Source organism: Tenrec ecaudatus, chromosome 18, assembly GCF_050624435.1.
Source record: "Tenrec ecaudatus isolate mTenEca1 chromosome 18, mTenEca1.hap1, whole genome shotgun sequence".
Classification (NCBI taxonomy): Eukaryota; Metazoa; Chordata; class Mammalia; order Afrosoricida; family Tenrecidae; genus Tenrec; species Tenrec ecaudatus.
In genome coordinates this window covers 47,334,134-47,470,061 of record NC_134547.1, presented here as the reverse complement: position 1 = coordinate 47,470,061, position 135,928 = coordinate 47,334,134, and the positions used below count along the sequence as shown (strand labels likewise).

Below are 135,928 nucleotides of genomic sequence, written 5' to 3'. Positions count from 1 at the left end.
GAGAACCACTGGTCTAGACCATAGGTTTCCAGACGTATTTGGTGTACTGCTCCCTCTTCAGAAAAAAATTACTCAGTGCCCCTTGGCAATGAAACCCTTTGGGCCTATAGTCTCTCCCCAGGATAAAGTGTAGGCATCTGCTTCTGCAGCCCCCTGGGTCCCTCCAGTGCTCCGCCCCCTGGGGAAGCATCCCTCACTTTGGGACACACTGATCTATTGCATTTATGGGGGGGGGGGTAGTGGGAAAGGTTCTGACTCATTTAGTTCATTTTTCTGGTTTCCCTTGAATTCTCTCTGCACTGTGAGGTGGGGTCATCTTTGACAGCCGCATCAGACAATCCGTTGGCCTGCATTCACCTTTGCTTTGCGGACTTAGGGTGAGAGGAGACGTGCTTCCCTGGGCCCTGAACAGTGTTAGTAATGAACATGGAGCATATGGTAAGGACGGCTTGATCAGACTGTGCTAACCACACCCCAGATGCCCAGGGACAGAGGCCTCTGAGTCTCTAATTAACGTGTGGTTTTCGGGTTTGTGACAGGCAAGTTCTTTAAAGCACAGCCCAGGGCAGGGTCTGAGGGCAGAATGGCCTGCAGTCTTCTGTCTGCCGCATCTGCATAACATAGCCTTGGAGTCACTCAGACTAAGTCCAGGTCCCAGCTGCATGCCTTTGGGCAAGCCAGCGCAACCTCGTGAGCCTCAGTGTCCTCAGCTGTAACTCTTCTACGGAACCCACAGCTACTGAGGCTGTAGCTCCATGGGAGCGCATAGCCTCATTTTTCTTCTGAAGAGTGGCTGGTGGATTTAAACTGACAACCTTCTGGTTCGCCGGCCAATAGTTATCTAACAGTGCCATCAGGGCTCCTTTTACTTGCCTACAAAGATGGGAAAAAGCAAAATTGGAGCACCAGCCTGTGGTTCATTCCCTTCTCTCGCCATCTCGGTTCCACTATCGGCAGACATGAAAGCTCACTTGCACAATCTCTGTCCGTACATCCTCCCATCTCTGAATAGAGCTGTCTTTGGCCATCCGTAGACCCAGGATTTCACACACTGGTGGCGTGGTCTATCTCCGGGGAGACCAATTTAGAGAAGAGGCAACACATGATAGAGTTGGCTCTGAGGTCCTGGGTCCCCGAGCATGATCTAGATGGGGGTGAGAGGCAGAAGGGTTTGAGTTCTGGGTAGGCACATGCCCCTGGGCCCTTGGGCCTGTTCACCTGTGAGGTGGACAGTCAGGGACCCAGAGCGGAGCTTTGTTTCTAAAATGTTCCAATTATGCATGGCTCATGAAATAGTGTTTATACATGGCTCAGCACAGGGCCAGGCGCGCATTGTTTACACGTATGATGCGCTCAGTCAATACTGACTCTTTCCGTTCTTGTTGCTAAAATGAGACTCTGAGGGTCGGTCCTCCCTCTCAAGAGTGGGACAGAACAACGGAAGTTGTCCCGGTGGAGCTTTTCTGAAGGCTTGGATGAGCTGGGACAGTGTTTCTGTGAGTGCGGAGGCCCCAGCTTCCTGGGAGAGAGGTCAGCCTGCTTGCTGAATGCCCGAGGCACCGCTCTGTCCCCCAGAGGGTATCATCACCAACATCGAGTCCTCTACAAGGTGCCCAGGCGCTCTGCAGGTGCAGAGAGGGACTTGGTTCTCTCTCAGCGATATTTACATACCAGCCACTAAGGTTCTCGTGATGAAGAAGCTGAAGAATTCTACTAACTTCTTCCATCTGAAATCAATCAAACACATAGTCGAGATACATTGATCGTTGTGGGCCATTGGCCTGCAGAAGTTGGGCACAAAGAGGAGGGACGTTAGTTGGGAAATATGAGTTTGGTGTTATAAAAGAAATTGGAGATCCCATGCTAGCGTTTTGCAAGACTGACTTCTTCACTGTAAATACCATTTTTTAACAACATAAATGGCAACTCTACACATGTACTTCGCTGGATTCCCTGGAATCAAGTTGACTACATCTGTGGGAAGAGGCCATGAGAAGCTCAACAGCAGCAGCCAAAACAAGACCAGGGGCTGACTGTGGACAGACCATCAAGTGTTCATATCTAAGTTCAGGTGGAAGTGGAAAAAAAACGAAAACAAGTCTACAGACAGCCACATGAGGACCTTGAATTTTGAGAACATTGGAAGAGCAGACCTGATGCCTTGAACAGTAGACAAAAGAAGTGACAAGCTGAGGGGTGACTTCAAGACCATCACCTATGAAGAAAGCAAACAATCACTAAGAAGACAGGAAAGAAAGAAAAGAGCAAAGCAGATGTCAGGAGAGACTCTGAAACTTGCTCTTGGTCATAGAGCAGTTAAAACAAGTGGAAGAAATGATGAAATAAAAGAACTTTTGTACATTGAGAACACCTACCAGCCCAGTCTAGATCAAGTCCATAAGTCTGATACTAGCCCATTTGTCTGATAACAATCTATAAAGTCCTCTTCAGACTCACGCAACCCATGCGATGATGCTGAATATAGAAGATCACAGCCAGTGGGTGGGAAGTCTTGTGGATCCAGTGGTGTTGTAAGCATCTCAGCGCTGGCAGGGTCTCCACGTGGCTCCTCTGGCTCCAGGCACGAGTGTAGTTCCATGTGTCTTGTCATCTGCAGTGTCTGCCAGGGAGTCAGCGTGTGTCCTGCCTCCAGAGAGCTATTTATCTCCTTAGCATCTCCAAATGAGGTCATCAAGCTGGGACCTCACTGACAGGCTAAACTCTGCCCCTTCACGCTTAATCTTCTCAAACTGACCACACGTTATATAACTACCACAGAGCTGAATAGAAAATCTCAAAGGTCAGCTCAAGAAGACAAGAGTAAAGTATGATGATGAAATGTGCAAAGACCTGGAGTTAGAACACCAAAAATAAGAACGTCTTCAGTATATCTCAAACAGAGAGCACTGAAGGAAAAATTCAAGCCTCAGGGTGCAATGCTGAGAGATGTTGTGGGCAAAATATTTAATGATGCAGGAAACATCAAAAGAAAATGGAAAGAATACATAGAGCATGTGTGAGTCTGGGTAGACTAGAGAAACAAATCCACAGAAACTCATATGTGTATAACAGAGAGTTTTATATAAAGGGTAAGTGCACATCAAGAAAGCATCCCAACCCAGTGCTCTCCAAGCCCATAAGTCTGCCATTAGCCCATAGGTCTGACATCAATCTACAAAGTCTTCCTCAATCTCACAAAACACAGGCAATGACGCTGAATTCAGGAGGAAAACTGAATTAGTGAGCCTGTAAGCATCTCAGTGCTGGCAGAGGTCTCCACACGGCTGCTCCAACACCCAGGGCTGCATCAGGGTAGGTCCATGTAGCTTCTCCTTGGGGATGTCTTGCAGGAAGTGAAACCTTGCCAGCTGAGGCAGAGAACTAGCTAAGGCAGCTGCACCCTGGTCCGACCATCAGAGAGCAAGAGACAAGAAAGGAGAGGCTCACCGAGCCATTTATTTCTCCGCCCTTCAATTAATCCCACATGTGTTTATCACCCACGTTGGCACAATAAATCTTAAGTATCTCAGTCACTGTACCACAAAGAACTGGTCTACATTCAACTATTTCAAAAGGTGGTATGTGATCAAGAGCCAGTGGTACTTAGGAAGTCCAAGCTGCACTGAAGGAATTCACCCACACCGAGGCTCCAGGAATTGATGGGATATCAATTGAAATGTTTCAACAAGCTGATGAAGCACTGGAAGCACTCACTGGCCCATGCCAAGAAACCTGGAAGACACCTGACCAACACACTGGGAGAGATCAATATTTGTACCCATTCCAAAGAACGACAACCCAATAGAATGTGGAAATTGTAGAACAATATCATTGACGTCCTACAAGTAAAGTTTTGCTGCGCATCATTCAACAATAGTTGCGACAGTACACTGACAGGGAGCTACCAGAAATTCAAGTCGGATTCAGAAGAGGATGTGTAACAAGGGATATTGCTGATGACATGAGATGTAGGTGTAGATAGTTCTCAGAAAATGTATGGATACAGCTCAGAGTATAGAACATCAGACAGATGTTTACGTGTAATTCATTGACTATGCCAAAGCATTGGATTGTGTGGCTCATCACCAATGGATAGCATTGGGAAGAATGGGAATTCCAAAACACCTCATTGTACTCATGGGGAACCTGAACACAGATGAAGAAGCAGTGGTTTGAACTGAATGACGGTGTGTTTTCATATCCGGAAAGGTGTGTCTCCGTGTGATAGCCTTGTACTACACTAGCTCCATCTGTATGCTGAACAGATAATCTGGGAACATGGACAATATGAAGGAGAAAGGGGCATCAGGATGGAAGGGAATCTCATTAACCACCTTCAGGACGGAGACGACACACATTTGCTTGTGAACATCAAGGACGGCATCCTTCAATGCGGATCACGACTTCATGTAAAGAAGCCCCAAATCCTCCCAAGTGCATTAATAGGTGACAGCACGATAAATGGAGAAGAGATGGAATTTGTCAAGGCTTTCCCCTTGCTTAGATATCTCCCCACGGAGAGCACAGAGGAGAAGTAGTCAAGTAACCAAAGGACTCACTGCCGTGGGCCAGGTGCTTCACAAGACCTCTTTCAAGGATGGAGAACAAGATGTCACTTTGAGGACTCAGGGGCTCCTGGCCCAGGCTGTAGCATTTTCAGTCGCCTCCTATGCATGGGAAGGTTGGATATTGAATAAGAAACACCGGAGAAGAATCAATGTATTTGCATTATGGTGCTGGCAAAGAATATTTAAAGAGCCATGGATTGCCACAAAACCAAATGAACCCGTCTTGGAAAAAGTACAGCCCGAGTGGCCCTTGGAAGCGAAGATGCTAAGACTTTGAGTCGTGTCCTCTGGGCATGTTTTCAGGAGGGACCAGTCCCTGGAGAAGGGCTTCAAGTTGGTAATCTGAAGAGGATGCCAGAAAGAGGAGGGCCTTTGAGGAGACGAGGGACGCAGTGGCTGCACCAATGGGCTCAGACTTAACAGCAATGGTGAGGATGGCATGGGACCGGACAGTTCTGTTACTGGGTCACTCCGAGTCGGCAGCGACTCCGTGGTACATCACAATCCTGGAGTGGTGTACATTTTATCCTTGTAACTGATGACACGTACTGATTTTACATATATGCGTTCATGACGTATCCAGCTTTTAATTTCCCCCACTGTTTCTGGACTACATGCTTCACCTGTGAATTGTTTCAAATGGTCACACCTCTTCAAAACGTTTCCAATCTATTTCTTGAAGAAAGACCGGCATGAAAATAGACCATGCAGTTCAAGCCGTGGTTTTTCAGGGGTCAAGTGTAGTCTTTGGTTAGGGTAAGCCTGCGAGTCAAGACATACCACGGGAGGGGTGAAGATGCCAGAATGGTCACCTATTGGCTCTGATCTGCCATCGGCCAAGGGCTGATCCCAGGGCATTCCTGAGGGATACAGCGTGAGAGCCTGCTTTCCCCCATTCCAACTCCTGGCAACCCTGTGTGCTCAGAGCCCCAGAGAGGGTTCAAGGCTGTGGGCTTTTGGTGACAGATTTCCAGGCCTTTTTCCCGAGGGGCCTCTGCCTATTTCTAGGTAAGCTGCTGAGTGAGTTTATGCCACACAAGCATTCCTGGGGACACTGAAGACTTCCCTTTGCACCAGGAGACTCTGGGTCAATGGCTCTGCCAAGGCTCAGGCTGGGCTCTCCCCAAAGCAGAGCCTGTGCCCGTGATTTCTTCTGGTGAGGATCCTGGGAAACCCTGGCAGAGGAGCGGGGCATGGGGCAGGGCCAGAGGGAGGGCATGTTGGGGTGCACTGCTGAGTGAGCACCCCTGCAGGCTGCGGGAGTTCAGCATAGAACATCTCCGTGGTGTCCCGTGCTATGGATCATTGTCCCATGCTACAGATGAAACTGTGCACCCCAAAGACATGTCGAAGTCTGAACCCCTGCACCTGTGAATAGGACCGTGGGCAGACACATGGGGTTTTTCTTCATAGACACTGTCAGTTGAATCCTACCTGTGTGCGAAGGATGCTAATCCCAAGCTCCTCTGAGTGGAGTTTGGTGCGAGGGAAGGACAGACACGCAGAGAGGGTCACACACACAGGAAAGGCATGGATGAGCAGCAGAGGGACACCCAGGATGGCCGGCAGCCACCAGAAACTGGGAGAGAGCCGTGGGCCCATTCCCCTCTCAGAGATTCCAGAGGAACAGGTACCCCGAGACCCTGACTTGGACCTCTGGCCTTCAGAGCGGGAAGAAAATATAATCCTGGTCTTGAGTGGCGCGCATTTGGGGGATTTTGTGACGGCAGCCCTGGGAGACGAAGCCACACTGTGGGAGGGGAAGATGCTGGATGTTCACCTACCAAGCCCCATCCACCATGGGCTAAGGGCTGTTCACAGAGCCATTGGCTGCATGGTACCCCCACTGCCCGGTGCTTGCTCAAGCAGGCTCCTGCAGAAGACTCCCTCAGACCCGGAGGGTCTTGTCGTAGCAACCTTTTGCAGAAGGGGTGCAGGCAGGCACCTCTGTACCCTGCTAAAAACAAAGGCAGACCCACTGCTGCCGAGTTGACTCTGTCTCACACCACTCTGTGTTCTAGAGAAGAGGAGCTCCCTAGACTTCCCTGGGCGTCACAGAGCGGACTGCCAGGCCTTTATTCCGTGGTGCTGCTGGGGGAGGTGTTTCCAGCCACCAAGCTGTTTGTTTGCAGTCGAGCACAGACCATGACGCCACTCAGGTGAGTGGAAATCACTGCTCAGAGCCCCCGGACAACGGTGAGTGGAAACTTTATTGCTCCAGGCGCTTTACATGAATGTCGCCAATACCACACCGGGACAAATATATATAAAAAAGCACAATCTATTGTACAATCATCCTAATTCCTGGTCTCATGCACTGTACAGACGCTGCCAGCCCGCTCCTCCAGCGTGACGGGTGCCCTTCAGGGGCAGCAGCTGCACTTGTCTGATGCCCCTTTGCAGATGCAGCCCTGGGCACACTTGGCACAGCCCGGGGGGCAGCAAGGACAGCAGCCTGCGAGGGTCAGGAGACAGACGGCTCAGCTTTGGGTCAGCACTCCCACATAACGCCCACCCTGCCATCACCGGGGAAGCGGGAGGAGAAGATGGGCCCACGTGGCTTCATCCACATGAGCAGAAACAACCCTGAGACTGGACATTGTGGGCTATGAGAGCTGGAAAGGGGTTTGCCTCAGGCGATCGGGCAGTAGCAGAGTCCAGACTAAACCCCAGGGCTCGTAAACCCAGCCCACGGCTCCATTCCTTTCACTGTTGGATGATGCGGTGCCTCTGCGTGGTCCTCTTCCAAGTCCCAGCCCCATGAAGACCCTCATTTCCAGGAGTTGAGCCCTGGGGAGCCTACTTCCAGCTCTCTGCTCCGCTCTCAATTTAGATCTCGCCTAAATGGCTCCTAAAAATCCAATCCCAACCCATTGCTGCCAAGTGAATTCCAACTCATAGTGACCCCACGAGGATCAGAGTAGGACTGGTCTCTTGGGGTCTCGTGGCTGTTCTTGTTTCAGAAGGAGATCACCAGGCCTTTCTTCCGCAGTGCCCCTGGGTGCGTTCCTATCACCACCCTTAGGTTAGTGGTTAGATACAAATGATACAAATGATGGGAACCCCTGAACCTCATCCCAGTCGAAGACTTGAGGCTAGAGGGGAGGCCCTTCCATGCTCCTGACCAGGACCCCCCCCCCACCCTGTACTCACTTTTCCGACATGTCTTGCAACTGCAGGTTGTGCATTTGCAGTCATCCCCACAGATGCAGATGCCTCCTGGAAGAGAGGATGGAACCCCGTACCTCAGTGAGAATGGGGGAGTGAGGGGGAGCATTGCAGGCAGGCCGACAGGGCCAGGGTGTGGGACCGGACCCAGAGGATGGAGATGCTGCTGAAACCCAGCCCTGGGTGGAGGGTCCGTCACATGCCACAGGTGGGAACTGGGAGGCTGTACCAGGCCCACCTGGGAGACTTGAGAAGAGACAGACTTCTGGTTCATACGACTGGGCAGAGAAAAGGAATCTGTATTTTATGATTATGTTTATGAGTAGTTGGTGGAAGCACCATAACCCAGTCTAGCACATCGGGGGCTCCCTAGGGAAGAGAAATGCCTTCTCTACTCTTCTTCCCCACCAGCTTCACAACCCATGAGTGGGTAGAAGCCAGAGCGAGGAACGTACGTAGGTAACAACCCCAAGGGAGAGCTGCACCTTATTTTTGCCTCATGGCCACCACCTACCACTCTTCCTGAGCCCAGCTGTCAGTCAGAAGCGCCTGTGTCTTTCGTCAGTGTTGGTACAGACGTGCCCCCTCAAGGCCCGGCAGGGCTAGTGAGCCACCTGGCTCACCTTGGCCAAGCTTACACAAGCCCAGGGCGGCTCAGAATGCAGCCCCCTCCTCCAAGAAAGGAAGCTGTCTCACACACTCAGGGGTCCAGGTGAGCTTCTAGAGATGTTGGAGTTGTGTGCTTCAAGCACATTGTGGCCACTCGGAGGGGGGTGGGGGGAGAGGAGCAAGACCAGTGTATAGACGAGGAAGCAGGCCACTGAGTGGAAGAGTGGGAATGCAAACCAGCTTGTCACCAGGCATCTTGGAAACTTGGGGCTAGAAGGACCCCAGCTAAACTATCCCCTTAGCCATTCTGGCTCAACCTGGCCAGCTCCAACAGAGTGTGGACAGCCCCATGGGCAGCTCAGAGGTGCCTGAGCCTCAGGGCGGGCCTCCTCACTCACCAGACATGCAGGTGCATTCCCCGGGGTCCATGGTCCAGATGGTCCTAGAAGTTTGGGTGATGTCTCGACTGGGGAGAGCAGGCCAAGTGAGCAGCTGCCTGAGGGTGCCCTATTTATAGCTGTGTAGGTGTAGACGGTGGCTCACCCCACCCTTTCCCGAGGCCAGACGCCCTGCACACGGCCCAGCCAGACGCCAAAGGCCGGGGCCCGGAGAGAGCCCAGCACCCCTGGCATAGGGAGAGTCTTCACAAGGGCTGCCGAGGGTGGCCACCTGCCCAACCTGCCCATCTGCCAAGGGTCAGGTTCAGAGGTTACTCACAGGATTCATACAGGCAGGGACAGCCATCAGGGGCCAGAAAGCAAAGTCCTGTCCATTCGATTATCCGCCATCTGACCCCTCTGTCATAGGGTGGCTCCCACCCTGATCGGAGCCTCATTCCTTCCCTCCCCTCCTGCTGCTGCTGCTGTGAAGTGTCAAGTCGGTTCTGATCCATAGCGACCGCATGTCCCGCAGAACGAAACCCTGCCCAGTCCTGCGCCATCCTCCCAAGTGTTCCCAGGGTCGAGCCCACTTATGGTAGCCACTGGGTCCGTCCATCTCCTGCAGGGTCTTCCTCTTCCTCGCTGCCCTTCCACTTGACCAAGCACGTCCCCGCCCACCCCCAACCCCCCACCCCCGCTTTGCTCCGCGGAGAGCTCATCCTTTCCTTATTCCTCACGCCTTGTGTTCACTCGACATTTCGGGTTCTCAAAACCATGGTCATACCTCATTGTGGCAAACAGGACTGTGGGGGAGGAGCCCAGGTGGCCCAGAGGCTGTACTCACAGGCGCTGACTGTGAGGTCCAGAGGTAAACCCACCAACCACAGTGGCAGGAAGATGTGATAGTCTGCTTCTCTCAGAAGTAGAACCCGGGGTGGTGGGGGTGGGGGCGGCGGGGGCGGAGCAGTGCTGCTAAAGGCCAGGTCAGCAGTTCGAAACCGCCAGCGGCTGCACGGGAGAAGAGGAGGCTTCCTCCTCTGGTACAGAGTGACCGTCTCAGACACCCTCGGGGCAGTTCTGCGCTGTGCTCTAGGGTCCCTCTGAGCCGCGGTTGCCTCGGCGGCAGCGAGTCCTTAGCAGAAGAAAGAGGAGAGACTACTCCTTTGACAACTTGCGACAGGTCCTAATGCCGTAGGTTGGAATCAACTCAGCGGTAGTGGATTTGGTTTTTGTCGTTTTGATCTCGATCCCTCAAAGTGAGATTCGATGCAAAGGCAAAGGTAACGGGGGTCCGTGTGGGAAGTCCTGCGGGTCTCAGCGCTTGGCTGCTAACTGAGAGCTGGGCAGGTGGAGCCAGTGGAGTGGCCCTGCAGGGAAAGAGCTGGCAGCTTGGTCCAGCAACGAATATGGCCTGGGAAACCCGATGGGGCGGCTCCCGATGGGGCACATGGAATCGACACCTACAGGCGCCTAAGAGCCACGTCAAACCTGCAGGTAAACCCGGCAGTTGTCATGGCAACAGTCGTCACATGTAGCATTGAATGCCATGGACTGGGTCCGTCCTGTGGTGCGACTGTCACCTTGATCCATTTCCAAGGGTCCCGTCACCCTGAGAGAAAGCTCAGGGTCCCCTCCCCATGCGCCCTGACCACCAGCACTCTTAGGCGTCTCTATGTACCTGCCTTTCCTAGAAGCTTCTGGAAGGGGAGTCACATGACCCGAAATGCCATGTCTTCCCGGCGCTCTTACACCCCACGAAGGAACCGTGCTGGTGCAGTGAGTTACTCATTGGGCTGCTAGCCTCTGGGTCAGAGGTTTGAAACCAGCAGCTGCTCCTCAGGAGAAAGCTGGGCAAGGCTCCCTATGCCCATCAGGAGGGACAGGCTTGGAAACCCACAGGGGTGGGTGTGCTCTGTCCCACAGGGTTGCCATGAGACGGAACAGCCTTCGTGGCAGTGAGCTTGTGTCTAAATCCTGTCGGGAGGGGCCCTAAGGGAAGAAACGGCCTCCCCTCCCTGCAAAGAACCAACGGCACAGCCGGCTCGTCCACGGTGACAGCGCTCCACTCCTTTAGCCAGGCAGCGAGTCCTAAGAACCTCCTTCTCAGGTTCGGGCCTCTCCTTTGCACATGACTGAACCAAGTGGCTTTCCAAAGGAGCAGCGAACGCCACACCTTGAGGAGACATGGAAGGGCTGGGTCTTGTCTGCTCGCTTTCCTATAAGCCAGCGGTTCTCAACCTGTGGGTCGCAACCAAACGACTCTTTCACAGGAGTCGCCCAATTCATCACAGTAGCAACATGACAGTGATGAAGTAGCAATGACAATAATGTTATGGTTGGGGGGTCACCACCACAGGAGTTGCTGTATGAAAGGGTCGCGGCATGAGGAAGGTGGAGAACCGCTGTCAGACTTCTAGGAAAACCTAAGAAGCTCCTGGAGACGCCTGGTCTAGGAACAGGGGCTCGGCCCCATGATGATAGAGGAGACCCAGTCCCCCCTCCCTGCCACGGCACCCCACCAGACCTTGGCTATTGGGATCACTTTTCCTTAGGGAGGGGCCCTCCTAACAGGTTCTCCTCCCCAGGAGCAGCCAGCTGAGCCCTCAGGAGAAATGTGCTGGTTGGTAAAACGGCTTCCCCAGACCACATGCTTCTCACAAGCAGAGGCTGGGCTATTAACCTTCGCATCCCCGAGGCCAGGCATACTGAGTGCTGCCACACAGTAGGTGCTCCATAAAGATTTATGGGTGGATTAAAATAAGTGGCCCAAGTGACACACCACATCCCAGCGGTGTTCTCTGGCTGTGCTTCTAGCGGCTCGGAGGCCATTGGTAAGAAGTTCGAGATCTGGAGCCCCCCAGCCTGGCTGCTGATGGCAGCGCTGCCCTGGGTTTGCTTCAGGAATTGGGGCAAGTGGCTTGACCTCCCTGAACCCGAGTTTCCTCATCTGTGAAGTCTGGCTAATGACAGTGGTGACCCCGGGACACGGTCATCAGGAAGGTTAAAGGAGAGGATGCGTATTACTTAGCTCAGCACCTGGCGCACACATATCATTGTTGTTCTCATCATTATTAGCTGTGCCTAATATAATTTGGCAGCTAGGTTCAGCTACCCACCCATCTGTGTGTTTGAGGTGCATGGACGCCTCCCCAGCTGGTTCCAGGGGTCCTGGGCAAAACGCATTCATTAGCAGTAAATTTGGGGAAACGTTTGGTTTCATTTCCTGGGGTCGCAGGGTCCGGGGGATGTGGCCCATCCTTTCTTGGGCTGTGCTGCTGTTTTTATTGTTGGTGGCCAAGCTGACTTTGCACTTAGAGAGACCATCACTGGGGTCTTTCTGGCCCTTTCCAGTCCCTGGGCGGTGCAAACTGTTTAGGGCCTTGGCTGTTCCTCACAAGCTGGAAGTTCAAGTTCAAGGACAAACAGATCTGGATTGGAAGAAGTAAGGTCAGAGCGCTTCTTAGAGGCAAGAATGGCAAGACTTGATCTGACATAGTTTGGACATATTGTTTGGAGAGACCCGTCCCTGAGAAGGACATCATGTTTGGTACAGTGGCGGGGCAGCGAAAGGGAGGAAGAACCTCGGGGAGATGGACGGACACCGTGGCTGCAACAATGGGCGCAGGCCCAGGAACACTTGTGAGGATGGCGCAGGACCAGGCCGTGTCTCCTTCTGTTGTGCACAGGGTTGCTATGGGTCGGGGCTGACTCAATGGCACCTAACAACAACAACAACAACAACAACAACATGATGCCACTGAAAATATCTTGACGGGGTCAGGCACACCTTAGTCCTTAAAGTGACATTCTTGCCCTTCAACACTTTAAAGGGGTCTTGTGCAATGGGTGTCCCCAGTGCAATGTGTCATTTGAGCTCTTGACTGATCAGACACAGCTACTGGTTTGTACTCAGATGGAGCAAAAGAGATGGAAGGTAAAGCCCCGCCTTCTATAACCTAAGACAGGGGGAGGAGAGTCCCCGGCTCTCACTAGTAACTCTTCTGACTGAGGCCACAATAACACAATAGAAGTCGGGAAGAATGGGAGAAAAACTTTAAAGAAATCTCAAGTTCCTATAAAAGGGTAGATTTCCTGGACTGATACAGACTAGAGGAACCCCCGAGGCGATCGCCTTAAGATAACCTTTGAACTTGTATGTGAAGCAATTTCTGCGTCATCTTTCATCCAGATAATTAGGTTGTCTGCTAAAATCAATAACATCGTCCACGAGGAATGCGCTTCCTTAAACAATGAACATGAGACCGAATGGTCACCGGTGAGCCAAAAGCCACGGTGAGAAAGAAGGCCAGGAGGGGCAGGGAAGCTCCCTCAATAGAAACAGAGCAAACAGGATGGCAACTGGAGAGTGCTGACACATCATCAATACTGGGACCGTATCACAGAACAATTCCTATAAAAGATGCTAAGTGGGGACTGAATTAGCTTTGCACAGTCTCACCTGGAAAGCGGCAGCCTAGAAAGAAAGATTGTGGAGTCAAATAAACTCAAAGGAAAACCTTCTAGAGGACAGCTCTGAGTTGGCATCAACTTGAAAGCAAGTGGGTGTTGGACTAGACTAGAGGCCTGGCCTCTTAGGGCCTCAGCGGGAGACGGGATCCCAGAAAGAGGCAGAGCCAGACAGGTCTTGCAGCGTCGGCAGGTGGCAAGGGGCATTTGAGTCCGCTCTTCACACTGTAGTCAGCCACCCATGCGTTAGGCCTGAGGTGCCCCTGGCAGGGGCGGTCAGCAGTTTGTGGCTTCCATGTTATGATATAATTTTTTATTGTAAAAATTTCAAAGGAACTCAGAGTCCAAAGAATAGTATCATGAGCACCAAAGTATGTACCGCCCAGAATTAACCAACAGCCACAATGTCACATTTGCTTCAGATCTTTTATGTCAAGGAAATAAAACATTAACAAGCTCCTGGCTTTCAACGCTGTCTACGGGCCAATGACTCCCGGTTGCTGACTGCAGCAAGCCCTGTCCAGGCTTCCCTTCTGGACTGCACACTCCTGTCCCAGCTCCCCACCGAAGGCAGACGGCAGCTCACACGCCAACGGAGCCCCTGCCCACAGTCTCACCTGCAGCCAGGTCCTCCCACGGGCCTATCTGCCTCCTTGGCATCCCCCTCCTGCCCCCCGGGCTGAAGCTACCATTCCACTGCTCAGACTCAGCAGCCTCCCTGAGGAGACTGCCCAGGCCCTACCCTTCCTTCCCCCGGTGTTCACCTCACGTCACTCCGAGCAGTTCTATTAAAAGGAAGCATGTCACTGCTTGACTCACCCGGAAGCTTCTAGAACATGGGTCGGCAAACTTTTTTTAGCAGTTTTATTGGCATTTAATCGACAGCACACAATTTGATAGTTCAATCCTGATCAGAAGGGTTACGCAATCATTACTACGATCAATTTTAGAACATCCCCCCCCCCCCGCCATGGTTAAATCACTTTTAAATTGAATTGTGTGATCAACATCGGTCCTAGTGAGTACACCCTCCCCCCTCCACATACATTGTCAGCTCTCTCACATCCCTATTTCCCACCTCCACCCCGACCTCCCCTCTAAACCTTAGCATCAATTCCCATTCTATGGGTCAGCCCATGTTTGAGGCCGAAGCGCCTATGCTGCCCCGCCCAACAGTGTTAAAAGTATTCGAGAGCCATCCATAGATATCTACACACGTGAAATCACCATGACTTGGGTAATGTCCTTTACATTTTTCTCCACGTTTACTTCCCAGCCACAGGCATGTACCGGCAGTGCCACCCACGACCCGGCCCGAGAGCCGCAGTGTGCCACCCCTGGGCCTAGAGACCCCTCACCTCAGCGAGGACCCGATACCATTATGGCAATGACCTAGCATGCCACCTGGCCAACCTCTGCCACCCCTCACTTTTCACCACTCCCCTCCGCCCCCTACCCAGCCTCCCCGGCACCTCGCCACAGAATGCTTCAGCTTTGGGGGGCCTTCATCGGTCTCTCGGGGCTTACCTCCACACCTCTTCCCACGCACGGGCTTGTCTGAGCACTGTATCAAGAATATTCCCTCCTGCCCTGCTTTCTCTCTGTGCACCTCGCTCGCTCACTCTCTCCTCTGGTTCTCATCACCATCAAATATAATTGTGCTTTGCTTATTTATCATGTTTGATTCCTTTTCCAATATAGGAGTGCCACGAAGGGGTGGTGGTGCTGCTTTTTGTCTGTTTTTCTTTCTTTTTTAAATCAAAAGATCGTTTCATTGGGGGCTTGTACAACTCCTACCACAATCCACACATCCATCCACGGTGTCAAGCACCTTGGTACATTTGTTGCCATCATCATTTTCAAAACATTTTCTTTCAACTTGAGCCCTTGGTGTCGGCTTCTCATCCTCCCCCTCCTTCCTCCACCCTCCCTCCCTCCTGAACCCTTGGTAATTTATCATTTTCTTCATGCCTTCCAGACATCAATTGAATCGGGTACGTTTGTACATGTTGCCATCATTCTTTTCTAGACATTGACTTGCTATGGAGCCTTTGGGATCAGCTCCTCTTTATTCACCCCTCCCCTGGCCCTTGTGACCCCTCGGTAAATTATAATTAGTATTATTTTCATATCTTACACCAACCGTGATGTGTGGTTATGTGATCATTGCAATCAGTTCCCCCTTCCCTCCCCACCCTCAGCTACCCCTCTGGTATCACCACTCCCATTCCTGTTCCTGAATTCCGTGGTTTGCATTTTGTTTACTACTGGGTCCTCGGTGCTTGACGCAGGGCGGGTGCTCAATGTTTGAGTTACTGTGGTAAACTCACCTTTCTATTTCTCCCCTGAGCATTGTCCACCCTTCCCGAAGACGGGCACCGATGAGGGCCACGCGTCTCCTCACCATTCCTGTTCTCACACAGGTGCGGGCAGAGATCACCTGCACGTGTGTGCTGTTGTTCTGTGTGCTTCTGAGATCTCTCCGTGTTGATGCTTGTAGCTCTAGCCCCCTCGGCTCCTTGGACATACACCTTGGGCCACGCTTCCCGGAGCGCTTAGACTGTTTCCGTAAAGGAGCCCCGAGGAGCATTCTCATCCCTGCCGTGCACAGGATTGTATGCGTCCAGTTCTCCTATCCCTAGAAGGGCAGCTAGGTTACAGGGTGGAAATTGGTCTTCCAGGGTTTGGACCCCATCTGTGTCCCCAATCTCCTGCTTCCATCAACACGCCCTGTGCTCAGGCTTGAGATGTGTGCTCACCGTCGGTGTGAAGGCTGGGAAGCGGTGGTCCCTCCCTGAGGTCTAGGTCTGCCTCCCAGTGTCACGAGCCATTACCGTAACACACTGTGACCAGCAGGGAGCACGACTCTCCTGTCTTGGTTCCAATCCTGGCCCCTCTATCTGCAGGTAGCTCCCCAACGCTGGGCATCTCAACGCTAGACTGTGGATGGCAGTGTCTGCTCACGGGCCTGCGGCCAGAACGAAGGTGAAACAACGCGTGCCCAGTATTCAAATTTTATAGTGCGGCGGAAAGACGGGTCAAGATGGAGTCAACCGGGCCTGGGGCTCAGTCCCAGCTCCGGCAAGGAACTTCCACTCCCCAGGCTGTGGCTTTCGAATCTGTAGGGAGGAGATAGAGAGCAATGAGGAGGCGACACTCAGAGTAGAAAATTCAAAGGATCAGTCTGAAGCCATGGAGAACATAATGACGAACATCTTTGTCAAAATCTTTAGGAGAGAGGTAGGTGTAGGGGGTTGGTGAGAGATGCAAGGGCAGTGTGTGAGTCTGGGTACTTTAGAGAAACAAACCCACAGAAACTCATGTAGAAGAGAGAGTTTTATATAAAGGGTAAGTGCACATCAAGAAAACATCCCAACCCAGTGCTGCCCAAGCCCACAGTCCAATATTAACCCATATGTCTACCACCAATCCACAAAGTCCCCCTCCATCTCACAAAACAGACGCAATGATGCTGACTGCAGGAGGAAAGCCGAATCAGTGAGCGTGTAAGCATCTCAGCGCTGGCAGGCGTCTCCACACGGCTGCTCCAGCACCCAGGGCTGCATCAGGGTAGGTCCATGTGGCTTCTCCTCTGGGATGTCTTGCAGTAAGTGAGCCTTGCCAGCTGAAGCAGGGAACTGGCTAAGGCAGCTGCACCCTGGTCCAACCATCAGAGAGCAAGAGACCCAAGAACTAGAAAGGTGAGGCTCACTGAGCCATTTATCTCTCTCCACCTTTCAATTAACCCCACATGTGTTTATCAGCCAGGTTGGCACAATAAACTAACTACCTCAGGCAGCCACTACACACACACACACACACACACACACACGCACGCACACACCGCTCCAGCTGAGTTCCCTTAACACTTCTCTGTGTGTCAGTCGAGCTCTGACTGCTGGACTGCAGGTGTTTTGAAGGGTGTCACTGGGTGGGAGAAAGACGAGGCTTCTGCTCTCACAGTTACAGTCTTAGAAACCCGCCCGGGCAGTTCTAACCCTGTCGGATGGGTTGCTATGAGTTGGAATCGGCTTAAAGGCAGTGAGTTTGCTTTTGTTTTTTATCATTGGGTAGAGGTTCTGTAGATTTTGATAAAAAGAAAGCTTCGTCACATGCCCTGTAAGCATATTTTTGATAATGACATGTTCTACGAGGTCACTCTGGGATGGCAGGTGGGGCTGGGCATCTGTGTATATTTGCGTCTGCGGATATTATGTCTGTCTGCCTGTCTCTCTGTGTGTGTGCCTAAGGGGTCTATGTCATGTGCCTCCGTGTATATGTGTCTCTATGTGTGAGCATGTGTGTACAGGCACCTGTGACTGTGCGTGTGCTTGTGTGTAAGTGTGTGACTGAGAAAGCTGTACAAGCCAGGGGCGATGAGGCTCTGCTCTCAAGCAGCCTTGCTCTCAGAAAGCCCCTCCTTCAGCCAATACAGACCCTAAAACACATAGAGTCCTGTTTTCCTAAGCCCCAGTTCCACTCAGGGTCCCGGTAAAGAACCTCAGAGCCAGCGTGTGTACCCGGCCTTGGAGGAAGCGTGCTCCTGGGCTGAGGCTGTCAGCCATCAGGCCTTACCTTGCCACCCATTCCTGAGTCACCTGTGTACATCCAGGCTTCACGGACTCTGCAGGGCTTGTGGCTGCTGCTCAATGACAAGGGACACCATCCCCACAGCTAGAATCCAGTGCCCCCGGGCAAGTGAAACCCTCCTCTTGGCGCCAGGCCCGGAGGAGGAAGGGTAAGTAAGTCCGAAGGCGACAATTACCCGACTGCCTGCAGCAGCAGAGCCGGCACTCTGGGTGTTAATCCTACCTCCTTCCTCTTTTCTGCGTGGTTTTGGGATACTTTTTTTTAACTTTTTCTGTCCTTCGGGATTTTCTTTCATCAAGCACTCAGCAAACATGTCGGATCAACTGTGGACTCGGCTCTGCAAGTCGGTCCTCTCCACGGAGTGAACCACACGTGCCTCAGGCAAGAAAACAATCAGCAAGGGCCCATCCATAGAGCTGGGAGGGTCAGGCTCCCAAGGTCAGGGGGCGCTTTCTGACTGGGAGAGTGGGGGCCTCTCTAGAGCTTGTGCCCTTGCCTCACCCTCAGCTCCATTGCTGTCAGTCTAGGCGGCCTTTGGGCTCTGGATTGAAAGTTGGGACTGGTCTAGGGGCTTTCCACTGCGTGTGTTTGGAGCACAGAGGTGCTGGCAGGTGTGTTGCAGGGGCTGCTGCGTGGGAAGCTAGGTCCCCTCGGTCTCCTTGCTCTGTCCTTTTATCCAGACCAGCCAGCTCCTCTTGTGAAAAGGCTTTGTCCTGGGCATCCCCTACCCAACACCCCACCTAGTGAATGAGGGGCAGGAAGGCCTGCAGCTAAACCAGTTGGGGACCACGGAACACAAACCCCGACCAGCAAGCTTGGTGGGTCTGCCCCTGGGAGGCCCTGGGGCACATCTAGACCAAGAGCCCCAGGCTGCATCACCTGGCCCCAATGCTTTCCTGGGTTTCCCCTCTTTTCCAAATGATTTCTTCTTTCGGAAAGAGTTCAAACGCCAGATAAAGACAGAAAATGAAATACTGAGCTTGGGGTTCCCACAGCCCAGCCTTTTCAAATGCGAAGCCCCATCACAGCGATGTTTGGAAGGCGCGAAATAAGCATGGAAACCCTCCGGCAGCCTTCTCTGATCTCGTTCACATCCCACCACCCATGCAGGCAGCCAGTTTCATGAATGAAGGCTTTCTCATGCCCATGCAGGCTCCCATCCTTTTACTACATAGGGATGTGTCCGTAACAATTAGAGTCGTGTTTTACGGGTTTATAAACCTTATGGGGAATGAGATCATTCTCTGTGTTGCCGTCTACAACTTTTATTCTTACGCAACCCTTGGAAAGTTGGCTACGATTTCTCTGTAGGATTTTACGATGGGACTGAGGCGCTCCGGCGGAACCTTGGTTAAAACACTTGGCTCTTAGCCACACGTTGGGTGGTTGGAGCCCACTGCCAGCCCCGGGAGAAAGCTGTGTGCTTCACGCCTTGGAAATGCTGTGGGGTAGCTCTTTGCTCTCCCTCCAGGGTCTAGAAACCAGACTCCACTGGAGAGCAGCCGGTGGGTAGATCCCACGTGGTCCTTTGGCTGTCTATGGTCCCTTTTTGTTGTTAAAAGCACTGCTGCCATTAATGTCCTCCACGTAGCTGTGTGTCCTTCCTTAGGGAGTTGGCCTGGGAGCCGGCTTCTGGAACTGAGGGCACGATGCCCACGTTTACGTTAGTAGATGGATGACTGCCATTGAGTTGACTTGATCAAGTCACGGTGACCTCTGTGTAACAGGATGACACATCGCCCATTCCTGTGCCAGCCTCACAATCGCCGGGGGAGGCCACTGTACTGACCCATCTCCCCAAGGGTCTCTAACCTCCACTCCGGTCCTCTACTGCCACAAACACGACGTCCTCCTCCGTTGGTCCCTCTGGGTGACACATTGAAAGCAAGTGACTCTGACAGCGTTGCAATTCCCCAAGGTTTTCACTGGCTAATTTTCAGAGCTAGGCGAACAAGTCTCTTTCTAGTTCCTCTTAGTCTGGAAGCTCTGCTAAAACCGGTCTGGGGCTGGTGAGGCCACTGGTATTTGCAATACCAGGAAACAGGTTCCAACATCAAGAGCCCCCACAGTATGACAAAGTGATAGACAGTCTATTAGATCGTCCCAGGTTGCTTCCCACCGAAGATGGCACCCCTACCAACCTGCATTCACGTTCCATTCTGCACATCCCGCCCACATTTGGTATTCTCAGACTTTATGCTTCTGTCCATCTGACAGGTGCGATTGACTGCCTTTGGTAGTGGATGCGCATTTCTCTGATCACTCGTGAGCTGGGTTTCCTATCAAACGATCCTTGACCTCCCCGGTCTCCTCTCGGGGCTCTTCAACCTGCTGCCTTCCATGTCTGCTCGGTGGGAATAGCACCAACCCAGCCCACTCGGGGATCAATTTGTATCATTCTCTCAGATGAGTAGCATGGCGCTGTTTTCTCCTAGTCTTGGTTTTTAACCACTTTCTACTTTAAGCAGAAGAGGATAAAGGTGAACATGCTGAGGTATCCCTAAGAAAGCCGCTCATGGTGGAACAGGCTCAGGGAAAGCCTGGAACAGCATTCCCAGCCCTCAAGTCTCTCGTGAGGATCCATGGTGGAGTGGTCAAAGCAGGCAATGTTTGTCTTAGACCCTTAACTTCACCCCTTTCTTAGAACCCTTCCCTTCCAGTTGCAACTGATTCACAGCAAGGCATTCTTACCCTGTAAGACCTCTCACGAACCCTCGAAGGAGGAAGCAGTCACGTAAGTCGAGAAGGTTCGAGCTAGGGCAATGGCAGGACCCAAATCCTTCCCCGGCTCCAACCCCATTTGCAGATGCAGAGCTTGAGGCCCAGAGAGGGCAAATACCTGGCCTAGAGGTCCACCTCCAGAGCTAAGGTGAGTAATGGACTGGCCTTTGAAGCCTCGTGGCTATTGTACCACATGACATTTGCAAACCCATCCACTTGGGATGAACCACCACCGAGGGCCGGAAACAGTGCCACGTACAAAGGTGCAGGGCTGATGCAGGGGGACTGAGGCACCCGGAGGAGACCCTGCTGGGGAGCTGAGCCTCTGGGGACTTCCTGGGCATGTGACTACGCTCCCCTTCTCCCCTCACTCTTCTTTGTCCCCCTCTTCCTCCACCACCACCTCCTCCTCCTCGTCTGGAATTCCTCTTCTGCCTCTCACAGCCCACCTTGTCTTCTTGTCTCTCCCCCAGGCGAGAACACAAAGACAATGATGTGCTCAACTGCTAACCAAAAGATTGGTGGTTCTGGACCCCCACCCCCCTCCCTAGGCTCTGGGGGAGAAAGACTTGGTGGTCTGCTTCTAAAAAAGACTGCAGCCTCAGAGACACCCCCCTCCCCTCCACTGGGGACAGTTCCACCGGAGACCTTGGGTCCGGGGAGGTCACTGTGAGTCAGAGTTGACTCTAGGACACAGTGAAAACCACAGGCTAAGCCCTCTAGCCTCACTCACTGACCCGGACAGGTCACTTCCCTGTCCTGGGCCTCAGTTTCCCTGAAAGCACGACAAGCTTCAACTAGCTAGGTGAGTGCCCAGGTCCCCTCTCTGTCCATTTCTGGTGTTAGTAGAGAGACGACTGTGGGGGTGGGGGATTAGAAAAGCAACCCCCTCAGTTGGTGTCCAAGGTTCTGGACTCAAAGCCACTTTTGCACGTGGCCTCATTAGCTGTTCGTTGTCTGCAGGGACAAGGCATCCCTAAATTCCCTGCAGTGGGTGCAAGGTTGCCTGCACCGCGCCAGGTCCAGACTCCCGGGGTCTGTGCACTTCTGCTGGAGCAGCCGCAGGTAGGGAGACAAAACTGGACCACAGAGCTCTCACCCACAGCTGCGATTCACGAGTAACACAAAGCCAGAGTACACCATTTACTTACTCCAGCGAAAGTACAAAACCCAGGCTAAAACCCACACTCACCCCATGGGGCCAGTTCCAAGCCTATAGGACAGAGTAGAACAGCCTCCGTTGGGTTTCCAAGGCTGTAAATCTTTAAGAGAGCAGGAAGCCTCGTCTTTCACCCTCGGAGCGACTGGTGGATTTGAACGACCGGCTTTGAGATTAGCAGCCCAACCCTAGTTCTCTGAAAATACTCAAACTGTCCCCAGTTAATGTGGCAAGGGGCAAAACACCCACAGAGAAGAGCTTTAGGGTGGCAGAAAATAACAGAGTCCCCGGGTAGTACAATTGGTTCACACACTCAGCTGCTCACTCAAAGGCTGCAGGTTTGAGCCCACCCGAGGTGCCTCAGAAGAAAGGTCACGGCCAGGAAATCCCCATAGAGCACAGTGCTCCTCTGATGAACATGGGGTAGCCATCAGTTGGGGTCAACTTGGTGGCAATTGGGGAGGAGGGGTTAAAGGATAACCACTGCCCCATCAGTGTTGTCAGGGGGCTGGTGACGGAGCTTGCAGTCCCCCTGGGCACCTGCTGGTCTTCACACAGGTGGGGTGAGGAGGAGGGAGGCTCGGTCGGGTAGGAAAGCCTGATGTGCACTAGGATTCCTGGACCAGACATGGCAGTAGGACAGGTAGAAGCAGCAGCATCCTGCCTGTGCTTTGATTTCACGGCTCTTCCTGTGACCTTGGGCAAGCTGCTTGATGTCTGTTTCCTGGCCAATAAAATGGGGATAATAACCCCCCCTCTCAGCATACCTCTGAAAAATAATTGGCCAGTTTTCGCAAGGCTCTTTGAAGAAAATTGCCATGACCAGGGTCTGCTGGCTCTGGAAGCTTCCTTGGTGCTGTGTTTAGCTAATGGCGGGGTGGGGGTGGGGGGTGACTTGTGTTCTGGTTCTGGCTGCCAGCCCAGCCACGTCCTCAGTGCAGTTGGCGGGAAGAGAAGGGGCGGAATATGAAAGGCCCAGCCCTGCCTTTGATGCCAGCCTGCAACGCTTGTTAACTTTAATGGGAAGCAAGTCCAGTGGGGAGCCTCGGTCTGGCAGAAGAAAATAGGTCTCGAAGCCGAAGGAGAGTCGTGCCAACTAAATGTGGATCTAGTTTAGCTTTGAAGCCCTTGGCCCCAGTGCTGGAAGCACCCCCCCCCCCCTAGCACCAGACAACTCCTAGATGTCATTAGGGAGGGAGGCAGGAGACAGGGCAAGGTGTGGACCTCATTTCCTAGACTGGCCAGGAGCAGGTGGTTGACTCTTGAAGTCAACAGTCTTCCAAACTGGTAAAACTACTGGGAAGACTTCAGACAGGAGTTTTCCGATGTGAGTGGCTTCCATGAAGGAGGCTGCTAGTAGGCGAGGCCCGGGCGTGGAGACTGTCACAGCAGTGTGTGCACATTGTGGTTGAATACTGAGATTTGAAAGGGAAGCTCAGAGTTTGCCAGAAATGGAAAATCTGCATTTCATGTTTGTTTTTGTTTTGGGGGGAGGAAGTCATTTCCATTTTGAATACCTAAACAAGGTTGTTTCTTATTTGTTTATATTCTCCCCAGGAACAAAGCACAGCCCTAGGCCAGGCTCTGGCCTTGACCTCTGCCTTGCCATTGGAAAACTTCAAGGGACACAGCGATTCAGCTTGACCTTTGGCCACTATTTCTAGGGACTTCAGGCTGGCACCTGGCCGAGGGCCTCAGCATCCCCCAGGGGTCACTCTCAATAAATATGGATTTTAGGATTCTCACTCAGTGGGGCTGGATGGTGGGTGCAGGGGGGGGGGGCACTGCAATTTTGTAAACTCCCCAGGTAATTCTGATGTGCAGCCAGGTTTGGGAAGCTGGGACTTCATCAACTCTCTGAGGTTTTTTCTTTAAAATTTTTTCAGAGTTGATCAAGGTTAGAAGGTGTGGGAGATTCATCCAGACGAAATTCTGTATATAGTTCCAGGGGACCAAGCACCCTCAGAATGTCCTCAAGGGCGGCCGAATGAAGGACCTGGGCTGAGCACGATGCTGGAGTCCCATCCACAAGAGCCACACAGTCTCCAGCCTCCTCCGGTAATGGGGAGCTCATTACCTCTGCAGGTAGTCCACCTCCTTCCTGCCACGTAAGTCCTCTCCGTGATTGGTGATCCGTGGAAGTTGCTCCCACCCCGCCCCAGCCTTCACCCACAAAGCCGACTTTGGTCCCCTGGCTCAGCGCTCTCGGTTCATCATCGGAGCTGCCGTGTGGGCTGGGGTCGGAGTGGCTGGGTAGCTGCTGGTGAGGAGCTGATTCTTGGGATGGGAGAGTTCAGGAGCAATTTCTTGGCCAGAACCTGATAAGTTGTGTCACTCTTCCTTTTGCCCCTTCCAGAGACCCCTCCCTCCACGACAGGACCCAGCATGACGCACCAGACCTGAATGTTTCCTTCCTCTTTGACTTCACCATCCTCTCCTGGACTGTTCCCAGGGGCTGGCCCTCAGGGAATGACCGAACCCTCAGCAGAGCGGAAGCATCAAGCATTGGTCCATTCAGCCCAGCACTCATGCCTTGACCGTGCCTGCTGGGCATGTGAGGGAGAGGGCTGCTCCCAGACATTCAGGCCACCTTTTTTTTTAAAAAGATCATTTTATTGGGGGCTCTTACAACTCTTGTTGCAATTCACACATCAATTGTATCTGACATATTCGTACATATATTCCATCGTTCTTTGCTGGACATTTACCTTCCATCGAGCCCTTGGGATCAGCTTCTCTTTTTTACCCCTCCCTCCCCCACCCCTCAGTACCGACTTCCTTCCCTCCTCTCCCTCCATTCCCCGACCCTTTTGGTATCGCTGCTCCCGTTCCTATTCCTGGATTCTGTGTGTCGTGAGCTTTATCTCGTCCCTATATCTATGTACATGTTCCGGTCCAGTCCAGAGTGGGAATCAGCACTGGGGTCATGGTAGTGGGGGGTGAGGAAGCCTCAAGGAACCAGAGCTAAATCGCATGATCCATCGGTGAACATAGGAGCATCAGCCACACCTTGGCCTGTTTCACATCTGTCCACTAGCAACTTGAAGCTTCCTTCGGTCTTGTGTTATTCTTGGCCCAGCCTCCTTCTCAGAATGGAGGACCTCCGAATGCCCTTCTGTGTGCAGTCAGTGGGGCTCAAAGGAGACCTTTCCTTCCTCTGAGCAGTGAGGCTGGGGCCAGTATCGCTTGCTCCGCATCCATTCTGGGGCTTTATGGGTTCGATTCCACTCAAGCCTCCCTGTCTCCATGCAGGAGAGGCCTCATGCCTCCGGCCTGTCATCTCCCAGTCCCTTTGATCCCGGGAGTCACCTGCAGTTACCTGACAAATTTACCAGGGTCTGATCAGGAACACTTACAAGTGGTTTCAGTCACCTTTCAGCCCAGAGCTTTCGGGACAAAGGGAGCATTTGCACCTACAAACACGGGCCCAAGTAACCAGGCCGTCCACCCACAGGGAGGCTGGAGAAGAGGCCTCTTTTATCTTACGGGCTGCAAAGGCAGACAGGATGGCAGGTCACTTCTCATTGGGTGGAAGCCCGTGGGCCTGGTGGGAGACGCATGCATTCATTCATTCATGCACTTCATTCCAAAAATATCTTAGGCCGGGTTCCTAAGAGGTGTCAGCTTTGGGGCGGGCGATGTGCTGTGGTTACAATGATGAAGATCCAGCGGGCCCTTGGCCTCCTGGATCCAGGGTTTCGGCCGGTTTGACCTGGTTCATTCATGGCCAACGGAAATAAGGGCAGCGTACAGGTGGCACGGCGACCACGCCTCTTGTGTGTGAGGCTCTGCACACAGTACAGAACCTGGTGATGCTGAGGGGTAGGCGCTGGGCAGCTAACTGCAGCTAACTCCTCAGGAGACTGGTGAGGCTATGCGCCCCGGCAGAGATGACAGTGAGGGAGGCCCTAAGGAGCGCCTCCCCTCTGGCTCACGGGGCCGCTCTGGATCAGAATCCACTCGGCGGTGGTGGGCTTAGGCCACTGGCAGCAGTGCCCAACTCAGAGCCGGCAGCCAACCGGGTGGCCTCTTTCCTACTCGGTGACAATCCCACGTCCAGGAGCTTGTTTGTCATGCCCTTGTTCCCAGCATCCTGGCTGAACTGGAGCAAACCAGTTCTAAATGCTGCCTGGACTTAATATTAGAAGAAGGAGGCGGAAGGCAGACAGTGAGATAAAGGGTGACCGCAGGCCAGCTGAGTCTGACGAGGATGCGGGTCTTTGGCTGAGATGTGGTGGGCGGGACAGTAGAGGGTGCAGCCTGCGCCGGGACCCTGAGCCTCGGGAAGATAAGTCCTGAGGGATTCAGACATGGAGACGCTGCCTAGTGTGTAAGGGGGTGGGCCAGTCCAAACCCTCCATGTGAGTGACGTAATTACGGAGGTCAGCGACTGGAGCTGGGGCAGGCCGCGAAGCACAAACCCTGACGGAGGCAATCCCTCTCTGCTCAGCCCCCCCAAGTCTGACACCAGTGCAGATGGTGTGAGAGACCCTTTCATTTTCTAGGGAGCCTCCTTATCCAATCCAAGCTTTCCTGTGAAATTTACCTTAAAAAAATCATTTTATTGGGGCTCATACAACTCTTATCACAATCCACCCATGCATCGATTGCGTAATGCACACTTATACATTTGTTACGCTCGTCATTCTCCAAACTCGCTTTCCGCTTGGGTTCCTGGGATCAGCTCCTCATTTTCCTTTTTCCCCTCCCTTGCCCCAAATTTGCCTTTTCAAGACACAGATGCTGGGGACATGTTTGAGGGCCAAATGTGGCTGGCCCCAGTGTTGCTGCTCTTCAGCCCCTCAGGCAGGACCCGGGTAAATCCAACCCAGAGACTCAAGGACCCAAGGGAGTATGCTTCGCCCACAGGGGAAAACCGAGGATCCAAGTGCTGTCAGCCTCCAGCTCCCTCTGCATCCTGGGAGTGGTTCCCGGAGGTAAGAAAATATCCAGAGGAAAGAGGGGCCTTTCTTTCAAGTTGTTTTTCTCCTTAGCCCCAAGCAAGCTTTTAATTAGGACTGTTGCTAATTTGTGAAGAGGATGTAGAGAGAAGCTAAGTGGTTGCTTGGGGCCACCGCCTGTGTGGTAATTAAGACTTGCAAGAGGCTTTGAAGTTGGCCAAAGCAAACATGGAAAGTACCCACCAAAATTCAGAAGGGGCTCCTAAGGACCTGCCAGCATCCCTGGGGGGAGTATGATCAGTGAGCATCCTCAGCTGCTCATCCAAAAGCTGGAACCTGCCTTGTGGCACCTTGAGTCCACCTAGCGGTACCCTGGATGGCCAGTCGAAGGGAGATCTGTCTCCGAAGCACAGCCACGATGCTCCTTAGAATCAAGGATGCAAACCTCGTCTCCTCTACTTTGGACATGTTCTCAGAAGAGATCATTCCCTGGAGAGGGACACAATAGTTGGTGAAGTAGAAGATTATTCCCCCAAGGAGGAAGACCCTCTACGAGATGGATTGACACGTGGCTGCAACCATGGACTCCCACCCAACATGGTGAGAATGGCACACGCCTGGGCACTATCTCCCTCTGTTGTCCTTAAGGGCTGCTATGACTGCCCTTAACAACAGTGGCACCCATGGAAAAAAGGTAGAGGTTACAGTGTTGGACTGCGATCTGCTAGGTCAGCAGTTCAAAACCACCAGCCGCCCTTCGGGAGAAAGATGGGGCTTGCTATTCCTGGGGACCTGGGAACAGTGATCAGGGATACTCACGGGGACAGCTCTACACTGCCTGTCCTAGAGGGTCACTATGAGTCAGTCACTGTTGACTGGATGGCAGTGAGTTTGTTTTTTTGAGAAAGTGCTTCTGAAAATTCGATCATTGAAAAAAACAAAAAAACCTACCGAGCACAGCTCTGTTCTGACAGCCATGGGGTTGCCACGAGTCAGAGCCCTTGAAAATCAGACTAAGGATCGCCACTGCCTTGAAAATCTTGACACGTGGATCGATACAAGGGTCAGTAAGCGTCAGAATGGGCTCAATGCAATGGTTTGTTTTTGGTTTTTAAATAGGCTAATAAGAGGCCGGATCAAAACCTGAAGGAGTGTTACAGCTCTTTAAACATTTGTCTAGCAGGTTTTCTGGTTTTTTTTTGTTGTTTTTTTTTTTTTGGAACACCCCCCCCCCCAAAAAAAAAAAAAAACTTAAAGGAGGATGTGAGGGTAAGCTGCCCAGAGCTCACTGGACTCCCCTTTTTATTTCCCTTGAGGGGGAGCCTAGCCGAGAGACCCCACTGAGCTCTGCTCTCCTGCCTGCTCCAGCCCTCTCCTGCGCCTTTCTCCCCAAGGCACCGACACTCATCTGCCAAGCAAACCCAGGCCTCAGGAGGTCATCTGCCAAAGCCACCCAGCCAGGAAGAGGCAGAGTAAGGCTTTGAACCTGGTCTGACAGGCTCTGGAACCTGGGCTCGGCACACATTTGGGGCTGGTACACTGCAATGCCTGGTGCCCCCGTGTGACCTCAGTCATGCTCTAGGTCAGCAGTTCTCAATCTGTGGGTCGAGACCCCTTTGGGGCTCAAATGGCCCTTTCACAGGGGTCGCCCGATTCGTAACAGTAGCAAAGTGACAGTGATGAAGCAGCAACAAAAATAATGTTCTGGTTGGAGGGTCACTACCACGGGAGGCACTGTGTGAAAGGGCCGCGCCTGAGGGAGGTGGAGAAGCCCAGCTCGAGGTGGAAGGCTTCCATCTGTGGAGCTTCCTTCTGGATGCTGAAACCAACAGCTCACCCTGAAACCAGCATCTGCACGGAGCTGGGCCACTTGCTGATCAAAAAACTGTGTGTTTGCATACTAACGAGGCAAGCTCATTAACCAGGACTAGGCCTCCAGGTTCTTAAGATGCCAACATTGGCCCATGTCTTTTGTCTTTCAGAGAACACTGCACTGGCTTCTGGAGCGGATGTGAACACGAGGCACAAAAGGGCCTTTCAGGGTCTCCCTTCCAATGAGAGGCTCTGTTCTCATTGCAGCGTTTAGAGATGGGGGTGGGGTGAGAAAAAACAGAATCACTGAGTGACTAAAGCCCTGCACTAAAGGGGGTGGGGCGGGGTGGGGGCTGCAAGCTGCAAAGCCAGATCAGGTTGCCATGGGAAAGGGACCTGCAGTCTGCTTCCTGGAGGGCTGGGAGGTACCCAGGGTCTGGGCTGAGTCCTGTCCCCAGCTCCTAAGTCAATCATTCCCCTGGGAGATGTGAGTCACTGGCCATGAGGAGGGCACTCTGGGGATCAGATGCCCCTGATGGTAGAGACCATCTTTCCACCAACCAGATGGGTCCAGAGAGGGCCCGGGTCAGGATCAATGCTCTAGGTCTCCCTGCGGGCTGAGTGTGGGAAGCAAAATCCTGTTGTTGTTGTTGTTGCTGTTGTTGGTCACTAGACTGGGCTCCACAGCATGGTGACTCCATGCCTGGTGGAAGTAAACGCTGCCTGGTTCTGTGCCATTCACACCATCAGTTGCAGATCAGACTTTTGGGATCAATACAGCTTTCCTGGCTGATTTTCAGAAGATCTTCAGGCCTTTCTTACTAGTCCCTCTTAGTGTAGAAGCTTCCCCGAAAACTGTCCAGCATTGGAGCACCACGTAGCCCGACCCTGTCAGAGTGGTGTGGACGGAGCCCGAGGTCCACAGGCTGGGGCTCAAACCCAGGTCTATGGCATGGAGGATGAGGGTCCTACCGCTGGACCACCGTGCCTTGCGTCTGAGGACTTTGGGTCTAGGAGACTACAGAGAAGGACAACGGAAAACAAATGGCTTTTAGAGAAAATGATAAGATACTCATCTTCACTTTTAACTGTAGAAATGGAAACTACCATCAGATATCATTCTGAGGTTAAAAATATGTGCCTAACACCATGTGGGAGGCTGTCAGGAAACAGGCTTGCTTGGACATGGAGAGGAATGCTGGAAACTGGAAGCTGTCCACAAGAGCTCTCTAAATATAAAAGGCTTATGAATACATCGTATAAGTTAATGACCCTATCAATAGAATTACCGCGTACCCCAGGGGGATGATGATGATGAGGGCTCTAAAGTGAACCTGAGTCCTGCATGATCTATAGATAAGTGGATGGGTTTTGGACGGCCATTTAATTCCAATCCCAATCCAAGAGCATTTCGTTCTTATGGCATGGCCCTGCAGGAGGCTCACTTGTGTGAAGAGATCACTGAAAAGTGTGAAGAAAGCAGATGGTGCCCGGCTATCAAAAGGAATAGCAATTAGGGTCTTATGTTTTCCAGTATACGAACCACAAGATAGGTGGCTGTATAGAGACAAAAACTGGTGAAATGGCTTATTGGGGGTATTGGGGAGCAGGCTGGAGGGAAATGGGAAGCAAATAATGAATACGTGAGGGAGAAGGATGTTCTACATAACTCTTTAAACACAACTGAACTATGGAAGTATCTGAGAATGTGAATTATATCTCAATGAAACTATTGCAAAAAATAAATTAGCAACAAGCATATAGACATGGTGTAAAGCAGTTCCACTGTCGGCAGAGTATGGTATATGTGTACTGTCTCCCTGTGCACAAACACGTAGGCATAAGCTCCTGCAATCTAGTTCGTGATACCATTGGAAATGGCCTAAGGGTGCATAACGACAGATCAAGATAATGAATTCCACTTGTCTTAGTGCAAAAAACCAAACCTCAAACCAAACAACACTTCCCATGGAACAGATTCTGACGCATGGTGACCCCGTGTGTGTCACACCAGCACTGCGTCCCCTGGGGTTCTCAGTGGCTACTTTTTCAGAAGCTGGTGCCCAGCGTTTCTCCGGAGGAGGCTCAGAGTCACTTTGAACTCCCAGGGCTTCAATGAGCCCCTGAGCACTGGAATCCTGGCACCACCAAGGCCCTCCCCCAGCCCAGCAGAGAGGGTGAGAACACAGGTGAACTTGGGGCTCTCTCTGCCCACCCAGACGTGCTGCCGGGCGCTAGTTTGGGTAACGTCAGTTCTTTTGATGCCTCGTTATTTCTCCTACAAAGCTAAGAGTCCTGATTCAGAAGCTGTCTTCCCAAGCACCCTTGTTCCTCCCACGTTTTGAATGGAAGATTGTCAGAGGTTTGAATGGTCAGAGGTTTGGTGAACTTTTCTGGGGGTAGAGGCTGACATGGAGGACCCTGCGTGCCTGGTGGCACAACCGCGAAGTGCTCAGTTGCCAGCAGGCAGGTTGGCGGTGGAATCGACCCAGCAGCCCCATGGGACAAAGGCGTGGCCATGTGCTCCCAAAAGCTGGCAGCCTGAACACCCCTCCGAGGGCAGCTCTGCTCCGTCCCACAGGGCTGCTGGGCGTCAGAATGGACTCAAAGACCCCCAATCCCAAGTCCCCGTGGAAGGGAAATCATTCACCAGAGTGGCTACTAACCTCAAGGTTGCCCCTATGAATTCGCCCAGAGGCACTTTGGAAGAAAGAATTTCCAATAAAGCACTAAGTAAGCTGGCCACTGGGAGCCACACGGACCATGGAGCAGGGGTCTCCTTGGAGTAGAACGTGATCGCGCTCGGTCAGCCCACCCACTCCCGCGTCGCCGGAGCGTGGTCTTGGCAGCTTGGCATGCCTCAGGAAATGGGTGACTCTCCCAGCCATCGTGGAGTTTACATTCTCAGGGAGGACCAAATCTCAAAGCCAAAGTCGATTCTGACTCATAGTCGCCTTGCAAAAAGGCAGGAGGGCACAAAGAAGAAGCCCAGTCAATCAACTGCTCCTCAGGTTTGTTAGAAGGTGATACACGTTGTGGATGATAATGGGCAAGAAGTGTCAAGTCAGAAGGGGCCAGGAGTTGCTGGAAGCCCAGGGCAGGTGGCCAAAGTCAGCAGGGGAGCCAGAGGGGGTTACTTTGAGAAGGTGCAGGTCCCTGAACAGTTCTGTGAGAAAATCCCCATTTTGTCCATGGGGCAATTTGAGGCAGAAACAGGCTAAGCAATTGGCCAGAGACCACGTGACCAAGAAAGAACCAGGGCTTCGATTCAAACTGGCTGCAGTCCATGCATTTCATCGTCTCAGTGAGCAAGAACCTCAAGGAACCCGGAGATAAGGAAACTGAGGCTCAGAGAAAGCCTGGGAGTTACCCAGAGTCAAGAAGGAGGTTGGTGACTCTCTTGCTCCCCTGGGAGAAGGGTGCTCTGGGCTGAGTTCCCGAGAGGGAGAGGCTCTCCAGTGGCACATGGGAAACCTTGTTTGGGAATTGCTGTGTGCGTCGGTGCAATTTACTAGAAGGGATTGAAGAAACAAAGATACCACTAGCACACCATTATGGATTGAATTGTTTCCTAAAAAATACATGTTGTAATTCCTGACCCCTCTTCTCCCTGCTTAGGAACCCATCAGGGGATGGCTTGTCTTTGTTATGCTAAGAGGTGGTGTTTTAAGCAGATCACCTGGGAGGGAGCAAAAGTATAGAATAGTCCAGAGAAGGAGCAGAGGTGGATGCCAGGCCACAGGAAGCTCAAGCCCAAGACTTCCAGGAAGAGAAGCTGAAGAGCCAAGCGAGGACCTTCCCCGGCAACCAACAGAGGACACGTTGCCTTGCAGTGGACACAAGGATCGAGGACTTCTCGCCTCCCAAACCCACCACTTGCCCGTCAGCTTGTCCTGCGGTGGTGACTTGGTGCTGCTGAGATGCTGGTAACTATGTCACTGGTTTCAGCTGAGCTTCCAGACGGAGAACAGACAATGAAGAAGGAATAGGCTGTCCACTTCAGAGGGATTGGCCGCTGATAGCCTTATGGAGAACATTGCCATATTTCAGATCCTGAAGGCCCAGCGAAGAGAAGCAGAACATCGCCAGTCACAGCACCAGAAGATGGGCCCAATCGCCAGGCACCCAAAATATGACGGAGGAGGAGCTGCTTTCTCAAAGCAGAGTCACCTGAGTGACACGAATGGAGTAAAGCCCAGAGGGCTCATGGGCATGACTGAAAATTAGAAGAAACAGCCGCAAAATTCTACTAAGAATCGGACCCTGGAATGCACAAAATAGGAATCTAGGAAAATTGGAAGCCATCAAAAATTAAATGATTGCATAAAGATCCATATGGTAGGCATAGCTGAGCTGGATTTATATTGGCCATTTTGAATCAGAAAATCATATGATTTACTGTGGATTGACACAATCAAGAGGGACAGCAATGTAGTCATCCTCAAAAAGGGCATTTCAAGGTCTTGGAGTAGAATGTGGTCTGTGATAGGAATAGATCTATCTGAATTCAAGGAAATCCAATCAATACCACTATAATTCAAATTTATGCACCAATCATCAGAGCTAGAGATGAAGAAATTGCAGAATTCTGCCCATGTCTTCGGTCTGAAATGGACCAAGCACGCAATCAAAATGCATGGATAATTATTGGCAATGGGAGTGCAAACGTTGGAAACAAAGAGGGAGGAGCAGTATTTGGAGAATATGGTCCTGGCGAGCACAGGATAGACTTGTGCAAGGCCAACCTGTTCATAGCAAATACCACTTTTCAACAACACAAAAGGTGATGAAACACACGTGCTCCTCCAGATGGACGACACAGAAATCAAATGCACCATATTTGCTCAACATCGGCAGCTAAATGAGGTGAGGGGCTGAATAGGGAACAGATCACCTATCTGTAAGGTTGAAGTTGAACAAAATTAAAAGTAGTCCTGAGAGCCAAAATGTGATCTTGAGAATATCCCACCTGAATGTCAAGAACATCTCACAAACATTAATGCATTAAACACCAATGACAGAAGACCTGATGCGCTGTGGAGAGCCATTAAGATCATCATTCACGAAGAAAGCAAAGGGCCAGCCAGGTAGCGAAGGTAAGTGCCCACTCCCCACTACCACCAACGGTTAAATTAAATACCTCGTCCTCCATAGGGCATCCTGGACTGTGGTACACTGCCAGACTGCATGAGAAGGTCATGCAGCTCAATCCTCTCTGCACATAATAAGGGTCTAGAAAGCCGACTCCAGTGGAGAAGACCCTCAGGGTTATGAGATATAAATAAATCTTAATACATATTCTCCTGACTGAACACAGTCCCTCCAATAACCGCCCCATAAAGGAGCTACCATAAAAGATGTCTCATACCTTTGCTTGGCTATTCCCTGTGCCTGGAGGTTATCTGTAGATAAGAGCAATCAGGTTTTTAAAGCTGACCCACTGTAAAATGTAGCAAACTGTTTCTCTTGCTGATACTAATCTGAGATTTCTCCCCTGGGGAGGGAGGGCTTGCACTAGGTCAAGATGATGACTCAGCTCATTGCTGATTTTTTATGTTTATGATATTACCCGCCGACTCTGTAACATGTTCACTGTGTGATGTGTGTGCCTTTTGAAAGACCTGTCAGTCCCATTGCATATTCCCAATGGAAAATGCATTCGCTCTCTCAATCCTGACATAGGGACAAGCAGCCTGAGCGCCCAGCTGTCTGTCGGTCTATCGTTTTCCACAATCGCAAAGTTGCTCCTGAGGACCCGTTCGAGTGTTGGGGACCCCCTCTCCCCACGCTGTGTCTCCTCACCATTCTGCCTCCAAGTTCTAGAACATTGCCTTACCACAACGGCCAGATCTCTGCCTTACATGAGGGGACATGTTCCTGCTCACCCAGCCTTGAGCTCCTTGAGGGGAGGGAGGGGGCCTTAGGTGTAAGGCACCTTAATTCCCTCTGAACAGGAAGCCAGGGGCTTGACATCCAATCCATTTGCAGGTCTGAGAGGTGACCCGGTGACCCCTGTGAACAAGAAGGGCCTAGAGCCCTGCTCTGTGGTTCAGTCCCAGTTCTGTCATTCGTCCCTTCCTTGGTCTTATGGACTGAACCAATGTACTGAACCTCTCGATGCTTCAGAGTCCTGGCCTGTAACTGAGCATAATTAGTCATAGTACCGAAATCATTGAATTGTGAGCCTTCAATAAGTTAATACACATCAAGTGCTTACAATGGCCTGGGGCCTCATGGAAGCCCTATATAGTTGTTGGGTATCGTTAGCGTAGCATCTAACAAAGTCCTTTCTCCTGGGGTAGCTTCCAGAGATGTTTGGTAGTCACAGTTCTCAAGCCCGTATCCCCCCCCACTCCTCATGAGCACCCTCATCTGGCAGGCACTGGATCCGCGGCTACCATTCCCAATTCATTCTTTGGCATGAAGGCATCCCACTGTTTTCAAATGCAGATATTATCGTCTTCGAGGACTAGGTGGAAATTTCCTGTGAACAAGCCTGGGCTGGAATACCACTGCGCAGCCTCGAAACAGACCCAGACCGTCTCTCTCCAGAGCACATGGTTACCTGGAAAAAGCAGACTATAAAACCAAGTGTTTGGTAGCCTGTCATGCATGGACAGACTTCTCCACAGGAAGAGAGGACTCCCCCCGATGGTAGGGGCCCTGGGTGACCAGACTCAGGAAGCACATCAGGACAGACACCTTGGTGACGGAGGATGAGGATGGGAGTGAAACTTTGTTTCCATTATATATACTTTTATACCTTTTGAATTTGGGTTGCCATCAAATATCAAATGGCCATTTGAGAACAGTATTTCGACTGCAGAGATAAGAGACACAGCCTCCGCACTGTCCAGAGTGCTCGCCAGGGACCAGGGAGGTGACATACTAACCTTGACTTGGCATTGAATGGCGGCACTGACACGCCCACCTCTCTGAGCCTCTGTGTCCGTAGGTGTCAGATGAAAGGGTTCTACTGGGTGCTCTCGAATTCCCTTCCTGTTCCAGCAATTCTCTTCCTGTTCCACCTCATGGGGACAGGTCACAAAGCAAGCGTGGGCCACTTCTTACTCCTAGAGGACTGCTAGCCATTATTACACCAGCATCTCATAAAGTACCGTCTTCCTGGCATGGCCTCCGGACCAAACTCAAGAACCCGCTGCCAATGGGTCGCTTCTGACTCACGGAGACCCTAGGTAGAACTGTCCCTGACTGTCCCAAACTATACCTGCTTACGGGAGTGAAAAGCTTCATCTTTGTTCCTAGATGCAGCTGGTGGTTTAGAACCACTGTCCTTGGGAGGAGGGGGGGGCTGGATGAACACTCCTGTCCCTGAGGGAGACTTCCAGCATGTCCTGATCAGGAGAGAGGGGGAGTTTACACAAGAATTGCCCTAAGGCACTTACAAGCCTGCGCTCCATTGTGATGTTAAAACCTATCACCTCAGGCCAAGGGGTGGGGCAGGGGTGGGGGGAAAGATGCCTTCAAGGGATGTGTTCTGAGTTCTGCTCAAATGTGGTGAGATGAGCTTGTCTCTTTCACATCCAAGGAGGCTTGGAAGTCCTCTCAGAGGAGGCTGGTGAAGGAAGGAGTCAGGGTAAAACTCAACTCTACCCAGGTTGGCAAAGGCAGTTCCCCACAGAACCCTTGAAGGTCCCGCACAGGGGTTCAGCCTGACTTGGAAGAAGCGTGATGCACGTGGGCAGAGGGATGAAGTCCATCTGTATGATCCACTGAGAGACTGACGCGTGACTCCACAGAAGTCAGTGGTTGAGAGTCACACTTAAATGTAATGGCCTGCGTGTAAGTTGTGAGCCCCGGACAGTGGATGCCTACCAATGGTGATATACGCAACATGGGCAGACGACTGGGCCTCTCTCTGGCCCTCTCCTACGTGTATGAATAGAACCCCCTTCAGCCTGCTCTACTCCCTGCAGGTGGGACACTGGGCTTCTCAGCCACATGTGGATGGAGCCCGTCTTCGGGTAGGGGAGCTCAGCAGACTGGCCAAGAGCAGGTGTACTGGAGGCTGACTTGTCAACCCAAATAGGCGGTTCCCAAAACTGAGTCAAGCCTTCTCCGGCGTCTGATGTGTCCACACCCAGGCCTGGCTCCAATAAGGGGACAATAAAGGGCATGCTCGTTGGAAACTGGAGCAGGCTCCAACATCAGCTTTGATGTGGGCCGGGGACCAAGCTGGGCCAAGGGTCTGCTCCTCTGCTCCCTGGGACTGGGCTTGAAAAACCAAGTCAAGACTCCTTGACTCTTCTTTTCCAGGGCAAGCTGACTCGGCACGGTCACCGAGCTCTGGTCATGCCTTCTCATTAATGCCACTGGCCACCATGGACTTGCTGGGTTGAGATGAAAGCAAGAGGACCTTTCTCCCCACCCCCCCATTAATGATCACCATCAAAAGATAAAAAAAAAGAATAGATCTTTTTAAGAACTTACAACTATGTAGTAAATGTAATTGTAACTAAATGGAGTGGCTACTGTTTTGCTATGTGTACTTTAGCACAATAGACCCTTTTCCTTACAAAGATCACACCTTTAAGTGACACAAACCAGCTGCCCATTGAGTGGCTGAGAAAAGCTGTGCGCCTGAGGTTTGTCCAGGCTGGTGTTACTGTAAATGTCAATCAGGCCTGTCTTCTGCGGCACCCATGGGTGAACTCTCCTGCCCAACCTTTGGACAGCAGCTGGCCCCCTGGTCTTTGAACTCACTGCCACAGAGTCCACCTGGACTGCTATGGATCCTGTACGGCTGGGTATAATTATCCCATGGGTGTTGCGGAGCCATGAGCCTTCATGATAGCAGAAAGCCTCACTTTTCTCCTGAGGAGCAGCTGGTGGGTTTGAACTGCTGGGCTTGAGGTGAGCAGCCCAAGGCATAAACCACGAAGTCACCAGGGCTTATTTGTGGTACATGCTATGGCCTAACTACCATAGACTCCATACCACTAAAACACTCAATGCCCTTTACATTTCCTGTCTTATCTCGCCAGCCACTGTTGTCCACTTGGCCCCATGCAAACCAAGCCAGGGAGCTCTGGTGATGTAGTGGCTATGATCTGGCCTGCAATCTGTGGTGTCCGGTGTTTGGAACCCCCAGCTGCTCTACAGGAGAAAGACGGGGCTGTCTCCTTTCATACACAGGATGTCTGAGAAACTCACAGGGGCAGCCCACTGTGTCCTACAGGGGTGCCGTGAGTCAGGTTCACTCGATGGCAGGGAGTTTGGTTCGGGAGTTTCAATCAACAAACTCACCGTTGTGAGTCCATTCTAACTCATGGAGGCCCTGTAGAACAAGGCAGAACTCCCCCTGTGGGGTTCTGAGAGTACACCGCTTCATCTTTCTCCCGGAGCAACTGGGGGGTTCGAATCTCTGACTCTGTGGTCAGAAGCTCACCTTGTAGCCCACTAAGCCACCAGGGTAGTTCCCGGATGTGCACAGGCTGAAGGCAGACAGTCCCTGCTATTAAAAGTTTAACTGTCGGGTGATTTTAAGACTTCAGGGAATATTCCTGGTCTAAGGTTTAAAGGTTATTTTGGGGCAATAGTTTCTGGAGGTGTATTTAACCCCAATGGCTCCAGAAACTCTGGATTCCATGGAAATTGGACATTGTGTTTCACTTTTTTCCTCTCCAGCCTGTTTTTATCTAAGGCTAAACCAGCTCTCCTCAAAGAGCCTTTAACTGTAGCTCACTGCAAGTCTTTCAGTGAAGGAGGGCGTGATAACAGCCAGGCTTTTATTGCTGCTTGTTTGTGTGTGAATGGTGGCCACCCTTCACCCTAGGAGTCCCAGGGGAGCAGTGACAAAGCGCTTGGCTGCTAACTGAAAGGTCAGCAGTTCAAACCCTCCAGCGCTCTGTGCAAGAAAGACATGGCTGGCTGCGTCCAGAAAGCTTACAGCCTTGGGAAACCTATGGGGCCGCTCTACTTTGTCCTGTGAGGCTGCGGTGGGTTAGAATTAATCTGACAGCCACAGAATGTCCTCGGACACATTTCCCAGGATCTCAAGCAGGGGCCGGGAAGCATCCAGGTGCGAGATAAGAGAAATTCTTCCTGGAAAACTTACTGCCATCTGCTTGATATTCCAGCTGCCGGCCACCCTTGAGGACAGGAGAGAGCTGCCTCTGGGTTTCCGAGATGAAATCATGATGGGAGGGGACAGGCTTATCTTCCTCCTTCGGAGACAGGTTACAATCACAGCTCCACGTGTAGCCCACGGTACCACCAGAGCTCCTCAGGAAAAGCCCACGGTGCTCCTGACTGCCAAGAGACAGGACTGAGCTGATGTTTTCTGGCAGAGAAGCATGTTGTAGGTCAGCCCCAGGAGGAGGCTCGATAAAGCAGGGTCTGTCCTACACATAGGAACCAGCCGGAGCATGACCGTGGAGGGAGCTGGACAAGGGCATAGCATGTCCTGGCAACGGAGTTATTCAAGATCTGAATGCTAACTTCATGGACTGGACACATCCATCCATGGAGTGTTTAAAGGGCGCCTTCTATGTGCCAGGAATGTGTTTGGATGATGTTTCCCTGGAAAGCTCTCCCAGCAGCTAAGAGTGCTGCCGTCGAGCCCCCACTCCACCACATTATGGGAACCCTGGTGCTGAAGTGGTCACTCATCAGGCTACTAACTGCAAGGTCAGCAGATTGAAACTACTAGTCACACCATGGGAGAAAGATGAGACTTTCTAGTCCCATAAAGAGTTATAGTTTAAGGGACCGGCCCCAATCCCAACTACGTACATAGCGCCCTCCCCCCGCCCCACTGAAGAATTCATTTCAGAGGACAGGCCTGAAGCTACAGCTCAGGGAGAGGAACATGCTTGAACAGAGCACACGGGAGCAAGTGAAGGGAGAGAAAGAGAGAGTGGAGCACATCCTGATCCACCAAGCCCTGAGGACGAAATCCCTTCTCAGAGCAGCCAATGCACAGAGAAGACCATAGGGCCAGCCCCACGACGTGACAGGCCACCCCTCACTGACCAATAGACCTACAAAGGACAACACTGGAGACACAGTGTGGGAATTGGGCCCGATCTAACCCCACCACACTGAGGCAAAACACTAAGGGCATGCAACAGAACAGCAAGGGGAGCAGAGCAAGGCAGTCCCCAGGGAGTACCAAAAATAGACTTTGGGGCCAGGGCGTGTCACCCCATCAGACTCCACCAGAAAACACTTCGAAAGGTCAACAAGCAGATCTTGAACTATTTACAGGCTTTTTTTTGTCGTTGGTTTTGTGTTTTTTTGTTGTTGCTTTGTTTTGCTCTGTCTTGTTTTTTTGTGAGTATATTATTATCTGTGCAGGTCTATCTAGATAAGATAGGCGGGATAAACAATGTGGAGGAGAAAACAACGGGACCAACGGTTCTGGGGGGACATGGGAGAGTGGGAGGCAGGGGAAAGGAAGTGGGTGTTAACAAACCCAGGGACAAGGGAATAACAGGTGATCCAAAAATCGATGGTGAGGAAGGTGTAGGAGGCCTGGTAGGGCTTGATCAAGGGCAATGTAACTGAGAGGAAATACTGAAACCCAAATGAAGGCTGAACATGATAGTGGGACAAGAGGAAAGTAAAAGGAAATAGAGGAAAGAATTCGGAGGCAAAGGGCATTTATAGAGGTCTAAATACAGGCATCTACATATGTAAATATATTTATATATGGCAATGGGGAAATAGATCTATGTGCATATGTTTATATGTTTAGTAATAAGATAGCAGGTGGACACTGGGTCTCTACTCAAGGATTCCCTCAATGCAGGAACACTTTGTTCTATTAAACTGGTATTCTGCGATGCTCACTTTCCCTGATACAATCACTGAAGGAAAAGCAGGTGCATAAGCAAATGTGGTGAAGAAAGCTGATGGTGGCCGGCTATTAGAAGATATAGTGTCTGGGGTCTTAAGGCTTGAAGATAAACAAGTGGCCATCTAGCTGAGAAGTAACAAAGCCCACAAGGAGGAAGCACACCAGCCTGTGCGATCACGAGGTGTCAACAGGATCAAGTATCAGGCATCAAAGAACAAAATCATATCATTGTGAATGAGGGGAGTGTGGAGTGGAGACCCAAAGCCCATCTGTAAGAAACTGGACATCCCCTTACAGAAGGGTCATGGGGAGGAGATGAGCCCGTCAGGGTGCAGTATAGCACCAATGAAACATACAACTTTCCTCTTGTTCTATAATGCTTCCCACCCCACCCCCACCCCACTATCATGATCCCAGTTCTACCTTACAAATCTGGCTAGACCAGAGGATGTACACTAGTACAGATAAGAACTGGAAACACAGAGAATCCAGGACAGATAAAGCCCTCAGAAACAATAATGAGAGTAGTAATACCAGGAGGGGAAGGGGAAACTGATCACAAAGATCTACATTTAATCCCCTCCTTGGAGGACAGACAGTAGAAAAGTGGGTGAAGGGAGACGTCAGACAGTATAAGACATGAAAAAAAAATAATAATTTATAAATTATCAAGGGTTCATGAGGGAGGGAGGGAGGGAGGGGGGAAAGGAGGAGCTGATACCAAGGGCTCAAGTAGAAAGCACATGTTTTGAGAATCATCATGGCAACACATATACAAATATGCTTGGTACAATGGATGGATTGTGATAAGAGGTGTATGAGCCCCCAAATAAAATGATTTTTTTAAACATTTTATTAGGGGCTCATACACCTCTTATCACAATCCATACATATACATACATCAATTGTATAAAGCACATCTGTACATTCTTTGCCCTAATCATTTTCGAAGCATCTGCTCTCCACTTAAGCCCTTTACATCAGGTCCTCTTTTTTTCCCCTCCCTCCCTGCTCCCTCCTCCCTCATGAGCCCTTGATAATTTATAAATTATTATTTTGTTAAAATGATTTTTAAAAGAAAAAAAAAGTTACCATGTTGGAAACTCACACGGGCAGCTCTGAGTCCTGTAAGATTGCTACGAGTTGGCACCAACTAGATGGCAGTGAGTGACAGCTCCACTTTCAGGTGGTGAGTCAATGCAATTAAAGGGCTTGCCCCCGAGATCTGGCCTGGGGGTTTGCAGGGATGGTCAGTGTCCCAGCTTCTGGGAATCAGAAGCAGGGTGCTCACCTTACAGGCAATGCTTTGGCAGCGCCTGCGAGCCGAGACAAAGTGCCATTTCAGTCTCCAGCTCCTGACCTCTCTCTTTTTCTCTTAAGGTGGGAGGGGGCTTCTCCCCCCACCCCCCATTAGAAGGGCTTGGAGCGATGCCTGGGTTTCAGGGAAATGCCCCAAGCTAGGAAGAGGTGAGGAGGGGCCTTCCACTGGAGCTTTTAGAAGCCCAGCCCTGCTGACACCGGCTTCCGGACTGCAGCCTCCATAACTGCGAGACAAGAAATACCTATTGCTGTAAGCCACCCGCTGGCAGTGCTTTGCTCAGGCAGCCTTAGGGACCTGTGTCCATGCCTCACCTGAAGGAAGGAGCCCGGTGCCACCACAGTGCTCCTGGCTGCTGAGCAACGGTGAGTGGTTGGAACCCAGCCAGCCTCCACTGGAGAAAAGATCCGCTGGTCACCATGCAGGAAAGCCAGAGAGACAGCCCGGGGGGTCTGACAGGATGGCTCCTCCTTGTCGCCGTCCTACAGGGTGGCTGAGGGCCACACCACAACCACAGGCCTACAGGGACCAGAAAATAAGCATTATCAGAGTCTGGCAGAGATAGCAGTCAAGGGCGAGGGAGTGGCTGGCAGGGCCAGTGGGGAGAGGGAGAAAGTGGCCCCACCTCCCACCCCCATGCCCCACCAGCCCTCCAGCAGTAAGGGAGGGTACGGCCTGAGGGCTCCCTCCCCACCCTCTGACCAAGAGGCGATGAGGTAAGCAAACCCAAGTGTCAGACACAGACCAGGACAAGGAGAGAGAAAGGGGGCCTGAGAAGGCAAATGGAGAAGTCAGCCAGGCCATCAGAAAAACCCCATCGTGAAGGGACTTTAAAATAACTCCTGGATCTCTGGGGGACAAATCCCAGAGTCACGGGGATTCCGTTGCAATGGAAGAGTTTCCCCCTTTCAGGATACCTTCCAAGCATTTCCCCTCCGGAGATTAGCCACAGACTAAGCAATGTCAGGAGCAGCCAGCAACCTCCGGGGCAAGAGGAATCCCTGGTGGTGCACGAGTAGAAACGCTTGACTGCTGGCCCAAAGGTGGAAAGGTTGGCAGTTTGAACCCACCCAGACTCTCCTGGGATGGATGAGAGGGAGGCCTGGTGGTCTGCTTCCAGGAGGTCACCATCCTGAGGCCGTAGTTGGAATCCACTCAGGGCAAAGAGCTGAAAGCAGAAGTGAGGAGGGGTGGAAGGCTGCCCAGGCTGGGCTTCAGGAGAGGGGGGCAGGCAGAGCATCTGGGTGCCAAGACCCACAGACAGTTCTCCCTCCAGCACAGCTGCTGGTAAAAACGGTTTGTGCTCAGTTAATGCCCGAGGTTGGAGGTTCCAGCCCACCTCCTGGCTCTGTGGAAGGAACCCCTGGTGCTCTGCTTTCAGAAAAGTTACAGCCAAGAAAATCCGAGAGTGGCGGTTCTCAACCTTCCTCATGCCACGACCCCTTCATACAGTTCCTTGTCTGGTGGTGACCCCCAACCATAACGTTATTGTCGGTGCTACTTCATCACTGTCATGTTGCTACTGCTATGAATCGGGTGGCCCCTATGAAAGGGCTGTTTGACCCCCAAAGGAGTCATGACCCACAGGTTGAGAACCGCTGCCCCAGAGAGCTCAGTTCTCTGCTGGGGTCACCCACCATGCATTGGATTCTGCTACAGAAACAGCCAACACCTTAGTGTCTAAAGGGAAAGGCCAAAGTCTCTCTCCAGTTGCCCTTCCCATTCCCCTCCACCCCCCTCCCTCCGCCCTCCCCAGCCCCAGCCTGCTTCCACAAGTGACTGTGTCAGCAGGCCTCCTCTCACCTGGACGTGTTCCCAGGCCCCAGTCCCATTCCCAACACCCGCCCGCCCCCTCGTGGCAGCCCTGGGCCCTCCTTCCCCACACAGCTGAATCCAGTAAGGCCCGTCTGGGTCTAGGCCCTTAAGGAGGCCTGGGGCTGCGGTCATTAAGAGTTGGGATCTGATCCCCCTAGTTGCTGGGCGGGAGGAAGACGTGGCACTGTGCTGCTGCTGCTGCAGGGTCCGTTCTGACTCTAGCAGGCCTGCCTGGCCGCGTGTCACCCTCACCGTGGTCATGTCTGAACCCACGGTTGCAGCCACTGCGTCGCTCCGTCTCCTGGAGGGGCTCCCTCCTTTTCGTCGACCTTTTGCCCACAGTGTGTCGGGTGAAGTCGGGCCATTCACGGCTTCATCCAGGACCGCTGTTTGTTCTCCTGGCGATCCACAGTACGTTCCTAGTCCAGACCCTTCACCTTCAGGCGCACCGCTGCTTCTTCAGAGCCCAGTTTTGTCAGGCAAAGGAGGTGACTGAAACACCATGGCTGGGGTCAGGTGGACCTTAGTCCTCAAAGTAACATCCTTGCTTTTTAACACTCTAGAGAGGTCTGCGCAGCAGGCTTATGCAAAGCAATGTATCCTGTGATCTCTTGGTGGCTTCCATGAGCCTGGATGGGGGATCAAGCAAGACAAAATCCTTGACAGCGTCAATCTTTCCTCCATTTACTAGGATGGTGCCTCTTGGTCCAGCTGTGAGAATTTGGGTCTTTGATACGTTGAGTTATCCACCATCCATGCTGAAGGCCGCAGTCCTTGACCTTCGTCAGCAAAGGCGTTCGACTGTGTGGGTCACAGCACACTGGATAACCTGAAGAAGAACGGGAGTTCCAGAACACCGAGCTGTGCTCGTACAGAACCTATACATGGATCAAGACTCGTACAGAACCTATACATGGATCAAGACTCGTACAGAACCTATACATGGATCAAGAGAGAGTTGTGCGGTGGGGCTGTCTGTCATTCTCATGTCCTGTCCAGAATCGGCGTGTCTACAGGAGCAGGCATTCAGGTGTTCATTGCCTGTGGGGAGAGGTGGCAGAGAAAGAGCTCAGTGGCAAAGGACAGACAGAGCTGAGAGGAAAGAGACCTGGCATTTGGAGACAGCTGAAACCCGTCCACGTTGAATTGCATGAATCTGACGTCTATAACTGATTTATTAAAATTCTACCCCCTCCCCACACATATTTTTTTTTGATGCTACCATTCTGTGGTTCAGGTGTGAGGCATGGAGACGGACATCTGGTTTGTCTAAGAGGAAACACGCTAAAAATTAACTGAAGGTCTGTAGCGATGCCACTCTTGAACTTGCTTATGTCTATAGCAGAAGCATTTTCCTGTGTGTGGTAGGAAGGTCTACTGCTTTTAACAGTCCAAATCCTTACTTCTGTATTTCAGAGCCTGGGTGCGCGGTGTGTGTGTGTGTGTGTGTGTGTGTGTGTGTGTGTGTGTGTGTGTGTGTGTGTGTGTGTGTGTGTGTGTGTATGAGACAGAGAGAAAGCCAGAGGTATTGATTACATTATTTTGAAAGAGAAGTCATCTGTTCGGTAGACAGCTATCAGGCACAGCCAAATTGGGTGTTCCCTTTGGCACGGAAGATAGGATTCCCGAAACTCAGGCCTTTCCCGGTAGGTTGGAACACATGACTAATTGGAGCGTGGTGAAACGTGTTTTTGTTGCTCTTGTCTTGGTTTTAGTGTATAACTGCTTAACATTAAAAAAAAACCTGTACCTAAAAGTTTGTTTTGCTTAATTATAAAGTAGGCATGCATGTTTATGTAAAACATTTGCTGTATGAAGTTTTTATTTATTTATTTCGGGGGTGTTCATCCTCTTAAAGATCATTATATTTAAAGACAGAAATGAAAGTCCACAATGAAAAGGGGCAGTTGTTTGGACAGAATGAAAGAAGATTGCGTGGTTTCAAATAAAAGAGCTGTCGAAGTTGCCGCCTCTCACCGTGCTTATCAGTCCGTGTGTCAAGCAAATAATCAGCGAAGCTGTGTTACATGAAAAAGAATGAAGATCAGGATTGAAGGAAGACTTATCAACAACCTGCAATACAGCCAAAGTTTTCCTGAGAGGCAAGGATGGCAAGACTTCATCTGACATACTTAGGACATGCTGCCTGGCGTGATGAGTCCCTGGAGAAAGGACATCATTCTTGGTAAAGGAGAGGGGCAGCAAAAGAGATGTCCCTCAAGGAGATAATGGAAACGGTGGCTGCACCAATGGGCTCAGGCACAGGAACAATTGTGAGGATGGTGCAGGGTAGTAACCCACCACAATGAACCCCAGTGAAGCCATAATGTAATAATGAACTTAAATGTAGCCATTTTAACAATGTAACCAACTATATTCATTAGCCTGAGTATAACCATTTTGTATTGAACCAAGGGCAGCCACTTTGTAACCACTGTAATTCCTCTTTTAACCTTTGTAACTGCTAAGCCTTAGCCAATTATTTTTGAAATTGCTGATTGTGACAGTTACGTCATCTTCTGTCAATTTGTGGAGGGGTGGAGTCTAGCCTGTCAATCAGATCACAGCTTGATGACCTTGCTGGAGGTGGGGCAACCACACACACCCTGAGAGACTTTCCTGTTGACAAGGCACATGGAGCTAAGCTGATAGAGCCAGAGTGCTGGAGCTGGAGGAGCCATGCCAGCACTGAGATGCTTCCACCACCACTAAATTCAGAAGACTTTCAATCCACTGGCCTGTGATCTTCCTGCATTCAGTGTCATTACATAGCTGCGTGAATCTAAAGAGGAATTTATGGACTAATATCAACATATGGGGTAATATTGAACTTTATGGACTTGATCTGGACTGGGCGGGGATGTTTCCCTAATGTACAGTTGCTCTTTGATATAAGCTCGCTCTTACACAAGAGTGTCTCTGGATTTGTTTCTCTAGTCTACCCGGACTAAGACACTGGTGATGCGTATCAACCCCCTATTCCATTTTTGTAAGGTCCCATGTTCCCTAATATCATAACACCATTCAAGTTCCCCTTTCTCCATCCTGTGTGATGCAGCCAGCCCCCATGCCTTGTTTATTCCTTAAAAGATAAACCTTTGACTAGGACAAAAGGAAAGTAAAAGTAAATTGAGGAAATAACTAGGAAGCAAATGACATTTATAGAGGTATAAATATAGGCATGCTTGTATGTAAATATATTAATATATAATGATAGGGATATAGGTCTATGTACATATATATTAAGTGTCAAGGTAGCAGGCAGACATTGGGCCTCTACTCAAGTCTTCCCTCAATGCAAGAACACTTTGTCCTAATGACCTGGCATTCTGTGATGCTCACCTTCCCGACAAGAAAACAAAATGAGTGCATAAGCAAATGTGGTGAAGAGAGCTGATGGTGCCTGCCTATTAAAAGATATAGCATCTGGGGTCTTAATGCTTGAAGTTAAACAAGCAGCCATCTAGCAGGGAAGCACCACGGCCCACATGGAAGAACCACACTAGCCTGTGTGTTCATGGGGTGTCAACGGGATCGTGTATTAGGCATCACAAGACCCCAAACAAATAATAATATCCATGTGAATGAGGGGGGTTGGAGTGGGGACCCAAAGCCCACCTGTAGATAATTGGACAGCCCCTCACACAAGGGTCCCAAGGAAGGGACTAGACAGCCAGGACGCAGCATAGCACGGAGGAAACACACAACATTCCTCTAGTTCTTTAATGCTTCCCCTCCCCCAACTATCATAATCCCAGTTCTACCTTACAAATTGGGCTAGACAGTCAACTAGCACAGCAAGCGCTTTTGACACATGGAATCCAGGACAGATAGCACCCCCCATTTCCCCCCAGGAACAGTAATGGGAGTACAGATACTATAAGGGTAGGGGGAAGATGGGGCAGGGGGAAGGGGGAGAAAGGGGGTACTGCCCCCTCCCCCAGGGATACGAACAACAGAAACATGAGTGAAGGGAGACAGCGGATGGAAATAATCATTAATAATTTTTCAAGGGTTCAGAGGGTGGGAAGGTGGGGAAGGGAAAGAAAAAGGAGGAGCCGATAGCAAGGGTTCAAGTTGAAAGGAAATGTTTTGAAAATGATGATGGCAACAGATGTACAAATGTGTTTGATACAATTAATGTATGGATTGTTATAACAGCCCCCAAGAAAATAATTTATTAAAAACAACCCCCCCCCCCACTATAAGTCCTTGGGCAAATTAGGCTCTAGCTGTCCCTTGACTGCTGGCCAATAAAGGCTTATTAACTTTAATTAAAGTTGCGTGTGGCTTACTTGATCTCATCCGGGCACAACAGCAGGAAGGGGCAATGTTTCCATCTCTCGAGCACAGGATCACTATAGAGTCCATTCAATGGCACTGAACAACAATAACAATATGCAGGCAACACAACCTTGCCTGCTGAGAATGAGGAGGACATCCTGTTTGGCCACAGGCTTATTGGCCATCCCTAAGTGTCTATTTCCAGAAGCAGCCACTTCGAGATGGCCCCTCACCTCCTTCAGGTGTTTGCTTGAAGGTCACTTTCTTTTTTTTTAAAAAATACTTTTATTGGGGCTCTTACATCTCTTATGACAATCCATACCTTCCTCCAGTGTGTCCAGCACTTGTGCCATATGCTGCCATCATCCTTTTCAAAGCATTCTCTTCTGACGTGGACCCCTGATAGCAGCTGCCCATTTGATGGTCACTTTCTTAGGAAGGCCTTTTCCCTACTAAAATCTTGCTGCCCTTGAGGTGATTCTGACTCAGAGCAACTCTCTAGGACAGGGTAGAACTGCCCCTGGGTTTCTGAGAGTGTAACTTTACAGTAGAAGAAAGGTTCATCTCTCTCCATCAGAGTGGGTGGTGGTTTTGACCTCACCTTTTTGACTTCTTAAAATCCTCCTCTCCTCTCCCTAATGTTCTCTATTGTTGAAGTACTCTGTTTGTCAGGGGAAGAAGGGAGAGGGCCGCGCGGCGGGGAAGGAGGGCGGTCCCGCGCAGGCGCAGAAAGAGCCCCCCACCCCCGGTCCCGCGCAGGCGCAGAAAGAGCCCCCCACCCCCGGTCCCGCGCAGCCGCAGAAGGGAGAGGGCCGCGCGGCGGGGAAGGAGGGCGGGCCCGCGCAGGCGCAGAAAGAGCCCCCCCCCGGGTCCGGGCCCGCGCAGGCGCAGAAAGAGGCAGCGGCCCGGGGCCGCCGGCTCCCGCGCAGCCGCAGAAAGAGGCAGCGGCCCGGGGCCGCCGGGTCCCCGGAGGTTTCGGGCGGAGCCGGAGGCCGCGGGGCGCGGCCTGGAAGCGGCTCTGCTGCTGTCCCTGCGCCGCACACCGCGGCGGGTGAGGCCGGCTCCGCTGCTCCAGCCATCATGCTGCTGCCCATCTTCACCCTGAAACTGCGCCACAAAATCATCCCTCGCATGGTGGCCGTAGGGCGCTACGACGGGACCCACCCGTGCCTGGCGGCCGCCACCCAAGCGGACAAGGTAACCGCCGCCACCGCGCCGAGCCCCGGCCCGCGATCCCGCCCCAGCGCGGGTTGCCAGGCGACCGTAGTCACCCAGTAGCTCCATCCTGCGCGCGATCCAAGCATCTCCAACGGACGCCGGCTGTACGGGAGCCCCTGTGCAGATAGGGAAACTGAGGCCCTGAGAAGGCTGGGGTTCGTGCCCGCGGGAACTTCCCCCACTTTGTCTCACACACAAACCCTGACATCCTTTGACTCATCTCCCGAATTGTATTTATTAAACATTGGGTGCTTACTGTGCGCCAGGTGTGCGACTCAGACCAAAAAGACACGGCACCTCAACATTCAGGCTAGACTTTTACCAATAGCCTTCTGTGTGTTGGGGACTCAGAGACAGCACTGGAGTCGCTGCTGTGAGAACATTTGCAGTCCTGAAAGACCACTGATGGAGGTGGTTCGGAGCCCTGCCACCTGCAATCCCTGCTCCAGAGCCATGGGCAGTAGCTCATCCTTACTTCTTTCTGCCTTGGGGTCTGTTCTGACTTACCGCGACCTTATAGGGCAGAGTAAACGTCTCTGGGTTTCTGAGGCTGTAAGTCCCTGTGGGAGTAGAAAGCCTCATCTTTCTCCTGCAGAGCAGCTGGTGGTTTCAAACGGCTGGCCTTTGAGTTAGCAGCAAAACCTGTAGCCAGCTACACCACCAACCATAGTGACCCATCAATCAGAGTGGAGCTGCTAGGTTCCGGAGGAGGCAGGCTGCCTCCTCTTGATAAGGCTGTGCTCTTTACAAAGGGTCCCGCTGGCACAGTGGGCTTCACATTGCAGTGGTAACCACAAGGTCAGCAGTTCGAAACCACCGGTAGTCCCCGGGGGAGAAAGGCGAGGCTTTGTGCCTCCGTAGAGAGTTATGGTGGGAATGGATTTGACGGCAGTGCGTTTGGGTTCTGAGTTTCTCATGATGGAAGCAGGTGGCCACATCGTTCTCCCACATAACCATTAGTGGGTTCCTCTCCCAGACCTTTCAGACTTTTTAGCAGCTGAACAACTAGCCACCAGGGCCCCTCTCTTGGCTCCAAAATTCGGAACTCAAACTCACTGCCATTGAGTCATTTCTGATCTGTGGAGACCCTATAGGACAGGGGAGCACTGCCCCTGTGGTTTTCCACGGCTTAACTCTACAGAAGCAGAACGCCTCATCTTCCTCCCTCCGACTGCTGGTGGTTTCGAACTGCTGACGTGGTTAGCGTCTCAGTGTGCAACCCACTAAAGCCACCCCAGCTCCCTTCCTGGCCATAGTACCTGCTATTTTTGTGACCTTGGGCAAGAGACCACATTTGGTTAAGAGGATTAAATAAGTTAATACCTGTAAATTGCTGGACATGCAGGCCTTGCTCAGTAATCGTTAGCTGTTAGTGCTGTCTTTTTATTATTCCCGTTCTGCTGATTAGAAATAGAGGTTCAGAGAGGTTTACAGCTGTGCAGTGTGAGGCCGCTCAAGTGGTGGGAGCTGAGTGAGAAGGCGTGGGCTCTGACGGGGATGGACTCTAAGGAGCTAGCCGGTGTATAATAGCTCGTATCTTGCAAGACACTTTGGCCTGTGTCCTCAGGTGGCACTCCGTGGGATACCTAAGCAGGAGGTAATGGTTCACGTTCCCTCTGATAGAATGGAATAAAGGGAAGTGCACTTTGCTGTTGTGAGGAGACACACGGACAGATGTCACATTCACATTTGGTCACAGTTTTGAAGGAAATGAGGACGCAGGTCCTGCAGAGATCCTGGATGAGTGGCCCCCTGGGCAGAAGACTCCAAGAGGGCAAGGGACTGAGAGTGGAGCTTGGCAGGCCGCAGGGAGGTGGCCTGGCCTGGAGAGAGGCCTTGAGCTGCGATGGCCACGTGCTAAGCCGCTAAACCAAGGACTGGTGGTTTGAGCCCACGCTGCAGGAGAAAGACCTAGTGATCTGCCCAGTCAGCATTTACAGACTGATGGACGGTTGCTGTGAGGAGCCCTCGTGGTATAGTGGTTATGCATTGGGCTGCTCACCAAAAGGTCAGCAGTTTGAAACCACCAGCCGCCCCGAGGGAGAAAGACGAAGCTTTCTACTGCCTTGAAGAATTAGAGTCTCAGAAACTCATGGGGCCAGTTCTGCCCTGTCCTCTCAGGTCTCTGTGGCCATGACTTGATGGCAGTGAGTGATCGATGTCGAGAAGTCCCTGGGTGTTGACACAGTGGGTGCTGGGGGTTGACTTGTGTTTTAGGGAAAGGCTCACTGCCTGGTGTGAGGAGGAGAAACAGGGAGACCAGGCAGCGTCCTCTGTGGGAGACCTTCCCTGAGAATGTGGCCTGAGTGGACACGGGATGCTCAATTGTAGGATTGTTTCCAAAGATGAGGAGGAAGCAAAAAGGCCTGGTGTCTGTGTCCGGAACGTTAAACAAATCTGAAACGTTCTGACCTGATCTGTTACCCTGCGATGTACAGGGAAAACCAAACTCACCGAAAACGACCTAGTTTATGGTCCAGGTAATACATGGATATATCATCCTCTTTCAAAAACTATTCACAGTTAAGCTTGAAGCAATCGTTGATCGCGGGGCCTGCAGTGTTGCCAGTTTGTGAAGGACAGGCAGAGGCCTGGTCTCTCAGCCTGAGCAGGGATGTCTTTTTAAAGGGCTTTTGGCGGGGTAAAGATGAGCGCTCTCCTCTCATTGGGGAGCTGAGTGAAAGATCAGCGAATTTGTACTGGTATTTTCAGCAGCATCTTCGCTATACCAAACCTGTGTGCACTTCAGCAGCATCTTTGGACTAAAACAACACGAAACAACCCCCATCACCAGTGGGGAGACAGTCATGAGGGTCAGCAAACAGACCTGGAACTATGTGTATTTTTTCTCCTTAAAAAAAAAATTCTCTTTTTTCTTCTTTAAATATTTTGTTTTCTTTTTGTTTGGCCTGTGTCATAGTTGGTTTGCCTACTTATGCGAGATAGGCATGGGGAAGCAAGCCTGAGGAGAACAGAGTGGGACCAACGGTCCCAGGCGGACGAGGGGACGGTTGAGGGTAGCCGGGGAAGGCGGGGGGAGCAGGCAGTGCCATAGACGGGAACAACTAGGGAATTAGAGTCTACAACAAGGAGGAGATAGAGATCCTGGGGGTGTCGGAGCAACAGCAAACTAGCTAAGAGAAAGTTCTAAGAGGCAGAAATAGGGGGAAAGTGAGAGTGGGGCAGGAGGAAGGTAAAAGGAAACAGAGGAAGGACCCAGGAAGCAAAGCAATGGATAGAAGTATAAGCATAGGTGTGTACATATATAAATACATTGTCCATAAAAGCAGAGGTACTGGCCTATGTACATATATTTATAAAGCAATACACTGTGGTAATGGTCGAACTTCGGGCCTCTGCTCATACCTTCCCTCAATACAAGACCACTTTGTTCTAACAAAACGGCATTCTGAGATGCTCACCCTCCCAACGCAATTACTGAAGCCAGAACTGGTACATGAGCAAATGTGGTGAAGAAGGGGGATGGTCCTCGGCTATTAAAAGATACAGTGTCTGTAGACAATGGAACATCCCCCCACAGAGGGGCCACAGGGAAGGGATGAGTCAACCAGGGGGCAGGTAGTGTATCGATGAAACACACACTATTCCTCTGGTTCCTTAAGGCTTCCTCAGCCCCATTATCATGGCCCCAATCCTGCTTCTTAGTTCAGACTAGACTGGAACATGTACACAGGGATAGAAAAGAGAGGGGGCTGACGACACATGGAAACCAGGAACAGGAGTGGGAATAGCAGTACCAGAAGGGTGAGGATGAAGGGGGCGAGAGGAAGGGAGAAAGGGGGAACTGATTACAATGATCGGCACATAACCATACACCCCTCTCCAGGGGGAGGAACGGCAGAAAATGTGAGGGAAGGAAGACAGCGATAGGTGTAAGACATGAAAATAATAATAATTTATGATCTACCAAGGGGGTAGGGGGTGGCCGGGGGAGGGGGGTGGAGAAGGAGCTGATCCCAAGGGCTCAATAGAAAGTAAATGTCTAGAAATGAATGAAGGCAACATACACACAAACCTGCCTGATGCAGTCAGCGTATGGACTATAACTGGAGTTGTAAGTACCCCATAAAATGTTCTTTTAATAAAAAGTTACCGTCTTCAAGTTGGTGTCGATCCATAGTGACCCTGTAGGACAGAGTAGAAGTGCCCCGTGGGTTTCCCCGACTGGTTTCTCACAGGAGTAGAAAGACCCAAACTGCCCTGCAGTCGGTGCCGACCATGGTGGCCCCTGTGAATTTCCGAGACTTAAAACTGTTTACAGGAGTAGAAAGCCCATCTTTCCCCCCTGCAGAATGCCTGGTGGTTTGAACTGCTGACCTGGCAATCCGCTTCCAAAGATCACAGCCTTGAAAAGCCCAGGGGGCAGTTGTACCTGTGCACGGGGCTCCGCCGGGACCTGGAGCCTGTGCTGGAATCGACTAGCAACAGCAGCCCCTTCTCCACTGGCTTTGCACGGGCCGTGATACCTGCAGTGGAGCACAGAATGTGGGGAGTGGGCTACGTGACCCCTCATGGCTTCTTGTGACCCTTGCTCTCTGTTAACAGTTCTTAAAAAATAAAGTGTGAAGTTAGCTTTACCTTTTTGTGTTTTACGGGAGCGTGTTGGGCTGCTTTTGTTGTAGGTTTTAATTCACAACCCTCACACCCGGAGCCAGCATTTCCACGCAGCCAGGGTCCTGCAGAGCCCCCTGGAGTCCGACGTCTCTCTTCTCAACATCAACCAGGCCGTCAGCTGCCTGGCCGCAGGCGTGCTGAACCCCCAGCTGAGCTACGATGCTCTCTTAGTGGGGACACAGACCAACCTCCTGGCTTACGATATCTACAATAATTCAGATTTGTTCTACAGAGAGGCAAGTATCCCCCACTCTGACCAGAGAATAGAATGCCCAGTACCCAGGAACAGCCATTACCTGGAATAGTCAATAACCAGGAATAGCCATTGTGTTTGGGTTTTTTGTGCTTAAAAGAGATTAGATATAGATTTTGTTGGCTTTCTGTTGTGGCTATTGTAATGTAGTTAAATAACATGGCGCTCTGGCCACTCATACCTGTTTCATGTACTTGGAACGTATTTATATAGTCATGGGTGGTAACCACCTGGTAACATGCCAACTGGTCTCTCATGATGTGTATTAGCGAGGCCACCATTTGTCAAGACTTCTTACTGAGAATTCACCCAGGATCCAGGAAGGGCCCCCCCCCCCCCGCCCCGGTCTCCTGGTGGCCTGGTAGCCTCATTGACAGGGGCCTGTCACTTTCCCTCCCTGAGGAATTCAGAGAATCATTAAAGAGATAGGGGGAGCAAAGAGAAAAACACATTTTGCCTTCTTCAAAAGGGATTAAATTATGCTGTAGACAAGGAGTCTGGGACATTTACTAATTCTGGGTGGTGGGAGTAAGGGTGTGGATATTCCTGTTAGTTGTTTTTGGTAACTTTACAATGAAACTAAGCAGTGGTAAGAAAGTTGGGTCAAATGTATCAAAAAAGATTTACCTGGAAGCTGATGAAAATGAGGTGCACAGGTTGAGGGCTTAGCGGGCCAGTTCGCCCGGCCTCTGCACCTGTCTTGGCATAAGTGCCAGGAGTCACAGCCCAGCTCTGGCACGCTGCAGCCCAATACCCGAGATGTGTGCCGCCTTCTCTTCCCCTTAGGTGGCAGACGGGGCCAATGCAATCGTGTTGGGCACACTGGGAGACATTGCCTCGCCCCTTGCAGTCATTGGTGGGAATTGCGCCCTGCAGGGTTTTGATCACGAGGGGAACGACCTCTTCTGGACGGTAGGAGCTGCAAGGCATTCTTTCTCTGATCTTCTCACAGATGGTGACTTTGAACACCCCTGCGTCTGCTGGGTGTCCTGTGTGTGTGTATTAACCACTGACTACTGAATAAAGAAACATTTATATTCTATGTGCATTAAAGCTAGGAGTTACTTGAATAACAGCTCTTGGTAGTGTGTATCATCCTAGCTTGTCGGAAAAGTTCAAAAAGATGCCCTCGTAAAGCTCCTTGGTTTTCCTTTCAGGTTACTGGAGATAACGTGCATTCCTTGGCCCTGTGTGACTTCGATGGCGATGGGAAGAAGGAGGTACGTGGGGCCGGAGATGCCTCCCGTGTGCTCAGCCGTGACAGTGACAGTGACAGTGACATTAGTGGAGAGAGCTGTTAGCTTCTCAAGGTGGACTTTGGCGTCCTCCTGCTTAGAGGGGGTATTGACTGGTCTCATTGGTCTTTCTCTCTCTGAACAATGCGCCCCTCGCACTGTCTAATAACAAAGCCCAGGGCCACCGCGTTTCAAAGACAGAGAAGGGCAGAGGGCCGTGCAGTTCACAGGACCTCTGTCGTGGTGCTAGACTTACCATTTGCTTTGGAAACCGTATTAGTAAGTCATTTTCAGTTTGGGGTAACAGCCTTGCTGATCAGCTCTTAGCCCTTGAAACGATGCGGGTTGTGGGGGGGCACGGATGGACATAGCTCCCCTCTTGCCCCTGGGCACTGTTGCTGGGTGCCGCTGAGTCAGTGCTGTGTCGGGGAAGTAGAGCTACCCCACAGGGTGTGCAAGGTCCCATGCTTGACGGGCGCAGACTGCCAGGCCTTCCTCTCGCAGAGCTGCTCCACCGTTTCCGTTAGCAGCCATGCACTTCACGACTGTGCCCACAAGGCTCCTCCCACACATGCTGGGCTCTGGCATTTGAAGCAGGGCTTCCATCTGCAGGCAGTGAAAGGCGCTGAACCAGGGGGCATTTCCAGGCACATGAAGGGGCAGGACCTGCAACCTCATGGTAGGATAAGATCTGCAGTAGACACTTGTCCGGTAGGAGGAGCCCTGGTGGCATTGTGGACTTCATGTTGGGCTGCAGTCCGAAAGGTTGGCAGTTTGAGACCACCAGCAGTTCGGAGGGAAATGCACAAGGCTCTCTACTCCCAACTGCCCTCTGTGAGTTTCCCTGCCCTATAGGGTCCCTCTGAGTCATTAGGTTTGAGTTTTAGCCTCTCCCCTGTCCACTAGCTGCATCTGTTGACGTGGCCACTGGGGGGAGTCTTCCTGAGTATTGCATTGTTGAGCTGGGAATCACAGGAAAGACTATCCAGGGGTAGTCGTCTACTCTGGGTGAGGGCAAGTTAGACTTGGAACTATTTGTATGCTCTCTCTCTCTCATTTCTTGTATTTTTTTCTTGGTGTCTGTCTATATAAGATAGGCAGGATAAGAATTCCCAAGGAGACAGCAATGGGCTGACAGTTGGGGGGCGGGCCGACCTGACATGGAAGAAGAGGAGGAGTGGGGAGGGGAGCGGTGAGCCACTAATGACGGGGACAGGGGAATAGCAAGGAGCTAAACTAGACTGTGAGGAGGGTGTAGCGTTCCTGGTTGTGTTTAATCGCTGAAATGTATCTGAGAGGAATGACTGAAAGGTGCATGATGGGTAAACATGATTGTGGAGCCAGAGGAAAGAAAAAAGAACAAGGACAGAACTCCGGATAGGGCAAGATATGACAAAGTAACGATGTATAAATTACCAAGGGCATATGAGGGAGGGGGGTATGAGGAGGGAGGGGAAAAAAAAAGAGGACCTGATGCAAGGGGCTTAGGTGGAGAGCAAATGCCTTGAGAATGATTGGGGCAGGGAATGTATGGATGTGCTTTATACAATTGAGGTATGTATATGTATGGATTGTGGTAAGAGTTGTATGAGTCCCTAATAAAATGTAAAAGAAGAAAAGAGAAAAAAAATGATTAGGGCAAAGACAGTACAGATGTGCTTTATACAATTGATGTATGTATATGTATGAACTGTGAGAAGAATTGTATCAGCCCCAATAAATTGTTAAAATAAATAAATAAATAAATTAAAAAAAAAGAAACAAAGCCACAGTTAGAATACACAAGCATACACACACATATATGAAAAAACCAGACGTAAAAAAATTGATTAAAAAAAAAAAGAAAGCAGAAAGTATATGTAGGTGTAAATGATGTCTATATGTGAATATATAAAGATAGGTGTATTTGTGTGTATATGGAAATACAATAAGGAAGCAGATAAAGACTTTGGGCCTCTACTTAAATCTTGGTTCTGTATAAGAACGGTTTGTTCGAATAATGTGGTACGGTTGATGAAGACAAAGAGGGTGCATAAGCAAATGTGGTGAAGAAAGCTGATGGAGCCTGGCTATCAAAGGCTGTAGTGTCTGAGTCTTAAGGGCTTGAAGGTAAACAAGTGGCCATCAAGCAGGGAAGCAAGAACGCCCACATGGAAGAAGCACACGAGTCTGTGTGATCATGTGGTGTCGATGGGAAAAGATACCAGAAATTCAGAACCAAGCAATCAGATTGACGTGAAGAATGTAGAAAAAGTGGAGACCCAAAACCCTCCTGTAAGACAGTTGGACAGCCCCTCCCAGAAGGGCCACATGAAGGGATGGTATGTCCAGCGTTCAGTACAGCACTGGTGAAACACATAACTGTCCTCCAGTTCTTTAATATTTCCTCCCTCTACTATTAGGGTCTTAGTTTCGCCTCACTAATCTTGTGAGACCTGTGTATGTTCATTTGTATAATCAAGGATATTCGATGAGTGAAATCCAAGATAGAGAAAACCCTTCAAAAGCAGTAATGGGAGTGGAGACCTAGTGCCCATCTGCAGACAATTGGACGTCCCTCACAGAGGGGTCACAGGGAAGAGATGAGCCAGTCGGGGCAGTGTAGCACCGATGAAACATACAACTTTCCTCTAGTTCTTTGCTGCTTCCTTAGCCCCACCATCATGACCTCAACTCCACCTTACAAATCAGATTAGACCAGAGCATGCACATGAATACAGACAAGAGCCCGCAACACAGGGAATCCAAGATAGATAAACCCCTCAGGGCCAACAATGAGAGTAGAGATACCAGGAGGATTAGGGGAGGGAGGGGGGAGAAAGGGGGAATCAATCTCAAGGATAAACTTAGTCTTAGAACCCCCTCCTAGGGGGACAAATAACAGGAAAGTGGGGGAGGGGCGACAGGACGATATAAGATATGGAAATAATAATCTATAACTTATCGAGGGTTTGTGAGGGAGGGCGGATGTGGAGAGGAGGAAGAAATAGGGAGCTGATATCAGGGACTCAAGTGGGAAGAGAATGCTTTGAAAATGATGATGGTGGCAGCTGTGAAAATGTGCTTGACACACTGGATGAATGTATGGATTGTGGTAAGAGATGTCAGAGCCTCCAGTAAAAGTATTAAAAAAAACCCAAAAAAACAGTAATGGGAGCGATGATTCCCAGAGGTTACAGGAAGAAAAGGGGGAGAAGGAGGAACTGATAGCAACGATGACTGTATAACCCCACTTGAGGGGAACAAATAACAGAAGTGTAGGTGAACGGGTACATTAGATGGTGTAAGCTACAGCAATAAATAAAACAAAATACATAATGTAATACTAAGGGTTCCTGGTGGGGAGGGGAGGGAGGAAGGGGGGTAAAGGGAAGCTGATTTTAAAGAGTTCAAGAAGAAAGAAAATGTTTTGAAAATGATGGTGGCAGCAGTTGAACAATTATGCTTGATGCACTTGAATTATGGATTGTTACAGGTGTAAGAGCTCCCTCCCCAAAAAAAAGACTACCATTTTTGTTTTTTACTGATTAAAGTTTGCTGTGCTCATGTACTGAACTGCGCTTGCGTTTTTTCCCCCTTCAGCTCCTTGTTGGATCTGAGGATTTTGATATCAGAGTTTTTAAAGAAGATGAGATTGTGGCAGAAATGACAGAAACAGAGGTAAGACGTGCCACCTGAGGGTGTTGCTAGCTCTGGGCAGGTGGGTGTACCATCAGTGTTCTCCCCGCGAGGCCGTTTTAGGATAGAAGCCGCCGTGAACGTGGCCTGGCAGAGGCGCCGAGCGCGGCTCCCGCCCAGGCAGGTCCCTGTGAGGCGGAGCTCTGATGGAGGCTCTCTCACCAGTCTTTGCCCCGTTGCTGGTGCTGCTGACCTCCCTAAGGCCCTCTGCACCTCTGCTGGTCCAGTGGTCCACTGCAGTAGACCGTACACATGCTTACGGGGTTTATTAGAGAAGTAGCAGGTTACCCTCCAGGGCCAGCAAAGACTCGATGTACAGATCTTCGGTCAGGGCAGACTTTTCTCGGCCACGCTCAGTCCTTGGCTTTGGTCCCGCGGCACTTTGGCCCAGCCTTTGCTCTGCTTGGACAAGCAGTGCAGTGCTCTTGGTTCCACCCGAAAGCACCACCCAAGGCCCCTTCAGTAAGCCTCGGCCTGAAGGCCCGCGGCGTTCTTGCTCAGAGCACTGGAAAGCCCCGTGCCTTTTTCTGCCGGTCTCCTTGTTCTGCTGCCGCGCTACTGACCATCTCTCCTGGTCCCTGGTGCTACAGTCTGTCCCCTGGGTCCAGGACCTTTCTAGTTCAGAACCTCGGGTCCAAAGGGCATGCTCCCTTCCTAGCTCTTCTTGGTGCTAGTCAGGACTCCTGTCCACCCCTGGGATGGCTCGCTGTAAGCCTCGCATGATGGCAAACCTGATTGCTTGCTTTCTTGCAGTTACATACACCTTGTTTGCATAGCCTCACCTTCACCAGGGGTCCATGTGCCTTATTTGCATTATTAGCAAACTGCCCAATCCCCTCTGTCTTCCACAAGCACCTTATTTGCATAGTCCCACCCATTCATTTAGTGGAAGTTACTTGACGGTGGCTAGACGGACCATAGAGAAGTGCTGCCTCAGTGGCTGTAGTGGAGACCCAAACCCACCTGTGGGATACTTGGACAGTCCCTCTCAGAAGGGACACAGGGAAGGGATGATAAATCCAGGGTTCGGGTATGGCACTGATGAACCACATAACTATCCTCTACTTCTTTAGTATTTCCTCCCCTTACTATTAAGGTTTTTATTTGTTTTACCTCATCGTGTTAGATTTGAGTATGTTCATTTGTATATTTAAGAGCATTCAGTACATGAAAGTCAAGATAGGTAACCCTTCAGAAACAGTCTCGGGAGTAATGGGTCCCTGAGGGTACGGGAAGAGAGGGAATTGGGAGGGGGAAACGGGGCTTAAAGCATTGATGATTGTGTCACCCCACTTGATGGGATGGATCAGCAGAATTTATGGGAATGGATATATTGGATTGTGTAAGATGTGGCAAAAAAATTATAGGAAAAAAAAGAATAAAGGTTCCTGGGAGGTCTGTTGGGGGAGGGAGGGGACCAAGGGGAGCTGATATCAAGGGGCTCAAGAAGAAAGAAGGTGTCTTGTAACTGATTGTTGTAGCAATAGTAAATACTGCTTGATGTGATTGAACTGTGGAATGTTAGATCAGTAAGAGCTCCCGATAAAATGACTGAAAATAATAATGGTAAAATAATAAAAGCGATGCCTCCAACTGCAACTACACCTTATAGAGAAGCACTTTGTAAATGTGTATTAAGATAGTTTTTGACCCTCAGGACCAATAATGAGAGTAGAGATACCAGGAGGGTAAGGGAAAGGTGGGGGATAAAGGAGGAACTGATCACAAGGATCTACATATGACCCCCTCCTAGGAGATAGACAACAGAAAAGTGGGTGAAGGGAGACATCGGATACTGTAAAGACATGACAAAATAATTGATAAATTATCAAGGGTTCATGAGGGAGGGGAAAAAATGAGCCGATACCAAGGTTTCAAGTAGAAAGAAAATGTTTTGAGAATGATGATGGCAACAAATGTACAATTATGTTTGACACAATGGATGTAGATGTGGATTGTGATAAGAGTTGTACAAGCCCCCAATAAAATAATTTTTTAAAAAATATTTTTTGAAAAGTCTGATTAAACAGAGAAAAATTATTGCATATAATTGTGCATGTACAGACATTTTCTTTAATGAGTGGATAAGGAGCCCTGGTGGTGTAGGAGTTACATGTTGGGCTGCAGTCTGCATGGTCAGCGGTTCAAAACCACCAGCAGCTCCTTGGGAGAAAGACTGAGCTTTCTACTCCAGTACATAATTACATTCTCAGAAGCCCACAGGGGGTGTCTGTGAGTCAGCAGGCAGTTTGGTTTGGGCTTAGACAGGTACATAGTGGTATTAGTTATGGCAATGCTTGGTGGTGCGCCTAGCCTAAGCCAGGCAGTCCTCTCAGCGCTTTGCATTAATGCTAACGAACTCATTTACTCTCTCATCGCACCCGGTTTGCAAGATAGTCTCATTGTGACCGTTTTTATAGATGAGGCATCAGGCTATTACGTCATTGGCCTAAGGTCACAGCTGTGAAGTGGCATGGCCGGGATGTGAGCCTTTGTCCCTCCTCCTCCTCTTCCTCCCCTTCCTCCTCCTGTGCGTTAAACGGGAGTGAAGTACTGTGTGCAGATGATGGTGCTTTTGCTTAGAAGTATTTTTGTTGGCATGCACCTCGCGGACCACACGGTGCAGCAGCAGCTGAGGCTGCTAAGCTGCGCTGTGCGGTCACCACCACAAGCCCACCACACAGCTGCTGCTCGCTTGCAGGCACTGTTGGCAGCTCCTCCTTTCCCACCGCCTCCCCTGCCACGCCCCTAGGCGATTCTTAGCTATGCGACGCTTAATTAATTAAGATAATTATTAATTAATGATAAATTAGTTATTTACCTATCCTGGATTTGACGTGCAGAAAAAACACAAGACAAAAACAAGAAACAAAACAGAACCTCCAACAGAAACGATAAACTAAAACAGAAAAACCTCAAGGAGAACGTAGAAGATATTAAACACCTGATCAAATTGAAAATGGGTCAAAGGGGAGATCAAATGAGAAGGGGCCACGCTTTTTTTTTCATGATATATAATTATTTTTTTCTTTTAACGTTTTATTAGGGGCTCATACAACTCTTATCACAATCCATACATACATCAATTGTGTAAAGCACATCTGTACATTCTTTGCCCTCCTCATTTTCAAAGCATTTGCTCTCCACTTAAGCCCTTTGCATCAGGTTCTCCTTTTTCCCCCTCGCTCCCCACTGCCCCCTCCCTCATGAGCCCTTGATAATTTATAAATTATAATTTTGTCATATCTTGCCCTATCCAGCGTCTCCCTTCACCCCCTTTTCTGTTGTCCATCTCCCAGGGAGGAAGTCACATGTAGATCCTTGTAATCGGTTCCCTCTTTCCAACCCACTCACCCTCTACCCTCCCGGTATCACCCCTCACACCCCTGGTCCTGAAGGTATCATCTGCCCTGTATTCCCTGTGCCTCCAGCTCCTATCTGCACCAGCGTACAACCTCTGCCCTATCCAGCCCTGCAAGGTAGAATTCGGATCATGGTAGTTGGGGGGAGGAAGCATCCAGGATCTGGGGGAAAGCTGTGTTCTTCATCGATACTACATCGCACCCTGACTGACCCGTCTCCTCCCCTAGACCCCGCTGTGAGGGGAGGGGCCACACTTTTGAGCTTAAGCAGAGCTCCCTCAGTTGCCTGTGCAATGTCCTGTCTGAGAGCAAGCTAGTGGCCTCCCTGGCCTGTGGTCAGAGGGAATTCACCGAGGCTTAATCCACGTGGGAACCGAGCAAATGGATTTTAGGCTTCCGCGGTCATCCATAGCCTCCTGCAAACTGAGCATTCGGAATTTAAGCTCCAACACCATCCCCTCCTCGGGCGTGAGTTTGATGCTTTACTCCTCGGACCCCGTGGGCTGCATGCATATTGGGTGTGCATTTAGTTGCTGCCTCACTTAGGCTGCTTGACTGGAGACAAGTGCAAGACCCCAGACTCTATTCTGCTGATCTCTGGGCACCACCTGATTTTTTCACCACACGTTACTATTGCATTAAAGTACCTGTAATGCACATTTGTGTAAGTAAACGTAGAAGATAGGTATTTGAGAACGTGTGTGTGTGTCTGTGTGTGTGTGTCTGTGTGTGTGTGTCTGTGTGTGTGTCTGTCTGTGTGTGTGTGTCTGTGTGTGTGTGTCTGTGTGTGTCTGTGTGTGTGTCTGTGTGTGTGTGTGTCTGTGTGTGTGTGTGTCTGTGTGTGTGTCTGTGTGTGTCTGTGTGTGTGTGTCTGTGTGTGTGTCTGTGTGTGTGTGTCTGTGTGTCTGTGTGTGTGTGTCTGTGTGTGTGTCTGTGTGTGTGTCTGTGTGTGTGTCTGTGTCTGTGTGTGTCTGTGTGTGTGTGTGTTTGTGTGTCTCTGTGTGTGTCTGTGTGTGTGTGTCTGTGTGTGTGTGTCTGTGTGTGTGTGTCTGTGTGTGCGTGTCTGTGTGTGCGTGTCTGTGTGTGCGTGTCTGTGTCTGTGTGTGTCTGTGTGTGTGTGTCTGTGTGTGTGTGTCTGTGTGTGTGTGTCTGTGTGTGTGTCTGTGTGTGTGTGTGTCTGTGTGTGTGTGTGTGTGCGTGCACTCCTAATTGGAGTTCCTCATGTAATTGAACCTGAGTTTAAACTCTGCGCTTTTTTGTTTTTAAATGTTATCTAATGGTAATCTCGACGTTTGTGGGGTATTTGTTGATAGTATCCAGGGCAGGACTTCAGCAGGGAACAGAACTGGGAGGCTCGGCTGAAGATGGAGAAGAGGGAGAGGAGAGTGACTTGTGGGCAGTGTCAATGGATGGACGAGGCAGGCGGAAGGGAGCCTTCTTGCCCTGTGACAGTGTCTGGCTGTCTGGTGGAGCTTGGAGCCACAACCCCTCCTTCAGTTGCTTGCCTCTGTAGGAAAGCCAGGCTTCTGTCCCCCAAACATGTACAAAAAGCAGAACTGGCATATTGTTTGCGTAATGCCAAGCGTTGTCAATGACTGTAACTATTCTTTTTTTATCTGTAGCGAGGGGGCCTGGAGACACAGAGGGTTAAGCGGTGGGGTGCTAGACTTAAGGCCGGTGGTTCCGATCTACCAGCCACTCCCTGGGAGACAAGGCTGCCTGCTCCCACAGAGATTGCGGTCTCAGAAACCCCAAGGCGCAGTTTGGCTCTGTCCTACAGGATCGCTAGAGTCAGAATTGACTATGGCAGTGGGTTTGGGGTTTTAAAATTCTGTGATGAGAGTCATCGATTTTTATACAGTTCTTGTCATTATAAAATGATAGCTATGGGTAGGGTAGAGACGAAAGGGAGAAACAAAAGGTGAAACCATCAGGTGGTGGTCCAGGGCCTTCGGCTTCACGTGGATGTGCTCATGGTGTGCTTCTGCAGCGGGGTCCTTGGCTTTTATTAGACTCTTCAGGAGGTTATGGCCCCCAGCCCCTGAAAGAGCTTCGTGAATCAGTGGTCTGCAGGGGCTGTGTCCTGTGTCTTCGTAAATCTTCTTCCGTTTAGCAGGAATTGATGTCAGTTCTGTAGACTTTCTCTTTACTGTTCACATTGAGAGAGAAGGTCCCGTCTTTGAGACATCTTTTTCCAGAGGCACGCGGGATGGAGTTAGGCATGGGCGGTGGCTGTTGATCCGGTATCACAGTTGGTTACGTTGTTTAGCTGCCACCCAAAGGTTGGAAGTTTGAGTCCACCCAGAGGTACCTTGGAAGAAAGGTCAGGGTGTCTACAGCTGATAAGCTGTCGCCTTGAAAGCTCGGACACACATGGGATCATCCTGTAGTTCACAGAGGAAAGAAAGAAGCCGCAGGCAGTTCCTACCACTCCACTATACTTGGGTTCTGAGGCAAGTCAGATACCTTTTCTTAATCATCTCAGTGATAAATCCCATCTTTATTTGTCTCTTGGGGTTGGAAACAGTCCAACATACAGATATGTTTTAATACATACATTGAAAATGCACATTTATTTTGTTTATGTGATTCATTGTATTCAAATATGTCCTAAAGTGGGGGCTACCTGTAACGGGCTATTGAAAGACAGCGACTTAGGAATCTGAGGCTACACGATAACAGTGCAAACTTATAAAATTGTTCCTCTGTAAGACCATTTTCTCTTTTGGAAGACAGTTTTATTAGCACTTCATCCACATGCCGTACAACTCAGTAATTCAGTCATGTTAAGAATTGTACAATCATCACGACAATTCTAGAACATTTTCTTCCTTGTACTCTGGTACTCATGTAATTTTTTTTCTAATTGTGGCAAAATATAGACGCATCAAAACACTGTCCAACTCAACAACCTCTCTACACGTATAATTCAGTGCCATTGATTATCTCTCCATGTTTTACAACCGTATTGACATCTTGTCCAAGTGCTTCCACCACCAGGAACATTGACTCACTGCCCCCTAAGCAGCAGCTCTCCCCCTTCACCCATGGCGACCTTTGGTCTAGGTAGGTTTTTGTAAGTAGTTTTCTTGATGTAATATGCACTTACCATGCAGTTCCAGGGTTAAATTGCCTTTAAAAAGAGTTGTTTATACATCATCCCAATCAGTTCTAATGCTCCCTTCCCTCTCCCACATCAAATCATCTCACACACATACACACACACACACACGCTCCATAGCCCCGATTAACCATGGCCTCAGTTATTGTCCCCGTGCGTCCACTCGTTCTGTGCTTCACCGACTGGGACACCCAACAGAAGCAAACGTAAAGACAAAACAGCATATCCTCGCAGTTTGGATTTGCTCCTGGCTTACATGTCATCTCCCCGATCAGCAAAATCAGAATGCACTGGACAGTAGACTCCTGTGAAGAATTGCCACGAGAAGGCCTTGAGCTAATAATTTGAGAATTCTACCTTTGGATTCAGAGTGAAACGGAGTGGGTGGTCTTGTAGAAAAGCTGCAGGTGTAAAGGAAATGGCATCACTATTCTCTGTACAATTTATTTCTGAATACTTCTTGCATTCGATGGGAAATTAGAAAGTGTACCTGCAGGATCAGAGACATTGTTGGGCTTTCATTTTTAACATGAAAGAGTAATTTTGTTCAGTATCGAATATTTTATCCATGTTACAGTGTTAAAATGAGCCCTGGTGGCAAAAGGGGTGAAGGTTTGGCCTGCTTACCATGAGGTTGTCAGTTCAAACCCACTAGCTGCTCTGTGGGAGAAGGATGAGGCTGTCTGCTTGCATAAAGATTGACAGTCTTGACAACCTTAGGAAGCATTTCTGCTTTGTCCTATAAGGTCCCTATGAGTCAGAATCGAATCGACTCCCTTGCACTAAGTTTTGGGAAAAAATTGTTTCAAGGTTTTTAAATTCCATGAGCAGGCCTATAAATATTCTCTATAAAATATGTGTATTCTGTCTTTTGCTACAAGGAGCCCCAGGGGTTTAGTCTGCAATCCAGCTCGTCCGTGGGAGAAATATGAGGTTTTCTTCTCCCATAAACAGATGGAGCCTCGTACCTTCAGGGGCCAGTTCCACCCTGCCCTGCAGAGTCTCTGGGAGTCAGAATCGGCTCCACGACAGTGACCTTGGTCTCTTGTTGCACACTTCTACAAAGTGGGTTTGCACTTCTCAGAGGGCCATTTTTCCTTCCGAAAAAGCCCTCATTTCTAACAAACAATACATTCATGTGACGGAAAACATAAGACGTCCAGTTTGGCGTTATCACAAGTACTAGTTTTGAAAATTAGGTTGTCGGCAATCACGGAAGCTGGAGGCACCATGAAAGCCTTCCGTTCAGGGTTGTGTGGGTCGTGTCTGGTACATAGTCATGTTTGATCCCTTCCTTACTCCCTGCATTTTACTGATTGACGTGATTTGTAGAAACTTCCCACTTGATCTTCATGTCAAATCCCAGGCCTCCTGACGTTCCAGCACCGACGTAGACGATGTGGATCGGCGCGGAGGAATATGTTTCCCACGAGTGGGTTGGGGATGCATTTAAGTCTAATTTTAACACACGTGGAGCAGTTTTAGCAAGCTGAACTCTGCATTAAATTGTGCCTTCGTGTCAAGACGCTGTATTTCCCCCCTTCTCTTTGCAGATCATCACTTCCCTCTGCCCCATGTACGGCAGCCGCTTTGGCTACGCCCTTTCCAACGGCACAGTCGGCGTTTATGACAAGATGGCCCGGTACTGGAGAATTAAAGTTAGTATGACTCTCCCTGTGCTGTTCAGAGATGCCGTGCTTACTGAGTATGCTCATTATGGGAATTCTTTTTCAGTCCAAGAATCATGCCATGAGCATTCATGCTTTTGACCTGAATTCCGACGGAGTGCCTGAACTGATAACTGGTTGGTCGAACGGGAAGGTACGTGCAATAGCAGAGAAGAGGTGGAATTCAAATACTGACTGCCCGAGACGTATGAAGTAGCCCTGGTGGCACAGTGGGTACACGCTGGGCTGCTACCCACCAGGTCAGCAGTTCAAAATTACTAGCTGCTCAGGAGGAGAAAGATGAGGCTCTCTATCCGCAGTCTCAGAAACCCGCGGGGCAGTTCAGCCCTGCCCTCGAGGGTCTCTGTGGGTCGGAATCCACTCGGTGGCAGCGAGTTTGTTGTGAAATGCATGCGTTGTATGACTCTTAACAGTAACGTGATAATCCATGCATCGTGAGCCGCGGGTTTAGCTTCCCCGTCTTTCCACATCATTTCTTTCTGCTCTCACCACTGGCTCTCCAAAGTAAGTGGGTATCTTCATTGTCGGCCGAGCCCTGGTTACAGAAGGATCGCCAGGAAGATTCTGTCAGCAGTTTCTTTTTCTTTGAAGGAAGGAAAATCCATGTAATTGGGTTGATTCTAATTGTAGGCCAGTGAAAAATAACAAGAATAATAAGAACAATGGTAGAATTTACTAGCTGAAAAATTAACTCTTTGCATTACTCTTTTCTACGACATCTTCACAAGCTGAGTGGATCAGAATTAGTAGGGAGAATGATGTTGTTCGCATAACTGTTTTCCTAGGTAGAACTCTAAAGTAAAACATTATTTATAACTTCAAGTCAGAATCTTCTGTGGCCCCTGTCTTGTTAGAATGAGTCACCAGCAGAGGTGGGCAGATACGACTGGCTCAGGTCTCTGGTCTGTGAATCGGGATTGCCTGAAGGGCAATGTTATCAGGCACATTGGTGCATTTGTTGCCATCATCATTCTTTTCAAAACATTTTCTTTCTCCTTGAGCTCCTCTGTTTTCCCTCCCTACCCCATGATCTCTTCTATTCTTCTTCCATCTTCTTTACATCCAGCCAGTGCCTCGTAGCCTTCCTCTGGGGCTGTACGGAGAACAAACTCTCAACGTCATGCTGGCTCCTCGTCGGTCACTAGGTGCCGTCTTTGGTATGGGCATGAAGATCATCAGGTGAAGACTGTGCACTATGCGATTGCTTATTAAGAAACTTGAGAGTCTATATAAACGGGTGTGTTTCCAGGAAAACAGAGGTGGTGATGATGATTGAGTCCAGAATTGTCAATCTACGGACCTGATAACCCACTGAGAATGTTATCTAAGCCTGACTGCCATTGGAGCTGATTCTGACTCATTAGTCTGTACAGGACAGAGTCGCACTGGGTTTCCACGGCTGTAAATCTGTACCGGATCAGCAGCCTCATCTTTCTTACCAGGAGAGGCTTGTAGGTTTGAACCACCAAGCAGCCCAGCGCTTAGCTCAGTATGCCCTTGGGCTTCTTTCCCTCGGCTGAGATTTAACAATGAAACAAATTGAGAATATTTTTTTGAGAATGTTTTTGAAGAGTTACCTCTGTATATGATTCTGGCCCTAGATGGTTATATGTTTAGTAAAGACTTTTTTTTTAATATATGAGGGGTACCCCCGCAAAACTGGAATTTTTTTCAAATCTGTGTATTTAATTTTTTTTACAAAACAATCTTATCACCTACAAAGTACTCTCCATTACACTTAATACATTTGTCAAATCTGCAATTCCAGTCTCTCTCTCTTTTTTTTCATTCCACTATTGGAAACATTTTTCAAACTCATTTGGTTGGATGGCTGACAGCACCTCCCTCATTTTTTTTCTTCACCTCTTCTACTTTGTCAAATCACTGTCCTTTCATGTCCCTTTTCATTTGTGGAAACAAAAAGTCTCATGGAGCAAGGTCAGGTGAGTAAGGTATGTGAGGAAAGAGAACCATGAATACTGAGATGGCTGCGTGAGCAGGTGCATTGTTGTGGTGGCAAAACCAGTCCCCCGTGTGCCACAAATCAGGCCTTTTTTGTCGCACACTGTTCTGCAATCTTTTCAGAACCTCTGAATAGAAAACTTGATTAGCAGTCTGACCTGCTAGAATGAACTCCCAATGCACTAGGAGTCGACATTTTTGACCAATCGGGAAGTTGAAGGACGCCCAGAATGAGGTTTGTCATTAATTAACATTTCACTTTTTTTGAAATGAGAAAACCACTTGTACACTTTTTCCAATAGCAGTGTCCTTGTAAGCTGTGTTCAACATCACAATAGTTTCTGTGACATGTTTCCCGAGCAGGAAACTAAATTTCACAGCTGCATACTGCTCTCTTAAATCAGCCATCACAAAAAAACGAGGTTCAAGTGAAACTGCTTGTACGAAAAAATCCACTGTGGCCGGAGAGAACCTTCCAGAATTCACCACTGGGTGCACTGACTTACAGTGAGTTGCTGGATGCTCACCTAGCGGGGAAAAATGTATACTATGTTCGACCCAGTGCAATTCCGTTGTTGTTGTTTTTTTTGCAGGGGAGGGTGGGGTACCTCCTCGAGGTCTATTCTTGAACATGTAAAGGAATAAGACAATTTTAGCTTTTATCATACAAGGAGACTTCACAAGGTTGTGGCAAAGTGGAATTAGATAATAATGGAACTTTTCCCATGGACTTTGTGAAGCCCCTGGTACTAGTGGAACACTGACAGCAGAAACTGCAAAGAAAGGTAAATCTTCAGCGCTCCTTTGAGTGTAGACTACTTCTAGGAAATGAACGCCGTCCTTAGGAGGCCGGTGACTGGTCCTCCGTTGAGTTGGAGTGCCACCCACCCACGTGGGGCAAGGCAGGTGAGCAGAGCAGGCACAGAAACGTGAATCTACGTTTCCGTTGGCCTACGAGCCCAGGGTGAGCCAGAGGGCCTCTGACTCGTGGGCGAAGAGCGTTAGGCATAGCGGTGTGCATCTGTAAATACATTAATCCACAAAAAGGAAGGTACTGGGCCATGTTTTTAAAAATGTTAGGAAAACACAAGCCATCCTCGGCATTAGCACCTGTGGTTTTCGGACGTGCTGAGGTTCTTACTATTAGCACGGACACTGGAGGGCATTCCAGACATAGGTGGTGGTAGGACGTGACCGTAATGACCTTACTTCTCGGTTTCTGTTTTCTCCACAAGGATGTTTGTGAAAAGATAAAAAGAGTGAGAGGACTGCTCCAGGATTCTTCCAGCTAGTCTTTTTCCCCAGTCGTTCAGAATCCCTTTAATTGGTCATCTCGTCATGGGTCCAGACGGTCTGTGTCTGGTGGGTCAGCTGTCTGGTGTCTGGAGAAGAAGAGACTCAGAGGAGGGAGTGCTTGCCACAGGATCTGCATAGATTATGTGCACGAGAGACTCTTAACAGGGCCCCTCAAAGAGGCTGTGCGGTGGAAGATGGGGGATTTGATTATTCCCAAGCTTCCTCTGTAAATAAAGATGATTCCGTGATACCTGGGTTGTTGAACGCAAGTTGTGTTCCAACACCGAAAAGTTCAAGCACTGAACGTATTTTTCCCATGGGAAATCACGGAAAACCAACTAATTGGTTCTGAGGCCCCAACGTTACACTTACTAATGAATTTTCCCAGGACTTTAACACCAAGTTACCAGCTGTAGGCCGTGAAAATGCCTCCTTAAACATCAGAACACACGAGCACAGTGCATTCAACATCAAACACAATACGGTAAAATTAAGATGTTTTGCATGAAAAGCCCAACGGGAACGTTTTAGCGCACTAACACTAGCACGGTATGTCGTGTGGGCGAGGGCCGCGTCACCCACGTCTCTCTCCGTCGGATGGTTTCGACGAGCCGGCCCAGTTGCACACACCCGGCAGATTCCGCTCCGGCTTTGCTGGCGGCGTGGTGGGGGCCTCGCTGCGTCTTCATCAGGACAGACGTCTGCTGTGCGCCTGGACGTTTTCTTTTCTTTCTTTTTCAGGTCGACGCTCGCAGCGACCGCACCGGGGAGGTCATTTTCAAAGACAACTTTTCATCTGCAATAGCTGGCGTGGTCCAGGGGGACTACCGGATGGACGGCCACCCCCAGCTCATCTGCTGCTCGGTGGATGGAGAAAGTAAATCAGGGCCCCAAATGCCAGGAGTTTCCACGAAAAAGTGTTTGCCCTGCGACCGTGTAAGAGATGGTTGCCCAGGTTGGGGAGTTGAGAACCCAGGCTTTGGGTTCCAAAGGCCGGGAAGGGGGGCGGCTGCCATTTGGGGTGCGCCAAGGGCTGGGGATGATTCTGGTCCTTCTGTGCAGTTCGGGGCTACCTGCCAGGCACAGCGGAGCTCGGGGGGAGCCTCTCGGACACCAGCGTGGAGCAGGACCTCATCCGGGAGCTCAGCCAGAGGAAGCAGAACCTGCTGCTGGAACTGCGGAACTATCAGGAAAACAGCAAGGTGCGCTCCGGAGGGCGCACGGGAGGGAGCGGGTGAGTGGCCGGTCCGCCCGGACTCAGGCTCCCACCTGACACGGCCTCAGCCCCACATCTAGGCTTTGAGCTGTCAGCAAGTGGTCAGAGACATGCCCGGCTGGCAGAAACCTAACTGGTCACCAGCAGAGCCTCTGCACGGGCTGGGGAGCCGTGAGCGGTTCCCACCATGGTGGGTGTCCCAGACCGACCGTGGAAGCACAGCTGTGCCATCGCGATGCGAAAAGGCAGCCGAGACTGTAGAGTCTACTCTAGGTTTGAAACAAAGCAATGCAAAACTTAGCGCTATGGAAATTGACTGGAGGATGGGAATGGAGGGTGGACCGGAAGCACCTCCGGGTCCCCAAATGTAGGATTGAATTGGGATTTGCTCTAATGAGGGGCAATAGTCATAACAATAAAAGGAGTAGGGATTCAGAACAATCCCAAGGAATGTTTAAAGGAGCGAAGATTACAGTGGACTGGAAGCCCCCAGGAGGGGCCCAGGCGCCCTTCCACAGGCCCGGGCAGGATTCCCAGGGAGCCCGTGACAGGAAGAGGGGGGGAGCATTGGTTTGAGGTGCTGTGACCGAGGCAGAAGCGGGTGGGGTATTCTGCAGGCTGAATCCAGCAGCCCTCTGAAGGAGGCCGATGGGCAGCGAGGCATCATCCCCGCCAACACCCGGCTCCACACCGCCCTCTCGGTCAGTCTGGGCAGTGAGACGCAAGCTGCTCACACTGAGTTGTGCATATCGACCTCAAATGGTAAGGCGACCCAGAAAGCTGGCCTCCGGCCCCACCCGGACACCCCTGACCTGCTCCCAGCCCCCGCAGGCCCGCAGCGAAACCGCCCTGTGCCTTCCCCTGCAGACACCATCATCCGAGCGGTGCTGATCTTCGCCGAGGGCATCTTTATGGGCGAAAGCCACGTGGTGCACCCCAGTACTCACTCCCTCTCCAGCTCCATCCGCATCCCGCTCACCCCTCCCAAGGACGTCCCCGTGGACCTGCATCTGAAAACCTTCGTGGGCTACAGAAGCAGGTGACCGCTCCACCTGCCATGGCGCTCCGCCCCAGGCGCGTCTGGGGGCGGGAAGGGGGGCGTCCGTGGTGCCACGGACGCCGTGGGCCCGAGCAGCCCTGTGATGGGCTCCTAGCCCAGCCGTGTTTCCCACGCCTTTGGGTTACTGTCATTTGAAACTTGACAAAGTAAAGGGCGTGTAGGTCTCATATGACTGTGATATCACGTATGCAGATGTTGCTGAAACTGCGTGTAATGGACAGTTTGTCAACTCTGACTTTGGCCCCTAGACGACGGGGCTAGGATGCACCTTTATGAGGGTCACATACAATCTCACCTAGTGGGTAGGGGGCAGCAAAACCCCAAGAGACTAGATTTGTGGAAGTAATTTCACATTTCTTTGAGGTTTTTAAAAAATTGTTGGCGTGTGTGTATGCACAAACATGTCCATGTGCCATGCGGTCTCTGGTGCGTTCGCCCTCACACGTCAACCGGGTGACCCAGGCGTGCTTGTCTGTGCTTCCTGGGCCGGGGGCCTTGGCACAGCGTCCCACCCAAGCCCTTCTCCTGTGTCCCGGTGCCCGCCACAGCACGCAGTTCCACGTGTTCGAGCTAACGCGCCAGCTGCCCCGGTTCTCCATGTACGCACTGACCAGCCCAGACCCTGCCACCGAGCCGCTGGGGCACGTCAACTTCGTCATCGCCGAACGTACCCAGAGGGTGAGGACTGGCTTCTTTCTCTGCAGACTCGGGCACTTTAGACTCGTCTGGATGCTCTTTCCCAGAAAGGGGGAAATCGCATCCAGGTGTGCTGTTGAGAACCACAGTGCAGGGACTCAAACCACCAACCCACCGCTCCGCTCCCCAGGAGAATGGCGAGGCTGACGGTGCGGGGAAAGGCTTCCAGCCTCAGAAACCTTGCATCGGGTTTCCGTGAGACAGAATGCACTTGACGGCAGTGCTTGTTTGCGGGGAGGCAGGGGCAGGGGGTTCTGTTGGGAGTATGACAGAGCAGTAGACAGGATGTGAAGGGATTATGTCGCCTGCATTTGGCTGTAACTCGCCGTGCCGCTCCATCCAGGGTCAGTCCGGAGGGACTGCTGCCCGGGCTCCAGTGCACACAGCACGGGGGTTGCTCTCAGAAGTGCGTCTACACGCTCTCTCTGTAGGCAGCGGATGGCCGCGGCAGTCAAGTTTGCATTTCAAAAATAGACTCTTCTCACTTTCATTAGGGAGCCGTAAAAAGAAAATACGTCCAAACAAAACGGGTGATTTCTGTGGGAGCCTGCGGGCCGGTTCACTTCAGGGCGGAGAGGTCCTCTCCGAAGGCGATGGCATCTGTTCTTTTTGATTGGTGGTGTGGGGTGTGTGTGTACATGTGTGTGAGTGGCATGTACACATGTGTGGTGTGTGTACATGTGTGTATACATGTGTGTATACATGTGTGTGAGTGGTGTGTACATGTGTGTGAGTGGTGTGTACATGTGTGTGTGGTGTGTGCGTGTGTGTGGTGGTGTGTGCGTGGTGTGTATACGTGTGTGTGGTGTGTATATATGTGTATGGTGTTCCAGGGGGCTCATCTTGAAGGATTTTCCCAAAGGACCCAGGATAGTCATGGGCGCTTATTATGAAGAAGTTGTCTAAAATTTGGAAAACAGCCGTGGACAGAGGGAAGGCCAGGAACATTGCACCGAGGGATCATGAAAACCCACCTGCTCGTTCTTTGAGGGTAACGAGGCCCGTCAGAGAAGCATTGCGCTGGGAAACCTTCCCCCACCCGCCCTGCAGCACGGATGGTGTTCCTTTAGACGTCCTCTGTCCCCAAACTCAGCATCTGTGTTATCCAGGTGGACCAGAGAAACAAGTCCATGGAGATGCGTATGTGTATAAGAAAGAGCTTTAAATCCAAGAGCAATTGTAGCTTGAGAAAACAGCCCAGCCCAGTCCAGAGCAAGTCCTTAAGTCTGATATTAGCCCATAGGGCCGATACCAATCTATAAATTCCTCTTCAGACTCACGCAACACATGCAATGACGCAGAATGCAGGAAGACCACAGGCCAGTGGGTGGAGAGTCTTGTGGATCCAGTGGCGGTAGAAGCATCTCAGCCCTGGTAGGGGTCTCCACGGGGCTCCTCCAGCTTCCAGGGCTTTGGCTACATCAGCGCAGCTCCATGTGTCTTGTCAGTGGAGAGTCTCTCAGGGAATGCGTGTCCTGCCTCCAGCGAGCTATTTACCAGCTTAGCAGCTCCAAATGAGGTCATCCAGCTGAGACCTGACTGACAGGCGAGACTCCACCCCTTCACTCTTAAGTCTCAAATTGACAGCAGATGATGTAACTACCACAGCACCTAAAAGGAATCTTACTTGAGTCCTTGGCGGCCACCCAAACTGCAGGTGTGATGGGGGATAAGTTGTTGAGCACAGGACTTGTCTGGGAAAAGTCACAGAAATGGATGGAAACACTGCCATTGGAAGTACGGACCCAGATGGATGGTCTGTCAAGAAACAGCAGCTGGCCGTTGTGACGCTTTGGGTTAATACTGGTTTCTGTGATGTGCGTGGCAGGATTTTTTTGCTTACCCTCACACTCTGTGCTCTTGGGGATCCATTCACCAGTTTGAGCCGTGATTGCTTTATTTATAAGTAAGACAACACCACGCCCTGCCGTCGCGTAGATGCCAGCTCTCCGTGACGAAGTTGGATGTCCCAGGCTGTCATCAGCCTTCACAGGAGCAGGTGGCCTCATAGCTGCCCTGGTTTCGACCACTGACCCTGGGTTACCCAGCACCTCCAGCGAGCTCAGGGGAGAGAGTAATGCACGCGCTATGGAGGCCTGGAGGTTAGCGTGGCGGCACCTTGAAAGATGCAACGGGAGCTGTATTTTTGCATAAATAGCATGCCTGCTGTATGATTTGGGCAGACTCTGCGGCCCCCTCAGATGGTCAGTTTCCCTTGCGTGCTATATGCACTGTAGGCCTGTGCGTATTTGTTGCTTAAATATCGTGTGTTGTATGATAGGCTCTGTGTGAAATAGGCAGATGTTACGATACATGTGAAATACACCGATATTATGATCTGTCTGAAGAAATGCACTGGTTTCCGACTCTTCCATGAGGCTTTTAACGCTATCGGTTCTCAGGGTCTTCCTGGGCCCGTGGAGCCAGCAATTCTGCAGGTGGCGTTTCTGCCAACAGCTATAGCAGCATTTGCTGTGTGGGTGCCTGGGCCTGCGGTTTGTGTGCACGGAGGCTTCCAGCAGAAGCAATGCTCACGGGCACACCACCGTGCGAGCCAAAGAGGCGTCACAGACTGCCTCTCCGGTGACACCCCAGCGGGTGACGCCACACGTGACAGGGCCGGACACAGTGCTGGCCGAGCCTGGGAACGCGTGTGGGGCGGGAAAAGGGGGTGAGGAGGGTGCTGGTGGTGGGAGGCGGGGTCGAGTTCTTCGTTTTCCTCCAAAGAACTGCTCTTTGCAAAAGGGGCTGCGCTCCCTCGATGCAAATGCCTTTCTCTGTGCCCCTGTTTAAGATGGTCGTGTGGCTCAGCCACAACTTCCTGCTCCCAGAAGACGGGAACATCCCGAATGCCCCTTTCCAAGTGTGCTTCACGTCCCTACGGAACAGCGGCCGGCTGTGCATAAAGGCAAAGCCCAGTGGGGAGGTAAGGGTCCTGTCAGGTTACGGGTGGGTCCTGCGGAGTCCCGGCAGCTCTCGGACAACCTTGACCGCTCTGCAGAGGGCAGCCGGACCCGCCAGCCATGCGGGCGTAGAGGTGCGTGGCCCTCACCTTCACCTGCTTGTATTTGACCTGGGGGAGAATTGGGAGCTGTCCTTTTCTTCCCGCCCCTCTCCTTCCCTTCACCCCCCCTTTCCTTGAAAGGAATACGGAGGTGGAAACCCACCCCACCCTTCACTGCTTGAATGGTTTTCTCCATTGGCTTGTGAGGCCCGAGGAGTAGCTGTTAGCCAGCCGCTGGCCATGATGGATGTGGCTTTACTGTGCCGGAGTCCTGGCTGTCTGCATGCTAAGCACCCTGCTGTGTTGGAGCAGCTCAGTGATGGCTGGAGATGCCCTGGATGCTGGCCTTGCCTGTTGTGGTGTTGTTGTTCATTGTTTTTGCTTCCTGACAGATCACTGTAAACACCGATGACATCGACCTGGCTGGCGATATCATCCAGTCGATGGCCTCATTTTTTGCGATTGAAGACCTTCAGGTCGAAGCAGATTTCCCGGCCTATTTTGAGGAGTTACGAAAGGTGCTGACTAAGGTAAGGCAGGCAGGGGCTGTGTGAGGATGTGGTCCGCTAGGACCGGAGATGCTGCTGTCAGGACAGAAGTGATGCTATATGATAGTTACGCTTTAAAGATTTTATTTTGCCAATGAAAAAAATAACGTACTTGACTTGGTTCTAGTGAGTCCCCTTTGTTGGCAGATTTCTTCAATCAAGGTTAGCTCTGGACCACTCTGCCTCCTTTGTTGGGTTCAGGGGGGTGCTTCAGGGGGGGAAAAGCATATGTTTCCCTGTGCTCACCTTTCATCTCATCTGTTGGCCGGCTGCTTCAGAACAGCGCAGTTCAAGTGAGGAGGCTGGGCTCTGATGTCTAGCCGTATCCGCACTTGGAGTTCTTGAAAAGGGACGGGTGTGCTGGTCGGGCACCTGCTGCGAAGGCAGGGAAGAGCCAAGCGGGGTGTCACGCTGTGTGCTGGGGCTCTTGTGGCGAGAGATGGTTGGGAGGGTTGGAGAAGGACCACTGGAGGCCCCCGGAGTCTGGTAGCCAGGCCTTCTCAGCCGCTGAGAAGCCTCCTCAGGCCCTGACTGTTCGTATCTCCAGGTGGACGAACACCACTCGGTCCATCAGAAGCTCAGCGCCGACATGGCCGACCACTCCAACCTGATCCGCAGCCTGTTGGTGCGGGCCGAGGATGCTCGACTGATGAGGGATATGTGAGTATGTGCCAGAGCAAGGGGAGGGACACGGTGAAAGGGGAGCAAGGTGTCATCGCGACTCTCAGGCGCAGGCAGGACTGTAAACCCCCACGATGACTCAGCACAGACAGCAGTGATGCCCGAAGAGTGCAGGTCTGCCCTGGGACCCAGAACACTGGGTATCAGGCAGGGGGCTCGGAAAATACTGCTCATCCAGAACCCCAGCGTGGAAATGACGGGAACCTGCAACGAGTGTCACGGATCGACTGTGACACCCACGTATACCACGGAACAGTGCCGCTAGGCACTGGGCCTGAGTGAGCCTCCGTGGCGCCCAGCCCCATGAGAGGAGACACGCAGTGGACAAGGTGCTTGCGTTTGTGTGGTGTGAAGGCCTTTCAGACTTTAGGACATGGCGCCCAGGGGGTAGAAAGATGAAGAGAAGCAGGGAAGAGTTTTCTAGTTAGTGCTTGAGAGAAGGCTTAGGGTCAAGGGACTGCATGCAGAGAAGACAAATGAGGGACTTCCAAAGGGTGTGCACATTTTTAATGCAGTTTTTGTGGTAAAATTAGGTGCCTCAGCTGATGTTCGGGTCGGTTTATATCAAGTGTGCATGGGATCTTGTAGTTCCATTTCCCCATGAACTTTTCTGAGTCCCCGTGACAGGGAAGCTGGTGTCCCTTCTTCACGTGGTCAGCCCCGACTTGCCCTCTGGATGCTCATGAATATGTATTTATAACACGGGAGGGAGAGGCGGCGGAGTGCATGTCTAGCTGCTAAGTCCACCTTGGGGACATAGTGTGCCGACGGGGCTCAGACGGAAAGATGGGCCTCAGACAGAAAGACGGGGCTCAGACAGAAAGACGGGGCTCAGACAGAAAGACGGTGCTCAGACAGAAAGCCGGGCTCAGACAGAAAGATGGGCCTCAGACAGAAAAACGGGCCTCAGACAGAAAGACGGGATCAGACAGAAAGCCGGGGCTCAGGCAGAAAGCCGGGGCTCAGACAGAAAGACGGGGCTCAGACAGAAAGACGGGCCTCAGACAGAAAGACGGGCCTCAGACAGAAAGACGGGCCTCAGACAGAAAGACGGGGCTCAGACAGAAAGACGGGGCTCAGACAGAAAGAGCAGGCTCAGACAGAAAGATGGGCCTCAGACAGAAAGCCGGGCTCAGACAGAAAGATGGAGCTCAGACAGAAAGACGGGCCTCAGACAGAAAGACGGGCCTCAGACAGAAAGCCGGGCTCAGACAGAAAGATGGGCTCAGACAGGAAGACGGGGCTCAGACAGAAAGACGGGGCTCAGACAGAAAGCCGGGCTCAGACAGAAAGACGGACCTCAGACAGAAAGACGGGGCTCAGACAGAAAGACGGTGCTCAGACAGAAAGCCGGTCTCAGACAGAAAGATGGGCCTCAGACAGAAAAACGGGCCTCAGACAGAAAGATGGGATCAGACAGAAAGCCGGGGCTCAGGCAGAAAGCCGGGGCTCAGACAGAAAGACGGGGCTCAGACAGAAAGACGGGCCTCAGACAGAAAGACGGGCCTCAGACAGAAAGATGGGCCTCAGACAGAAAGACGGGGCTCAGACAGAAAGACGGGGCTCAGACAGAAAGAGCAGGCTCAGACAGAAAGATGGGCCTCAGACAGAAAGCCGGGCTCAGACAGAAAGATGGGGCTCAGACAGAAAGACGGGCCTCAGACAGAAAGACGGGCCTCAGACAGAAAGCCGGGCTCAGACAGAAAGACGGGGCTCAGACAGAAAGACGGGGCTCAGACAGAAAGCCGGGCTCAGACAGAAAGACGGGCCTCAGACAGAAAGACGGGCCTCAGACAGAAAGCCGGGCTCAGACAGAAAGCCGGGGCTCAGACAGAAAGCCGGGCTCAGACAGAAAGCCGGGCTCAGACAGAAAGCCGGGGCTCAGACAGAAAGCCGGGCTCAGACAGAAAGCCGGGCTCAGACAGAAAGCCGGGGCTCAGACAGAAAGCCGGGGCTCAGACAGAAAGCCGGGCTCAGACAGAAAGCCGGGCTCAGACAGAAAGCCGGGGCTCAGACAGAAAGCCGGGCTCAGACAGGAAGAGCAGGCTTTGGCGAGGATGGTGGCCACCTGCGAGCACACGGGCTGCGACGATGCGCATGGGTTGTGATTAGAGGTCTGAGAGCTCCCGAGACAGTGCTTTATTTAAAACCAGACAGACAGACAGTGGACTGGGTGAGTCCGTCAGAGTGGGATCACCAGGGATGACCGGTGCCGGGGCAGGACGTTGAGAGCCCCTTTCTGAGATGGTGGCCTCTCCTTGCGTCCGTTCAAGCCTGGCTTCGCGCTTTCCCAAGAGTTGTGTGTTGCTTCACGTAGCTCTTGGGCCCGCCGTGTCACGTGTGAGCGTACATACCGCCCTTTTCCTTTGGCAGTGTAAACGGCTCTTCCTTCCACATGTCTTGAGCAGGACCGGTCTATATGAGCTCGTTTGTCCCTGTTGATCTTGCAACCCGCCAGTGTACTAAATTACCCAGATGCGCACTCATCACCTGTCAGCTGATACAGACGTACCGCTTACTTTTCAGTTCTTCTCTTTGCTTCCAGTTGTCTTCCCAGAAGTCCCTGTGCTTCTTGCTTTTGGGGCCAGCTTTATCTCCAGGCCTCTAGGTGCTCATATCCTCTCTTCCTCTGGCTCCCCCACCCCCCACCCCGTGTTCTGCCAAAAGGATATCGTTAGCTCAGGTATCTAACTCTTCAGAATTGAAGGATATGGCCCGATCCAAAACACCGCTGCCGTCCAGTGCATTCCGACGCACAGTGCCCTTGTAGGACAGAAGAGAACTGCCCCCTGTATGGACACAGACTGCCTGTCTTCCACAGAGAGGCTGGTTGGTTTGAACCGCGGACCTTTGCTTAGCAGGCGAGCACTGAAACACCTGTGGTAAAGTGACCTCCAAGCCCTAAATTCCATCTCTCCCCTGAATTCTTTATATTTATTTCAGCAGTTCTCAGATGTACATAGTTCTTATTTTTTAAGTCACGTTAATCGATGTTTCTGGAAATGTACAGAAAAGACACTCTTAAAATGGCCAGTTTGAAATAGTCAGTTGTGTGAATTCTGCGAAGCCGATGCAGTTTCGTTGCTACGGCTGCCACAGTAGAGGCAGAACATTCCCACCGTCCTTGCTTCTCTGTGGCTCTTGGCCAACCGCCGGTGTGATGTCTTTCTCAGCAGCTCTCCCTTTTTCAAAATGTCGTGTAGCTGGAATTGCATACAGCAGGCCATGAGCCTGAGGGCTCTCACCATCACGCCATCTCTCGGCACCAGCCCTCCTCGGCGTTGCGGAGTAGGCGCCCTTGGTGTGGATGGGCTGCACATGAGTTAATGGGCACGGGGGAGACTGTGCGTCCAGGCTGTTGCACACATCGGTCATGCGCTGGGCAGCAGTCAGAATGACCCGCAGCTCCTCAGGAGAAGGGCGGTCTTACTGCGAGCCTCAGGAACCCACAGGGCTGCCCGAGCCGCCGTTGACGCATGGCCCCGAGGCTACACACCCACATCCAGGTTCTTGGCGGACATGTTTCCTCTTGTCTGACAAGAATGCCTACTTTTTTTTTATGTACCAAGTTTCTTTTCTTGTCTTTTATTTTCCCCGTGTTATTGGGAGCTCTTACAGACGTTATAACGCTCCGCAGTCAGTTAGATCAAGCGCGATTGTCCAGCTGCTGCCCATTGTCTTCAGGACATGTTGTTCTCCTTGCATGCTTGGGTATCAGCTCCCCTGGATCCCTGTGCCCGCCCGCCCTACCGCTAGAAGCTTATTATATTAAATATTGTATTATCCCCCCCTTTTTGCCGTATCCTACACCACCCAGTATGTCCTTTCACCCACCCTTCTGCTATTTGTTCTCTTCGGGCGGGGTTATATAGTCATCGTTGCCATCAGTCCCCTCCCTTCTCTCTGTACCCGCAGGGAGTCATTACCCCATTATTATTTCTGTAGGGTTTATCTATCGATTTCATGTATCGAACAATCTAAACGATACACAGGAACATATGCCGGTCTAATAGGATGACTGAGGTAAAACTAAGACCATGATAGTAAGGGGAGGAAACAGTAAAGAACTAGAGGATGGTTACATGATTCAAAGGTGCTGTACTGTGTCTTGGATCTATCATCTTGCCGTGTGGCCCCTCTGTGAGTCACTGTCCAGTGATCTCGCAGGTGTTTTTGGGGTCTCCACTTTGCCCAGAAAAGCACCATCTGATCGGTCGCAGAGGAAATGCCTGTGCCCCCTTTTCCTCCCAGCTGTGGTCACGTGAGCTGTGGGTGCCCCGCGCCCTGCTCCCAGCAGGTGTCCTCACCTTTCAGACTGTAGTTCTGTGATAGTGAGAGTCCATCCGTATTTTAAATTGAGTACCGTTGTTTTTAAAACTTAAGTAAAGGGGCAGTTCTACTCTGTCCTGTCGGCTCACTGTGAGTCAGAATCAACTCCAAAAAAAACAAAAACAAAACTAAAAACCAAAAGTAGAAAGGTGAATCTGTTCATGGTTTTAAAATGTTACCTTAAGTATAGTTTTTTGGGGGTTTGTGTGTGTGTGTAACATGATCTGTTTCTTATTAAAGACACATGAAACAAGTCCACTGCCACCTCGCCAATTACATGTAGGTCATTTTATAAGTAGCAGTCTGACCTTGGAGCCAGCTCGCTGCTCCCTCCCCACGGGGAATGGTAGGCACTTAGGCAATCTTAGTGACGGAGTCCAACAAACCACGAGCCAGTAGCCCAGGAAGGTCACTTCTTTCCCTTTACCGTGGGAGAAATAGAATATTGTGTGGGAAACACCTCCATGCTTCCTAAGCAAGCTTTAGCAGGTACCGTGTTTAATGAAAATGCAGCTGAAAATGGTGCATCTTGATAGGCCTAAGCTATGTAAAGTTTTTCCATCTACGGTCAGTCTGCCGTCTCCTGGTTTACACAGGAAAGCAATGAAGAATCGCTACATGGAACTCTATGATCTTAATAAGGATTTGCTAAACGGATACAAGATTCGCTGTAACAATCACACAGAGCTATTGGGAAACCTCAAAGCCGTGAACCAGGCCATACAGAGAGCAGGCCGTCTGCGTGGTGAGTGTTTGCCCAGCGTTGGGAGATGTCCCCGGAGAATCCTGGTGGTCCCTGGGGAGTGCACATCAGGCCCAGAGAGGTGCCCTGTACCATTCCAGGTGCACCAGTCACCTGGGCGCCTGGCAGGGAGTCTCCTGTTGGGTTCATTGAGTCTCGAGGCTTCAAAGGGAAAGAAAACCTCCAGGCCCCTCTCTTTGCTCATCTTGCTGCACCCTCGAAAGAAAACCCCAAGAGCAAAAGAAGAGACTGGACGTGTTCTGAGTTGTGCATCCCAGTGAGAGTTAGAACAAGAACAGGATGCACACACAAACGGGCGTCTGTGGCTAGGAATGAGAGCCAATTCCGTTGTTCTGGGTCAGCGATGCACCCGGCTGCCCCCTGCTAGTGGATGCGCACCTTGAGCCTGTTCTGTTAGTTGACTCTCAGTCCCTGCGTTTGAGGAGAGCTCTGCCTGTGCTCTGGTAAAGTCCCCCACAAAGCCTGTGGCTCGAGAGCGCAGTGAGCTGGGTCTGTTCCATTTGCTGCAATTCACCTAACTCCGTTCACCCCAGGGTTGGCCTCTGAGTCTCCTTTCACCGTCTCTCCCATCCAGTTGGCAAGCCGAAGAACCAGGTGATCACCGCCTGCCGGGATGCAATCCGCAGCAACAACATCAACACCTTGTTCCGAGTCATGCGGGCAGGGACCGCGTCTTCGTAGAAGAGCAAAGGATGGGGAGTGAAGTTGGTGGAAAAGGCTTTTGCTTAAAACCTGAGCCTGGTTGGCTCTACACCACCTCCTCTTGAGCCCAGGGAACTGGGCCTGAAGCTGCTGGGGTGCTTGTGCCCCTGAAGACAGAGCGCCGCCTCTGAAGACTGCCTTCCCCTTGCGTTTATAACCCAACAGGCCTGGTGAGAGGGCTGGCCTCGAGAGGAGGAGGAGGAGGAGGAGGAGGGTGAAGGGCTCCCGAACGTCAGGGTTTCGGAGTCCAAGCTTTCTGGATACATGTAAAGCCATTGTACAGACGCATCCTTTTAGGCTTGCGATTGTAATAGAACTTGTCACTTTATAAGAGATTATTTACTTTTCATTAAACTTGAAGTGTAACTGTGTGTTGACGTTGACGGAGGCTTACACACACCCCACCTTAGAACCCGCTGCGTCAGGAAGCATTTGCCCTTGCTGGAGAAAACGCGTGGGCCCTGAGGCTTGCCCGCCGTCTTTTTTATCACTGAGAGGGGAGGGCAAGCAGCAGGTGTGCTGTCCACGAGCCCATGTCGGGTGGCCTGCTGGCGGGGACACGACTAGCAACTGTGGTGACAGAGGCCTCAGCAGCCATGACTGGGTCTCTCTCTCATGTCCATGAGGATTTCAGGGCCCCAGCATTGGCTCTCTTCTTTCTAAGAAGCCCGAGGAGAATGATTTTCACATTGTTCCCAGCAATGGAGCTAAGGCCTGGAACGACATTTGAGCAGAGCTGACCTAGGGCCGTTGGGTTATTGATGGCTAGCCAGTAGAACAGAAAACGAAAGCAGGGAGGGGCCTCTTTAAAAGCTGTGTCCTGGAAATGGGCACCTCTCCATTCAGATTCCATTACTGTGTGAGTCTGGGCGGACTAGAGAAACAACTCCGTGGACACACATCTGTGTATAAGAAAGAGCTTTGTATATAAGAGGAATTGGACATTGAGAAAACATCCCAGCCCAGATCAAGTCCATAAGTCCGATATTAGCCCTTATGTCTGATACCGATCTATAAAGCCTTCTTCAGACTCACAAAACACATGCAGTGACGTTAAATGTAGAAGATCCCAGGCCAGTGGGTAGAAAGTCTTTGGGTCCAGTGGTGTTGTAAGCATCTCAGTGCTGGCAGGGTCTCTCTACGGCTTCTACGGCTTCCGAGGTCCGGTTGCGTCCATGTGGCTTGTTTCTGCGATGTCTCCCAGGGAGTAGCAGAGAGCGAGGTGTCTTCCACCTCCAAGCACCAGATTTCCCAGAATTCTCAGGAGAAGGCTACACCCACACAAGTCTCATTGGCTATCTCCAGATTGACAGCCTAGACTCCACCCCTACACTCTTAATCCTTAAACTGACACCAGATTAGGGGACTGCCACAGCCACCATGGCCACACCTTCCTACAATACCCAAACTCCAAACTCAGCTGGCTTTGCATCGATGACGACTCTGACCCAATAGGACAGGGTAGAACCGCCCCTGTGAATTTCTGAGACTGACTCTACAGGAGAAGAAACCCTGTCTTTCTCCCGAGGAGCGGCCAGTAGTTTGGAACTGGGGATCTTGCGGTTAGCAGCCCGGCACGTAACCACTATGCCAAAGGTGGTCAGTAATGTTAACTAGCTGTGTGCCTATGAGGAGGCGGGAGTTCCCGGCTTGGCTCTGCCAACAGCTAGCAGTCCCTCCGTGGGTGAGGCGGTGGCTAAAATCTACCTAAGACGGATTTCAGGGCAGGTTTAAGGTCAGAACATTAACTTGCACATCAGAATCGCTTGGTGTGCAGTTGAGGGCAGTGAGAAGGGGTGAGAGTACCCTCAAAATGTGTCCAAATTCATCTGTATTAATGTCTCACCCATTTGGCCAGCAGGTTTTCTCCTGTTTCTGAATGAGCGTTACGGAGACCCATGAGAATATGTCCTGGAATGCCTTTTTGTTTTACATTTTCAACCCATAAGCTGCACAGACACCCCTAATTCCTGGATTAGTTTCTGTGAGAGGGCAGAGAGGGCAGTGGCAGGGCACCGCTTCTATGGTGTACGATAGAGTGTGCTGGGCAGTGACACGCCACTGCCCCTGAGCTGATGCCCACTCCTGGTGACCCTGTAGGCTAGAGTCGAGCTGACCCTGCGGGCTCCTGTGATGGTCACTCTTCAAGGCCATAGTTCTCAACCTGTGGGTCGGGACCCCTTTGGGGATCGAAGGACCCTTTCACAGGGGTCGCCCGATTTATAAGTAGCAAGAGGGCAGTGATGAAGTAGCAACACAAATAATTTGATAGTTGGGAGTCACCACCACATGAGGAACTGTATGAAAGGGTCGCAGCATGAGGAAGGTTGAGAACCACTGGTATAGAGGAATCAGGAATCAATAATTTGATTTATTAATGAAAAATCGTAAAACGTTTCTGTATTTAAAAGCACTGAAATGTCTAAGACATATTCTGGATGAGGAAACAATGTGCGTTTCCTTCCACAATAGTTGATAAAACACTATGAGTTTTACTTAAGGACCCACTGCTTTCCAACTGGACAATTATACAGTAATTCCTGTGGCAAGAAGAGCCATGTCAACAGATGATACACTGAGCCACATGCGGGCAAGCCCAACACATTGTAGGCTTCAGATAGCTATTTTGTTTGTCTTCTATTAAGTACCATGGGATTAAGTGTTTCACACATTGTTTAAAAAGTTTGATGGTAAAACCAGGCAGAACATACTGTGTTTACAAGCACCAGAATGTTCTCACCACATCCTTGAGTGTGAAAATCATGTGCATTTTCTTCTATGAAGGTATATTACAGTTGATTTTACTTCTTTTCAAAAAACACATAGGACACCGCACATAGAAAAGTTATCAAGACACCCTATGAAAGAGAAGAAAACTATTTCCGCGGAGATGTCAGACACACTTTGAGTTACAAAGCTTGGAAAGCCCCAGTTCATGGTGCGGGTGAGAATGTTATTTTTTCTCATGTTCGAGTATATGAACACAAAAGAATTTGACATGTTTTTGGTAACAGTTAAATTTACTATGATGTTTGTAAACAAAGTATTGTATATTTACAAACATACGAACGTTTCCATTTCTTCACATGGGAATTCTACCAAGTACTCAGGGGAGAGCTGTCACACATTTTGCACAGTTGGTTCCAGAAGACAAAGGGGCAGCAAACTCCCAAACTCATTCTATGAAGAGAGTGCTACTCGATACCAAAACCAGGCGAGACCCCACAGACAGAAAACAACGGCCCAATATCCCTCATGATCATAGACGCAAAATTCTCAATGACATTCTGCTCCCCCCCTCCCCCCAAATCCAACAACTAAGTAAGTAAATAAATAAATAAATGGAATTCACCATGAACAAGAGGGATTACTATCAGGGATGCAAGGATGGTTCAACCTTGGACAACTAATGTGATCCACCACATAAACAAGACAAAGAATAAGAACTACATGATCATATCCATAGATGCTGAGAAGGCAGGAGGTAATATCCAACATCCATTTCAGACAAGCAAACTAGGAAGAGAAGAGAAACTCCTGAACATAAGAAAGACCATATGTCAAAAATCTAATGGTCAAATGTCATGCTCAACAGGGAAAAACGGGACACTTCCCCTGAGGCTTATGTGAAAATGTTGGTGTTGCCTAATGTCATCTATAATTGCAATCCAAATTCCATTCTTTAAAGAAATGCTAATGATAATTACCAACTTCAAATACAGAAGGAAGCTGGGGAGGATAAGCAAAGAATTCCTTTAAAGAGGACAAAGCAGGAGGCGTGGCATTACCTGACTTCAGAACCTCCTACTGCACAGCCACAGTGCGTAAAACACCTTGGTACTGAGACACTGATAGAGAGCAATGGAGCAGAAGAGAAAACCCAGAAATAAACGCAGCCACCTCCAGGCAACGGACTTTTGGCAAAGGACCACAAAACACGACGAGAAAGGAACACCTTCTTCGACAATGATGTTTATTCGCCCCCAGAATGAGTTGGAGACCTTTCCAGCTTTGTGACTCAAAACTATGTCTGACACCTCCATTACGGCCATTGTTTCCTTTGACAGGGTGTATTGAGACCGTACTGTGTGTGGAATTCAATGTATTTCTCGAGAAGGAGTGAAACTCATTGTGTGTTATGTACTGTCATGGAAGAAAACGCACTGTTTTCTCATCCATGGTACCTATTTAGAACATTGCAGTGGTTGTAAGCATGGTACGTGGGGTTATTTTAGCCTCTCGGTAAGTCAAATTGTTTTTGAACAACTTTTTAAAAGCTCTTTACTTCCATGGACTCGAGTAGCAGAGGAAGTTGAACAGCCCAGTTAACTCAACCTCAGAATGTAGGGGGACTTGCCTAAGGTTGTAACGAGGAGTATACTCTGACATCTCGGTTGACATCACTCTTCTCATGTACAGGATAACATGGTAGCAATGACAACAGTTGTGCACGTGGAAAACAATGCATTTAAAAAAATGAATCATTTTATTGGAGGCTCTTACAACTCGTATAAAAATCCATGCATCAATTGTATCAAGCACATTTGAACATATGTTGTCCTCATTTTCAAAACATTTTCTTTCTACTTGAGCTTTTGGCATCAGCTCCTCATCCCCCCTCCCTCCCGAACCCTTGATAATTTATACTTTTTTTCACGCCTTACACTGACCAGTGCCTCCCTTCACTCACTTTTCTGTTGTCTGTCCCCCAGGGAGGGGGTTAAATGTAGATCCTTGTGATCGGTTCTCCCTCTCTCTCCCCACCTTTCCCTTACTCTCCTGGTATAGCTACTCTCATTATTGGTCCTAAGGGCTTTATCTGCCCCGGATTCCCTGTGTTTCCAGTTCCTATCTGTACCAGTGTACATCCTCTGGTCTAGCCAGATTTTTAAGGTAGAATTGGGGTCATGATAGTGGGGGAGGGGAGGAAGCATTAAAAAAACTAAAATCTGTTTCATCAGTGCTACACTGCACCCTGACTGGCTTGTTTCCTCCCTGAGACCCTTCTGTAAGGGGATGTCCAGTTGCCAACAGATGGGCTTTGGGTCTCCACTGCACATTCCCCCTCATTCACAATAAGACTTTTTGCTCTTTGATGCCTGATACCTGATCCCATTGATATCTTATGATCACACAGGCTGGTGTGCTTCTTCCATGTGGGCTTTGTTGCTTCTGAGCTAGATGGCTGCTTGTTTACCTTCAAGCCTTTAAGACCCCAGACACTATATCTCTTTATAGCCAGGCACCATCAGCTTTCTTCACCACATTTGCTTATACATCCATTTTGACTTCAGTGATCATGTCACAGAATGCCAGGTTATTAGAGTAAAATGTTCTTGCATTGAGGGGGGACTAGTTTAAGGGCCTAATGTCCATCTGCTACCTTGATACTTAACATATATGTACCTAGAACCTATATCCCTCTCATTATATGAATATATTTACATATATGCCTATATTTATACCTCTATAAATGTCTTTTGCCTCCTAGCTCTTTCCTCTTATTTCCTTTTACTTTCCTCCTGACCCACTATCATATTCGACCTTTATTCGGCTTGCAGTAATTTCTCAGCTACATTGTACCAGATGATCACACCTCACCAAATGTGCTACAACCTCCTTGCTATGGATTTTAGATCTCTCCTTGCTCCCTTCTCCCTGGGTTTGTCGGCTACCCCATCCCTTTCCCCCACCTCCCCCTTTCCATTGTCCTCCAGGACTGGTAGGTTCTGTTGTTTTCTCCTTGGGATTGTTATCTTGCCTATCTTATATAGATAGAAAGGGCCTTGTGTTAGTCTGGGTTGACTAGAGAAACAAATCCAGAGACACTTATATGTGTGTAAAAGAGTTTTATAAAGAGTGAGTGTATATTAAGAAAACATCCCAGCCCAGTCCATAAGTCTGACATTAGTCCATATGTCCGATACCAGTCTATAAATTCCTCTTCAGATTCACACAACACATGCAATGATGCCAAGTGCAGGAAGATCACAGGCCAGTGCATGGAAAATCTTGTGGATCGTGGCGATGTAAGCATCTCAGTGCTGGTGTGGGTCTCCACGTGGCTGCTTCATCCCCAGGGCTCGGGCTCCATCAGCTTGACTCCATGTGGCTTGTCAGCAGGAATGTCTCACAGGGAGACAAGCAGAGTCTATCTGGGTCTGGCCTCCAGTGAGCTATTTATCTTTGCATCTTCTAATGAGGTAATGCACCTGCGACCTGATTTGACATGCTACCCCCCCACCCCTTCACAAATTGACAGATTATGTAACTGCCACAGGCCTATACATCGTTCCAGGTCTGTCTGCTGACCCTCTGTACGTTTTCCAGTGGGGTCTAATGAGGCGCCAAGCCCTGCCCTTGAGTCTCAAGTCTAATCTGGGGCTTCCTCAGGGACTTCAGTTGCTAGCAATGCATTTCGTGAAAGAAGTGAATGTTACTGTGTTCCATGAGCTGTCATGGAAGGAGATACATTGTTTCCTCATTCGGGCATGCCTTGTGAACACTCCCAGTACTTGTGAATGCACAGTGCTTTGCTATATTAACTGTTTTACTAAATCAAATTGTTTTCATATAAAGTTTACTGTCCTGTGAAGGTCTTTTACTTCAAAGGGAGAAGACTGTTTTCTCAGCCCACAAATGTACCATGAACTTTCCTAGCTACTGCTACTCAATGTATTTATTCACTGACAACTGCTAAAAATCACTGCGTTTCCCTTCACGCTATTTGCTAAAATGCTCTGCGTATGGACAGATGTGTTTCTGAGAAATGTAGAGCCCAGTGTATTTTATGGACGTTCATGGGCAAACATCCACATGGTTTGCTTCCCATGCTTGTAAACTTACCATGCTTTATGTTTCAACCATCATAGTAAGTCAAACTATTTTTGGAAAATGTGCAAAACTTTCATATTTATGCCCTTTAATGTGAGAAAGAATACTTTTCCCCCTCACTCCTAGAATGAATTGGGGACTTTCCTAGCCTGTAACTTAGTCTACCTGACATCTCCATTGCCAGAATTCTCTCTCTTTCACAGGACGCATTGGTAATGGCTCAGGGTGTAGAATCCAACCTATTTATTTTTAAAAAATTAATAAATCATTTTATTGGGGCCTCTTACAGCTCTTATAAACAATTCATACATCAATTGAATCAAACACATTTGTACATGTTGCCATCATTTTCAAAACACTCTGCCTGAGCCCTTAGTATCAGCTCTTTTTTCCCTTCCAGCCCCCCACCCTCCCAGACCCCTGATAATTTATAAATTATTATTTTTATATCTTACAACGTCCGCTGTCTCCCTTCACCCACGTTCCCATTGTTCTTCCTCCTGGGGGGGGGTTGTTATACGTCGATCATTGTAGTCCGTTCCGTTTCTCCCCCTTCTCCCCACCTGCTCCCTCCCCTCATGGTATTGCTACTCCTACTACTGTTTCTGAGGGGTTTATCTGTCCTGGATTCCGTGTGTGAGATCTCTTTTCTGTATCAGTGGACATGCTCTGGTCTAGCGGGATTTGTAAGGTAAGAACTGGGGTCATGGTAGTGGGAGGAGCAAGCATTAAAGACCTAGAGGAATGCTGTTTGTTCCATCAGTGCTATGCTGCACCTTGGCCGACTCAACATACTTCTTGAGACGACGCAAAACTCATGGTCTGTTATGTACAGTCATGAAAGAAAATGCACATGGCTTACTCAGTTTGTCTTGCGAACATCCTATTGCTTTTAAAATCAGAGTTCTTTGTGATATCTGTCTTAGTAAATAAACTTAATTTGGATAATGTGTAAAAGCATGCTAAGGGAGAAACGGCATTTTTCAACTCAGGAACGTATTGTGAACATTCCAAGTTTTGTAATTCAATGTATCTTCTGATAACTGTGTCAACATCAGTGTTTCCCCCAAATTCTTGCATTTCTGCACGCGGAAAGCAATGTGTTTTAGGGAAAGTGTAACTGTTTAATGCGCTATCGTGGGCGAACCTGAGCATGGTGTTCTTGTTCAGAGGCATCGGAAACATTCCTGTCCTTGCAAACACTTTTCATTTTAGCCACAGTGTGGGTCAAACCGCTTTTGGAAAACGTGTAAACTTTTATGTTCAAGCACTTGACCATGAGAAATAGTAAGTTCTCTCCTCACTCACAGAGTGAGGACCTTCCCAGCTTTGTAACTCGAAACCCATCTGACGTCTACCTTGGCATATTTATATTGATAACGGTCCCATGTGGAGGGAAAACGCACACTGTCCCATTCACAGTGTGTGTGGAGCGCATTCCTGTGCTTGAAAACGACGTTTTGTATGACAGTCTTAGAAGTAAGCGGTTTCTGAATGTGTAAAGCTTTTTACCTCCAGGCACTTGTACAGCAGAAAAGAGGTCAATTACTGCAGACTGTACTGGGGGCGTTCCCAGCTGTGTAACTCAGGGTGCACACTGCCATCCCTCTTTTCTCCTTCACTGGCTGTGTGGCAACAGAAGAACTGGGGTGCTTCTCGAGAAGAACAACTCAACGTATTGTGTGGACTGCAGGGAAAGACAGGCATGCCGGCTCCTCGTTCACAGGACGTCTGGGGAACATTCGGTGTTGTAAATACAGAATGTTTTGCAATACTCAGTCTAATTGTGTTTGGGTGACGTTTTTTTTTTTTTGGGGGGGGGGATGAAGTTAAATTTTTTTTAAACATTTCATCAGGAGCTCGTACAGGTATTATAATCTACAGTTCCATTAGATCGAGCCTAAGTGTACAGTTGCTGCCATCGTTCCCATACACGTCCTCTCTTCTTGCACTCTGATGTCTGGATGAGGTTTTCAATCAAGCTGTGTCTACTGCTCAGCGAGAAAATCCAAACCCACTGCCAGGGACTCGCTGCTCTCACGGCAGCCCCGTAGGGCAGCGTCGAACTGCCCTTGTGAGGGGCCGAGGCTTTACTGAAGCCCCATCTTTCTCCTGAGGAGTGGCTGGAGGTTTCAAACTGCTGACCTTAGGCATCGCAGCCCAGCACTTAACCGTTATGCCACCAGGGAGGACTAGGTTCCCTCAGTCCATGAATGTGCTGTGAACCTTCCCAGCGTCTCATGTCCAGGTCTCCTCTGGCACCTCTTGTGAGCATTGCTGTTTTCACCTGGACACGGTTTCTTGAGAAATGCTCTGCACGTGGGCAGAAAAACGGAACTTGGCATTTTCCGTACTTCCTTGGAAAAGCATCCACACTGCTTCCTCATCCGACGGTGGCAATGGAAATGTTCCTGGGCTTTAAGCAGACAGTATTTTTTATTTCTTTTCCCACCATGGTAAGTTTTTGGAAAACATGTAAAAAACTCTTTTATATTCATGCACTTGAACATGAGAGTAAGAGGACTTGGGTAATTCACGTACATCTGGCATTTCCATTGGTGCCTGTGTCTCACAGGGTGCACAATAGTCCCAGTGTGGAACTCCCCGGGCAAAACGCCTGACCTGCACGGGTTGGACTGGCAGAAAGAGGAGATGGTTACTTCACCACGGACGGTACAGCAGACTCTGCCAGCTGTGTAATTCGGTGCATACGCTGACGCCTCCCGAGCCATTTCACTTCCCGCTGACAGGAGGTGCTGCTGATGGTTGTGCCTGGGCGGTGATGGCAACGCGGTGGTCAGAGTCTCCCTGGATTACAGAGCTGGGAAACCTCAACATACATGCGTGGGTGGAGAAAACGTACTGTCTTTGTCCCTTAGCAGTATGCGACACGGCCAGATTTGTACACATTATTTAAAAGCAATGTGATAGACAATGAAGATTGCACTTTTAATTAAAGCCACTGGAAGGTTTGCAAGACGGATTGCGCCTTAGGAAAGAGCGTGCCCTTCCTGCCCCAACCCGGGAGCGCCACTTCTCCAGAAACACCGCTGGCAACGGCTACGATGCCTCCTGTGACTCGGTGCAGGAGGTGCACTCACTAATGGCTTGTTTTTCTGCGTTCAAGTCCATGGGGGTAGTTGTAAAGAGTCTGACGAAGCGCACTGCGCGTGAGGGGAACAGGCGCACCAGGCTTCCTCCTCAAGAAACACGTTGATGGGAACCGATGACAAGGATCTGCATGCGACCTCCTCCCTGGGGGACGGGCAGCAGAAACGTGGGTCAAGGGAGACGCCGGGCAGTGTGAGACATGACCAAATCATAATTAATAAATTATCAAGGGCTCATGAGGGAGGGGGAGGGGGGAATGAGGAGCAGATATCAAGGGCTCAAGCAGAAAGCAAATGATATGAGACTGATGAGGGCAACAAATGCACAAATGTGCTTGACACAGTGGATGTATGTATGGATTACGATAAGAATTATGAGCCCCCAATAAAATGATTTTAAAAAATTCTATTTGCCACAGCTTTTCGAAGCTTTTAATTGAAAAATCAAGAGCTAGTCGTTTACAGTTGACATCAGCAACAACTTCCAGAGCCAAGAGCCACCGTGAATCCAGAAAGGATTATTTCCACAGCAGCCGTAGCCCGGTGAGGAGAAGGCGGCAGGTGCTGGGAAATGACTGCCTGTGACGTAAGCAGCCTCTTCCTCAGTAGCCAGATGTCTCGTGGGTCCAAGTAGCTTTGTAAGGCCAGACCTTTCCTAGGGAATCATATTCCACCGGTATCCAAAGCACTGGGCGGTGGCAGGCAGAGGCTGAGCGGAAGAGTCATGATTGAAACCGCGGGAGCACTCCAGCAGGGTCAGGGTGGACGCTTCCGTAGTCTTACAAACCAGTGTAACCGGGAGGGGCACAGCCATCAATCATGCATACTTGTGAATACTGGTGGGAAAAAAGTCATTACTGAGTAAAAGAAAAGTTACTGAGGATGCCAGTGTGGGAAATGGATCGAATGTTATCAGCAACGAAAGGCCCCTTTTTGGTTTTGTTTTAAATCAACGTGAAACATTTAGCTCCAATCTTGGGTACTGAGGACAATCCCTATGACTCCCATCGAAGGAAAACCACAGGCAAGTGATCAGGCCAATCCGCAGCCCTCCCTGCCCAGCACTCCCAGACTTCCCAGGACCGAGGAGAGGGCGACTTCCTTGGTCAGCTTTGTCCTGTCATTCATAATAGACGAAGCAGAAGTCCCAGAAGCCTGTCCGGTATGGGAAGGTTTTCTTCTGCTCTAAGCCTCGGTGGTTAATATGCTTGACAAATTTCAGAGTCTCTCTATCTCTGTAGACCAGGGCCAAGGAATTGTTTTCCGGATTCACTGTCAGCAGCTGAAACAGGCAGACAGAAGGGCCCATCAGAACACCAAGCGTAGTCAGTTTTCTTGCAGGGTGCACCCTGCACAGAGGGTTCTATGCCACGTGCTAAGAATGAGAATCGGGATCCTTGGGAAGAGCCTGCACCAGGAGAGAGCTGGCGCTCTTCCAGCGCGGCACACACCCGGAAATGTTTGACCGAAAGCTCTCAGTTCCTGCTAACTAAAAGACTGAAAGACATGTATGATGTCGAAATAAATTCCAGATTCTTATGTGGAATTTATCCATGGGCCCGAGAAGGCAGACTAGATCCTGGTTATTTCTCCTGTACGATCGTCATTCCATGCTGAATATGGCCTGCTGGAAACGACACCAATGCCAGGCACACCAACAGTGACTGATCAGCCAAAGATGCCGACAGAAGGCCAGGAAGACTGGGTCTGCGAAGAAGGAGCGCTTCCTCACGAAATCAGAGGGTAGTCGTGTGCTCCCACGCCACTTACCTCTTCATCTTCCTCTTTGGCGATGTAGGACGTGAAGCCGCCGTACTCTGGCTCCCAGCCTGACACAGGAAAACAAGCAGCAGTCAGAAAGCTCCCATGGCAGGAGTTCCCACGCCACCTGCTTATCAGTGATCCCAGGCGGCTCAGTGGGGGATCGGAGAGGGGAGTGGTGTGAGTCTAAACTTACTATGGGTTTTCTCTCCCCTAAAGGCCTCCTTTCCTGAGATACCTGGACCAGAGTGGGACTACTTTCAATCAACACTGAAGAACTATTGAAAGTGACCAGAAACCCAAACCAGACTCACTGCCGTTGAAATGGTGGCCCCTCACCATGACCCTGTAGGACAGGGCAGAATGGGCTCTCTGAGTGTCCGGGACCGTAACTCTCTGCTGGGAGCAGAAAGCTCGGTCTGGCTCCCTCAGAGCAGCTGTGGTTACAACAGGAGACCTTGCAGTTAGTTACCAGCCCAACTCGTCCCCGCTACGCCACCAGTGCTCCACGACTGAAAGTCAGGCAAGAACGGAACGGAAGATTCAGGCCAGTTGCACAGACACTGTAGCTAGGGGCCATTTAACTCACTGCCGTTGGGTCAATCGTGACTCTTCGGGACCCTGCAGGACAAGGTTGAACTACCCCTGGGGGTTTCTGGGGCTGTAACTCGTTCGGGGAGTAGAAAGCCTTCTTTGGTCCACAGAGGAGCTGGTGGTCTCAAACTGCTCACCCTGCAGTTATTTAACAGCCCAGCATATAACCACGACCCCATCAGGGCTCGCACCTGGGGCACTTTATGGGAGCCTAGGGTCTGGTCCATCTCCCCAAACTCTGAGCACAGATACAGATCTGATTCAGAGTTCAGAGAGTCCTGCCCTCCAAGAGCCCTTCCCTCTCTGCGAGAATGGGTACTGTGACCGTGACCAAGGCAAATGATCCGTTCAGATGGCGAGGGCACGCATAGGACACTGCCCTCCACAGGAGGCATGTTCCTGCCTGCCTTTCTGGCTCTCACCTTCGCAGCCACAGTAGAGCAGCAAGTCCAGGGCAAACTCAGCCTGGCTGTTGTCGTGGATTAGCGTGTAGTGCCCAGTCTGCCAATGCCTCAGCTCCCCGTGGCACATGGGAACATTCAACTCTAGGACAACAGACAGACGATTGGCCAGAAACAGGAGCCGGGCATAGCAGATACCCTAGCATACCAGTGCTGCACTGCAGGGGGAACGAGGGTAGCACAGCACTAAAAGGGCTAAAAAGCCCCAACCTTCAGCAGACCAACTGCCACACCACTCGGCCTTGAAGTGACGCTCAAAAATTACGAAGGTTATTTGGGGGAACGTTGAGTTTCTGCTTCTCTGTTGACATTAACATGAATTTCAGGTGGGACAGAGACTTTGTGAAGAATAGACAGCAATCTAAATGAGACTGGTTAAGGCCATTTGATGCAGTATTTAACAGTAATTAATGATAGCTTTTAGGAATGCAATGTTAAAATGCAAATACAATGAGGCTTTAGACTTTGTGGGAAAATTCCATTAAAAAAACAAAACTGGAGGCTTGTACAAGTCTTATCACAATCCATACACCTATCCATGGTGTCAAGCACATTTGTTGCCATCATCATTCTCAAAACCTTTTATTTCTACTTGAGCCCTTGGTATCAGCTCCTCATTTTTCCCCTCCCTCCCCGCTCCCCAAAATTCCAATTTGTAATTTCAACTTCCCCACAAACATTTGAAACCTCTTGGTGTCTGGGATGGGGCTGACACAGACAAAAGCCCTCTCAATTAGTTCAGGTTACCCAATTGTGACTTCACAAGCTGAGCAAACCTTTTGCTCGATGGTTTCTCTTCTCAACCGTAACTTTCCCCATTACCTCTCTGTCCCTTCCTCTGCTCAAGTGAAGGCTGAGCGTACACAGCAGATGCTCGATGACCGAGCACTCTTTGGGCAGCTTACAAAGGTTTCTTCCAAGTTGCAGGTTCCCATGAAAATGGAACAAAACCCAAAGCCTAAGCAGTTGTTGCTAAGTGAGCTGCAGCTCCTGCGACCCCCTCAGACAGAGAACGACTCCGCGGGTCGCCCAGGCTGGCTGGAACCCGCAGGCAGGCAGGCAGGCGGCCACAGCGTCTCCTGTGGGGCAGCTGAGAGGTCGAAGCTCAGCTACTGTGTCAGCAGTGTACCTCACAAGCAATACAGAACCAGGAGCCCGGGCGCCCACCGATCATCAAAATCACCCCGATTCCTCTTAGGTTCTAGGTACAGAAACCCATCTTTCGAAGGACGGCTGCGCTCTGTATTGAATAGCCCAGAAAAAGCCACCTGGGCATTGTTGATCCAAATACCGGTGGTGATCGAAGTGACTGGAGGCCGGCGAGTAGGAGCTATCCTGCTGCAGTTAGCACCTCGTCCTGGCGGGTTTGTGTCCACCCCTTGTCTTTGCTCTAACTGCACGGGGTTCTTCTAGAGAACCTGAGTGGGAGGAGGCGAGGGTCACAGCTGGGAGAAGGATGGGAGACAACTTCTCATCTGATTTGGTCAATGCTGAAACTTCAGAGCTGGATTGGTCCGGCACCCTTGTCTTTTCCATGGTGTTTGCAGACGATCACAGATCCTCCCCAATCATCGCCTCTTCCTGACAGTATGTACAGGTTCCCGCAAGTGTTTCTTCAGCTGCTCGGGGCAGAAATGAGCTGCTCACCTTCTTTTGCTTCCTGGTTTTGGACCGCTGCGTAATTTTCGGCTAGGGCAGTCGCCTTCCTTGCTGTGATGTGTGTAATTCTTAGGCCCCTGAATTGTACTGCCTGCTCTTCCTGCTCTTCTCTCAGGTCTTTCTTGTCCGTGCAGAGCTGAGCTCAAAGGACATTGTACTTGTTGGATGACTTATGCCAACTTGAATTGTTATGAAACTGGAGGGGTGGAGTCTGGTCTGTCAACCAGGTCACAGCCTGATGAGCCTCCTCGGGGCGTGGGCTTCTCATAAAGTGGGAGAACAGGGAACCACCCTCTCTCTCTGTCCTTTTGTCTTCCCGTCAGCCTGGAACCCTGCCTGCCTCCAGGACCCGCCCCATGTGGGCTGCCCCACCCCGAGAGCTGTTGGCACCTGGATCCACTCCACCCCGCACCCACTGACCCGTGACCTTCCTGCCTTCTGGTTCACCTGTCTGCATCACTGGCCTGCAGCTATGAGAATCTGAAAGGGGATTTATGGACTAATAACGGACTTAGGCCTTCTTGATATAGAATTATTTCTTGAAATTTAAGTCCTTTCTTATGAGTGTCACTAGGTTTGTTTCTCCAGACGACCCGACCGGACACAGACATCTCAGAGTCCCTGGGCACACGGCCCCATCATTACTTACACACCGCACTTAACACCATCTGGCACTTTCCTGTTGTTCGTGTACATGTTTCCTCTGAGGTCTCTTCTACTAGAATGTCGCTGGGCCAGCCAGAATCCGTTTTGTTCTGTAAAGGGCCTAGTGCACAGCAGGTGCTCTGGAAATATTTCTTGGGGGAACAAGCATCAGAATTTAAGGAGAAAGGGGCCCGATCACAAGGATCTACATAACCCCCACTGGGGGATGGACAATGGGAGAATGGGTGAGGGGAGAGGTAGGACAGCGTGAGACATGACAAAATAATAATAATTTACAAATTATCAAGCGTTCATGGGGGAGAGGGCAGCGGGGAGGGAGGGGAAAAATGAGGGGCTGATACCAAGGGCTCAAGTAGAAGGCAAACATTTTGCGACCGATGATGGCAACAAATGTACAAATGTGCTTGGCACAATGGATGTATGGATGGATTGTGATAAGAGTTGTACAAGCTGCCAATAAAATGATTTAAAAAATGAAGGAGAATGGATACATGGGATGGTGTACGTTAAGGGAATATATATCGATCATAATGTACTGCGGTTCAAGGGGGGTAGGAGGGGATAAAGGGGAGCTGATATCAAAGAGTTCAAGAAGAAAATGTACTAAAAAGGAGGCGGGCAGCAAATGTACAATTATGCTTGATCTAATGGAACTATGGATTACAATAATATCTGTAAGAGTTCCTAATAAAACCTTTAAAAAAAGGACTATTTCCGGAGTGAAGACATGATGGAATGCTGAGAGTTGAATGACAAGAAGGACACATCGTAAGAACTGACCATTCTTGGCGTCAATTCCTTCTGCTGCTGAGTCAGTCTGTCCGTCACTCTGTTGGCTGGTGTTGCCAGTGGGCCCGGGACCATTCTCTGGCTCGGAGGAGCTAGGGCTGGCCCCTTCCTCGGTACCAGCAGCAGTAGACGCGACTTCTCCCTCTTTTCCATCCGCCACCTCGTCGTCGTCTGAAGGGGCCAAGAAGTGCAGCTTCAGGCCTGTGAAGTTGGAGAGCAGCAAGAAGAAGGCTTCGGAGTGAAGCAACTCCATGCAGTCTCTCAGGACACCGGGAAGCGTGCTCTCCTCCGCCTGCTCGTAGAGCCTAAAAGGCAGGAAGGTCGAGCCGTCAGCGAAACCCCGCACGGGCTTTTCCACCTCACTCCTGGGCTTGGCGCAGCTGACGGAGGCACCGCGTGTACCACCAGCAGCTACGTCCCGTCAGGGTCTGCGATCGCGGTGGCACACGCCGCAAAGGAGGGGCTCTACCTTTTGTTGGGAGGACCCCGGCTGCTCCACTCCACGCCACCTTTCTCCAGTGCCTCACACACCTGTGCAAATTTTTCCGGCTGGAAAGTGAGCAAATCCAGAGACGGTTAGCCTCTCTTCCCGCAACCCCACCTGGCCCTGCGGGTGTGGCAGCTCTGCAGGGCGTCTGTCTGGCGGCTTCCGGGAAGGCCCAGTTGACTTTCGCACACAGGAGCCCTCCTGCCGCTAGAGCAGCACCAACCTGGGCACCCTTTAGCCGAGACCCCTAGGTGCTGCTATGGCACAGGCCCTTACGTAGCTGTGTAGCTTACACTGAACTGCTAAATCTCTCAAGTTTCGGCATTTGTAAAATGAAGAGTCAACTGAAGACATCATAAGTCCTAAGATGTGAGGGAAAGGGATTTAACGGCATCGTAGTCAGTGTTGTTGCAGTGAAAATCCGGTCAACAATAAAGATTCTTCAGGTCTTAGCTTGTTCCCTCAGCCCATCGGCGCTCTCCATTTAAAACGTCCAGAGTGGTGTAGGAAGCTGTTTGTCTATGCAAAGATTCTGCACCAGACGCTTCACATTTCTTTATTCAACACATCCCCCCCCACCCCCAGGGAGCATCCTGCAAACGTTCGTCTTATTAGCTATAAATAGGTAACCTGGCTTTAGTAAGCCGAATTAAACAGGATTAAGCACGCCCATTACAGCAGTACTTCCCAGTCTCTTATACGGTCACGTCAACTACAAAGATAGGCGAGAGAATTATAAATCCGTCTGAGCATCTACTTCTTCCCAAGCAAAACAGGGATCCTTCCTGCCTTGCGCGTCTTAAAGAGAACGATGCCCCAGCTGACCGGGGGTCCTATGCCACATAGGATTCTCTTTAGCAAAGAGATTATGATTCGCTGTGACCAGCAAAATCATAGCCAGGATCTGAATCCATGTATTCTGATCGGATTCTCTTTCCATTGTAAGATGCTGCCTTCTCGCTGTCACACAGTCATGGACAGAAGCTGATCAAACTGGCATCTGTCTGGGGCGACGCGGACTGAGAAGCACTCACCGGCTAAGCGGCGCGACAGCTGTGCAGATGAGCCCTGCCGTGCAACAGGAACGTGCTCGCCCGCTGGCCGAAAGGCCGGCAGGTCCACGAAGGACAGACCTGTTGACACGCTCCTGCAAAGGTGACCGCTTGTGCGGATTCTGGAGCTCAGGGATTTGGCCCAGGAAGCGGATGGCGCATACCGCAGTTGGCTACTCTCCACTGCTTATTTTATTTGAAAGGAAAGGAGCATTCTAACCAGGAACAAGAACGGAAGTCAAAGGTCTCAGCCCCGCCTCTTCGTCCACTTAGGCAGCAAGAACTCATGCCCAGCAGGAGATACAGAGCGTGGTGTTCGGGCTTACCTTAAGGAACTCCTTCAGGAGAATTTCAGATCTTTCTTCAAACTCTTCTTGAATTTGAACTTGGTAATCCATGTCTAGGTAAGTAGGGTTGATCCACTCGTACAAAATCTCATGCTTTCAAAGCAACAGCAGATGGAAACGCGTGTTAATCATTCCTATAGCTTTGTTTGAGCTGACATTTCATACTATAAAAACTCACTGCCATCGAGCCGATGAGACTCACAGTGGCCCTATGGGGACGGCTAGAACTGCCTCTGCGCGTTTCCCAAGACGGTAACTCTTGACGGGGTTGGAACGCCCTGCCTTTCTCCTTCGGGGCCTGGTCTTTCTCCCTCTCCTACTCTAGCAGGTTCAAAGCCTCGTTCTGTTACCAGGAAACAACTGAAATAAAGAAATGATCTACTATGAAAAAAACAAACCAAACCCACTGCTACTGCGTTGATTCCAAGTCTCAGCAACCCTGTGAGACAGAGGTGAGCTGCCCCTACAGACTTGAGTTGTACTCCTGACAGGGCTAGAAAGCCAACTGCCGACTGCGATCACTATGTCGCCAGGCCTCCTGGCAACAGGAATTTATCCTTACATCTCGAGGGATGTGAGGGCTCCGGGGGAGGGGGGGCTCCAAGTAGGTGGGAGGCCTGGGTGGTGAAGGGCCGTGAAACCAGCCACTCAGAGACAGACGGGACTTCTCTTCAGTCAGCACTTCAGACACCTGGAAGAACAAGAGCAGCCGCACAAGGAACGTGGCTGGTGATGTGCAGCCCAGGGACAGCCACTTCAGGGTCCTCCCACCAGGCGTGACAACCACCCGGCCCAGTGGGTCAGACAGGACACTGCCATACTGAGGAGGAGGAGGACTTTTCAAAGCACCGACCGCCCTTAGGACACCCTGGCTTTGGGCCGGATCGTCTTTACCTGGTGGAAGGACACTGGCGACACTTCAAAGAAGACCAAGGTGTTCCACGAAGGGACGAGAGACTTCACAGGCTGCTTCGGTTGCAGGTGCTCTGCGCCAGGGGAGAAGGTGTCCAGGAACGGGGTGCACCGTCACTAACCGCCCGGGCCACCTCACCTCACCCCGCTCTGGACAATGCTCAGATCTCGGAGGGAGTGACATGTCCTCTCCACAACTTCAGGGGCCGCCCCTCCATCTGCTCCACTCCCACCTACTGACACCACTGTCACCACAGCCTGCCATGGTTGGGGACGCCTGACGGGTGCGCTGACTATTTTGTGGTACCGAGTCACCCCCAAACCCTGGTGTTCTGGCGGATGGACTGGTTGTGACACTGCCCACGCCCCCTACCCTCCCTTCTAGGAACGGCATTCAGAAGCACACTGACTGTTCCTCGTCTCCAGTTCAACGTGCTGCCGGGCACCACGCAGGGAGGTGGCAAGAGTGCTTGGAGGTACCGCCCGGGATCAATCTCCCTTGCTGGATCATTACAGTGGTGGTGGCTACGAGCGGTCCTGCTGGTCGACTGCACTGTACCTCAGAAGCGGTCCCTGGCTTTGAAGGGCACGCCCTCATCTCACCGTCAACGCTGTACAGGTCCAGAGTGCCCCCCAAGCTCCTGTCCCAGGGCGGGACCAGGTAAAGGATGAAGGCAATCCGGCGCCCCTCCAGCTCGTCATCATGGCACAGTAAGGCATCTGCAAGAGTTGAAGGGGCCCTTCGGGTCTCCGCAGAAGGGAGTGCACGGCGGGAAGCTGCCCTGCCTCGACGGCCGGCTCGCCTGACATTCACAGCCCCCATCTTTCCAGGGATACCTGTTCCTTCTCTTTGGGAACGGCCGAAAGAACAGGCAGTGTAAGAAACCCTGGCCATCAGGCCAGAAGATCTAGGGGGCTACCGGTACTGAGTCTATGGAAGACTCTTATCTAAAGGGGGAAATGTAGGACCTCATTTCAGATTCTCAATAGACTCCAACCTTTCTGGACCCATGGAGAGACTGCATAGTCCTCTGAAATGATTGCCCTCAAATTATCTTTAAACCTTAAACCAGCGGTTCTCAACCTGTGGATCGCGACCCCTTTGGGGGTCAAACAACCCTTTCACAGGGTTGTCCGATTCCTAACAGTAGCAAAATGACGTGATGAAGTAGCAACGAAAATAATTTTATGGTTGGGGGTCACCACAACATTAGGAAATGTATTAAAGGGTCGTGGCGAAGGTCGTGAGGCAGGTTGAGAACCACTGCCTTAAACGAAGCCAGCCTCCTGATAACCAAATTTAACAGTTTTTCACTTACCTAGTGACAAATGGCTGCCTTGAGCATTATGGTCTTTGACAAAGCAGCTTGCGAGACTAGACAGGGACCCAGGTGGCAGTGAGCTTATGTTAATGAGGGAGTAACCACCCAGGAAAAGGAGGGTGAGAATGGGCACACAGCGGGAAGCTACCACCCCTGCTGCATAATTATACACGAAGAACCTGCTGAATCGGTAGTTTTGCAGTGTATAGAGCAGAGGTTCTCAACCTTCCTCATGCTGTGACCCTTTCATATGGTTCCTCATTGTGTGGGACCCCCAACCATAAAAGTATTTTCGTTGCTACTTCATAAGTGGAATTTTACTACTGCTATGAATTGGCCGACCCCTGTGAAAGGGTCATTTGACCCCCAAAGGGGTCGAGAACCACAGGTTGAGAACTGCTGATCCAGATCATGAAAGACCAAGGACTAGTTGGAGACTGCAGGCTAAAGAAGCAAGACAGTCACGTGCACGGTGTCCTCCTGGACCGCATCCTTTGGATAAAAGACCAAATCATGAACCTGAATGGGGCCCGGGTTAGACAGTAACACTCGATCAATGCTAACTTCCCAAATGGGCTGTCTTGGTAGGAATTCCTTCAGGTTTCAGGGGCACAGGGCATCATGCCAACAACGTACTCAAGCAGTCCAAGAAAAAAGCCACAGAAAATGAATTTGTACTGATGGCCACTTCTCTCTCGGTTTGAAATTGTTCAAAGGAAAAATAAAAGTTCCCAAGGTATACAATATGGCATTTCATGTCTACCACCATGTTGTCCTCCAAAAGCGCACACTTCCTCTGGACAGGAAACCCACACCAACATTTTTATTCAGGAAAATAAGTTTTTCTTCAGGGTGGAAAGTCAAACTTGCCGCTTTGGAAAAAGACATTTACCTTATATACTCGAGTATAAGCCAACCTGAATATCAGTCGAGGCACCTAATTGTACCACAAAAACGGCATAAAAAATGTGCTGAAAGACTTGGCTTATACTCAGGTACAGACGGTAGATGCTCCGAGAGAGTAGTGGAAGGATGCTCCCCAAACAGGGGCAGCAGAGGCCGCTGGGACGAAGAGGGCCAGGGAAAGGGGCTTCTGGGGGTGACTTGGCAAATGTCCATGCTGTTGCAATTCTGATCTCCCTCATTAGGAGGCTCCCGAAGCCACGGAAGGGCATCTCTCCAGTACTTTCCACACGGATGCTACCTCTCCTTACCTGTGAATTGATACTTAGCACAGGACATATCAATGGTTGAGTCCAGGTCGATGTTAGAGACGTCAGAAAGCCAGGCCCGGAAGTCTTCATAGAGAATTCTCCTGGAAAGGTAGGTCACAGGTCCTCATTACATCAGCCATCACGTGGGCTCCGTTTGGGTCCACCCGCAACCGTTTCTTTCTGTCGGGTGCATTTCAGGGACCCATGCCTGAGAGATCCTAGGGTCTAACCGGGAGAGATGAAGACTAACTGTCCCGGAGAGACGGAAGCCTGTATTACTGTGGTGGGGTCTTTGCTCTGATGCTCATCCTACTTTCTTAACATTTGATTTCCCCTCACTTTCTGGTAAGGAGTCCCAGGGTGGCGGCCAGTGGTCCAGCACTGGACTTGCCCCAAAGCTGGCAGTTTACACTCAGTCCGGCCTGGCGATCTGCTTTCAACGGTTCACGGGTCTCAGACCCAGCCCACGCGTGTGCGCCCATTCGGAATCAACTTAACGGTTACAACAATATGCTTCTAGCATGGTCTGTCATGCAGTGGTCTGGCCCTCTTCATGACTATGGCACTCCGGCCCTGTCAAAGTCACTGATTTTCAGCATGTCGGAATCACAAAACTGCTCACTGAACACTCGTGTGACCACATAAATCGCACTACTCAAGCTGCCTCAGAAGCAAGCCCGAGGAGGCCACTTCTCACACGGCTGCATTAAAGCCCTGCCGAGCACCGTCTACTAGGACACACAAGGGGCTGGTCAGCAGCTGGAACTGACTTGGTGGTTCACCTTATGGAATCTTCATCTGAAGGGATTTTGGGAGGCTGTTTCTGCTATAAAACGGGGATGACACAGGTCAACAAACACGACGACTTGTTTACCTTAAAGCAGTGATGTGAGGCTCTCTTCTTTTCTTTAGGTCATCAGACTTGATCATGAAAGAGAAAGAAAAGAAGGGGGGATGGGTTTTGTGTCTTAGACATGCAGAGGAGGGCAGTCCCCCGGCACTGTGGCTGAGAAGGCTTGGTACCCCTCCCTGGGCAGCTGCCTGACCTGAGTAGGAGACTTGCCTCTCTATGCCTCATTAACTCAAGATACACTTTAGTTTTTAGGGTGGAGCCGAAATTTCTGTTGAGGGAAATAGACAAGGAGAACAAAAAAGCAGATTATTAGTCTATAAAGTGCTGAGGACACAGGGGAAAAAGACCCAATGGGATATGAGGGACTAGTAGTATGGATGACAGGTGTTTGCAATTTAAAGCAGAATCATACAGGTAGAAGTCACTGACATGAGGCAGAGCTAGGGAGAGGTTGGGGAGGGTGCCCGAAGATATGGAAAAGGAGTCTTGGCCCTGTGTAAGGCATGCCCAGGGCAAAGGGACCATGTGGCTAGAGCCCAGAGCACAAGTGGACAACAGTAGGCAAGGCCGAGGAGGCAACGGAGGCCTTGGGGCCACGCTAGGTTCTTGGCTTTTAATAAAGAAAATGGGAAGCCAATGGAGATTGTGAGCAGTGCAATGTGATCCCATTTCCATTTGGAGCGCACACTCACCTAGCAGAGGTTTCAGTATCTTACTATCAAAGAGCACAATCGAGTGGCTTTTAGTATATTCACAAGGTTGTGAAATGATGACCGCTAGTTCCAGAACATTATTTCCAAAAGAAACCTCATCCTAAGCCCTAGCTCCCATTTTTCTGTTGCAGCAGCCATTATTAACCACCGATCCATTTCCTATCTTTATGGATGCGGCTACTGTGGACATCGCATGTGCAGGGAATCACAGACGTAACCTGTGGTATTGCTTCTAGCTTCTTTCACTCAACATCAGGGCTCCAGGGTTCACCCATGTGGTAGCATGCATCTATCCTCCATTCCTTTTCATGGCCGAGTAATATGTATTCCATCACGTGGAGAGGTCACGTGCTGTTCATGCATTCTTTAATGATGGGCACGTGGGCCGGTGCCTCTCTTTGGCTCCCATGCTACTATGAGCATTTGTGTATGTCACTGGGCACACTCCTAATTCTCTTGGGCCTCTTTACATTTTGCAAACACATGTACGTGAGGGCTGTCGTTGTGAACGTGGGCAAGGGTAGAAGCATGGAGACTTGTAACCATCCTAGTGAGCAATGAGAGTGGCCTGGGTAAACTTGGATGTGGATTTGAGTGAGCTCCACCAGTGCAGGTTCAGTGGAGTGACTGAGGTCAAAGTTTCAGGAAGTAGCTTACAAGAATGAGAGGAGAGGGATTTGAGACACTACAGACTCATTTTTATAAGTTTACCACCGTGCAGAGCGGGAGAGGTCATCGAAAGGGGTGCTAGCTGAAAGAGAACATTAAGCCCAGGGGAACACAGCCTAAACCCTCTGGTCTCATGGCAGTAAACGGGCCTATAGATAATGGGATGGGCATCAATACCTGCTGGAACTTATATAAGTCATTACACTTCTCATGGAAGTCCAAGTTCAAAAGTTCCTTCTCAAGTCCTTCCAAGAAGTCTTGGCTTTGGATGAAGTTTGGGATCACACAGTGAAGAAAGGGGTCCTCGTCTACGACAATGGCTTCTGTTGAAAGGAAAACATTATCCATAGCTGCTCCGCTTTTGTGTCCTTGCTCCCAGGTGTCAATGCAGGAGTAGTACTAAAGGGCAAGTCATGAATTTGGGGGAACCGAACACCTGAAGATAAAATGTGCGCGACAGATTAGAAGTATTTTTCTTTATTAAGAACTGATGACTGTGGTGTTTCAAAGATACTGTACCCACATTAGTCCTGAACACGAGAGCGTGTGACGTCTCTAAGAACACGCTTCTTGCTCGTTTTGTAACACTTGATGATGATTATTTATTTATTTTATTTGGTGACAACGATGGCTTGATTTTATTCATTCATTTTTTTTTTTTAAAGATCATTTATTGGGGGCTCTTACAACCATCCATACATCCATTGTGTCAAGCACATTTGTACATATGTTGCCATCATCATTTTCAAAACATTTTCTTTCTACTTGAGCCCTTGGAATCAGCTCTGCTTCCCTCCTCCCTGGATACATTATAAATTATTTTTATTTTCATGTCTTACACCATCACTGTCTCCCTTCACCCATGTTTCTGTTGTTCGTCGCCCCCAGAGGTGGGGTATGTGTTATATGTTGATCATTGAGATCTAGTCCCCCTTTCTCCCCTACCCTGATGGTATTGCTACTCCCATTACTGTTCTCCTAGGGGGTTTATCTGTCCTGGATTCCGTGTGTCGAGAGCTCTTACCTGTACCAGTGTACAGGCTCTGGTCTAGCCCAATTTATAAGGCAGAACTGGGGACACGATAGTGGGGGTGGGGAAAGCATTAAAGAACTAGAGGAATATTGTGTTTCATTGGTGCTACACTGAACCCTGGCTGTCTCATCCCTACCTTGTGACCCTTCTGTGAGGGGATGTCCAATTGTCTGCAGATGGACTTTGGGTCTCCACTCTGGCCCCCCACATTCACATTGATATGATTGTTTTTGGTAAGGACTATTTATGAACTGAATGTATTTTGGATAAAAAAACTTACTCCCCCAAAGTTAAAAATGTCAAATTAAAAGAGAGAGTAGCACGTCTTGACAAACTTCCCTTCTTGTATCCCTAATTATGATTGCAGTAAGTTACAAGGCACATGCGTCTTTTCCTCTTAAAATTAGGTCAGGTATGACCTCATTCCTTGATTTCTACTCCAACGTTTCTCTCCATTGAGTCTCCCAGGCTAAAATATGCGCTCCTCTGTTAGTCACCACCGCCTGCCCAGATGCCAGGGCAAGTGGGGCTTTACATTCAGCTTCTCATTTAGTCTCAACAACTCTGCGGCCGACTGAGTCGCTACACTTATTCTGCAAATGAAGAAGCCGAGAAACATCTGAGAGCAAGAGCCCTTGCACTTGCAAGCTCAGTTATTCTCCGCACATCCAGAGCACCTAGGCTTGCCCTCTTCAAAGCGCTTAGCAACTGAGACACACATCTCTCAGAAGGAACAACTCGACACTTCCACCAAATCCAGACCCACAGCATCCAGACTACACAGCATTTCCAAGCTGTAAAACTACAGGAGCAGGTAGGTTTGAACCCATGATCCTGAGGTCAGTAGTCCAATGCTTACCCAACAGCACCACTCTCTAATGTGACATTTTCAGCGGGAGCTGCAATTGATCAGGCATCTATCTCCCCTGCGTGGACTATGTAGTTGAACTGCTGTTGTCTGTGGTGCAGTTTATTCGGAGTCAGAGGTCCTGTATGACACAGTAGACCTGCCCCGAAGGGTTTTAAGTCGTAGTCTTTGCAGTAGTAGATTGACATATCTTCCACCTTCTGGTGGATTCCAATTAGCAGCTTGTACTTAGCCACTCTATCGCTGTTGTCCATGTTTGGTGTTGTGGCGTCAGTTCCGACTAATAGTGACCCTTATGTACAGCAGATCCCAACACCACCCGTTCCTGCACCATTTTCAAAATTGCTCTTATGGTTGAACCCACTGTTGCTGCCACACAGTTGACCCACTATATAGAGGGTCTTTCTCTTTTTCCATGCCTTTCCACTTTACCAAGGATGATGTCCTTCTCCCTGATAACATACATGGTCTCCCCTGATAACATACATGTCCAAAGTATGTGAGCCTCTGTCTCACCATTCTTGCCTCTAAGGAGCATTCTGGCTGTACTTGCAAGGCATATTTATTTGTTCTTTTGGCAGTCGATGGTCCTTTCATTTTTCTTCACCAACACCATAGTGCAAACGCAGCATTTTTTCTTCAGTCTTTCTTATTCAATGTCCAACTTTCACATGCATAGAGGTGAATGAAAATAGCACGGCTTGGATCAAGTGTACCCTAGTGCTCAAAGTAACATCTTTGCTGTTTAACACTTTAAAGAGATCTTGTGCAGAAGATTTCCCCAAGGCAATGCATGGGTTGGTCTCGACTGCTACTTCTATGATCACTGATTGTAGACCCGAGCAAGATGAAATCCTTGGTAACTTGAATGTTTTCTGTTTATCCTGATGTTACTTACTGGTCCAGTGGTGAGGATTTCGGTTTTCTTTACATTGAGTTGTCATCCACACTAAAGGCTGCAGTAGTTTTTCTTTTGTTCAATCAATCGTTTGATTGGGGGCTATTACAGCTCTTTATAATGGCTCATACATCAATTATATCAAGCACATTTGTACATATGTTGCCAACATCATTTTCAAGACATTTTTCTTTCTACTCAAGCCCTTGGTATCAGCTTCATTTTATTAGCAAGTGTTTCAAGTCCTTACTTTCACCAAGCAAGGTTGTGGCACCTGCTTACTTACCTCAGGTTATTACTAAGCTGTAGCCTTGTAAAAAAACGAGAAGCTTAAAGCCAATGCCCTGTGATGGGGCGACTTTAAGAGGAACCACCACATAAGGCATGCAAATATCTATCCAAATGTGAATTGGTCTTTAGTTAGGGTGAAATTTATCGATGCACGCATGCACGAATGTATTCATCCCATTCAATAACTTTCCTAGGAAACTGCTATATCAATCACCCCATTTTACAAAATATGAGCCCTGGTGGTGCTGTGGGAATAGCCTGTGGGCTCCTCAGGCTCAAGTTCAGTGGTTCAAACCCCCCAGCCACTCGGCGGGAGGAAAGCGGAGGCCGACTCCTCCTGTAAAGACTTAGCCTTCGAAACCCCACGCAGGGTTTGCCGAGTCAAAATCGATTCGGTGGCAGGCATTTGGTTTTGATTTACAAACTAGGAAACCGAAGCTTTAAAAAAAGTTAAATCAATTACCCCGAGGCGTACAAATCAGTGGCGAGGATTCCAGCGGCAATCTCCGATTTCCTAGCCCAACTCTGCGCCCCCCTCACTCCCCGGCCTGCTCTCTCGGTCCTCTCAGTTTCCCAAATTCAAACCGAACTTGGAATGAAGGCGAGCGAGCGGCAGGAGAGACGAGGCGCCCAGCCACTCTCTCCCGCAGTCTCTTCCCCCTCGCTCTGCCCAGGACGTTTCTTTCAAAGGCCCCCGAGTCCCCGTGAGAGAAAGACGGGGCTTCTCTACTCCCGTAAAGTTACAGTCTCTGAAAGTCACAGGGGAAGTTCCACCCCGACCCACGGGGTTGCTAGGAGCAGGCATCGACTCCCAGGCAGCGAGCGAGAGCTCCCTCCCCGGACAGGCACCCGGTTACCGTGACTCAATGGCATCTTCAGCCTCCAGCTCTCAGCCACTTGCTTTTTCAAAGAGTCCCCCGTGACAGCGCTGGATAACTCCGCCATCAGTTCCTTCTTTCCCTTTTTTCCTATCCGTCCCCGGTCAGACTCCGCGGGTCGTTTCCCACTCATCTCCTTAAGGCTTAGAGACCCACGCCACACGGATCACGCCGCAGCGCTTTTCCTACGGAGACTACAGTTCCCAGAACACCACCTTTCCCATGCTCCCCAGCGTCGTTCAAGGAGAAACGTAGCGTAAGGAGGCGGGACCTGTGGCTCTATGTCCAATGGAAGCTTCCTACGAACCCGCCAGCCCACCAGCGATTGGTCTGATAGATCTTGGTCACACCCATCTACTTCCTGCCGCCAGAGGGTCCCATGCACTTCCGGCGTGCGTTTGCCTCCTCTTGCGCTTTCATGTTAATGGCGGGCGGTGGCGGCCTCTGAGGGGACACAGAGAACCGCTACCCACACGGGGAGGATTTTTCCCCGCCTCCATCGCCGCTAGCCGCTAGGACTCGAGCTCGCCAGCATGTCTGTGGTGCCGCCCAATCGCTCGCAGACCGGTTGGCCTCGGGGCGTCAACCAGTTCGGCAACAAGTACATCCAGCAGACCAAGCCCCTCACGCTGGAGCGCACCATCAACCTGTAAGTGCGGCCCGCCGTCGCCCGCGGCCTTCGCACCCCGCACCCCGGAGCACTCCCGAAGCCACCCTTCCTCTTCCGGCGCGCCCCCCTGCCGGATCCCGGCTCCCCTTCGCGAGTGCGCTCTTTTCCGGGCCCCCTACCCGTCCTCCGATTTCGCGCGGTCAGCCCTCCCACAGAGGACTCCCCCATCCATCCATCCACCCACCCACCCACCCCCGTATTCAGTCTCATCTGCTGCTGTTTTTGAGTAGAATCAACAAACGTAAACGGAGTTTGCTTTGAACGCATCCTTTTCCCGCCTTCTTGTGGAGGTCGCTAGGTTAAAAATCTAGTCAATGTTTATGCTTTCCCGTAAGCTGGGGATTTTTAAATTTGATATTCGATATTTCATTTTATGCCAGTGGCCCGCCGTAGAGTGTTTGTTGTTGTTGCAGTGTTCCTGTTTCTCCAGCAATAAGCTTTCATGATCTAACGGCAATGCATCCGTCTAGTTTTTGCTTTTTAACTGCTATCGTATTTCCGCTATACGTAGGCCACATTTCGTTCCTCTCTTTTTGGCTCTCTTTCCTTCCTGTCCATTCACTATCTTTTTTGACGCCGCGACAGCATCCAGGCACCCAGTAGGTTTTAGGGTGCTGTGATGGTTGGCGTTTCAGGCTGTGGAGACGCAGGTAGTTAGTTCATTGTGGACTCATTGTATTTTCGACACACCTTTATGATTGAGCACGAAATAGTATTGCATTTCAAGGTCGCTCTCATACACAGTCTTGCTGTGGCAGGTAACTTGCATTTGTCGTGTGTTTTACGAAAGAAATTGGCCTGTCAGCCTTTTCTCTTTTTTTAATCATTTCTGAGTTTGTGATGCTGATGGTCTTTAAGGATAGGCACCGGTTTCTATTGGTCAGGTTTTCGCCGTGCAAGGATTTCCTGATAGTTTGGGGTACCACACTTTAGGTATTCTCAGATAAATTGGCTTGGAAATTAAGGTAATAAAAATGCTGGGCACATACAATTGAGCATTACTTGATAGTTACTACTGGTACCTCGATAGGTAGTATTCCATCAACATTCATTTTAGTTTCAAAAGAGTTCCATGTAATGGAAAGGTAAATGTTTTCCTTTAAAGCAGACCCTTTGGATTAGTGTGTGGTGATCAGAACTAAGACCCGGTTCTTTTCTTTTCATTTCCCTTACTGTCTGAATCAGTGATGCAAAGCTTGACAATTTTAACTAGATGAAATAGCTGTGTTTTCAGTAACATGTTTTACGTTGTTGCTACATTAGGGTTATGAGCTGATAGATTTAAGGTGCTGTTCCTTTTCCATGTAAACACAGGGTTCAGAAGCAATCACTGCCTTGCACTCAGTTCATATGAATAGATGGTGGTCTATTAAATTGCAAAGGAGTCTTTCTTCCAACCCCCAATTGTTTTCTTTTAAGGAAGTGTTGCATGAATGCTTACTTTGTTTCAGGCCCTGTGTCTGGTGCTGGGTCTGTGTGGTGAGGAAGTAAAATGTGGGCTGTGCTTTAAGGGCAGAGGATGATGGGCCTAATATGTTATGTGTGTGACTGACGTGATGCTGATTTCAGTTAGAACCTCGCATGCTTCATCTTGATGTCATCTTGCTTGATGTGAGAACTGACTGGAGATGTTCTGGCGAGCCCTAATTCTTGTGATACCAGGTGGTGACAATGCAATGTTAATATATATTTAAAACATTAAAAAAATTTTGCTTTGCACACAGGGATGGCTGTACCAACAATGCCAGATGCAACATTGGGTCAAGAAGTTCTGTATGTACCTAATCCTCACTCACCGACATAGGTCGGTTGCAGGGTTTCTTCTCCAGCACCAGAGTTCTAACTTTCACATGCATATGGGACGATGGGAAATACCCTGGCTTGGGTCAGCTGTTCTTTAGTGCTTAAAGTACATCCTTGCTTTTCAGTAGTTCTCTATAAATAAAGTGCAGCAGATCGACCTGACGCAACCTGTCATCTGGTCTCTTGAGTGCTGCTTCTATGAGCAGTGATTGTGGATTCAGGCAAGACAAAGTCCTGGACAACTTCCAGTTTCCCATTTACGATGAGTTGTAATTCATCTTGAAGGCTGCAATCCTTTATCAGCAAGTGCTTCAAGTCCTCACTTTGAGCTAGTAAGGGTGTGTTATCTGCATGTAGCAGTTGTTAACAAGCCTTCCTCCAATCCTGATGCCACATTCTTCTTCATCTAAGCCAGCTTCACTGATGATTTGCTCAGCATACAGACTGAACAAGTGTGCTGAGAAGGTGTAACTGATGCACACTTTTCCTGAGTTTAAACTGTGCAGTTTGCGCTGGTTCTGTTCGCACAACTGCCTCCTGATCGATGTACAGGTTCTGAATGAACACAGGGAAGTGGTCAGGAATTCCCCTGCTCAAGGTTACCTATAGTTTATAATGGCCCACACAGTTGAGTGCCTTTGCATAGTTTGTAAATCATAAGTAAACATGATTCTGGTAGTCTCTGCTTTGAACCAAGATCATCTGACATCAATGACATCTCTCGTATTCTTTCCTATAGATTCACTTTTATTTGGACTTGATGCATCAGCGGTGGGTAAAAGATCTAACCAACACTATATTTGAGAGTTTACTTTAGCCTACTGTACTTTTAATATGATTGGCAACTGTCAAATTACATCATTACATTGACTGCCAAACCTTTGAGGATCATGGTCTACCCGAATTACCATTTGCTTTTCACATCACAGCCACCGTTAGCTCTCACCTGGCTAAGCATTGCTGCCAGGTGTAAGTTAGTACACTGCATTGTCAGAGCGTAGGGTTTTTGCCTGTTGTGGTAAATGTGAGATGTCAGGTAGTTGGCAAGTGAAGAGTAGGCGTAGTCTCTAAAGAACACAGAAAATACTCTTTAAAATTGGTATTAAAAGATGCTTCACTTAGACCAAGAATGTGCCTTCTACAAGTGTTTCTCCTCCTGCTCCCTTGGTTTGTTCCTCCCGCCTTGGTACCCTTGCTTTGTTCCCATTTCTAGGATAGCTGAGTAGGTTCTATAGACATTCTGCCTTCATGCCAGGGCTTTTGATGCTTTGGGATAGGTAGGCAAGTGTCCAGAACATTTTTCCTTGAAATTCTGTGCAATTGAAAGGTCCATAAAGGTAGGGTTTTAAACTAGGTCTAAGGGAAAGTTAGAGCTTTATTTGATGGGATGAAAACTGCCTTCACTGTTTATCTAGCCTAGTTTGGTTGCCAGGTAAAAGGGGTGGCAGTTGATGAGAATAGAAGGGAAGGCTGACCTGATGCAAGGGGCTTAAGTGGAGAGCAAATGCCTTGAGAATGATTGGGGCAGGGAATGTATGGATGTGCTTTATACAATTGATGTATGTATATGTATGGATTGTGATAAGAGTTGTATGAGTCCCTAATAAAATGTAAAAAAATAAAACAGGAGAAAAAAATGATTAGGGCAAAGACTGTACAGATGTGCTTTATACAATTGATGTATGTATATGTATGAACTGTGATAAGAATTGTATGAGCCCCAATAAATTGTTAAAAAAAAAAAAAGAAGGGAAGGCTAAGGCTACTGAATAGTGGCTTCTTACTAGGACTGGGTGGGATCTCAAACAGGTGATCTGCAGAGCACAGGTTGTGGTGTCAACAGCCTGTGAGGGGTGACCAGGAGAAATAGCAGCTAACAAGGGAGGTGATGATGGAAAGTGGTGCTTCTGTTTATAGAAGGAAGTTGACATTTAAAAAAATTCACAGCCTTCGGCCTATTTTGGCTCATATTGACTCTAGAGGACAGAGTACCACCTATAATTAAAAGCACTTCAAATTAGATTAGAGGAATTGAAGGATACACTAACCCGATATCAGCCAGATAACAGTATATTAGCCAGACCTAAAACCAGAGAATATTTGCCTCTCTTAGCATTTAAAGGCTTAAAGGCAAGCGTTCTTCTGTTTTATAGGTTTGGGGAGTTCCTAATAAGGAGTCTTGGTGGCCTGTTATGATATGTTTGGAGCTGCTAGCCATGAGGTCAGCGGTTTGAACCTCCCAGCAGGTCCTCGGGAGCAAGATGAAGCTGACTACTGTAGAGATGGGCAGTCTCAGACACCCACCGAGGCAGGTCTGCCCTGCCTTGCCCTGTGTGAGTCAGAATGGGCTTGATGGCAACACATTTGAGTTTGAGGCCTGGAAGTTCAAGTGAGGAGTAGCAGCAGGGTCTGACAGAAAGCTCTGGCCTCATGTTCCTGAGAGCTGGATTCACAGTTCTGCAGTCTTTGTGAAGTAGCTGTGTAACTCTGGACACGTCTTCTATCTCAGTACAGGATCTGCAGTGTGTGCGCTGAGCTCTCTCTGTGTGATTGGTGTCTGTTGTGGTAAGGCATTTTGATCTTTGGGTCTCATGGGTAGTATTTGTCTTTGGATCACAGGTATCCGCTTACCAATTACACTTTCGGTACAAAGGAGCCCCTCTATGAGAAGGACAGCTCTGTGGCTGCCCGATTTCAACGCATGAGGGAGGAATTCGATAAAATTGGAATGAGAAGAACTGTGGAAGGAGTTCTGATTGTGCACGAACACCGGCTACCCCATGTGCTATTGCTGCAGCTTGGAACAACTTTCTTCAAATTGTAAGTGTTGGAAATTCATGGCATGACAATTTTTATGTGCCATATGTACTTGAGTATAAGCCGACCCGAATATCAGCCGAGGCACAAAAACTGCATTAAGAATGTGCTGAAAAAACTTCAGTATACTTATACACAAGTATATACGGTAGTTTTATGTAGTTTCAACACAGCTTTAGCTCTTGGTCATTTGGTTTGCCAAACACCACTGTTAATAGAGTCTTTAGAAAGAAAATCACGAGTAGTTCTCTGGTGCAGGGCTCCTGTATGGATGGGATGGCCTCACTTGAGTGCTGCACGGCTGTGTTGCTGATACTAGTGATAGTTTGGTGGGCGCTCCGCACAATACATTCATCCAAGCTCAATTTCTAGGCTTCATGCAGCATTACCGAGCATGGAAGGGTACTGCTCTTTGTAGGATGAATAGGTAAGGCGGGCTTCCTGTTCTTTCAGTGACTTTCATTCCTAAAGGTAATCATTTACGTTGATTATTTCAACTCATAAATCTCTCAATTTATATTTAGATCACAGCCATTTGACCAAAGAGTACCTCAGATACTTAAGATTGAAGTTCTGGAAAAGTGTTTCATACGTCAGGGCTGAAGAATGGGGGCCGCTGCCTGTCTGGGCATTTCTAGACCCTGTCTTTCCCAGGTTACCTGTTGGGCTATGATCCACAATTCAAAACCACCAGCAGCTCCGTGGGAGAAAGACTGGCCTTTCTACTCCCGTAAAGAGTTACAGTCCCGAAACCTGCAAGGGGTCCCTCTGCGTAGCACTGACTAGACGGCAGTGAGTCCAGAGAAAAGAGACTTGGGTGGCCTGCTGGCTTGCAGTTAGGTTTTCTTTCCCGTCTAGTTTATGTTCTGGTGTATATTTTATTTAAAGTTTAGCTTTGCGTGCTGTAAATTTACATACATTCCATTTTCTAGCATATTTTAATTAGCTACAATACCTGTTTGGTTAGATTTCCGTATCCGGTGACATAAAGTGCATATTGAGTTTCTTGATAGAAATAACTAGCCTGTTTCCCTGCTGACCCCACAATTTAAGCTGAAATTCTTCCCTTTTCTGTAGACCTGGTGGTGAACTTAATCCAGGAGAAGATGAAGTTGAAGGACTAAAACGCTTAATGACAGAGGTATTTTTCTGTTTAACCACTTGGGCATTTTCCTTCTTGCCCATGTGATTACCATCCGTTTTATGAACAGTTGGTTTTCCATTCAACAGTTCATGGCCATCTTGTCCGTCAATGTCCCTGCAGTGTAGCAGCATTCCTCCCAGCTGAATGTTTAGTTTTCAATAATTGAAACTTCTGTGGTTAGTGAAGTACTTATTTTCTGCAAATTGAAGTGATAATTGGTTATTTCATGTATTCATTCATCCCTTCATTGAAATGTTTCAGCAATTATGGTGAATGGAAACCAGCACTTACTGAGTGCTTATTCTCTTAGGCACAGTGCTTGGCACTTCCTTCATGTTTCTGAATCCTTTAGTCCTTCTAGCACCTGAGGGAGTGGGCACTACTGATGCCGGTCTGCAGAAGTTAAGGCCCTTGGTGTCACACCGCTAGTGTGTTGTGGCGCGTGGGCAGCGTGGGCAGGCTCGGGCTAGAGTCAGCATCTAGAGAAAGATTCCTGCTCAGTGCTGTTTTCCTGTTTGCACATCTTTTATACTTTTCCCCAAATGCCCTACTCTGGGTTAGTCAATCTAAAGTTGGCTTGCAACGGCTTGGGACCAAATCAATAGATGTTGGAAGGTTTTGAGATGGCAGGTTGTTTTCATTATAAAATTTGAGAAAAAATAGTATGCCATTTTCTCTCTTTGATCACAAGCCTCATGCATACTCAGTACAAAAATCATTGGCAGTTTCTGAAAAGCAGAAGAAGCAACAACCCTAAACTATGCCTTACTGGTTGGTCTTTATGATATTTTAAAGATGTCCTATAGAATGAACCTACCTGCATATCTTTGCTTCTCAAACCACTAAAAAATTAGTAACACACACGCGCACAGTGAGACGATAGCAAGGCCATTTTATGGAAGCTATAAAGCAGATAGGCAAATGCTAACTGACTAAAGGATCCAAGTCTAGCTAGAAGACAGGTTGAAATCCACACTGCAGAACAGAGAGGCTGAGGAATTAGTGGTGTCAAGTTACCTGGGAAGTGAGGCATGCATGAACTTAGAGTGGTTTTGTCCAAAAGTCTTCATAGGAGGTGTTTGTATGTCGAGATTACCTTCCCTGCTCTCTGCAGTCAGGCAGAGGCTGGCAGGCGATGGCTTCGCTGTAGGGGCGTAATCAGAAACCCTTAAGCAAGGGCAGCGGTTCTCAACCTGTGGATCGCGACCCCTTTGGGGGTTGAATGACCTTTCACAGGGGTCGCCCGATTCCTAACAGTAGCAAAATGAGAGTGATGAAGTAGCAATGAAAATGATGCTATGGTTGGGGGCTGCCACCAGCTGAGGACCAGGATGAAAGGGTGGCGGCCTGAGGAAGAGTGAGAACCCCTGCTTGGGGCCTGGGGCGCTAAGTGAAGGCGTCCACCCCGAAGACGTGGAGCCCTGCATTTGTCCTAGCTAGCAGACCCGGACAGTGAAGACCGAAGAGGAAATGATCCGTCCAAGAAACAAAGACCCGCAGGTGCTGACTTTGGAGCCACCCCAAAGCAATAGCAATGCACCCTGGCTCCTGTGCACTGAGGTCACCGCGTGCATCTCTCTGCCTCGTCTTCCACCGTGAGCACAGAACCAGATAGCAGGCTTTTGGAGAGAGTATCTTACTAAACAAAGGACGGTGAATTATCTGTCAATTTAACTATTAAAATTAAAAAGGGAAAAGAGCTCTGTAGAAAGCAAGTTCAGCCATTAATCCAACGATGCTCAGCATTCCTGGACTGAGAGGAGCTGGGCCTATAAAAGAGTGCCGCTAAAGTAATGGAGAAAGACAGAAAGGTAAACAAAGTATCTGTCCAGCACAAGCAGAGAGATCAGTGATTGTCCGTGGTTGCCAGGACTTGAAGGGGAGAATGGAGTGGCCTTCCTGCTGAAGGGACACTGAGTTTCTCTTCGGGGTGATGCTAAACTTGTGGAAATGCGTAGTGATGATGCTAATACAGCATGGTAAATGTAATTAATGTTGCCATATAATTAAAAATGGTTAAAAAGGCCATTTTTTGTTTATTTTTAAAATCATTATTGGGACTTGTGCAACTCTTACCACAATCCATCGCATCCATCCATTGTGTCAAGCACATTTGTTGCCATCACCATTCTCTATAAACATTTTCTTTCTATTTGAGCCCTTGGTATCAGCTCCTCATTTTCCCCCTCCCTTCCCCACTCTCTCTCCCTCTAGAACCCTTGGTAATTTATAAATTATTATCATTTTGTTGTGTTTTACACTGTCTGATGTCTCCTTTTCTGTGTCCCACTTTTCTGTTGTCCGTCCCCCAGGGAGGCGGTTATATATAGGTCCTTGTGATTGGTCCCCCCTTTCTCCTCCCACCTTCCCCCTACCCTCCTGGTGTTGCTATTCTCATTAGTGGTCGTGAGGAGTTTATCTGTCCTGGATTCCCTGTGTTTCCAGCTCTTATTTGTACCTGTGTACATTCTCTGCTCTAGCCAAATTTGTAAGGTGGAATTGGGGTTATGATAGAGGAGGGGAGGAAGCATTAAAAAACTAGAGGAAAGTTGTATGTTTCATCTGTGCTACACTGCACCCTGCCTGGCTCAACTCCTCCACACGACCCATCGGAAGGCCAAAGTTTTGTTGTGTATATCTTACTGTATAAAATTTAAAAATACGAAAGGTTAGAACTGCCCTCACATCTAATGGTGTCGCAGTGAGATAATCTGTCAACTTGTGAAGGGGTGTAGTCTAGCCTGTCAATCAGGTCGCAGCTTGATGCCCTCATTTGGAGGTGCAAAGGAGATAAATAGCTCACGGGGTGGGGCCAGAGACATTCCCTCTACCTCACATTCCTGTTGACAAGTCACATGGAGCTTGGCTGCCCAAGCCTTGGAGTTGGAGGAGCCACCTGAAGACCCACGCCAGCTCAGATGTTTCCACTGCCACTGGATCCACAAGACTTTCCATTCACTGACCTGTGAACTTCCTGCACTCAATGTTCTTGTATGTGTTGTGTGAGTCTGAAGAGGACTTCACAGACTGGTATCAGACAATAAGGGCTAATAACGGATTTGTGGACTTGATCTGTACTGGGCTGGGATGCTTTCTTAATCTATAATAACTCTTATATAAAGCTTTTGTACAAATAAAAAAAATGAAGATATTCAAAGAAAAAAATAGACTCGGGTAGTAAGACAGTGTTAGGTGCAACCCACCCCACCCCTGGCAGGGGATGAACAACAGAAATGTGGGTGAGGGGACACAGTGATTGATAGTGTATGAGATGAAAATAATAATACTTTATCATTTATCAAGGGGTCACAAGGTTGGGAGGGCAGGAAGAAAGAGGAGCTGATACCAAGGGCTCAAGTAGAAAAGAAAATATTTTGATAATGGTGGCAACATATAGACAAATGTCTTGATATAATTGATGTATAGGTTGTTCTAAGCTGTAAGAGCTCCCAATAGCATGGTATATAAAAAAGTTTTTTAAGTGTTGGGAATAAAATGCAGTAGAAGAGTTAAAGTTTGACTTGAAGTCTTATCAGAAAGTACAATAAAAATACTCAATGATGGAACAGAGTTGAGAAAAGATAAAATTAGTGGCTCACTCAAGGATCAATATAAACTACAGATAAAGAGAATAGAAAGAAAAGGAAGAATTTGATTCAATAAAATATTCGAACCTTGAAGGATGTGTTTTCCGATAAAAAAGACAGTGAGTGTGACAAGATGTCTTTCTGAAATTTGAGACGAGTAAGGATCCCCAAATCCCCCAAAGATGGGGGTTGGAGGGTACATTTGAGAATTTTCCATTCAATCAAACTGCAAATCAAATGAGTGGGTAGAATTGTTCTTTTCAGACGTGCAGAATTTCCACACACACAAAAATGTTATCCGGTGCATTTTCTCAAGAAGCTATAGAGTGTTTGCCACGAACATGAGCAAACCTAAGCTACAGGATTCAGGAGAGACAGGGAGTCCCCAGCTGCTGGGCAGGGCTCGAGAGCCCCTGGAGGAGGTTGGGGCAGGGTGATAGGAAGATGTCTCTTGGGGAAAGTAACTAATTCATTATTTCATGTCTGAATTAGGATAACTGGTGTTTGAATTGAAACTTTCCGTGGAGAATGAATTAGTGCTAGCAAGGGAAATGAAACCATTATTAATTATAAAGAAAATAAATAGTTGTATGTCGAAGGACATGTAGTTAAAATTTAATTGTGACTGATTTGCTTAGTCATACTGATTTCAGTGCAGAATTTTGACAAATACTGATCATGAGAGTGGTGGGAGATGAAATATGAAGGAGGGGCGTGGCTTTAAGATCTAAGTTTTCACAAATAGAGGGCTCTGGGGGTTTTGCTTTTGAAAACAGCGTAGTCACAAGAGGATGTTTTACAAAGAGTAGCTTTCTAGTGGAGACACTGCCTCTGATTTCAAGTCCCGGGCTGCCTTCGTTCCTGGGTGGGACAGAGGGCTGACGACCGCAGACCTCCTCCCAGAGGTGTCTCGGAAGAAAGGCCTGGGCATCTGCTTCAGAAACACCAGCCTGCAACCCCCGGGGACACAGTTCTATGACAGAGGGGGACCTTGTCTAGTTTAAATGATGTCTTCTGAACTGATAAGTGTAGAGTGACACATAGTAATCAACAAGAACTTCTAGAGAAGAAACCTGTACCGAAGGCTGATTATCCATATGTCGATTAGACGTGTTGCCGGGAGAATTCTCTTCCCTAAAGGCGAGTAGTCACGAGAGGTGTCGTTAGCTGCTAACTGGAGCCTCGTTTCTTGGTGACAGATCCTAGGTCGTCAAGACGGGGTCCTGCAAGACTGGGTCATTGATGACTGCATTGGGAACTGGTGGAGACCGAATTTTGAGCCTCCTCAGGTAAGTACTTTAACCCCACCCCCTGCACTTAAGAAATAAAAGCAGAGTTTGACTTGATGTTTCCTTTTCTCTACTACAGATTAAACACTACAAAACCATTTTTTCATGGAAAATTTCAAATGTACACAAAAGAGAATTGTAAAGGAATGAGTGCTTAGCCAGTTAGCATCTTGTTTCCTCAGCCCCTAGCCCCCGTGCCCCTCTCCCCTGCCCTGTCTTTGGCTTAGTTTGAAGCAAAACCTAGGTACCATATCTCAATGAGCTGTTTCCGCGTGTCTCTCTAAAGGAGGATACATGATCTTCTCAGTACCCTGACTTGCTGTGACAGGTCCCGCGGGGCAAGTGTGTATTTTGCTTGCCTAGTGTTGCAGGTAGGGCAGGGCCGCGCAGTCCGTGGGTAGCCGTGGGCTAGGAGGAGATGTGCTGTGGGCTGGGGGAGAGCCGATTCTTCTTGTTCATCCTAGTTCTAGTGTTGACTGCCCGAGAACAGCCGTGAATTTTAGCTTTAAGAAAACAGTTTCTTGGGCAGAGAGTGAAGTTCCAAAGAGTGATGGAATAGTTATTTTACAGGGTCTTTGGTCTCTTGACCCTGCTTGATCCAATTGGAAAATGCTTGGTGATAACCCTCGAAGTTTTACAGGCTACTCTTTTTTGTTTGTTTGACGCTACTCCGAATGTCCTCATTCATCCTCCTTACCTGGTCCTGGGGACCCAAACTCAGTATAGACCCACTGCCCTCTAGTGGATTCCAACCCTTGTAGGACAGAGTGGCATTGCTCCATGGGCTTCCAAGGCTGTAACCCAGGCGTCCTCAAACTATGGCCCGCGGGCCACATGCGTCCCGCCGAGGACATTTATCCGGCCTGCTGGGTGTTTTTGTCCCGTTTGGGTTATACTCCAAAATAAGATATGTGCAGTGTGCATAGGAATTTGTTCATAGTTTTTTTTTTTTAACTACAGTCCGCCCTCCCGCGGGTCTGAGGGACAGTGAACTGGCCCCCTGTTTAAACAAGTTTGAGGAGCCCTGCCGTAAACTTTCATGGAAGCTGATGGCTCTGTGTTTCTTTCATGGAGCAGCTAGTGAGTTTGAACTCCTGACCTGCAGCCCAGGGTGAAACCCACTACATCCTCAGTGTGCCAAATTCGGATCGGAGTCTTAATTCACTTGAGCATCCACTCCCCTCTGCCCCCCAGTGTGAATTCCAAAGGTCGTAACTGTTGATTGGGAATAGAAAGCTCCATCTTTCCCTTGCAGTGGCGGGTAGTTTCAGACTGCCGACCATGTAACTCGACTTGTCACTACTGCCCCACCACGGTTCCTTAGAACATGAAATCTCTGTGCTTACGTGGTTTTCATAAAGTAATTCGTGGCTGGTTTTTGTGTGTGGATGATAGCCTGGCCCTTGTTCCCAGCCTGCCTTCGTCTAGCAGCTCTGCCGAAACCTGCCCACCGTGAGGGCGCCCTGCTGGAACGGGGACTGCTGATGCCAGTTTGCAGTCTCATAGCCACCACACAGACGGCGAATGGACACACGCGTGGGCATGCCAAAGCAGGGCGATGAAGCCAGGGAGACGGAGGAACCACGGATACGTTTGCTCTGTGGTGGTGGCAAAGACTGGACTGTATCTCTGTCTGAGCCGCCAGAAGAATGACCAAATCCCTTTTGGAGAAAGAACGGCTGCATGTTCTTGGGAAGCAAGGCTGCTGAGACATGTCTTGTTTCCTTTGGACACATCATCCGGAAAGACCAGTCACTAGAAAAGGACCTCATCCGGTCCGTGAAGCCAGGCCTGCCTGCCATGAGATGGATCGACACAGCAGCTGCAACAGTGGATTCATTTGTGAAGCTGCAACGATTGAGAAGATAACTCGGGACCCCCCAGGCCTCAGTTCCCCGTGAGTTGGGAGCCTGTGTGATGGCCTCTCCTAACCACTGCGAATTGGTGAGGGGTCTGAGGAACGGCAGAGCCAGGACGAGAAGGAAGGCCCGTGTGGACTCCAGAGGGAACTTGGGTGACACCACTCACTCTGGCCCGGTGGTCGTGTGGAAACTTGCGTTGTATGTGTGCCGTAGGTCTTCTGGCCGGTGCCGCTCAAGCTGCTGCTTAATTAGCCACTGCCTAAACCTTCGTCTGTTGATACCAAACGCCTCGTCGTCTTGGTTTGTAGAGGCCCTCCAAAGCCTAGGACAGTCACCTCAGTTCATTGTGCCCGGAGGCTGGCCGTGGTTGGTAATTGTTTGAACGGAATATTGGTTGAGTATTGTCTTCATTGTCTCATGCGTCTCTAAAAGAAATATCCTAGTAAATATCCTTTATTAAACAAACTCATTTTCTCAAGTTTTAAAACTGAAAAACCAATCTATTGCCCTTGAGGCATTCTGACTCAGAGTGACCTGAGATGTAGTCAGTTAATATGGCCCCTGATAGCCGTAATTCTTTATGTGATATATGAGGGGTTAGCCCCTCCCAAAGGAATTTTCTCCCAAAGCTATGTAGTTAAATTTATATTTCTTTACAAAACAACTTTTTTACCTTCAAATTACTCTCCATTGCATTCAATACATTTGTCCAATCTGTGATTCCATTCTTGGAAACATTGTTCAAACTCATTTGTTTGAATGGCTGACAGCACCTCCCTTGTGGGTTTTTTTTTTTCCTTCACCTCTTCTAAGTCGTCAAATCATTGCCCTTTTATGTACTTCTGCATTCGCAGAAACAAAAAGAAGTCACATGGAGTGAGGTCAAGTGACTAAAGTATATGGGGCAAGGGGAGCATGCTGATTTTCGCCAAAAATTGGCGCCCTGAGATGGCTGTGTGAGCAGGTGCTTTGTGGTGGCAAAACCAGTCCCCCGTCTGCCACACATCAGGCCTTTCTGTTGCACTCTGTTAATGGAATCTTTTCAGAGCCTCTAAATAACTTGATTCACAGTCTGACCTGGTGGAATGAACTCCCAATGCACCATCCCTCTCACATCTCATCTGTTTTTTCATAGTCTACCCCCTATGCCTATGGCTATATAAAATGAGTTGTGGAGGGAGTTCTGTGCTAAGCCAATGGGCAAGTTGGGATGTATTCTGAATCTCCACCTTACCAGAAAGTGTGAACCAAGCCACCTTTTGCCTCCTTGGGAATGTAGTCTGCTGAAAGACAAAACCCACATGTCTATCAGTGCGTCCTCTGAAGCAGAGAGAAACCCTAGGACCACCAAAGAGGAAGAGCCTCAAGTGGAACATGTCTGATAACTCTGTGAACTGGCAGAGACCAGGAACGGGCACCAGAGACTGGCTCAGGGACCAAGCTGTAGGCCATCGGAGCAGAGCTTAGACTATGAGCCTGTGAGTCAGAGCCTTGGCCCATTGAGGCAGAGGCCCCATGACCCTGTAGCTGAGAGAGACTTAGCTGCTGATTAAGGAGAAAAGTACTGCTTTGGACCAATGACGATATCCTTAATATTTTTTAATCCTTGTAACCTCCTTAAAAAACCCCATAATCTTGAGTACTGTCTGGGAGTTCTGTGTGGTCGTTGCAATGGATTATCAAACCCAGCAGAGAAGTCGAATGCTGTGGAAGGTCCCTTTGTTGTCCGAAGAAGGGAAGGGAGGAGGGTGGAGGCAGTCTGGAGACTAGGACTAATGAGTTGGATCCTCCTCCCTTGTGTAGCAGGGGGGATAGATGGCGTCCTGGACAGCACTCATAGACCCTACCTGGGACTTCTGAGGCTGACAGTTTTTACGGGAGCAGGCAGCCTCTTTTTCTCCCATGGAGTAGCTGGTGGGTTTGAACCACCGACCTTGTGGTTAGCCGTCCAATGCTTACCTGACCACTACCAGGTCTTCCCTGTTTAGAGGACTAGAAATCTGAATTCTAGGTGCTAACTCCAGAGGAAGGCGTTTCCTCAGCTCTCGAAGAATGTCGTTGTCTTACCTGCTTTGCTTCCTGGCTCCTCGGGACACCCTGTGTCTGGCCATCTATCGTATCCCGTCGTTGCTCATCTCTAGAGAGTTTGGATCAAGACATACCCTCCACCAGTGTTTCTCACAGTAGGCAAGAACCCCCGCTCTGCGTGGGGGGTTGGAACAATCCCAGGGGCTGCGGAAGGAGATGCCTACCCTGTTCTTCAGTTAGGGGCTAGGGTTCTAAAGGTTTTAATTCCTGGGGCAGAAGAGGTTGCAGAGTAATTTTATTTTTCCTGAAAAGTGACTGGTAGGCTAAATATGTTGGGGAACAACATCCTGTCTCATGAACATAACAGAATCCCTTCTCAAGTTAGATTATAACCCTACACGTAGAGGCTAGGATTGATGGCACAATGTTGAGGGCCGTCATTTGATCCGTAATACGTGCCAATGGGTGAGCATAGTGGAAATGAACAGGGCTTTTATCTCCTGTCGGAGTTAACTGGCTATCAACTCCGTATCCTTGTTCTCTTGAGAAAGATATGTAGTCTCTTGGGCAGTTAATGTAAAATGGATTAATTGAAAGAATAAAGCATTTAATACAGTCACCGTCCCTTATAAATTGACTAGAGTAAGTCAAGAAGTATTGGTAGAAATTATAGAACCTTTTATTAAACAAAGTGCAAATTGTGAAGCTATTGTTTCCCGACAAATTCTCTGTCTAGATCTATACACTTCCGAAAGCAGCTTCTATCACTAACCCTTCCCTGAGGAATCCTGCACTTGTGCTCTTCAATTTGTGCCTGGGAAAATGTCAATTTGACGTTCCTTTTAAATGTTCTTGGAGTCTGCGGAACAAAAAAGATGGATGGGGCAAGAGTCGGGATGTAGGGAGGGTGGGGTAAGGTTTCCCAGTGAAATTCCTGTGGGACAGCCTTGATACCCTGGAATGAATGGGCACATTGTCACGATGGGGCAAAAATTCTTGACATTTTTCTCACGATGCAGTTTTCCATTTTCCTACAACTTATTCATAGTAAGCCCTATGACTAATCTGTGTTCTTCAAGAAAATCTATTACCCCTTTGGGACCCCAAAAAACAGTCACTATGGCCTTTTGAGCTGACCTCTGTGCCTTGAATTTAATTGGCTCAGTAGGTCCCCAGTGTTGGAAGCCAGTGTTTTGATCGGACCTTATTTCTCAAGGACCCCTAATGAGACAAAGACAAGTTTGTTACTGAGAGAGCTTGTCTTCAGCCATCCACCAGTCTCCGAGAGACTGGGAGTTCACAGGCGTATGAACTGCAACCTGGTGACTTCTGATGCCTGGCTTGTGGACTTGGAAGCCATTGTAAAAGCTTTGCTTTCCAGCTTCCTCCAGTGTAAGGTCATTTGATCCCCTTGCCCTCAAGTACAAGGCTAACAAAAGTCAAAGTAGATTTTTCTGAATGTTTTGTGCAAAAACATAGATTCTCATTCAGAGGAACAAGAAGAACACTGATTTAGACATTTTTCTCTATATTGAAAAATGTTTTTCTCAGCCAACATCCCTTTCATGTCTCAAAAAATTCATGTCCTGTGCCGTGTTGTTACCCCGCCACTCCCCGCCCCAGCAGTCAGCCCTGCCCAGCTGGCAGAGACCCGTTTCCGTGGCTTATCTGGCGTCCTGATGCTGGCTCCTGGACTGGGATGTGTTGACATCTTGTCAAGTTACTTTCTTGGTTATGTTTAAACTTTTAATCTAGTAAAATTACTCACATCTGGATCCTAGATATTCTCCAACTAGGTGACTATTGAGGGGAAAAGACAACAAACAATTTTTGTTAAAATCACTGAGACCAGATTTTATTGTGTTGTTAAAAATTTCTTAAGCTGCAAATGCTGTGACTGCATATTTTTTGCCTCCAATGGTTTGGTACTTGTTATTTTATAGTAAGGCAGCTCCCAATTCATGTATGTGTCAGCTGTTGGGTCTCTAAAGGGGAGACTGGAAGGAAGTCTCCTCCCCCAGCCGTTTGCACTGTCTTGAAGTGTAAACATACTAAGAAAGAAAGAGCTATGGGCTGGCTACATGTCCAAATAATAGAGCAGCAGTTCTCAACCTGTGGGTCTCGACCCCTCTTGGGGGGTCAGACGACCCTTTCACAGGGGTTACCCGATTCATAACAGTAATAAAACTCCAGTTAAGAAGTAGCAGTGAAGATAATTTTATGGTTGGGGTCACCACAACATGAACTACATGAAAGGGTTGTGGCATTAGGAAGGTTGAGAAGCACTGTAATAGATTGTCGGGAGTCTGAGGACCTGTTTGCTCTCAGTGGCGATATCTGAGCGTAACCTCTGAGGTGGGGAAGGTGGGAGAGCCCGGGAGCTGTAAGGTGGTGGGTTTGAAAACTGCAGTTCATTCTCATTTGTTCTTTCAGTATCCATATATTCCTGCGCACATCACGAAGCCCAAGGAACACAAGAAGTTATTTCTGGTTCAACTTCAAGAGAAAGGTAAATTATTTCACTATTTTTAAGGTAACCTTTTAAAACTTCCTTAATTCCATGGATACCTCACTTGTGCTTCCTCCAAGTTCCTTGATGTTCATTGTAAAACTGACAGCCCACCCAAGCCTGTGGAGTCACCTATAGATAATTGAACTAATCCCAAATGCCAACTTACAGTCCCTTTATCTCCTGAAACTATTTGTCATCCAAAGCCTCTTCACTGTGGGTGGTAAATGACGGGCAGGCCTCCTTGTATCACGCCTCACAGACAGTACCTGTTTGACCCTGGGAGGTCTGGGGCCACCCTGCATCGCGCTGGTCTGTTGGTGCCTTTTTCTCCAACGCATGTGCTCGGTTCTTGCCGGATTTTGGTAATTCTCAAAGTATTTCAAATGTTCTCCCAAGGCTATCGCATACACACAAGACTGTAGCACAATAGAAACGTAACTTTTACATACAATAAGAAGCCACGGAAATGCACGTGGCTCACTCTGCTGCAGCACTCACTTCACTGGGGTGGTCTGGAACCGAACTTGCAGTCTCTGAGGTGTGGCTACGTTGAAAATGTTGGGAGACACTTGAATTGTTTTAAAGAAATGTTTAATACCATCTGGGCCTGCTGTCAGTTTTATTAAGCAATCGTTTCATTTCTTATAACAGTCTTGTAACGGAATCTAATGTAAATTCCAAACCTAAAGAGGGTGGGTGAGATGCTGGTGGTAGATCTCTGTGCCGAGGATTCGATACTTTCAAAGCTGTCACCCTGAACACTCACTGAAAGGCACAGACTGTCCTACCGAGAATGCCGTTTTCCATAAACATGTTTGTCTTGAAACAAATTTTTCTCAAATGTAAAATCACTATGATTCATATAGAGTGAAATGAAGGAGGAAACAGTGATTATTTGGGGAGAAAAATTATAGAAAATGGGAAATAAATATGGTTCTGGATTTTTTTTTTGGTTTTGGGTTTGTTTTTTATGTTTCCCTATTTTTTTTTACCTTTAAATCATTTTATTGGGGGCTCGTACAATTCTTTATCACAATCCGTACAAACATCCATTGTGTCAAGCACATTCGTACATTGCCATCATCATTCTCAAAACATTTGCTTTCTACTTGAGCCCTTAGTATCAGCTCACTTTTCCCCTCCCCGCCCCCATCCCTCATGAACCCTTGATAATTTATAAATTATTATTTTGTCATGTCTTACACTGTCTGACGTCTCCCTTCACCCACTTTCCTGTTGTCTGTTCCCCAGGGAGGGGGTTATATGTAGATCCTTATAATCGGTTCCTCCTTGGTTTTGTTTATTTTAGCCTTGTTTGCAGTCCCCAAAAATTACAAGCTGGTAGCTGCACCACTGTTTGAGTTGTATGACAACGCACCGGGATACGGACCCATCATTTCTAGTCTCCCTCAGCTCTTGAGCAGGTATGCGATGCTGACCGTTGTGGATTAGTCTTACAGACGCCGACGTTAGTTGTTTGGACACACTCAAGAAAGCGTAGCGTATGAATTTTGGTCTTTAAAGAAGCTTTATGTTATATTTTAATGACTGACAAAGGCCCTAGGGTAACTCCTCTAATCTAAATCTGATAGTGCTTGAAGATAAGTTTGATGTTTACCTCCAAAGAAGAAATGGTGCAATAAGATTGTATAGATGGGGTCTGGGGTGTAGGGGCACAGATTGTACATGCAAAAATGTGGAGAATCACCTGTAAAATGAGGACAAATCCTTCATAGAATATAAAGACCAAGTAAAATAACAGATAAGGTATTTTGATAGCCCACTAAATAGAAGTTTTAAAACAATAAGTAGTGATTTGGGCGTTCCAGGAAACTTGTTGGGTATAACAACAGGAAACTCAACAACAGGAAAGCTTGTTGAGTAGAACTCGGTCACTAGCAGACGTCGGTGGCTTTGGCGCACGCATGGGCTGAGTGGTGAAATAAAGGAGAGTGGAAGGAGTCATGCTGTTTATTTATTGCAGCTCTGACAATTGTAGGGACCTGTGCTGAGGGAGGAAAGTAGGCCAATATTTAAAAATTGCCTCTTCGCTTTAAGGATCTTTTTAAGGCTATAATCAAACTTACAGCCTTATTTCTTTTTTAAAACGATAAGTATTTTTGGTATTTAATGCATACGATGTGATAGAGAAAACGTGTTTTGTTTTAGAAAGACATTGTCTAAGGTAGAAGCTTGGTAAATAACATTGTTCTTAATTAGGAATGTTGTTGTTCTCTACATGCAGGTTCAACTTTATATACAACTGATTTCCTGCGCAGTGGAGAAGTCAAAGAAGCCGTCTCTGTGAGCACAGCGATCCGCAGTGTAGAAAAATAACCTTGGTAGACCAGCTTTTGGTTTTCTCCCTTCCTCAGTCCCTCAATTGCTCCCTATTTTCTATTGTTCGGGTAGTAAGGTTACTATGAATAACTAGATAGTGGTGTCAACACGTGATAATGCTTCATTTACTTTGAGTTCTACTTCAACTTTTTTTGTACAATATTAAACAAGTGGACTTCCTATTTGTATTTTTTTTAACAACTTTACATTAAACTTTAAAAATTTTTACAGGTAAAGATGGAATTTTATTTTTCCTTCCAGGATGGTGAATGTTAAGGACACTGGCAGATTTAGTCCATTTAAATGTATTGGACCCTTCCTCAGATACCATTCTTGGGGGCATGTACTGAAGGCAATTTCATAGGTTTGTATGATGAGGCACTTACCTTACTTTTAGGACCTAGTTTGCTTGATTGAGCCCACAGTACATCTTCGGTACTAAACTAATTCTCTCTCTCTCTCTGTATTGCCAACTGGTAACAAATTATGAGTCCAGATGTTGCCTCACAAGTAACAGACCTGTAGCATATAGGAAACTAGTACATAGGCCAGGTTGGCAAAGTCAGGGGAATCGATAAAGACTATTTAGAGCTTCCTTTCCTCACTTCTCACATAACTGGTATTTAATATATGTTTCAGTTGTCTTTGTTATGGTGAAAATAATGATCTGTGAATGGAGTTTCTAAAGTGGTCCTGTGAGATTTGGAACGCTTGGATATTTATTGGACATGACTTCAACTAACTTGATGTTTACAGCCATGGGTGAAAGTGTCTTTAGCGTGTGACACAGACCATTTCAGAAACCGCTTGGAGTCTAAATCAGCTGAGATCTAGGGACAGGAGAGGGGATAGATTTTTGCCAGCTTATGGGGAAAATACAAGGTTTAAAAACGTTTTAAAACTCTGCCAAATTAAGATTAAATTTGGGGAAATAAAAGAATTTTAGGGCAAAGGAGTTTGCTGGTTGTATCCTCCCGTAGGTAAAAGTATATTTTGGATGTCTTACCGGCCTGTTGACCGTAGGTGTAATATAAAACAAATCTTGTATGATGCAACTGCTTTTAAAAACAGAGATTGGTATAGTTCACTATTCAATAGATAAAAAAGCACTTTTGGTTCTGATTATAGTACTGAACTGAATATGGGTGATGTGGAAGGTCTGTCGTATGTCCTTTCCTCCGTAGACTTGAGAAAATCAGTTCTTTCGTGAGCTGTCATGTTTCTGTAATTGAGGTCATGTCAGACCTTCACCTGGTTGCGTATCAAGTAGTGCTGTAACTGTGCTCTTGCTCAGTGGCAAGGAGGAGCAGTCTCCATGGCTCCAAGCAGCCTGGGATTCCCTTTGGGGCCATCATTCCTTCTGTGGGCATTCCTCTTCCCTGGAGGGTTGAGAGCCCAGCCTTCCTCGTGTACATGAGCACGCTTCTTAGGCAGGTCTATGTGGCTGGCAAGATCCCTGAAACCGAGACCTGCGAGACTGGGAAGTTGGGGGGCGTGGCCAGAGCATGAGGTTGGAGGTTGCTCCAGCCCATTTTCTACCTTTCTCTGGGGGTGGAAGAAGGTGGGGTTTTGCAAGGTGTGATGCATTAAGTGCTGTCAGTAAGAGTGTGTGTGTGGAAGTCATCGGATTTGAGGCCAGTCATTTCCTTTTGTAACTTGGCCTTCACCCTAGACATTCCTTCTCAGTGGCTTACCATTCTCAGAACTGCAGCCAGTCATCCATCATCTGGTTAGTCAGCCATCTAGCTAGGTAAGTGAGAGAAACCTTTGATTGTGCCGGGGTATCACTCTTAACATGGAAGAGGTCTAGGCTTGAATGTAAAATTCATTTCACGAGGCTGCTCTGATAACATCTTCCTCTTGCTGAACGAGGGAGGACACACCGGCAGGCTGCACAAACGTTTTTTCAGAGTCGTCTCTGCACTGGTCAGGTGTGCCTGTCGGTTTCTTGATGGGACAGCTCAGAAGGTGGGTGGGGGTTTGGTGGAAAGAGTCAAATGAAAGGACCTCAGATCTGCTTCTAGAGCTTTAGAAACTCCACACTCTTTGATATGTGAGTTGTCCTCGCCCTTCTTCCAGAGCGAATGGTCTGACATTGTGCTTTCAGCTTAGCAGCCTACCAGTTCCTGGGTTGTTTCTTCAGGCCTTTATTTTGGTGTCAACTGCTCCCACAGAGGGCTGCGAGCCAGCCCTCGTCTGCAATGTGTAACTGCAATGGAGACCACGCTATTTCCTCGAGGACCCAAGGAGCTCACAGTCTTTTTGTACACTAACTGGCACTATAAAGTGCTTAGTGGATAAAAGAAAAGACTGAAATGTGTGCTCCATCATTACTAGTAGTATACTTAGAATTGACATCTCTATGAAGAAAAAGGAAGCTTGGTTTTGCAAGTAATGAAGACCACTGTGATTATTTTTTTTAAGTAGGTAATACTGAACATGGCATTATGCTGATGCTAATTCCTCTGAATGGATACTGCTCTTTATCATTGTTTTACCTAGAACATAGTAGTCTGTGATTCAGCTATCACTGGGGCATTTAAGGACTCCATTAAATTAGCATCGTATGTGGACAGAATGTAACTAGCCAGTCTACTTTGTTGTTAATTAGATCCAGCAATAGAGGGTCCTCCAAATTCTGCAGGCTGGCCAGCACTCGGCCTGAACTCCTCTCCCCTCCCCTCCCCTCCTTTCTTTCTCTCTCAGTCTCTCTCGTGGTGGGACGCTGGCTCTCAGCTCTTCAATGACTCCATTTTTAAGGACTGCTCAGTCACTTGGGAGGAAGTACTCGGAGGCGCTCTTCCCCAGTTGAGTCCCTCGAGCTGAATCATGACGGCACTGGTGCACAGGGGTGGACCCCGCGTGCTGGTCACTAGCACTGTTTCTGAGAGCTTCCCGTTTTCTATGTTGAGCTGCCATAGAGGGGTGGGTTGGGTTATGCCACGTCTGTAGCATCCGTTTCTCCTCATTCATCATGGCCCCCCTTGTTTGGATCAGTTAACTGCCTGGGTGAGCTGGACACCTTCCGTGCGTTTGCCTTTGTCGTTGAGATGAGCAATGCATGATGAGAAACACAGTACTGTAATTTCACTTGAGCCATAACACACATTTCCATGTTAGGATGCATTGTCATCAAGCTTGTTTTTGTGGAAAACTAGACCTGTAAGTCAGTCTAGATTAAGGCAGTCTAGATAGTTTTTGCTTGTTTTTCTCTTAGTGATGGGTTGTATTGTGAAACGAGGTAAAGTGGGCAAATGTCTGAGCTGGGCTGTTGTGTTGCGGGAACGATCATGCATTTACAAACGGACATTGGGGACTGTGTTCACACTATGATGGACGAGCGTTGTGAATCGCTAGGCTTCAAGAACTTTTCTGGTGTTAAGTTTATAGAAATGTATAAAAGAAATTGTTTGAAGTTTCGGTTATATTTTTATATTTGTAAAGTAAAAGCTTGAAAGAGTCACTGTTGCTTTTAAATTTTGTTTCATTGTCATTTCAATAATAAAAAGGAAAAAAACCCCATGAAAACAATGATTGATTGCCTTGAGCTGGTCCTCTGCGTGTGGCCACTGAGCTGCGAGCTGACGGGCCTCCGGGTCCGTGCCGTTCAGTAAGAAGCAGGCAGCGCGGCACACGAGTGAGAACCTGAAGGGTGGACACAGCTGAGCCGCAGTGTCCTGAAAGGTAACGAGGCCACCAGATTTGGAACGTGAAGACTAGAATTTAGACAGTGCCACACCAGCCGCGTTGGTCCCTCTGGGGTGGCGGTATTATCTGGGACTCCGTTTCTTGTGTGAAGAATTGATTGGCAAAGTTGCTCAGAAGTCACCCTGCTGAAGTCACACTTTATATGTCTGCATCTTAAACTGAAATAGCTTGCCCAAAATTACAGCAGTCATACGTGTGCAATGTTACCATAGCCTTGAGGCTTCGTAGCTGAACAGAAGTTGGGACGAAACCTAATAAAGTTATTGCAAGACTTCTCTGAAATTTTACTAGCATATTTATAGGAGGCGCCAAGAATCAGTAAAAAGCAAGTATGAAAAGAAAGGTAAACATTGGGATATATCCATTAATTTAGATGCTTTTTCCTTTTTAAAATCTTTAAGAGTCACTAGTGTTTCCTGTGCTAGATGCAGTGGTAAAAAACATAGCTAATGAAAGGCCAGCAGTCCTCAGGAATACATTTAAAGCTACCGGAATCTATTAAAATCTAGGATTTTAACAAAATCTTAAAACCACAAATCGCTTCTAGCCGGATGATTAAAAAATAATAATAATAAATGAAGTCATAAATAGAAGAAGACGTCAAGTATTTAAAGAAAATGCAAATAGCATTAATTCGTGTCTCACTCAAACTTCATTTTATCTGAAATGACACACTACTTATATAAAACCCTTTCACAAGAATAGCAAGAAATTCTCTCAGTCATTTCTGGGTAGAGGACCTACCCAATTTCCCGCAAAATTCCAGACTTATATCACACTCTGACATGAAGGTGAGCTGAGGAGACCCTCTACCATCCGTCATGAACGTCCGTGGCGCTTTCTTATGCTAACATGGGCCCGTCCCCCAGTGTGGCCTCCCTGCGGTACTTGGAGCTCAACTAGCACAGGTAGGTAATCTAGTGTAACCACCTTGTCCACGGTATGCATTGGTCCTATCTGTGCTTCTCTGCGCCCTCCCCTGCTCTTAAGGAAAGGGATGCCGATCAGAAGTGGGCACTGACTTCAGAGGGCAGGATTAAGTCTTGTCAGGATGTCCTTGAAACAAGATATGGCTGAACTTCTTGGAGTTGTCGAGGCTGTAGAGTTGTGTGCACAGCACAAGGGACTACCGCCTGGCCCTGTGCTGTCCTTACAGTTCCTGTGCTGGAGCCCAGTGGGGCGTGCACCGCCTCCCTCCCGCTCCTGGAGGGCCTTCCCCGCCTTCACTGCCCCTCTGCTTTACCACACGTGATGTCCGCCTCCAGGGACTGCTCTCCTGACAACCTGCCCGAAGTACTGTTGAAATCTCGCCATCCTTGCCTCTAGGGAGCATTCGCGCCACGCCCTTCCAAGACACATCTGTTTGTTGAAGTGTTCTCCATAGTACTCTCCGGCACCACACTTCACACGCGGTCTCCCTTACTCAGTGTCCAACTTTCCCGTGCATACGAGCAGTAGGAAACACCATGTTTGGGTCAGGTGCACCCGAGTCTTCACCCTTGCTTCTCAACGTTCTTAAAAGGTCTCGGTGCAGCAGCTTTACCTAATGACTGCTGCTTCCGTGAGCATTGGGTGGGGATCCAGGCAGGACAAAAATCCGTGACTTCATCCACCTTTCCTCCATTTGTCATGATGTTCCCTATTTGTCCAGTTGTGAAGCTTTTGTCCTTTATATTGAGTTGTCATCCATACTGAAG

The 135,928-nt window shown here is 49.3% G+C and overlaps 3 protein-coding genes and 1 long non-coding RNA gene across 9 annotated transcripts; 2 read left to right on the top strand and 2 right to left on the bottom strand.

Annotated features, from left to right (window-relative positions):
* Window positions 1-24,446: 24,446 nt before the first annotated feature.
* On the bottom strand, window positions 24,447-48,328 carry LOC142431371 (uncharacterized). 4 transcript variants are annotated; one of them, XR_012780824.1, is made up of 5 exons: window positions 47,625-48,328; window positions 43,582-44,370; window positions 42,585-42,682; window positions 41,829-42,033; window positions 24,447-29,393 (listed from the first exon to the last, which is right to left on the bottom strand). It is a non-coding gene; the product is annotated as an uncharacterized LOC142431371 (long non-coding RNA). The 4 variants fall into 4 exon arrangements; XR_012780822.1 differs by lacking the exon at window positions 42,585-42,682; XR_012780825.1 differs by lacking the exon at window positions 42,585-42,682 and having other exon boundaries at window positions 47,936-48,328.
* Window positions 48,329-48,539: 211 nt separating this feature from the next.
* BBS2 (Bardet-Biedl syndrome 2) lies at window positions 48,540-96,202 on the top strand. Of its 2 annotated transcripts, XM_075536786.1 has the most exons (17): window positions 48,542-48,810; window positions 53,475-53,702; window positions 54,506-54,631; window positions 54,877-54,939; window positions 58,537-58,614; window positions 66,669-66,773; window positions 66,850-66,936; window positions 70,803-70,938; window positions 71,124-71,263; window positions 71,895-72,039; window positions 72,145-72,316; window positions 72,886-73,015; window positions 75,828-75,959; window positions 76,430-76,567; window positions 77,133-77,245; window positions 82,192-82,340; window positions 82,933-83,431. In XM_075536786.1, the coding sequence occupies exons 1-17, from the start codon at window positions 48,694-48,696 to the stop codon at window positions 83,037-83,039; spliced, it is 2,166 nt and encodes a 721-aa protein (XP_075392901.1). In that variant the 5' UTR covers window positions 48,542-48,693; the 3' UTR covers window positions 83,040-83,431. The 2 variants fall into 2 exon arrangements, with proteins under 2 accessions (XP_075392902.1, XP_075392901.1); XM_075536787.1 differs by lacking the exons at window positions 82,192-82,340; window positions 82,933-83,431 and adding an exon at window positions 94,985-96,202 and having other exon boundaries at window positions 48,540-48,810.
* On the bottom strand, window positions 90,137-110,704 carry OGFOD1 (2-oxoglutarate and iron dependent oxygenase domain containing 1). Of its 2 annotated transcripts, XM_075536788.1 has the most exons (13): window positions 110,451-110,704; window positions 106,681-106,826; window positions 105,143-105,189; window positions 104,269-104,369; window positions 102,336-102,452; window positions 101,715-101,806; window positions 101,383-101,511; window positions 100,800-100,913; window positions 99,404-99,483; window positions 98,926-99,239; window positions 95,782-95,904; window positions 94,775-94,833; window positions 90,137-94,286 (listed from the first exon to the last, which is right to left on the bottom strand). In XM_075536788.1, the coding sequence occupies exons 1-13, from the start codon at window positions 110,602-110,604 to the stop codon at window positions 94,125-94,127; spliced, it is 1,638 nt and encodes a 545-aa protein (XP_075392903.1). In that variant the 5' UTR covers window positions 110,605-110,704; the 3' UTR covers window positions 90,137-94,124. The 2 variants fall into 2 exon arrangements, with proteins under 2 accessions (XP_075392903.1, XP_075392904.1); XM_075536789.1 differs by lacking the exon at window positions 106,681-106,826 and having other exon boundaries at window positions 110,451-110,534.
* A 152-nt stretch (window positions 110,705-110,856) lies between these two features.
* Window positions 110,857-130,759, top strand: NUDT21 (nudix hydrolase 21). The gene is made up of 7 exons (XM_075536208.1): window positions 110,857-111,120; window positions 115,564-115,764; window positions 116,839-116,902; window positions 121,692-121,781; window positions 128,105-128,180; window positions 129,493-129,607; window positions 130,429-130,759. Exons 1-7 carry the CDS (start codon window positions 111,005-111,007, stop codon window positions 130,448-130,450), a joined length of 684 nt encoding a protein of 227 aa, XP_075392323.1. The 5' UTR covers window positions 110,857-111,004; the 3' UTR covers window positions 130,451-130,759.
* Window positions 130,760-135,928: the final 5,169 nt, after the last annotated feature.

Coding starts and splice junctions, on each gene's coding strand:
- BBS2 (XM_075536786.1), top strand. CDS start 48,694: ATGCTGCTGCCCATCTTCACCCTGAAACTGCGCCACAAAATCATCCCT. Junction 72,317..72,885: donor TTCGTGGGCTACAGAAGCAG/GTGACCGCTCCA, acceptor TGCCCGCCACAG/CACGCAGTTCCACGTGTTCG. Junction 75,960..76,429: donor AGGCAAAGCCCAGTGGGGAG/GTAAGGGTCCTG, acceptor GCTTCCTGACAG/ATCACTGTAAACACCGATGA.
- NUDT21 (XM_075536208.1), top strand. CDS start 111,005: ATGTCTGTGGTGCCGCCCAATCGCTCGCAGACCGGTTGGCCTCGGGGC. Junction 115,765..116,838: donor GGAACAACTTTCTTCAAATT/GTAAGTGTTGGA, acceptor CCTTTTCTGTAG/ACCTGGTGGTGAACTTAATC. Junction 129,608..130,428: donor CTCCCTCAGCTCTTGAGCAG/GTATGCGATGCT, acceptor CTCTACATGCAG/GTTCAACTTTATATACAACT.
- OGFOD1 (XM_075536788.1), bottom strand. CDS start 110,604: ATGAGTGGGAAACGACCCGCGGAGTCTGACCGGGGACGGATAGGAAAA. Junction 101,512..101,714: donor CGCCAGTGTCCTTCCACCAG/GTAAAGACGATC, acceptor TTGTTCTTCCAG/GTGTCTGAAGTGCTGACTGA. Junction 99,240..99,403: donor CGGGGTCCTCCCAACAAAAG/GTAGAGCCCCTC, acceptor CCTGCCTTTTAG/GCTCTACGAGCAGGCGGAGG.